At 39.4% G+C, this 144,179-nt stretch overlaps 1 protein-coding gene across 1 annotated transcript; it reads left to right on the forward strand.

Moving 5' to 3' along the window:
* Positions 1 to 2,563: 2,563 nt before the first annotated feature.
* LOC132392659 (collagen alpha-1(III) chain-like) lies at positions 2,564 to 119,329 on the forward strand. Its single transcript, XM_059966834.1, has 51 exons — positions 2,564 to 2,751; positions 41,427 to 41,608; positions 46,342 to 46,365; positions 48,218 to 48,316; positions 50,749 to 50,832; positions 50,953 to 50,997; positions 54,449 to 54,502; positions 58,270 to 58,323; positions 62,348 to 62,401; positions 63,258 to 63,311; positions 63,464 to 63,517; positions 63,648 to 63,692; positions 66,667 to 66,720; positions 67,074 to 67,118; positions 67,231 to 67,284; positions 70,276 to 70,374; positions 70,473 to 70,517; positions 70,830 to 70,928; positions 73,308 to 73,361; positions 74,249 to 74,356; positions 75,833 to 75,886; positions 75,994 to 76,092; positions 76,621 to 76,674; positions 78,955 to 79,053; positions 83,755 to 83,808; positions 83,910 to 83,963; positions 84,392 to 84,445; positions 85,845 to 85,898; positions 88,069 to 88,113; positions 88,206 to 88,304; positions 88,845 to 88,952; positions 89,070 to 89,123; positions 89,215 to 89,268; positions 89,887 to 89,940; positions 92,062 to 92,115; positions 99,568 to 99,675; positions 99,804 to 99,857; positions 101,893 to 101,946; positions 102,788 to 102,949; positions 103,620 to 103,727; positions 107,600 to 107,707; positions 108,033 to 108,086; positions 108,181 to 108,288; positions 109,369 to 109,422; positions 109,548 to 109,655; positions 110,704 to 110,757; positions 112,831 to 112,938; positions 115,434 to 115,701; positions 117,179 to 117,369; positions 117,856 to 118,098; positions 118,277 to 119,329. The coding sequence occupies exons 1-51, from the start codon at positions 2,676 to 2,678 to the stop codon at positions 118,421 to 118,423; spliced, it is 4,302 nt and encodes a 1,433-aa protein (XP_059822817.1). The 5' UTR covers positions 2,564 to 2,675; the 3' UTR covers positions 118,424 to 119,329.
* The last annotated feature ends 24,850 nt before the right edge of the window (positions 119,330 to 144,179 follow it).

Consider the following 144,179-nt stretch of genomic DNA (forward strand, 5'->3'; position numbering starts at 1 on the left):
ACTAAGGCAATGGCAGGGATAGGGTTGAAACAATGGAAGATAAAGTTCTGCTTCTGCTTAGTCACCCTCTTCAACCTTTTTGTCTATTGTCACACAATTTCTTCTGGTTTATAATATAATGCAAGAGAAAGTACATTGTTGAATATCAAAATGTCAGAAAAATTAAACTACTGTGCACACTCCGCATCACCTCTCATCTTAACCCTTGCCCATTTCTCCTTTTTGATGCACAGGAGTTGCAACCTAGCAGGTAGAATGGAAGATCAAGAAAATAATGATAGGCATATTCTGCCTTTGACTTCCATGCACACACCAGCTCAGATACTAACATAGCTTGTCCACTTAAGACAAGAGTAGGAGTAAAGTTGGTGAGGTACTGATCGGGGGAAGCTTGTAGCTAGGAAAGGTGACAATGGAAGTACAGATGGCATTTTTCCAAATTCAAGATTACTTAAGTATTTTTGTCGAGGATTTGATGAAGGACTTTGATGAGGCAGGTTTCAAAAGAAGGCTAAGCAAATCATTAGAAGAAAACAGTTGGTGCAGATCAAGCCCGGTAAACCTGTGAGAAAAGTCAAGGAGCACACAGGAGTCCATTATCAATTTTGCACAGGGCTTTGCTTAAGGACTTACTGCACGAAAGTAGCACGTAACAACCATTAGTACACTTATGGATCTAACAATCATGCAAAGTCTGCCAATGCATCTTGGTTTCCACTTCAGCTCAAACTGTAGCTGTGTAAGATATGTAAGCTGGAATGGCAAATCAGACCGCGGTCAAACATGCTGAGATGACTGTTTCAGAATTCTCCTTCTCGACCTTTGTAGGTCAGCTGGCTTAAGCCAATTACTGAAATGGCCCTGCAATAAAATTCCGGGAAACTGAAAAGGACAGGCTTTTTAAGTAAATACACAGGGGTGATTAATTGACATTTCAGTGCATTAAGACATATTTTAATTTATATTTGAATCTATTTTGTGTTGGCTTTCTTTTCTGAATTTTGGCAAAGAGTGTGATGTAATAGTCAAGATGCAGTTTTGACATACTGTGTATAGAAATGATGAATTAGGTTACATGTACTGAGATCACGGTTGGTGAAACTATTCATAGAGAGCCCCCTCCTGGTCTCCTCAACTGCTCTTCATATGGCTGTTTAATGGAGCCATGCCCCATGATACACTGAGCAGACTATCCACGACACTCAAACCCCTTTAGACATTAAGCCTTGAAAGCCTCTTCGTCACCATGTTTTTGATGTCTATTGCCACACCAATGAAGGCATAAACTTTCGACATTTTTTTTCACTCTAAACCTCTTCCTTCACAAAACGCTACCCAGTGCCAAACATTTGGCCAACTGTTATGACAGCAATTCAGAATTACATCTTGTTTTGTAATATTCCTCTGATGGATCTTGGTGATTTTATCACGTTTAAAGTGTCATACAACTATCAGTTCTTGTGGTGAAAGGGATAGGAAAGAGACAAAGTAGGGTTCCTGGTGTCACTGGTCTATGTTGTTCCTTCACTAGCTTCTCTTCAGCAAAGCAAAGCAGAGAGAAATCAAGCCATTGATTCCAAAGAATTCTCTCTTTTTTGCTAGTGTCCATAATACTTAAGTAGTCCAGGTAGTAGATTGGAAGTAGACCCATGAGAAGTCCCAGTAAATAAAGAAATGAAGCATGGGACTTCAGGGCATAACTTTAAGATTTTAGTAGGAGTGAAATATCTATGCTTGTTAATGTCGATTTCTGTCCAAAACTGTTCTTTTCTCCAGTCAAGGAGGACTCTTCTGGGCAGTAGGTGCTATCAACTCTGACTGTGGGTGGGGAGGAGGTAGTGCAAATTAAACATTGCTCACAAAACTATGATAAATATTTGATAGCTCACAAGACCATGCGAGTTTAACAACTATTGAAACCAATTAATGCAAATGTTAAGGTAGTTAAAATGGTCAAATACAGGAAAACCAAAACACAAAATATTTCTGGAAATCTTTATACTATTGCAAACATAAAACTGAATTCATTAAATAAAAAATAAAATTTGTATTACTTCATTCTGCCTAGCCATTTCTTGGCATTTGTAAAAATTGGAGATGACATTGAGCCTAAATGCTGGGGCATTATTGCAATTTCATGCTGTGTCATAGAATAGGTTGGCAAACACTGTATTCATTCACATGTATATTCATATGTGTTGCTCTCCAGAACTTGGTAGGCATGCAAAAGTGAGTATTTCCCTGCTAAATTCAGGCTGCTTTTCCTCCTTTCTAAGTTTTGACACCATCAGTTCTGATAAGTAGTTTAAATAAGTTTTTATCCTAAAAAATGGTTGCTATTATCTTCTCTAGAATGGTTGGAACTTTGCAAGTAAACTAATTCAGAAAATGTTTCAATTAAACATGATTTTTCAAAAAAAACCCATAATTCTATGATGTCTTAAGCTAATATAAATCACATTCAGAACGGAAAGTGAGAGGCCCATCAGAGCATCAGATTTCAAAGAAGGCAGGCAAAAATGTGTTGCCAAACTTTTCCTATTTAAAGCTAGACAAGCAGGAGTGAGGTTGCTGCTTGTACGAGAACTGGTGCTGAATAGAGAAGAACGCACCAAGCAGATTATCATTGCTTTCCTGTTGATTTACATGACAAGTCCTCTGTCTAGTATTTAGACATGAAGGGCTTTGTTCATGTAGGATGCTTTTTCCTCCTTGTTATGTTACAAGTGCCACTGACATTAGCAGCAGTGGGTGAGTGTCATTCTGGATCTGTCTTGTTCTGAGTCTTTATGGAAAGTGGTGCCGTGTGTCGAGGCAATATTATGGAAGTTTGTTTAAGTCTTTAAGATGCATTGTTTCTAATCAAAACTAGTTGATATATTCAACAGATTACATGTTATTTATTTGTTCTTTTTATATGAGTTTATTCCCCACAGTACAAATGTTTTCTCTTTGCTGCTTCTATCTGAATATAAAGGCTGTTACTTTTGCTTTTGCCATAAATTGCTTCATGACTGGAATCTGGCCACTGAGTATCGAAGCTAATCCTCTTTCCACACTCTATTCAAAAAACTGCTTAACATTGACTGGGTGCATTCGGGAGGATGTAGGTCTGATTTTTTGAGTTATTAGTTTTTCTGCCTCTCTTTACTTTAAGTTGCTCCTTAAAACCATCCTCTTTGATTAGATTTTTATTACGTTCAGCAATACCACTTTGAGATTGTGTGTAAACAAAATAAAAACGGTAATGTTCCTGTAAGTGCCTTTGGAGAGCTAATCCTATAGCAAAAGCACTACATTAATGTGAATTGCCTGAACACTCAGCAAAGTAAAGCAGAGATTGAAATTTAAATATTCAGGTTTTGTAGCTTTTGTATACATACTGGGCATAACTATTCAATCAGGAAAATACTTCATTAAATGTAACTTTCATCAATGCTATAACTTTCTTCAGATCAAGTCATGCAACCACTTTATATAAATATTTATGTTCTTGCTATATAATGAATATTGCATGATAGCTATTGATTAGGTCTTAGTTTTGTTCCCACTTTTCTGTCTCATGCAGTATTTCTTGCCATGTCTGTTGGCTGTTTGTTTTGTTCTGAATCTATTTCTATGTTCTGTTATAACTCCTAGGATAATTGTTTAATCTGTATCAGGAGACAGAGCTTTGTAAATAGGGGAATTATATGTACATGCAGTTGAAACTGGTTGTAGTTCAATTTTGTAGAAGAATACAGGATTCTGCTTTAGTATTTGTCTAATAGTAAAGCTTAACATGGTTTTTTTGCAACAAACCTTAGCATCTGGTTTAACATAAAGCAATCAACCCCATTACATAGTATTCACCTGAGCTCAGGCAGTACTTCAAAGATAAAGTTATCTGCAACATTGCCAGCTATCTATTTTTGTGTGTCTTCAGCAAATATTGCAGACGAGCTTTCCAGCAGTGAAAGAAATATGTGATATTACTTATCCAAATCATGTTGTAATGTGTTCCCTTGGCAACACTGTCAGCATACTGTCAGCCAGATTCAGAAACTTTGAATGGAAAAGTTTCATGTATCATTCCTCTAACATTCTGAACTGCAAGGTTATGTGGCATAAGATTTTTCATGTTTCAAGGGATTAATCTGAAACATTTACAGTAGTGTAAAGCTAATACACTATTATATTATTATAATCTCTCTGTCAAAATATAGATTATCGTGTAAAAACTCTTGCTGATGAAGACAAGCTAAAGTGGGGCTGTGTAAACTGCCAGGGCTGCATTGTCCTGGAATAATTTTACATGACCCTGCAAAGACATGTGCCAGACAATGTTTGATACCTTAATGTGCAGGAAGGTGAGAATTTCTGAGTGTCTTGCACTGAATGAAACTGATCTGTGCTAATCTGCATCATTGCAGCACTAGTTAAAGGGGAGGCAAGTATCAAACTGGTAGAAAAACTGGAAAGGTAGGGTACTTTTTTAAATGATATAAGTGTTGGTGCTTGGGATGGTGACCTGGATGTCCTTCAACACAAGTTACTGAAGGCTAAGGTAGCTACTGCAAGTGAATACAAAGGCAAAGTCCATACTAGGCTTTCATGAAAAATAATTTGCAGTTAACTTTAGGGAGATGTTGCACTATTCATACATAGGTCACTAATATTGCACCTAGAATTATATTACAGGTATATTCTTCCTATCTAAGGAAGGAAATGCTCATGATTTAGGGAGCACAGCAAAAGTTCACTGAATAATTTCCTGATGATGGGTTTGTCATATGAAGAGGGAATGGGGTTACACTCTTTGGACCAGTAAGAGGTGATCTCTAGGAAAAGTAAGAAATTCTCGAGTGATGGAAGAGAGAAAATATAGGGATGATGTTTCTCTAACTGGATAGCCTAGAATCAGGGGTAGTTGTCTGAAAGTGAAGAGTCAGCTATTCCGGACTGTCAAAAGCAGGAGTTTCTTCACTTAGAGGAAACTGCATCATTCCCTGCCCAAGAAGATTGTGAAGGTTCAATCAATGAGTATATTTAAAATAGAGATCAATAGAGATGAAGGGGTATTAGGTCCTTGCAGGTAAAAGAAAAGCGATAATCCAATTGAATCAGGGAATAGACACGAGAAGTCAATTGACCTTCTCCCATTTATCTGTCTACAGTTTCCCACAAAATATTTCTCTTCTTTCTATATGTGTCATGAATATTGCATCATAAATATTGATTAGGTCTTGGGTCTGTCTCTTGCAGTATTCCTTTGCCAGATCTGGTGGCTGTTTGCTTAGTTCTAAATCTGTTCCTTTGTTCTATTAAAACTTTTAGGATTGTTGTTTAATTCATGTCAGGAGACAGAACTCTTTAAATGGGATTATTGAGTAACTTGGGCTCTGACACAATAAATGTAGCATAGTCACAGGAGTGAAAATTCCATTTCACTTGAAATTCACCGTGAGATCCCTATCAAAAATGTGGACAACAGAGAGATCTCACATGTTCAGCACCCTCAAACCCATCTCGCACCCTATACCCGACTATTCAACCACATCAGGCATATCACATCTGTTCAATGTACACATCATTATTCTTTCTCTCTCCTCCGCAGTAAGGTTCCTTGTATCTTCAGACTGTAACATTAAACTAGAGGGAGAACTGTTGTCCTCTATAGCACAGTCAAATAAAAGAGGAATTGATGACCAATTGTTGGTTTGATTCTTTGAGTGTCAGTGTTTCTGCTGATTTTCTGTCCATTTCCTGATCCATTAACTTTCAATGCTCCTTCAAGATGCAGTCTTTTCCATGCAGATAGTTCAAAAGAGATCCTTTCAACTTCTCCTTCCTCTTGTTACAAGAAAGGCTTGATGCCTTTCTTATTTCCTACACACAAGATATTACTGGACCTTTCTGTCACATCCACCAGCAGGTCCTTGTTGATTTTAGTCATTTTGTCACAGGATCATCACAAGCAAGCTGCCAGACATGAGATAACAGCAGCCGGACCAGTGGGAAAGAGTAGTTTCTTTCTCATTTACTTTCTCATTTATTGTTATATACATCAAGGTACAAAGAAATTCCTAGACACAAGATTCTCCAGATGCTGGGATTCTTAAGAAACATCTCTTGCATACACGAAGCTTACGCAGCAGACAGTCGCAGTACAAAAAGAAATGCTTAAGGGACAATAACGGACGAGGTAGAATTAATGTTCAAGAGTGAGGAAGAAGCTGCTCCTGCATCTGGTCATCTCGGATTCCTGTAGAACTTACAAGAGTGAAAAGAAAAGGACAGGAAGGCAAGCGTTCTTGATAATATTCTTAGCCAATCTGATGAACTGAATCTTGAAGATGAATTAGCTGGAAGAAGGGATGAGCCTGTGATAAACTGGTCAGAGATTACCCATTCCCTGCAGCTCTCATCAATGTGAGACTGCACACTATTTCTGGTCCTGTAGGTCATCCAGTATGGTAACACAACAGTTACTGCGGCTGGCTCATAGCCCCAGTTTTCAACCTGATGGAAAAATTGTCAGAAAGTGGTGGATACGGCCCAGTGCATCACAGGAAGAGCCCTCCCGACAATTGAGCATATGAAAAAGGAGTGCATCATCCATCGCCAAGGACTGACTTTATCCAGGCCATACACTCTTCTTGGCACTACCAGCAGGCAGGAGGTACAGGAGCCGTAGGTTCCACACCACCAGGTTCAGGAACAGTTATTACCCTACAACCATCAAGGTCCTGGATAACTTGAATTACCTCAACTCTGCACTGATCCCACAACGTACAGAATCACTTTCAGGGACTCTACAACTCTTGTTCTCAGTATTATTTATTTATGTTTTATTTGCACAATTTGTCTTTTGCACATTGGTTGTTTGTCAGACATTGTTTATGTATAGCTTTCATAAGTGCAATTGTATTTCTTTATCTTCCTTTAAATGTCTTCAAGAAAATGACTCTCAACATATATATGGTGACATATACATACCTATACATTATAAATTTACTTGGACTTTGGCCCGAAACTTCAACTATGTTTTATTTCCATGGATGCTGTCTGATGTGTTAAGTTCCTTCATCATTTTGAGTATATTGCTCTGGATTTCCAGTGTCTGCAGTCTCTCTTGACTTTGATCTCATGTGCTGTGGTTGCACAGTTTGCACATCTATCAATTTATGAGTTTCTGTTAGGTGTTGCAAATTTCTCCCATGTCCCAATGATGTGGCAGTGGTTAAGTCACCCCTTAGTCTAGGCTGACAGCAAAAGTGATCGAAAGGTGTTTGAGAGAGGATTAGAACGATAACATTAGGATGCAGGGAATCTTTCCCCAAGGAGCTGAAATAGACCAGATGAGCCAAATGTCCTCTTTTTCAATCATTAGAAGTATAAAATATGAACTATGATGAGACAGTGAATAGACAAAGATTCTGAGACCGTGGCTGGACTGTGTGAGATGCCATTCCTGAATCCCATGCTTCAGTCAGTTCTATAGTGATAATAATTGACAAACTGCTGAGTATTATCTGATGGCAGAGCTCCTGGATCTCAGGGAAATGTAGTCAGATGCCACACAGCACTCCTGCATTCTGACCACCTTTAGATTTCTAGACCAGCTGACATCTCTTTTATTCATTAATGGGATGTGGACGCTGCTAGTCATGCCAGCTTTTATTGTCCATCATTGATTGCTATGGTCTGTCTGGAGTTGCATATAATCCAGTCCAAATAACGAAAATAGAGTTTCTTCCCTAAGGACATCAGAGAATTTGTTGGGTTTTAAACACAGTCCATCAGATTCATAGTTTTCATTAAGGAAACATAGAAACATAGAAAATAGGTTTAGGAGTAGGCCATTCGGCCCTTCGAGCCTGCACGCCATTCAGTATGATCATGGCTGATCATCCAACTCAGAACCCTGTACCTGCTTTCTCTCCATACCCCCTGATCCCTTTAGCCACAAGGGCCATATCTAACTTCCTCTTAAATATAGCCAATGAACTGGCCTCAACTGTTTCCTGTGGCAGAGAATTCCACAGATTCGCCACTCTCTGTGTGAAGAAGTTTTTCCTCATCTCGGTCTTAAAAGGTTTCCCCTTTATCCTTAAACTGTGACCCCTCATTCTGGGCTTCCCAACATCGGGAACAATCTTCCTGCATCTAGCCTGTCCAATCCCTTTAGAATTTTATATGTTTCAATAAGATCCCCCCTCAATCTTCTAAATTCCAGTGAGTATAAGCCTAGTTGATCCAGTCTTTCTTCATATGAAAGTCCTGCCTTCCCAGGAATCAATCTGGTGAACCTTCTTTGTACTCCCTCTATGGCAAGAATGTCTTTCCTCAGATTAGGGGACCAAAACTGCACACAGTATTCTAGGTGCAGTCTCACCAAGGCCTTGAACAACTGCAGTAGAACCTCCCTTCTCCTGTACTCAAGTCCTTTTGCTATGAATGCCAACATACCATTTGCCCTTTTCACCACCTGCTGTGCCTGCATGCCCACCTTCAATGACTGGTGTACAATGACACCCATGAATTCTGCCATGAATTTGCCCACTCACCTAACCTATCCAAGTCACCTTGCATCCTCTTAGCATCCTTCTCACAGCTAACACCGCCGCCCAGCTTTGTGTCATCCGCAAACTTGGAGATGCTGCATTTAATTCCCTCATCTAAATCATTAATATATATTGTAAACAACTGGGGTCCCAGCACTGAGCCTTGTGGTACCCCACTAGTCACTGCTAGTGAACCAATTTATTTAGCAAATTGGACCACTGCTAGGAGACCAATGTATCTTTGTAATTAATGATTAATGATTTTTTACACTTAATTGTTTGTATTTATCTCCCCTAGCTACTGGCCAATGACCCTGAAATATATCTATTAGTCCAACAAGAGTAGACATGTATAGCATTAAAACTCCCACAACTGCCTCTCTGTAATGTCTTTGCATTTGATGGGAGAGAAGGGCTCACTCATAGTGCTAATGAAAAAATGGCGCACAGTAAAGCTAAGCTAATCCTTCACCACTAGCTGAAGCTTCTTCTACTCAAGCAAACAGCCATCTATCATCCTGGCTTCAAATTCCTCAGGGAGTATTGCATGAATAGTAAGGCAAGCAAAAATAAAAACTGGTTGAGCATGGGTTAATTTGTGAGCAATTGAGTTCTTTAGATTATGGTTTAGCTCTTAGTGTTGAGTGGCTGTTTTAAATACTTGCCATGTGATTTGATTTATTCTGATTTTCACAGTTTGTGCTAAGATAATCAGTAACAGAGTGATAGCAACAAGAACTGTAACCAGATTGCAGACTTACTGCAGCATCTGGGGCACTTCAGAAATGTCTGATGAAAGATCTTGAACCCAAAACATTGGCTTGATCTGTCTCTCCACAAACGCTGCCTGGTCTGCTGCAGGTTTCAAGCATTTTCTGCTGTAGTTTCAGATTTTCAGCATCAACCATCTTTTGTTTCAACTCCCTAAGTTCCTACTGCTCTGAAGTTCTATGATGGAATCTAACAAGTTTGTCTCCAAATGAATCCCCAACACACCTGAAAGCCTTTGATAGCCCCATTAAACGATATGGATCAGGACTTGCCTCTGCTGTTCTGATGTGAGAGTGGACATTTTCCCCAATATTACTTGTGCTGATATTATAAGGAAGGTATCACCCTCTGCTTTATTAGATTTGTGCATCAGATGTATTGAACTTCTGCTTAAAATCTATATTGAATGATATGGATTATACTGCATACGACAAAAAGAACACAATAGAATTACAGCCTGTGCTAACAATTAGAGATTCATGGCCTACCTGCCACGGCATCATTTTCCAGCACCATCCCGATAACCCTTAATTCTCTTATTTTCATAAGTTCACTCATTCTTAAGTGAAGAAATGTATGCTCATGGTAATTCTAAATTTCTCATTTCTTACTCTCAGGCTGTGTCCTCTTGGTTAAACTTCTCAGCTGGGGGAATCATCTTCTTTGTATTTAGCCTGTCAGGCCTGTTAAGAATTTAAGATGAAGTCTTCATTCTTTTTACTAAACTTAAAAAAATAAAAGTTACAGTCCCAGTCTGTGTAAAGCACATAATCCATGAAAATGCATTTAGGTACATCTTTCTTATATAAATTGGCCAAATTTTTCCAATAATCTCCAATATGTCTCACTAATACCCTATAAAATATTTAAATTTTCCATTCTTGTGCAATGTATGAACCCAGCAGTGTTTTGTGAGCAGTTTAAAGCTTTAATTCAATCGTGTAGTCCTACCCAACTAAATTACCTTGCCATTACATTAGCTAATACCTAAATTATTCTTCATTTACTATTAGTAAAATACTAGATGTAGAGTATTTTAAATAAACAATTTATTTACAATGGAGATTATTAGTATTAATGAATTCACATGTAGCTTATTGTGATTAAATAAAAATCCTTACAATCTTATCATTTATCATAAAAGGGAGAAACACAACACCTACTACGTCTCAGTAATAGTTACATAAATACCATTACTACTATAGGAGGAATAAGGCTATCTATTCAATACGACACAGAAGCCTGATTAGACCATTTAGCCATTGAGTCTGTTCCATTATTGGATAATAGCTGATGTATTTTCCCACTCCTGCCTTCACCCCATAACCCTTGACGTCCTTACTAAACACAAAACTACCAGCTCACGCTTAACGATTGTGGCAATGAATTCCACAGATTTGCCACCCATCTGGCTAAAGAAATTCCTCCTCATCTAAAGGGGTTCCGTGGTTGTGCCCTCTAGTCCTAGAATTTCCCACGATCAGAATCATCCTTTCCATATCCACTATATATAGATCTTTCCATATTCAGTAGGTTTCAATGAGATCCACAATTCATTCTTCTAACACCAGTAAGTACAGACCCAGAGCCATCAAGCACTCATCATATATGACCCGTTCATTCCTGAAATCATTCCCATATATCACCTCTGAACCCTCTCTACTACCTGTACATTCTGTCTTAGATATGGAGCCCAAAACTACTCACAATGCTGCAAATGTGGTCTGACCAATGCCTTATAAAGCCCCAGAATTACATCCTTGCTTTTATATTCTACTCATCTTGAAATTAACATTAACATTGTATTTGCTTCCTGTCTACCAAATGAACCTACAAGTGGAATCCTGCCTAGGACTCCTAATTCCCTTTGCACCTCTGAGTTCTGAATTTGTTCCCCATTTAGAAAGTGGTCTACACTCTTATTCCTTCTAAAAAAAAATGCATGACCGTGCCTTTCCCTATTCTCCTAATCTGTCCAAGTACTTCTGCTTCCTCAGGACTACCTACCCCACTATTTTCCATAACTTGGGAACAAAGCCTCCTATTTCATCATCCAGATTGTTAATATAAACCATGAAAAGAATCAGACCCAACATCAACTCCCGTGGAACACCATAAGTGACCAGCAGAGAAGCCGCCCCGTTAATCTCTACTCTTTCCCTCTGCCAGTCAGCCAATCTTCTGTCCATGCTAGTATCTCTCCTGTAATAGCAGGGCCCTTATCTTGCTTAGCAGCCTTATATGGGGCTCCTTGTCAAAGGTCTTCTGAAAATCTAAGTAGACAACATCAATTGACTTCCTTTTGTCTATCCTGTATTTTATTTCCTCAAAGAATTCCAACAGCTTTGTCTAGCAAGATTTTGCCTTTCAGGAAACAATGTCAACTTTAGCAAAGTACCCAAAAACTTCATCCTTACTAAAGGATTCCAGCATCTTGCCAACCACTGAAATTGGGCTATCTGTCCTATAGTTCCCTGTCTTTTGCCTCTCTCACTATCTTAAGGTATGGACTGACATCTATGATATTACAGTGCTCTGGAACCATTCCAGCATCTATACAATCCCCACACCTATCATTTTCAGAACACTGGGGTGTCATCTATCTGCTCCTGGTGACTCATCTATCTTCAGACATGTCAGCTTCCCAAGCACCTTCTCCTTGGTAAAAGCAACTACACATACTTCTGCCCTCTGACACGGGCATAATACCTCCCACTGTGAAGAATGACATTAAATACCGATTCAGTTCACCCACTATTTCTTTGTTCCCATTGCTGCCTCTCCAGCATCATTTTTCAGTGGTCCCATATGCACTGCCGTGCCTCTTTTACTCTTTGCATATCTGGGAAAAAACTTTCTCTACCCTATTTTATGTATATTATTGACTATATTATCTTCATGTTTCATCTTATTGCTTTTTTAGTTACCTTCTTTTGGTTTTTATAAGCTTCCCAAACTGATAGCTTCCCACTAATTTTTGCTATCTTGTACTTCCTATGTTTTGCTTTTATGCTATTTTTGACTTCCCTTACCAGCCATAGCTTAATTCTGTCTTTAGAATGCTGCTACTTCTTTGGGATGAAGTGATTCTGCATCTTTCAGATTGCTCCTAGAAATCCCAGCCATTACTGTCCTGCCATCATCTTTGCTAGCACCCCTTCCAATCAATTTGAGCCAGCTCCTCTCTCATGCCTTTACTCAACTGTAATCTCAATACAAATGACTTTAGGTTCACACCTTAAGACTGCAATGTGAATGCTATCATATTAGGAACAGTGTCTCATTTCATTTTTCAATCTTTTTATTGATTTCCAATAAAAATATATAAATCAGAGGAATAGTTTAGCAAACAGATAATACAAAAGATGTATAAACAGCAATAAAGAAAAGTATATATTGTCAAAATCAGATAGGTATAATGTTACGCTATTATATATACAATATAATCAAGAAACCACACTCCTCTTAACAAGTCATAAAAAAAAATTGGAAATTTTTATTTAATAAAAGGAAAAAAAACCCCACTAAACTAAATAGAAGAAAAAAAAGGAAATAAAAAAGAAAAGAAGGATTGGGCAGTCCATTTGAGGATCAAATTAGAAGAAAAAGGAAGAGTGAAAACATCCTTCCAGTCACCTCTGAACCTTCATGGATAAGGATTTTCCCTAAAGAAAAATAAATAAATAAATACATAATTCAATCAAATGAAAATATTGAATAAAGGGTCTTCAGACTTGCTCAAAATTAAAAGACGTATCAAACGTCCAGCTTCTAATTTTCTCCACACTTAGACATGACATAATGGAGGAGAGCCAATAAAAAACAGTAGGCGGATTAGAATCCTTCCAGTATAACAAGATAGCTCTCCTAGCCAGTAAAGTTGAAAAAGCTATCACATGTTGAGCGGAAGCAGATACTCTACCTACTTCCTCTGTGTAACACTTACCCAACAGGCTGGTATATGTCTAGGGGAAAAGGAGATCCAGCCACTCACCAACCCCACCTTCCATACACGCAGGTGCTGTGAGAATCAAGTTTATTCCGCGCATACACACACAATATCAAACTCACACCAGATGCCGTTATGGAATACACTTTAAAGATTTTACTAAAACTAAAAGAGTACTATGCAATACAGTATATATGAAGGAACAGAAAATAAAGTAAAAGGTGCCAACTTATCGAAGTTTAGTCAGTTTAGTACACATCGTTGGAGCTCAACCATCGAACCATTCGACCCCTTGTCACATTCCTCCGACCTCCATGTCCTCGCATCTGGGACCACCCCTGGTGGTCGACCGAGCAGTGCAGCGCACGTCCACCTTCCTCAGCGTCTCCTTCCTGCCTCCCCTGAAAAGACCGCGAAACCCCCAAGCTCCCAGCCTCACAAGACAAAATAACATTCCCCATTGGTTAAAAAATAAATACAATCCCCATATCAGCAAGTCTAAAGCTAAACAACTGCGAGAGAAAACACTTATCAGACATAAAAGCATTCCTACTCTAGCAAACCAAAGAAGCCATTTTGATACATACACAGTATATTGTACATCTGGAATAATCCCAAAAACTGCCGTAAGTGAATTGGGTTGAACATCCACATCTATAACTTTAGGCAGTATTCGAAACACATCCCTCCAAAAATTATTTAAGCTTACACAGGACCAAAACATATGAGGTAGAGTAGCCACCTCTATGTTACATCTGTCACAAATAGGGCTTATATTAGGAAAAATATGTGCCAATTTATCTTTGGACATATGGGCCCTGTGTACTATCTTAAACTGAATTAAGGAATGACGTGCACAGATAGATGAATTATTACATGGATAATACATTTTACTCCATGGATTGAACACTGTCTCCTAAGGATTCCTTTACCTGAAGCTCCCTAATCAAATCGTTTGATCACACAACAGCCAATCCAGAATTGCCTTTCCCTTGACCACAAAAAGCTACAAAAAGGCATCTTATAAGCATTCCACAAATCCATTTTTTTGGGATCTAGCGCACCAACCTGATTTTCTCAATCTTCTTGCATATTGAAATCCCCCATAAGAACATTGCTCTTTTTGCATGCCTTTTCTGCCTCCCATTGTAATTTGTAATCCATAGCCTGTATTATAAGACATAACGGGGTTTCAGGGTTTATTTTACCAGAGCAGTTTCTCAGCTGTAACACAAGGATTCCGCATCTTCTGATCCTATGATGCTTCTTTTTCAGGATCTGATTTAATTTAATTTAAGTTACCAACAAAGGCATCCTACCCCTTTGCCCATTTCCCTGTCCTTTCAATACAATGTATATTCTTAGATGTTAAGATCCCAGCTTGATCTTTAATTATCCATGACTCTGTGATGCCTACAATGTCATAACTGCCAACTGCACTATGAGATCATCTACCTTACTTTGTCTTCTGCATGCATTAAGTATAACACCTTCAGTCCTGTATTCATTACCCATGTTGCCTGAAGTTAAGTTTTTATCTCTTTGTGAACTTTTTGTCTTTATTCTGGAAACTTTGACAACCTCTCCTGCACAGTCATTTCATTTTACTTTATCCAAGCTTTTCATTGAACCTATCCTCCTACTATTTAGCTTAAGCCCCATTCACAGACCTAGTTATGCTTTTTGCCAGGACCCTTGCCCCAGCCTGGTTCAGGTGGAGCCAGTCCAATTGGAACAGATCCCTCTTTCCCCAATACATATGCTAATTTCCCACAAATTCAAACCCTCTTCTCCCACAACCATGTACTTAACTTTGAACCATACATTTAACCCTCTGATCTCATTGATCCTGTGCCATTTACACATGACTCAGGTTACAATCCAGAGATTATTACCTTTATGGTTCTGTATTTTATTATAGTCACTAGGTGCTCTAATTTCATCAGATTGCCAGCAGGTTGTAAGAGGGGGTTCCCTCACCTCTAACCCTCTGACTGTCAATACACAGGCCTTATGCCCCTCAGGGCTGTGTACTGAGTTACCTCCTTTACTCCCTGTATACCCATGACTCTAATCTGCTAATTAAATTTGCCAATGACACTACATAGATTGGCCTTATCTCAAACAATAACAAAGTGGCCACAGGGAAGAAGTCATCACCCTGACACAGTGGTGTCAAGAAAACAACCTCTCCCTCAAAGTCACAAAAACAAAGGAGCTGGTTGTGGATTACAGGAGGAATGGAGACAGGCTAACCCCTATTGATCAATGGGTCTGGGGTTGAGAGGGTAAACAGCTTTAAGTTCCTCAGCATCCACATCACTGAGGACCTCATGTAGTCCATACACACCAGCTGTGTGGTGAAAAAGGCACAACAGCGCCTCTTTCACCTTAGATGGTTGAGGAAGTTTGGTATGGGCCCCTAAATCCTAAGAACTTTCTACAGGGGCACAAATGAGAGCATCCTGACTGGCTGCATCACTCCCAGGTATGGGAACTGTACTTCCCTTAAACGCAGGGAGTGGTGCAGATGGCCCAGCACATCTGTAGTTGTGAACTTCCCATGAAACAGGACAATTACAAGGATATGTGTGTAAAAAGGGCCCGTAGGATCATTGGACACCCAAGTCACCCCAACCACAATCTATTCCAGCTGCTACCATCTGGGAAACAGTACTGCAGCATAAAAGCCAGGACCAACAGGCTCCGGGACAGCTTCTTCCACCAGGCCATCAGACTGATTAACTCATGCTGCTTTGAGTGAACTCTATTTTACATTGACTGTTCTATTTATTACAAATTATTATAAATTACTATAATTGCACATTGCACATTTAGACGTAGCATAAAGATCTTTAATCCTCATGTATGTGAAGGATGTCAGAAGTAAAGTCAATTCAATAGAACCTTTTTCCTTGTCTTCCTATATCATTGGAACTCAAACAGACAATGACAACTGAATTTTACCCCTCCCACTCCAAATTTCTCTGCAACTTAAATGAGATATCCTGGCACTCGGTACTAGGCAGGCTTTGGGACTCCGGATCCTTGCAAAAAAGAATTGTGTCTATTTTCCTGACTATACTATCCCCAGTTACAACTACATTGCCCTTCTCGACACCCCTCCAAACACACACCCCACACAACCAAATAGCTCCCTAAGCCATCATGCCATGATCCAGTTGTTCAGCCTTCTTACAACTGCTATTCGAAGTAATTCATATCCTGACTACTAAATCATCTCCTCCACCTGCTAAGAATAGGTCAGGAAAAGGATTAACTACTTTGTACTTATCCAGATGAATGCAAATCCACTGTGTGTTTAAGAAACTTGACATAATTGAGATACACTCAGTAATGTGAAGTTTCTTAAACGCTCAATGGACCAACCAGCCTATAGGCAATTATTCCAATGGAACCATGGGTTGGCGGATAACTCAGCATGGTCCTATCTGCAGGATGCACTGTGATATTGCATTATAATTGAATGAAAGATTAATAAAATGCTCATCCAAGCAGAAAATGATGAGCGCTTCTGTCTCCACCATGCTTTCAGGCAGATAACTGGAAAACCCTACTAGACTCTGGGAATAAAAATCTTACAGTCTCTCTAATCCAATCAATTGCAAAAATGTATGCTGTCTAGTTATTGATTTACATGCTGAGAAGAAATAGATCCCTTTTTTGAGTTTCAGCACATCATGGCTTCACAGTTTTATATTGCTTGAATATATCACCCCTCAGTCTCCACTGTTTCAGACATATCTATGCCACTTTTTCCAGTGGAGAAATATTCTCCAAGTTCACAAAGTCCTTGTGAATCTTCTCTATACTAATCAACTTGATTTTACACTCATCTTGTAATTTTGTGATCACAGTGAAAGCAGTTGTTCAGCCGTGCTGTTTAATACAGTCTGAGCATGGCCTCCCTGCTCTTCAATTCTATGCTTCAGCTAAAAAAGGAAAATATCTTGTCTGGCTGCATATTAATTCATCATTCCTACTACTTTTGGAGAACTGTAAATGTGCAATTTTACACTCTTCTTCTCTTAAGCACTTCTCCATATTCCGCCATTACTTAGCATTACTAAAAGCATAATTTCTTCCTTCATCCAGCTCAATTTTATCTGGTACCATCCTACTCACCTGACTAATCCATTTCTGCAGTCCACAACTTTCTTTCTTTATTACTACAGATACAATTTTTATAACATCTACAGATTACATCTTTATTTCTCTGCCATAACATTCCTGTATAACCCCATTGCAGAAACCACACCTGTAGTTGCAAGAATCTTGCCAGCACAAAAAGTTCTTCAGTGTGACTTTATAAACATCTGCAACAGAACCAAGAATGTCAAAACAATCCCACCTCATCCTGGTATTGGTATTGGTTTACTATTATCACATGTACCAAGAAACAGTGAAAAGCTTGTCTTGACAGGAGTATGTGCACTACCCCAGTTTTTGAAGTCTATGACAAGCTCTTTATGGAAATCTTAATGGGAAACGTTAACTAATATTGTCGGACATCTGCTAGAAGGTCCTTCAGCATTGTCAGCATTCAATGTCTGTTGATATTTGCTCTGAGATGGTGGGGCAGAGCCTCTGCCTTTAATGGAAATCTTCCCTCAATCCAATGGGATGGGGAGTTCCAAAATTTTGACCAAGTGGCAATGAAGGAGTGGGGATACATTTACAATATAGGATGATATAGGACTTGAATTGGAGCTTTCAGGTAGGGATTTTTCAGTGCACCTATTGTTCTTTTCCTTCTATACCATAGAAGTCTTTGCCTTTGTAAAAATATTAATGATTTAATGCAGTCCAATAATTGCATGTGATGGAAGGAAAGAATGATTACTAACACCATAAGAAGTCACCAACAGTAGCAAGGCTCTGGAAGATTAGGAAAACTTTAAACAAAAACAAAGAACAATTATGCAAGCAATTAATAAAGGGACGTTACTGTAGATAATTAAATTGTTATAAGATGAAAAGGGGTAAGTATTACTGAGTAATGCAGAAGTGGCTCCAGGGGTTAATGCTATGCTTGGATCTGTCCACAATATATTGTATATTAACAATTTGGAAGTGGGGACCGAGTGTAGCATATCTAAGTTTGCTGGAAAAGCAAATTGTGTATCGAATGCAGAGAGTCTGCAGAGTAACATAGGCAGATTGGACAAGGGTTCAGCAGATGGAGTACAATGTTGCCAAATGCATGTTTATCTACTTTGGAAGGAAAAAGTAAAAGATTAGATTATTATTTAAATGATGAAGTATGCTCTTGTGCAGAGGTGCATGGGAATACTTGTGTGTAAATGATAAAAGGTGGTTAGTAGGTGCAACAGGTTACCAAGAAGACAAATACAATGTTGGCTTTCATTGCTAGAGGGATTGAATTTAAGACCAGGGGGGTTATCTTGCAACTGTGCAGGGTGCTGGTGAGGCATGCAGTGCTGATCTCTGTACTTCCATTACATTCCTTCCATCGCCTGCAATTATTGGACTGCATTATATCATTAAATTTTTTACAAAGGCAAAGACTTCTATGGTATAAAAGGAAGGAAACACTAGCTTTAAAGAAAATGAAGAGGAAGTTCACCAGTTTGCTTCCAAAGTTGAAGGAGTTAGTCGTTGAGGAAAGATTGGGTTGCCTGAAAGAATATTCCCTGGAATTCAGAAAAAAATAGGATGATCACACCTGAACTTGAGGGGGACCAAAATCCTTGTGGGTAAGTTTGCTAGACCTGTTAGGGAGGATTTAAACTGATTTTGCAGGTGGATGGGGCAGAGGATTAGTCTCTGGTATCTAAGTAGATACAATGTGTAATGAAACTGTAATGAATGGTAGGCAGGTGATACAGCAAACTTGCATTCAGGGAGACAGGTTGGTTTGTGTCTTTAAACTAAATATTGGGTTTAACAGATTGGGAAAATGAGGATTAAGTAAAAGGGAAGGTGAGTGCAGAAGAAATTACAAAAGTCTCCCAAATAAATAACAAGATAAAAAGTTTAGAAAGGGATAAAAATTTAACTTGCAGTAGCATGGAGCCAAAATTTAATAGGGTGATGAATACAGGATTGAAAGTGCTATATTTGAATGCATGCAGTATATGGATTAAGATGAATGATCTTGTAGTGCAGTTAGAAATTTGCACGTATGATATTGTGGAGGCTGAAAGAAGAAGTGGGAGTATAACATCCAAGGATGAAAGGAGTTGCAGGTAGGCAGGCTCTGTTGGTAAAAAATGAAATCAAATCCTTATAAAGAGTTGACATAGGATTGGAAGATGTAGAATCCTTGTGGTTAGGGTTAAGTACTTTCAACATTTAAAGGACCCTCATGGGAGTTATATACAGGCCTCTGAACAGTATCCAGGATGTGGGGTACAAATTACAAAGGGAGATAAAATAAGTCATTAAAAAAGGTCAATGTTACAATAGTCACGGGGGATATCAATGTACTGATAGACTGGGAAAATAAATTTGGTGATGGATCCCAAGAAAAGTAATTTATAGAATGTCAACAAAATGGATTTTCAGAGAAGCTTGTGGTTCAGTGCACCAGGGATAAGACAATTCTGGATTGGGTATTGTGTAATGAATCAGCTTTGATTAGTGAACTTAAGGAAAATGAATCCTTAGGAGGCAGTGATCATAATATGATAGAATTCACCCTGCAGTATAGGAGGTGAAATCAAATATATCAATATTACAATGGAGCAAAGGGAATTACAGAGGCATGAGAGCAGAGCTGGCCAGAGTTGATTGGAAGGGAACACCAGCAGAGATGATGGCAGAACAGAAATGACTGGAGCTTCTAGGAAGGTGCAGAATAGATATATCACAAAGAAGAAGAAGTATGCTAAAGGCAGAATGATGCAGCCATATCTGAAAGGGAAGTCAATGTCAGCATTAAAGCAAAATAGAGGGCATATAATAGAGTAATAATCAAAAGGAAGCTAGAGGATTGGAAGCTTTTCAAAACAAAAAAGAAGGCAATTAAAAATGCAATACTGAGAAAATGAGGATATCTGAAATTAATCTAGCCTATAATATAGAAGAAGATACCTCAATTATTTTTCAAATATATAAAGAGTGAAAGAAAGGTGACAGTGGATATCACTACTGGAAAATAACATTGGAGAAGTATTAATTGGAGACAAAGAAATGGAGGGGAGGTTCATAAGAATTATTCTAGGAATGAAATGATTAACATAAGAGGAGCTTTTGATGGCTCTGGGCCTGTACTTCCTGGAGTTTAGAAGAATGATGGGGGATATCATTGAATCCTATTGAATTATTGTAAGGCCTAGGCAGGGTGGATGTGGAGAGAATATTTGCTATTGTGGGGGAATCTAGGACCAGAGGGAACAGTCTCAGAATAGGAGGATATCCCTTTAGAACAGAGGTGAGGCGGTTTTTACCCAGCGAATGAATCTGTAGTTTTTATTGCTGCACGCATCTATGTGTATACTTAAAGCAGAGGCTGATAGGTTCTTGATTAGTAAGGGCATCAGAGGTTATGGGGAAAAGGCATGAGAGTGGACTGAAAGGAGTTGAATCAGCCATGGTGGACTGGTGGAGCAGATTCAATGGGCTGAATAGTCTAATTATGCTCCTATATCTTATGGCTTTATGGACATAACTAGTTTCCCCTAGCTCCTAACAAAGTAGAGCACTAGCATGCGTTTTTGTGACTATGTCAATGTGTCGGGCCCTGAGATACTGAGTCCGAGAAACTTCTTTTGTATGTCCTTCTGACTTTCCCTGGTTGAAGTCCACAATAAGTGAGAGGGCATCTTATATAAACTTATAAAATTATGAAAAGGATAGATAACACATCAGCGGTTAAGTTGTTTCCACTAGTAGAAGAGACCAGAACTAGGGGACATACAAGATTCAGAGCAGTAGATTTAAGACTGAGATGAGAAAGAATTGCTTTTCCCAGAGAGTAGTGAGTTTGGCGTTCTCTGTCCAGGAAAGCAGTAGAGAATATCTCATTAAGTATATATAAAACATAGATCGATTCTTGCATAGCAGGATATTTCAGGGCTGATTTCATGGGGAAAAGGTGGGAAGTGGAAGCTGAGTCCACATCTATGTCAGCCATGTCTTTGTTTAATGGTGTAGCGGGCTCGATGGGCCAAGTGGCCTACTCTTGCTCCTAATTCTTATGTTCTTATAATTAGGGTGTTAGACCTAGAATCTCAGTATCGTAGACCTTTTCCAGATTGTACCTCGATGATTCTTCCAGGCCAGCTTGTTACTGAATATTTCTGTGTGGCAGATGTCTATTTAAAAGATTTTTCTGACTAAAGGGTTAAGATGTTTAAATGTAGCAAAGAGCATTTGAACTCCCACGCTAAATCTAATCTGTATTCAGCCAAAATTACAGGCCAGCACTAGCATTTTTCATTTGTTAAACACATTCATTCACCATTAGTAATGAAAAGAAATTGAGTCAGAAGTTGTCTTGAGACTATTTTCATGCTGCCTATCAAAGTTGGCACATTCTATTATGGTCAATTAATTGATAGTGGAGAACTTGTTCAGTTTTAATCAAGGGTCCATGAAGAATTTTAGAACAAAGGGTATGTGTAATTTTAGAAAGAAGATTGTTCTAATTCTGTTCATCCAGTAGAAATTGTTCTTGAAAATATTTACATACCGTGATAATTTCCAGTGAAGCATATTCTAGAAGATTGTCATTTGTAACTCTTGAAATCCCCAGCTGCTTTGTCTCAGACTTACTGAGCCTTGCCTGAAAAGGTTGCTTTCAGTGAATATAAATAACCAATCTGATAGTTGTTTATAACAGCATTATAAAGTTTATGAGTGTATTTATCATGAGCCGTCTTGTTTAAGTTCACACTCTTGAGGACAACAAAGGACTCATTTTTCAGTATTGGATTTCAAGTACAGGATTTCTTTTCTCTTGCTCAGGAATGTGTTAAGTGTCACTTTTTTATTGGGTTCATCCCTTTTGTGTGTAAATAATCAAACAAAATTGCAAATAGTATTCAAAACTTAATGCCATTTTTGTTCATATGTTTGCTGTTGATTAACTGCCAAGCAATGAACCAAGCCTTCCAAAATTAGATGATCTATAACTCTGCTGACTCAATTTTTGAGCAGGTCACTATTGTTCGATGCCAGCAAAGTTTATAAAACCTAATACTGTCCTCATCACTCACATTAATATTTTGCAGATTGTGATTTTTATGATTGTGAAGACAGCAGAATCATAGAATCCTCTGTCATCACTCCCAAAGGTTTCACACCTGCTTTAGAGTAGTTGCATTGTTTAATGCAGGAACTGTTGTCCAGGTTTCGGTATTCTAATATAGATTGTATTAGTTGCAGTTTTCTTAAACAGATGAAGGGAAACAACTTAAATTAGAATGAAATTAATTACTTACTATGTAGACTTACTCTAAAACACACTGACAATCTCAAGGATTGTTAAGCTTCCATAGTCAAGGTCTAAGTGAGTCCTTAATGTTGCAATTGTAACTGCAGTTCAGCAAAAGTAATCTAATTATATGGCACGTGTGTTCTAATTCTAATAAGAATCCTTTATTTTAATTGGAAATCAAACAAAAATGATGTTTAGTTACAGTATTTCAATCTCACTAATTTACCTGTATGCTTCAAGCATAATTTTCCACTCAGTAAAAGAACATTTGCAAATATATTTTTTTCTCACTTACTGGTCATGAGAAGTCCTTGATGATCAAAAGTTTGCATTAAGTGTTCTGGATGAAAGTGGGCTGGTGGCAAGAAATGTTTTAACCAATTTAGAGTTCAATCTAACCCTCTTCCCCCTTCCCCCGACACACATATTGATCTATTTGTCAAACTGTGTCAGATGCTTTTTTCTATTTACACAGTTTATTGTTTGCACATTGGTTGCTTGTCAGTCATTATTTCAGTGTCAATTTACTTCCACTGCCACCAAATGGCGTATCTATTTTAAGATGTTGTTTCATTTGTTCATTTTTGTACTTTCATTGACATCAACATTCCACATGTTTTAAACATTGTACTACCTGCTGGAGACATAGAATCAAGGATCAAAGCAGGTAAATACTTTACTGTAAAGATTATGGTCAGGAAAAGGAAAATTACTGTCTAACTCATTACAGCAAGTAATCATGCATATGGATAGTACATGGTCAACGTGATCAATTTGGCAAAGGGAAGATTGCTGTATGCTGCAACCCTTGTAGAACAACCTCTGCACAACAAAAATGAGATGTCAGATCTACTCTGTGCTGGATTTTTAAAGTGACTGATTAAAATATTAAGGGGCAGCAAACATGAATGACAGTTACATGCAATATATTAATCATATGTATTGAGTCATACTTTGAGAAAGATGGTTCACTGCATCCTTCACAGTGGACAATCTTCAAAATTCAAAGTGAAATTTATTATCAGAGTACATACATATCTCCACATCCAACCCTAAGATTCTCTTTCCTGCAGGCATACTCAGCAAATCTATAGAACAATAACTGTAAACGAGATCAATGAAAGAACAAAAGAAAACAAATTACGCAAATGCAAATATAAATAAATAGAAATCAATTACAAGAACTTGGAATAACAAGATAGAGTCCTTAAAGTGAGAACATTGGTTGTGGGATCACCTGAAATAGAATGTTTAGTTGTTCCCCCTTGTTCAAGAGTCTAATGGCTGAGGGGTAGCAACTGTTCTTGAACCTGGTGGTACGAGTCCTGAGGCTCTTGTTCCTTTTACCTGATGGCAGCAGTGAGAAAAGAGCATGGCCTGGTAGACAGGCTCTTTGATGATAGATGCTGTTTTTCTACCACAACGTTGCAATGTTTGGGAGGGCTTTACCTTTGATGTGCTGGATTGAATCGACTATCTTTTGTAGGAGTTTCTGCTCAAAGGCATTGCTGCTTCCATACCAGGCTGTGATGCAGCCAGTCAATCATTTTCCACCACATATCTATAGAAGTTTGCTAAGGCTTTTGATGACATGCCGAATCTTCATAGACTTCTAAGGAAGAAGAAAGTACTGTTGTGCTTTCTTTATAATTGCACATATATGATGGGTCCAGGACAGGTCCTCTGAGAGAGAGGACAGATCTGCACTTTCTCTCTCTCTTTCTGTCCTGCTCTCCTGTGGTAATGGTTGAAGATAATGAGTGAAGGGATATTTTCACTTCTGATTTGGAAATAAGATTGCATTTCTCAGCTCCAGCTTCAGCTGCCTTTCAGTTAGACAAGACCTGTCATTGAACTGGTGAGGGAGATAACTCAAATTTGCAATCTTCTACTGAGTATTGTCCCTGTGCAGATGTGGTTGCCATTGGGAGCTTTTCATAATGGGTAGGCTAGTTTAAAACAGTACATTTCTGATCATCTGTGACCTCCAATTTTACACAAGATTAATTCTTATGCCCCTTTATATGGTTTAACAAATAGTAAGTTTCCATGCCTATTGATTTTAAATAAACTGAGATTGTCTTTCAAATCAGAATCAGGTTTAATATCACTGACATATGTGGTGAATGTGTTGTTTTGTGGTATGGTACACTGCAATATGTATTCTTCTCGCTATACAGTATATCTCTATCTCTGTCTCTGTCTGTCTGTCTCTCTGTCTCTCTATCTCTCATATATAACCAAACAAAACTACATTCCTTTGGACCATAGTGCACCAACAATACATACAACACTAAAAGCAAAAGTATAATTGTAAATAAGATAATAAAATACTAATTGAGAGAGACAGCTCATTGATTTCATCAACTTTGTCTCCAACTTTCACCTGCCCTCAAATTTTCCTGGACCATTTCTGACATCTCCCTCCCCTTTCTCAATCTCTCTGTCTCTATCTCTGGAGACAGCTGATCTCCTGCTGTCTATTATAAACCCATGGACTCTCTCAATTTCTTGGAATATTTCCCTTCCCACCCTGTTACTTGTAAAAATTCCCTCTCCTTGTCTCAATTCCTATGTCCCTTCCACATCTGATCTTCAGAAGAGGCTTTACATTACAGAACAAAGGAGATGTCCTTCTTTATCAAAGAAAGATACTTCTCTTCCTCCACCATCAACACTGCCCTCAACTGCCCTCTTTCATTTTACGCATGTCTGCTTTCACCCCCATCCTCATGCCACCCTACCAGGGATAGGGTTCCTCATTTTCATCTATCACCCCACGAGCTTCCTCGTCCAGCGCTTAATTCTCCGCAACTTCTACCATTTCCAACGAGATCTCACTTCCAAGCACATCTTTCATTCTTCCCCAAATCCCCCCATTTTCTGCTTTCCACAGGGATAGCTTCCTATGCGACTTCCTTGTCCATTCATCCCTCCCCCTGATCTCCCTCCTGGCACTTATCCTTGCAAGTGGAACAAGTGCTACACTTGCCCCTACACCTCCTCCCTCACCACCATTCAGGTCCCAAACAGTCTTTCCAGGTGCAGTGACAATTCATCTGTGAGTCTGTTCGGGTCATATTCTGTGTTTGGTGCTCCAGTGTGGTCTCCTGTATATAGACTCGATGCAGATTGGGAGATCGCTTCGTCAAGCACCTACGGTCCATCTGCTTGAAGAAGCAGGATCTCCCTGTGGCCACCCATTTTAATTGCACTTCCCATTCCAATTCTGATGTCAATTCATGGACCCCTCTACTGTCGTGATGAGGCCACACTCAGGTTGGAGGGACACTACTTTACATTGTTTCTAGGTAGCCTCCAACCTGCTGGTATGAACATCGACTTCTCGAACTTCCGGTAATGCGCACCTCCCCATCCCACCCATCACGATTCCCCATCCCCTTTTCTCTCCCTCACCTTATCTCCTTGCCTGCCCATCACCTCCCTCTGGTGTTCCTTCCCCTTTTTCTTTCTTCCATGGGCTCCTGTCCTCTTCTATCAGATTCTTCCTATTCCAGCTCTGTATCTCTTTCATCAATCAACTTCCCAGCCCTTTACTTCATCCCTCCCCCTCTTGGTTTCACCTATCACCTTGTGTTTCTTTCTCCTCTCCCCCACCTTTTAAATCTACTCCTCACCTTTTTTTCTCTGGTCCTGCTGAAGGGTCTCGGCCCGAAACTTCAACTGTACCCTTTTTCATAAATGCTTCCTGGCCTGCTGGGTTCCTACAGCATTTTGTGTGTGTTGCTTGGATTTTCAGCATCTGCAGATGTTCTCTTGCTTGTACCAATATATGTGTGTTTATATACTGTATAAGTTGATGCTGGGGAGGCTAGTGCCCGTAAAGGAGTGGGCTGTTTGCAGTCATCTACAGCTTTGTCTTAAGCTGTGCAGTGTTTCCTCCATACCAGGCAATGATGCAACCAGTTAGAATGCTCTCCACACTGTAGAAAATTTACTAGTCTTTGTTAGACATACCAAATCTTCTCAAATTCCAAATGACATATAGCTACTGGTCTGCCCTTTTCATAATTGCATTAATTTCTTGGACACAGGATAGGTCTTCAGAAATGTCGACACCCAGGAACTTGAAACTGCTCACTCTTTATACTTTGTTCCCTTGATGTGCTCCCTCAACTTCCTCTTCCTGAAGTTTACAATCAATTCCTTGATCTTACTGATGTTGACTGCAAGGTTAATGTTGCAACACCACTAACCTGCTGATCTATCTTGCTCCTGGATGCGTCCTTGTCACCATCTGCAATTCTGCCAACAATAGTGTGTCATCAGATTTATAGATGGTGTTTGAGCTGTGCCTGGCAACACAGTCATGGGTGTGGAAAGAGTGTGTAAGCACACATCTCTGAGGTATGCCAGTGTTGATTGTCAGTGAAGAAGAGACACATTATTTCCAACACACACTGACTGTGATTTCCTGATCAGGAAAAGGATCCGATTTCAGAGGGAGGTACGGAGGCCCAGGTTTTGGACTTGTTGAATAGTACTGAGTATTGATTGTTGAGTACTGAGCTGGGAAGATCATCGGGGTCTCTCTTCCCGCCATTACGGACATTCACACTACATGCTGCATCTGCAAAGCAAACATCATTATGAAGGACCCCACACACCCCTCATACTAACTCTTCACCCTCCTGCTATCTGGGAAAAGGCACCGAAGCATTTGGGCTCTCACGACCAGACTATGTAACAGTTTCTTCCCCCAAGCCTCAATACCCAGAGCCTGGACTGACACCATTTACTGCCCTCTACTGTGCCTATTGTCTTGTTTATTCTTTATGTAATGCCTGCACTGTTTTGTGTACTTTATGCACTCCTGGGTAGGTCTGTAGTCTAGTGTAGTTTTTTTTTCTGTGTTGTTTTCACGTAGTTCAGTCTAGTTTTTGTACTGTTTCATGTAGCACCATGGTCCTGAAAAGCAGTGTCTCATTTTTACTGCGTACTGTTCCAGCAGTTATGGTCGAAATGACAATAAAAAGTGACTTGGCTTGACTTGACTTGATAAACAGCAGCCTGACAGTATTACTGTTATCCAGGTGATCAATGGCAGAGTGGTGAGCCAGTGAGATTGCATCCGCTGTAGACCTATTTTGGCAGTAGGCAAGTTTCCAAAAGGCACTGTGCTTATCCAGGAGTGAAGATCACATCCGTTAATACTGTTAGCTTTTGCCTTGTAGGAAGTATTGGCCTGCGAACCTTGCCAGAACTGACGTGCATTACTCACAGTAAAGCTCATGGAGTAAAAACATGTCTAAATATGATATATTCCATGAATACTGAAAATTTACACAAATGTTTAGAGAGATATGTCCAATCACATTTAGGTCACAAATTTAAAGATTGTAATTCATCCGTTCCTTTCATAGTAAATCAGAAACTGAAGGAGTATGAGGAACAGTGCCACCTGCTGCAGAGAAGGGAAACAACACCAACCAATGAAAAATGGGTTATATCTTTAGTGTAAAAATGCACATTATTATTTTGTGCAAGTTACTCATTATTATGGGAAGAAAAGGTGCACAAATTACTCATTATTATGGGAAGGAAAGTTAACACATGATTTGTTGATCACTACAATATTTACTAGAAATTTTTTAATGTAAAAGTTATCAAGGTCTATAAGGGAAATATCACTGAGATTGATGATCAGCTGCAGTCTTATTGAACAGTGGGATATGCATGAAGGATTGAGCAGTCTATTCCTACTTTATCCTATGTTCTGGCCAATTTGTTGTACTCCTCTACTAGTTTTCAAAGGACTCAGTTCAGCACTTTGCATCACCATCTAATTTTTGGAGTTGCTTTATTTTCATCTCTATTGCCCTATTGATTTTCTAACACAAGTTGGTCAAAAAGTAAGAAATCAAATTCCTACCTAACCAAAAAAATGTGCAAATTATTATTGATTCTCAATTAGTTTCTTCCTACAGCAAGGTAAAAAGTTACTTATGTAGAGACCCATTCTTTCAGATTGTGAACAGGTTTCAGTGATTTTTTTTTCTCTTAGTTTTAGTTCCATCTCATTTTCCCTCTTTCAGTTCCAGATTTGTTTAAGTAATTGAATTTAAATTCTTCAGTTGCTTAAGTAAGTTTTGAGTTGTGAACTTGTGTCTCTGGACCATTAGTCAAGATCTCTGGCTGCTAATATGGGAATTTAATCTTCATGTGACTGTACTGGGATTGTGCTGTTGGCTACCCCATAGTCAGGGGATGGTTGTGATGGGAGAACAGGCCTGGAAGATGCACATCAGTAAGTTAAATGCCATCTGTGTCTGAAGCTGGTCAGTAACACATAATCAGCCTGTGTTGAGCCAAGGGGCTGGTTTCATTTTGAACCCAGGTGCTTAGCTTTTCTCCTAAGGCTGCATCATTTGGATGGGGTCGCTGATTCTGAATGGTGAAAAAAAACAAAGATTTGTGTATTATTTGACTCAACCTAAATGCTTTAAATCAATTCCTCCTTATCTCTGTCCTAAATGGATGCCGCTCTATTTTGGGGCTGTGCCCTCTGGTTCTAGGTTCCCCCCACCAAAGGAAACATCCTCTTCATATCCACTCTATCTAGGCCTTTCAATGTTCGATAGGTTTCACCAAGATATCTCCTCATTTTTCTAAGTTGCAATCAATACAGGCCCAGAGCCTTCAATCACTGCTCATGTGATAACCCTTTCCTTCCTGGAATAATTATCATGAACTTCATTTGCACCCTTTCCAATGTCAGCACATCCATTCTTAAATAAGGGTCCCATAACTGCTCACAATACTCTAAGGGAGGCCTCACCTGTACCTCATACAGCCTCAGTATTACATCTTTCCTTTATTGTACATTCTACTCCTCTTAAGATGAATGCGATCATTGCATTTGCCTTCCTTACCACCAATTCAACCTGCAAGCTAACCTTAAGGGAATCCTACAAAGGTGTTTGAGGACTCCCAAATACCTTTGCACCTTGAATTTTTCAATTTTCTCCAAGTCTAAAAAGTCTATGCTTTTATTCCTTTCATGGAAGTGCATGGCCATACACTTCCCGACACTGCATTCCAGTTGCCACTTCTTTGCCCATTCTCCTAATCTGTCTAAGTCCTTCTGCAGCCTCTCTGCTTCCTCAACACTACCTGCCTCTCCATCCATCTCCATATTGTTCACAAAGCCATAAATTTCATTACCTAAATTGTTGACATCCAATGTAAAAAGGAACAGTCCCAACACAGACCCTTGTGGAATACCACTGGTCTCATACAGCCAGCCAGAAAAGGCTCCATTCATTCCCACTCTTCGCCTCCTACAAATCAGCCAATGCTCTATCCATGCTAGTATCTTTCCGTAATACTCCAGGCTCAAATCTTGTTTATGAGCCTCATGTGTGGCATCTTGTCCAAGGACTTCTGGAAATCCAAGTACACAACATCTGCTGATTATCCTCTGTCTATCCTACTTGTTGTTTCTTCAAAGAATTCCAACAGATTTGTCAGGCAAAATGTTCCCTTAAAGAAACCATGCTAACTTTGGCCTAATTTGTCATATGCCTACAAGATCCCTGAAATAAGATCTTAAAAAATCAACTCTAATATCTTCCCAACCACTGAAGCAACTACATACGTCATTATTCACAATTTTTCTGGGAAATGATCATTGCAAACAATGGCCTGTGGCTTCTCTATCAGAGTTGTGTGAAATCTCCTGTACGATTTTTGTGGTGTGACTGGAGTCTCTATGGGGTAGCATGGTTGCAACATGTCTGAGCTGGAGTTACTGGAGCAGACCTTCAGTCAATATGATGCAGTGGAGCCAAGGCATGGAAATATCTGAAGTTTGATTGATTTAAGAGCCAAGCTGAATTAGAAAGGTTGGGTGATTCAATGAGTCAGAGCCAAGGAGAAGCGAAGCTAGCAAAGGTAAAACAAGGTGAGGTGAAGCAAGGAGAGATCTGAAACTTGATCAATTTAACAGCTGAGCTGAATTGAAAGGGTCTTGTACTGTTTTTATTGCAGTGACGGAGCTCGAACCCAAGTCAGGGGGTAAAGAATGACCCAAGATTTGGACAATTTAAGCACTGGGCCAGATTGAAATGGTCGTGGTGAGAGACGGGCCAGTTCAGCTCACTGCTCCATGCGATTTTCTCAATTCTGTGCTGGATTGAGGCCTTTGGAATCAGCTGCCTAGTGTTGGCAAAGCCTGGTGTTGTGAACTTCAGTTCTGAATGCTGTTTGCTTGCTTAATTGTTTGTACAATTTGTTTTTTCTCTCTTGCTTTGCACACTGAGTGTCCGATGGTCTTGTTTTTATTGGGTTCTACTGGGGTTCTTTGTTTCATCCCTGCCTGTAAGGAGCAAATCTCAAGGACATATCAAATATACATACTTTGATAATAAATATGCAATCACTTACCTTATTTTGTATATTTGTTGCATTCAAATATAACACATTTTCAATTTTCTCCCCTTTTTACACTGCAACCAATCCTAATGACTACAATTTTGCCCTATCATCTAACTATCGTTCCTGACAGTCTCACTAAATACTACCTCTGCTTGTAAATCAACGACCCTATCCTCAACCCTATCACTTCAGTTCCCCTGCCCCTGCCAAATTAGTTTAAACCCTCCCCAACAGCTCCAGCAAACCTGCCTGCAAGGATATTGGTCCATCACCCTCAGGTTCAGGTGTAGCCTGTCCCTTTTGTGCACGTCATACCTTCCCCAGGAGAGATACCTTATAGGCTGCCTCCTCACCGGTGTCCAAAATGGTGTACTTATAATTGAGGTGAACACCCAAAGGTGTACTTTGCCCATTTCCCTTCCTACTCCTGACAGTCACCCATTTTTCTCCCTCCAGCAACTTATGGGTTACTAGCTCCCAGCAGCTTCTATCTATCATCTCCTTAGTTTCCCATATCTGCTGAAGGTTCTTGAGCTGCAGCTCCAGTTCTACTGAGGTGCTGCAGCTCAGTTTTCCCAGAATTCCCACATCTCACACAAAGAACACAATACAGCCACTGGAGTTTTTATTATTGCTCTAATTATGTACTAACAGACAAAGAATGAAGAAGAAAAAACTTAGTACATACGTATCTTGTCAAACTCTGATGAGACAAAGCCTCCCCTCTCTAACACAGGTCTACTCACACAATGTCCTCCCTACTTGTCCCTATTTTTTTGGTACTTGTCTTTGTGAATGTGAGAGACCTCATGCCCCAACGCAGGTTCGACTGCGACTGCTCCCATGAAACCTCCTTTATTTAATTCCCACACTCCCCAAATTGCGTGAAGCCTTCCACATCGGTTTGACTTCAACTGCGACTTCACCGGCAAAATCCCCGAAAACTCCTTTATTTAAATCTCTTGCTCCCTGACCTGAGTGAAGCTTCCTGCACCAATTTGACTTGACTGTCTTTTATGCACACTTTGAAAGGGAAAATAAAGTGACACCTGCAGTATCTGGTGACCCTTTAATCTCTATTTCGGAGACCAATGTTAGAACTTCTTTCAGGAGGTGAACCTGATGACGTACCGTTAGTGTTCTGAAAACCTGTGCCAACCAGCCAGCGGGGATTGTTCAAAGACATTGTCAATTTCTCATTACTGCAGCTGGAGATTCCCACAATCAAAAGCATGACAATCCTACCAGTGCCCAGGAAGAGCAGGGTTTTCATAGCTTGTCACACCAGACAGCCAGCCTCTCTAGTGTTGTTTGGTTGATGGTGAGCAGGTCATTGTCCGCTAAATCAGGTGAGAGCGGGCAGTTGCACAGAACGTGTTCAATGTTCTGCACCCTTTCGCCGTGCTCACAGGATTCGCTGGTCTTTAAACCCGACTTCACCATATTGTCTCCCGTCCTACAAACTCCCGCTCTCGCTCTGTTGAGAGTGATCACTTCCGTCTGTCAAGCAGTGCCCTGTCTGGCAACATTTCTGTGGGCTTTTGCACAGTATTGTTTGGTGGGGTTCTGGCTTCTGTTTGTTGCCAGAGGTCAATCCTGTATGTTTGGGGGGGGGGGATATTCTGTGTGGTAGTTCCTCCCCTGTAGCAAAGCTTTTCCTCAATTTTAATCAGTCAGAAATGGGCAATGATGATGTAGTGGGTGCCGTGGATCCGAGTTCTGTTTACCTTTTCAATTTTTGTTGTAGTGTTGTCTTCGGATCTCTGGGGAAGCAAAGCCTGCAAGTCTGTAAATGATGTTAGTGGGTGTGGGGTGCACTGTGCCCGTGATTATTCAGCGGGCTTCGTTAAGCAGCTGATCTATTTTCTTCTCATGGGCTGATCTGTCCCACACAGGTGCCCAGTATTCTGCAGGTGCATAGCAGAGTGCTAGGGCAGTTGATCTAAGTGTGTGAGCATTAGCTCCCCATTTCACGCCCGGCAATTTTTTCAAGAGAGAAATGTGAGAGCCAACTTTCCCTCGGAGTTTTTGGATGTGAGTGGCAAATGAGAGCATCCTATCTAGTGTCACGCCCAGGTAAATTGGAGTCGGATGGTGTTCGAGCTTTCTCCCACACCAGAAGATCTGGAGTTTCCGAGCTGCTTCTCGAGTCCTCAGGTGGTATGCACACATTTGAGTTTTTGATGGATTTGGGTTCAGAGACCATTTTTCATAATACTGCTTCATTGCTTTGAGGATTGCTGTAAATTGTACTTCAACTTCTTGGAAGGAGTTAGCTTGTGTTGTTATGCATAGGTCGTCTAATAAACCTGAGTGTATTAGGAAAGGTTGGTTGGTCGATTCTGTAAATATAAAATAGTAGAGGTGCCAGGACTGATCCCTGTGGTAGTCCGTTCCTTTGTGGATGACACCTACTCTTAATTTCATTCATTTCTACATAAAATCTGTGATTTTCTAGGAGGCTTCTTATTACTTTGACTGTGGTTTCATTCCGTAACATTTTAAATAACTTCAGTAGAAGACCTCTGTGATTCACAGTGTCATATGCTGCTGTTAAGTCAACGATTACTGCCCCTGTAATTTGCTGCATTTCAACACCATCCTCAATATAATGGGATAAATTCAGGACTTGACTGCAGCAAGAACAGCCTGGCCTGAACCTGGCTTGGTCTGGTGTTAGAAGATCTTCGACTAAGGGGGATATTAATTTCAGTACGAGTCTCTCATAGGGTTTACAGAGGGTGCAGAGCAAGGAAATTTGTCTGTAATTTTTAGGAATGTTGGGATCTTAATTGGGTTTTAGAAGAGCAACAACTTTGGCTCTTCCACTTTTTTGGTATTATTCATGATCTTAGGCAACAGTTAAAAAGGGACAGAAGCCAGTGGAGTGCTTTAGGTTCAAGATGTTTCAGGAATTCATTAAGACTCCCATCTATGCCAGCAGCTTTGTTGGATTTTAGCTGTGATACTTCATCCTTTAATTCTTCTAGGCTGAGAGGTGGGAAGTTGTTATTCCCGTTTCAGAGAGCTGACTCCGTCTCCTGATGTTGCTTTTTTTTTTGCCTCCATTCCTTGTTATTTGGTCAACCATTTAGTATTAGTTGGTGGGCAACCTGATTGGGTGTTACGGCAGCAATTCTCTGTGCTGGTCTATTGTCTGAGTTGAGTTTCCGAGCAGTTGCCCATGCCTTCTTACTGTTCTTGGTCATGTCTGTGTTTTCTATCCGTTCCTGCCAATGCTGTTGGCTCTCTTGGCTCAGCAGGGACAGAACTGACTCTCCCATTTCAATTGTGTCTTTACCAAACGGGTCTTGGTCATATAAGTTGACATGCTCATCATAACTTTGCTTGATATTACTAGTCAATCCCTGAATATATTTGGTTCTGCAGCCTCTAGGTATGTTCTGCTGTGCTTATATTCCAGATTAGTCAGACAAATTCATCATAATGATTAGGTTCTGGTGGTATGGTATCGATAAGTTGATCAAGGGATTCTGCAAAATATGTCCAATTGGTTTTTCTCAGGTTAAATCTTGGTAGGTACTTTTATGGTACAGGTCTCAGAACTGGAAGGGATTCTACGTGGACTGGATGGTGTTGTGATTTGGGTATATGTTGGAGGACTGTTAGTGTGAAGAGGTTGGAGAGGGTAAAAGAGCAGGGTGAGCTGCCTTAATGACTGTCACCTTATGGCACTCACATCTACTGTGATGAAGTACTTTGAGAGGTTCTTCATGGCTAGAATCAACTCCTGCCTAAGCAAGGACTGGAACCCACCATGTGGCCTGTCGCCACAATAGTTCTACAGCGGATTCAATCTCACTGGCTCTCCACTCGGCCTTGGACCACCTGGGCAAAATAATACCTTGTTCAGAGGCTGTTTATAGATTAAAGTTCAATGGTCAGCACAATCATACCCTCAGTACTAATCAACAAGCTCCGAATCCTGGGCCTCTGTACATCATTCTGCCACTGGTTCCTTGACTTCCTCACTGGAAGACCACAGTCTGAGCACATCAGAAATAACATCTCTTCTTCACTGACAGTCAGCACTGGCCCGTCTCAGGGATGTGTGCTTAGCCCACTGCTCTAGTCTCTCTGCACCCACGACGGTGTGTCCAGGCACAGCTCAAATGGCATCTATAAATTTGCTGATGACACAACTATCATTGGCAGAATTTCAGATGGTGACAAGGAGGTGTACCGGAGCAAGTAGATCAGCTGGTTGAGTGGTGTCACAGCAACAATTTTGTACTCAGCGTCAGTATGACCGAGGAATTGATTGTGGACTTCAGGGAGGGGTAGTCATGAGAGTGCACACCAGTCCTCATTGATCGATCAGCAGTGGAAGGATGTATAATCATAGAGTCATAGAAAAGCACTGCATGGAACAAGGCCCTTCAGCCCATCTAGTTCATACTGAAATATTCAAACTGTCTATTCCCATTGACCTGCACCAGGACCATAGCCCTCTATACCTCTACCATCCAGGTACCTATCCAAACTCCTCTGAAACGTTGAAATGGAATTTGTATTGCAGTACTTGGGCTGCCACTTTGTTCCCTGATATCATGGTTCTCTGAATGAAGAAGCTTCCTCTCATTTTCCCCTTAAACCTTTCACCTTTCACCATTAACCCATGCCCTCTATTCCACCTAACTTCAGTGAAAAAAAGCTTGCTTGCATTTACACTGTCTATATGCCTCATAATTTTGTACGGCTCTATAAAATCTCCCCACAACCTTCTATGTTTCATGCAATAAAGTCCTAACCTATTCAATCAATTTCAAGTATGTGTGTGCCAACATCTCGAAAGAACTAGCCTGGGTCCAACATATTGATGCAATTACAAAGAAGGCACGACGGCATCTGTGTTTCTTTAGAAAAATGAGCAGAATTGCTACATCACCAGACACACATACAAGCTTATACAGATGGAGAGCAATCTAACTGCTTGCATCACTGCCTGTAATGGAGGCACCACTACACGGGACTGGAAAAAGCTGGAGATGCAAACTCTGCCTGCTCCAACATGGGTGAAAGCCTTCCCAGCACTGAGGACACCTTCAAAAGGCGATGCCTCCATCATTATGGACCCCAGTCACCCAGGACGTGCTACCATCAAGAAGGAGGTACAGGAACCTGAAGACACACACTCAGTGTTTCAGGAACAGCTTCTTCCCCTCCACTATCAGCAAAATGTAAAAACAACAAATTTCCCTATATATGCCAATGATATTAAACTTGATTCTGAGTTTGACTGCAAAATGTCAGTGAGGCTATGCTGGTTGAACATAAAGAATAGTCTAGCTCAAGCACAACCTGGCTCAATAGTTTTATTGATTAAAAATAGAAATCAAGAGTGACCTCAATTTAGAACTGGAATGAATATAGTAACTCAATCATAAACACAAGAGATTCTGCAGATGCTGGAAATCCGGAGTAATGCACACAAAATTCTGGAGGAGTTCAGCAGCTCTGGCAGCATCTATGGAAGTAAATAGTCAACATTTCAGGGCAAGATCCTTCATCTGAACTGAAAGGGAAGGAGGAAGATGCTAGAATATGAAAGTGGGGAGGGAGGTGAAGGAGGAGAAGCTAGAAGGTGATAAGTGAAGCCAGATGGGGGTGGGGGGGGGGAAGAAATGAAATAAAAAGCTGAGAGGTGGTAGATTGAAAAAGTAAAAGGCTGGAGAAGGATGAATCTAATAGGACAGGAGATTGGACCATGGGAAAAGGGAAGGAGGAGGGGCACCAAGGGAAGGTGATGGGCATGTGAGGAGAGGAGATAAGAGGCCAAAATGGGGAATTGAAGTAGAGGGAAGGTGGAGGAGTAAAAATTACCTGAAGCTGGTAAAGCCAATGTTCATGTCATCAGGTTGGAGGCTACCTAGACGGAATATGAGGTGTTGCCACTGTAACTTGAGAGTAGCCTCATCATGACAGAAGAGGAGGTCATGGCCCAAAATGTCAGAATGGGAATGGGGATATGAATTTAAGTGGTTGTCCCCTGTGAAGTCCTGCTTTTCGTGGATGGAGCGGTGGTGTTTAATATGGCAGTTCCCCAATCTACGTTGGGTCTCACCAATGTAGAAGCAGCTGCATTGGGAGCACCAGATACAGTAGTCAACTCTGGAAAATTTGCAGGAGAAGTGTGCCTCACCTGGAAGGACTGTTTAGGGCCCTGACTAGAGGTTAGGGTGGAGGTGAATGGGCAGGGCTATGTGCCAGGGAGGAGATTAGTGGGGCGGGAAGAATGGACAAGTGAATCACAAAGGGAATGACCCCTGTGGGAAGCAGAGAATTGGGGACAGGCATTAAGATGTGTTTCATGGTAGGGTCCTTTTGAAGATGGCAGAAGTTGTGGCAAATGATGCATTGGATTTAGAGTCTCATGAGGTGATAGGTGAGGTTGAGGAACTCTATCCCTATTAAGGCGATGGGAAAATATCCAGGAAATGGAGGAAATATGGGTGAGGGTAGCATCATTGGTGGAGGAAAGGAAAGCCCATTCTTCAAAGAAGAAGGATATCTCTGATGTCCTGGAAAGGAAATCCCCATCCTGGGAACAGATGCAGCGGAGATAAAGGAACTGAGAAGGAAAGGGGAAGCATTTTTACAGAAGACAGGGTAGGAAGAGATTTAATCAAGATAGCCATGGGAATTAGTAGGTTTATAAAAGATATTGATAGGCAGCTTGTCTTCAGAGATGGTGAAAGAGAGAACGAGAGAAGGGAGAGAGGTGTCAGAAAGTGAACTTGGGGGCAGCATGGAGGCAAAGTTGTTGAAAATGACGAGCTCAGCATGGGTGCTTGAAGCAGCACCATTATAATCATCAATATAGCACAGAAAGTGTTCTAGATTATTATCAGAAAAGGATTGGAACATGAACTGCTCCATGTAGCCAACACAAAGGCAGGTATAGCTGGGGCCCAAGCGGGTGCCAATAGCTGCACCTTGAAGATGGAAAAAGTGAGAGAAGCTGAAAGAGAAATTGTTGAGTGTGAGGACCAACTTGACCAAGTGGAGGATGGTGGTGGTTGAGAGGAACTGGTCAGGTCTATTGTTGAGAAAGAAGTGGAGAGCTTTAAGGCTGTCTTGTTGTGAGATAGAAGTGTATAGGGACTGAACATCCATGGTGAAAGTGAAATGAACAGGGCCAGGAAACTGAAAGTTGTTGAGGAGATCAAAAGGATGTAAAATGTTGTGGATGTTGGTGGATAGGGACTGAACCAAGGGGAATAAAATGAGCACACACAAAATGCTGGAGGAACTTAGCAGGCCATGTAACATCTAGGGAAAAGAGTACAGTCAACGTTTCTGGCCGAAACCCTTTGGAAGGACAGGAGAAAAAAAGCTGAGGAGACTTAAAAGGTGAAGGAGGGGTGAGAGAAAAACGCAGGGTGATAGGTGAAACCTGGAGGGGAAAGGACGAAGTAAAGAGCTAGGAAGTTGATTGGTGAATGAGACAGAAAGCCATGAAAGAAAGAAAAAAGGGAAGGAGCACCAAAGGGAGGTGATGGGCAGACAAGGAGTTAAAGTGAGAGAGGGTAAAAGGGTTGGAGAGTGGTGAAGGGGTGGGGGGATTGGGGGGCATTAACGGAAGTTGGAGAAATCAATTTTCGTACCATCAGGTTGGAGGCTACCCAACCGGAATATAAGGTATTGTTCCTCCAACCCAAGTGTGGCCTTTACATGACAGTGGAGGAAGCCATGGATTTACATTTCAAAATGGGCATGGGAAGTGGAATTAAAATGGGCCACTGGGAGATCCTTCTTGTTCTAATGGATGAGCATAAGTGCTCGGTAAAGCGGTCTCCCAATCACTGATGTACAGGAAGCCACACCGGGAGCACTGAACACAATACGTGACCCCAACAGACTTACGGGTGAAATGGCACCTCACCTGGGAGGACTGTTTAGGGCCCTGGATGGTAATGAGAGAGGAGATGTAGGGGCTGTTCCACTTGCAAGGATAATTTCCAGGAGGGAGATTAGTGGAGAGGGATGAATGGACAAGGGAGTCGAATAGGGAGCAATTCCTGCAGAAAGCAAAATGAAGTTGAGGCATGTGGATACGTTCAGTAGGGCAACAGCAGGCAGTAACAATGGGTCTACATGAACAGTCAGGATTGTGGATCTTGGTTAGGAGGTAGAAATGAGCAGTGCGGGGTAAAGGAGTTATGATTTTGTTGGCAATGGATGGCTGATCTCCAGATTTGATAAGGTTGGTGATGATGCAGGAGACAAAGACCTGGTGGAGCTCAGACATAATCTGATTTTCTGCTACAGTAGGCTTAAATCACCATGTGATCTGCCTTTTAATTTTTTTTGAATATGTTGCTCACCACTGTATGATGTAGTTAAGGGAATAGCTTAAATACTTTTGGAAGAAAAATGTTCAGATTCAGAATCATTTATTTATCATGTGTACATCAAAACATACAGTGAGAAGTACCATTTCTGTTACCAACCAAGACATGCTAAGGATTCAAAGTACATTTATTATCAGAGGATCTCTGCAATATACAACTATAAGATTTTTCTTCCTGCATTGAGCCATGAAACAAAGAAACATTGTGGAACCTGTTCAAAGAAAGCAGAAAAGCAAAAAAAGAACAAATCACACAAACAGCAAAAGAAGAACAAGTGAATAACAGACAGACTATTAAACATCAAACTACAGAGTCCTTGACACTGTCTAGGACTGTTCAGTTTAGTGCAGTACAGCTTAATTTTGTGCTGCATCAGTCATTGACTGCAGGCCACAGAGCGAGTCTGCATCTAAATGCCCTAATCAATATAGTGCAGTGCAATATGGCAATTAAAAAAAATAGGAAAACTAGAAGTGCATATAATATGAACTGCAAAACCACAATCCATGGCAATAAAACCTTTCCCAAGACCTAAGTCCCATGCTCCTTCATCCAGCAGCAGTGATTGAGAGGGAGAGGGAGACTAGTAAAACACAGGCAGACAGTGCTAAACACCCGCTCGCCTTCTATTGTCATTCTCATTGATTTCAATCTTGCTCACACTTTAATTGGCAAGACTGGAGAGCAGCGGAGCTGATCATGGGTTTGCAATCTGTTATTATGCCGCACACTCCGTTCTCAACCTCGCTCTCAACCATGCCCAATTCCCTCCGGGACAGCAAAAGCTGAAGCCAGCCAGCAAATGTGGCCACACATTCTGGCACCAACATAACATGCCCAGCGTAGAAATATGCAGGGAGAATACTTAGATAACAATCAGGGTTGGACTCTAAAATGTTATGATACAAAAATAATCTGGCATTCCAAACGCAAAGATGTAAGCGTTTACAAGAATATGGAATAATCTGGATCTGATCAGCAGAAGAATAATATAATAATAAAGAAAACAATAAATATTAATACATTGGATAGCTATATACTTAGATTGGTTGTCTGCCCTTAAAGCAATGCTTGGCACAGGAGTGTCTATACGTAAGGTGACTGACAGGAAATGATAAAGCAGGGGTGGGGGTGTGAAGGGGTGAGTTAATGGGTGGAGGTGTTGATCAGCTTTACTACTTGGAGAAAGTAACTGTTTTTGAGTCTGGTGATCCTGGTGTGGACGCTACGTAGCATCCTCCCTGATTGGAGTGGGGCAAATAGTCCATGAGCATGACGTTACTGGCCTTTTTTTGGCAGCCTTTGAGGTATATGTCATTAATGATGGATAGGCTGGAGCAAGTGATGTATTGTGGAAGTTCTGACCACCCATTCTAGAGCCTTCTTGTCTGCTGCAGTCTAGTTTCTGTACCATGCAGTGATGCAGCATGTTATGATGCTCTCTACTGTGCATTACCAGAAGTACAGGAGTATTGATGTGCATTGTCCAGCTTTCTTCTGCCTCCTCAGAAAGTAGAGGCATTGGTGAGCTTTCCTGATTGTGCAGGATGTGTTCCAGTATGCAGCTGCGACAAAAATAATTTGTTCTTTTTTATAAGGTATATTCAATCAATTAGATTCAGTGGGGTTTTGACACTGTGGATTCTGAGAAGATGTTCCCCCTCATGATGATATCTTTGGGGTCTTTGTTTCATATAAGTGATTGCCCAATTTTGGTGGTGATGTGAAGGGAGTTCTTCACTTACAGAATCCTGAGTTCTTTATCATGACAACTATAGAGATCATGAATTTGTCTATATTCAAGAATGAAATGTTGAAATGACAAGGGACTGAGGTGGCATTGGAGAAAGCACTGAATCTGCTATGATCTCTTTGAATGCCAAAAGCTGGCTGATCGCCTCCTGCTCCTCTTTCTTGAGTTTCTTATGCTCTCAGTTTAATACATATGCCTGTTTAATTTTCAGGTGATTTATGCATATTTGAAGATGCAGAATATGGTGACAGTGATGTTTGGAAACCAGAACCCTGCAGAGTTTGCGTCTGTGACAAAGGGGAGGTCGCCTGTGAGGAAATAATTTGTGATGATGTCTTCTGCACTGATCCAGAGATCCCCCATGGAGAGTGCTGTCCAATCTGTCCAAACCCTGTAAGAGTCTTTCTATTGCATTTTCCATTTTTCTTAAAATGCTGATGTTTAATTTGCACCTAGAATTTGTCTTTCAGGATTGGATATTGAAATAATTTGTGTGTAATGTAAAATATAGTTAATTGTATTAATTGTATAAGTAATGGTGATCCAGAATTTCAGCTGTGTGGCATATGATGCATTCTTCAGCAGCAGTCATGATGTGGTGAGTAGGAATTACACAATAACGATCTGGAAATATGTTTGCTACATTTAATGAACATCAAGGGAACACGTAGTGCAAGATTAGAATTCTCTTTCTCTTCCACATTTAAAAGATCTGGTTCTGATGGAAAATCAGTCTGGAAAGTTAGGGAAAAAATAAATTGCAGGTTTAGCAGCATCTGCGGAGGCAAGAGGATGGGCAACGTCCCAGGCAGAGACCATGAATCAGGACTGAGAGTGTATGGGCAAAATAGTTGAGAAAAGGAGATGAGCTGGAGAGGTGAGACTAAGTGGACTGGTAGGTGATAGGTGGAACCAGGTGAGGTTGTAGGATCATGGGCAGATGGAACCAGAAGGTCTAGAGTGGTGTGGGGAGGGAGAATCTTGGAATGTTAAGTGGAACTAGATGAGGGAGGGGTAATAGAAATACAGAACTATGCTGGGAAAGGGATAGAAAATGTTAGTCAATGGAGAATGAAAAATTGAACAAAGAGAGATATAGCCTGGATGGACTAGTAGGTATGGGATGTTGTTTCGTTATTCAAAAAGGGAAGTACAGATAGCCCAGGAAATTATGGACTGAGTCTTACTTCAGTGGTTGGTAAACAGAATGAAAAGATCCTGAGAGGCAGGATTTGTGAACATTTGGAGAGGCATAATATGATTAGGAATAGTCAGCATGGCTTTGTCAAAGGCAAGTCGTGCCTATGAGCCTGATTGAAATTTTTGAGGATGTGACTAAGCATATTGATGAAGGTAAAGCAGTAGATGTAGTGTATATGGATTTCAGCATGACATTTGATAGGTACCCCATGCAAGGCTTATTGAGAAAGTAAGCAGGCATGTGAACCAAGGGGACATTGTTTTGTGGATTCAGAATTGACTTGCCCACAGAAGGCAAAGAGTGGTTGTAGACGGGTCATATTCTGCATGGAGGTCGGTGACCAGTGGTGTGCCTCTGGGCACAGTTCTGCGATCCCTTCTCTTCGTGATTTTTATAAATGACCTGGATGAGGAAGTGGAGGGATGGGTTTGTAAATTTGTCGATGACACAAAGGTTGGGGTGTTGTGGATAGTGTGGAGGGTTGTCAGAGGTTACAGCAAGACATCAATAGGATGCAAAACTGGGCAGAGAAGTGGCAGATAGAGTTCAACCCAGATAAGTGTGAAGTGGTTCATTTTGGTAGGTCAAATATAATAGCAGACTATAGTATTAATGGTAAGACTCTTGGCAGTGTGGAGGATCAGAGGGATCTTGGGGTCTGAGTCCATAGGACATTCAAAGCTGCTGTGCAGGTTGACTCTGGTTAAGAAGGCATACAGTGCATTGGCCTTCATCAACTGTGGGACTGAGTTTAAGAACCAAGAGGTAATGTTGCATTTGGAGTACTGAGCTCAGTGCTGGTCACCTCACTACAGGAAGGATGTGGAAATCATAGAAAGTGTGCAAAGGAGATTTACAAGGATGTTGCCTGGATTGGGGAGCATGCCTTATGAGAATAGGTTGAGCGAACTTGGGCTTTTTTTGCTTGAAGTGACGAAGGATGAGAGGTGACCTGATAGAGGTAGATTGCTGCTGAGTACTCACAGTGTTCTGTATTTAATATATCAAAAATAATTGAGTAATATTGTTTGATTAAATATTCTTGGTTTAAATAATTCATTACGGTTACATGTCCAAAGTGGGTGAATGGCATTTGTAGTCATGCTGCTGTGCGATGCATGCACACTTTGCTTAAAGTAAAAAATGAAGTTAAACTCAACATTCCTGTCTCCCTTGTTTTTCTTTCAATTAGTTTTTTTATGTTTTGGAGTTCCAAAACATGACACACATTGCCTCATAGATTACTACCCCTGAGGCAATGTTGTTTCAGCTGTGTAAAAGACTACAAATGAATTCAGGCAGGTGATTTAATTTTAAAAGGTACATAAAATCTAATACTTTCAGTGATGTATATCGAACAGTATAGCACAGTGCAATCCTCTTGGCCCACGATGTTGTGAAGACCTTTAAACCTACTCCAAGATGAAGATCTATCGCTTCCCTCCCACATAGTCCTCCATTTTTCCTTCATCCGTGTGCCTTTTTAAGCATCTTTTAAATCTGTCTAATGTTTCTGCCTCTACCACTGCCCCTGGCTGTGATTTTCAGACACATACCTACCTCAAACATACCATCCTCTATTTTCTGGACGCATCTTAAAATTATGCCCTTTCATGTTAACCATTTCCACGCTGCGATAAAGGTGCTGGTTGTCCACTCTATCAATGCCTCTTATTGTACTATATGCTTCTATCAAATCACCTCTCATCCTCCTCCATTCCATTGACAAAAGATCTCGCTCTCTCAGTCTATGCTCATGGGATGAAAGAGGATAAGAATGACTTGATAGACGTGTATAAGATGGTCAGCGGCATAGATCAAATGGACAGCCAGGGATCTTTCCTAGGGCAGAAATGACTATCATGAAGGGGCATACTTTTGAGGTGACTGGAGGAAAATATAAGAGGGATATCAGAGGTGAGTTTATTAAACAGAAAGTGGTGGGTGTGTAGAACTCCTGCTAGAGACAGATAGATTAGAGACACTTTAGAGACTGTTTGTTGGGTGATAGAAAAATGGAGGGCTATGTGTGAGGGAGGGTAGTGTAGGTTAAAAGGTCAACATAATGTCTGGTGCCTGCATTGTGCTGTATTGTTCTATGTTCTTGACTTTTATGCATGTTTTCTAAATGGCTTGGAGTATTCCCTATTGAATGTACTGTGGCAACCCACTTCCCAGCGCCCTCGAACCGGCTCACAAATCGGCGTGCACTGGCATTGACGCCAGTCCCAAAAAGGGCGCCAAGTCTGCTTCACCAGCAAGGGGAAAAGCCTGCGCGTGGGATGGGACCGTTAATACGCTCCCCCTACAGCATTCCCACCCGGGGAGGGCAGGATCAGGAAGGCTTTAAAGCGAGGCCGCGAAGTTCGAATAAATCTCTTTTGCAACTGCAGCTCATCGACTACGTGTCATTATTTCAGTGCTGCGTGTAGCACACCGCTACAATTGGTGACCTCGACGTGACCCAATTGTAGCGGTGTGCTACACGCAGTGCTGAAATAACGACACGTAGTCGATGAGCTGCAGTTGCAAAAGAGATTTATTCGAATTTTCACAGTCCCGTCCCGCGCGCGGGCTTTGCCCCTTGCTGGTGAAGCAGACTTGGCGCCCTTTTTGGGACTGGCGTCAATGCCGGCGCGCACCGATTTGTGAGCCGGTTCGAGTGCGCTGGGAAGTGGGTCGCCACAGTACCTCTAATTGTAATAACATGTTTTGAGTCTTGAAGTGTTTTAAAAAATGATCAGATTTCTGAAATGTACAATATATGTAGTATCATTTCATGCAATGTCCATCATTGCAGAAACTGGTTAGACTATTTTTGTATTCAGACCATTTACTTTACAGTGGAGATTTTCGAGAACCTACACAGAAGCTCCAGTAGTAATTTTCTATATTTCCAGGGCCTCCACGTGTTTCAGAGCACCACTATTCCTTATTTACCTGAAGGCTTTTAGCAGTTTATCATCTGAATGTAGATGTGATCCAAGATCCAATACCAGGTCACTTTTGTCCTTTTCGATAAAGGATCAATCATGTCATATACAGGACTATGCAAAAGTCTTAAACACGTGCAAAATAATTCTGTAAAGTGAAGATGCTTTCCAAAATAATGAAGTGAACAGCTTGTAAATATCAAAAAATATTACTATAAATAGCAGTAAAAAGTAAAAAAAAAACTAAATCATACCAATATTTGCTATGTCCACTCTTTCACTTTAAAACTGCATCAATTCTCTTAGGTACAAGCAGGCAGTTTTATAAGAAAATCGATTGGTAGGCTGTTCCTAGAATCTTGTAGAACTTGCCACTGTTCTGTCTCGCTAGCTTCTGTCTCTCCAGATAATCCCAGGCAGCCTCAATGTTGTTCAGATCAGGGCTCCATAGAGGCCATTGCATCTGAAACCATATGAAAAATCTAGGGGACCTAAGACTTTAGTACAGTACTATGCATTGACCATGAGCTGCACGTTGGTCAAAGAGTGAACGCACTATCAGAAAATGTTAGACCATCTGCAATTACACCTTAACATTATTTTAAATATTTTTATCAATTCAGAAAATGATTTTCTTGCTTGAGACCAGTGATACTTTTGAGGATGAATTTTTCAAAAAGTGATTTTGCCTGTATAACTTTAGAGAAAGAACTTTTAAAACCCTGTGTTGGGAAAATGAAATAATATAACACAGTTTTATAAGATTTGAGTTGATAAACTGAATTTTCTACAAATCCAAATCTACACTGGACGAGTACAAGAATTCTTGCAATAAATCATCCTATTTTGCTGTTATCTTCTAATACCAGGTGTTTTATGTTTTCATATAACAATGATGCTCATATAACAATATTGCTCACATATTATACTGGTGTATTTTGTAATTTTTATGATACTTCTTATTAGTAAAATGTATTTTTTCTACATTATAGAATGGAGAAAATGGCGGGTATCCAGTAAGTACAAACCTTTAGATTTAAAATAAAACAAACAGCTTTTGATGTTTAATTTTTAATAGTGAAGTTATCATGAATTGTCATATACCTTTTCAATTTCTTTGTCTAATAGCAAATATAAAAGGGTTATATTGTATGCACAGCTGTTATGCATCCTGCTCATTTATAGTTGATACTACCCCTTCCCCTGATAAAACTGAACCATCAAACAATATTGCCATTTGGACTTTATGACAGGATGGTGGTTGTAAACATGAACATCTTCAGGACAATTAAATTATATGCAAAATCTCAGATAATCTCATCAAGAAAGGAATTAGTTAATTTTTTTAATAAAAGGTGGTTTACAATTTAATAGCAATTTTGATAATAAAATGTAATTTGTAAAGCTAACTGATTTCCAGAGTTGAGGCTTTGTAAGGGATCAATGCAAAGCTTTCAAAATGATTCAATTTACATAACTACATTCTAATTATGTCCATATAAAGATTGCATACTCTTTCAAGGAAATTGTTTGCTTTGGGGTTGCCAAGTCTATTGCTATAGAACATTAGGTCCAACTAAGAGCCTGAACATTTCTGTCCTGCTTCACATTGGTAAGATGGCAGTGTACTTGAATGCAACCATGGTCCAATTAAAGATGTAATTGTTCATCCTTTATGTCTTTTATACAATTGTAAGATACTGTTTGATTTTAAGGATATTACATACTACAGGACTATCACATTAGCGAGTTGCTCGATGGTGATGGAGTTGGACTTATTGCGTACCGTTGTTGTGTCTTTGCCTGGACTTGTTACATAGTATTGTTTTGCCAAGGTGGTTTGCAGTGCAAGTGATTGTCTTGGGTGTTTGTATCGTGATTGCAAGACCTTGTTAGACATTGGGTAATGTACAATAGTATACTGCATGTCCAGTTCACTGCTTCATTGTGAAGACCCACGACAAGGGAACTCCCTTGCCTCAGTTGTGGTGAAGACTTAACCCTCATGCTGTGGGATTCCCTCTTCAGCCATCCAGAGGGAGGAGATGCTGGAGGCAGTGTTGGAGGGAGCAGATATGTCTGTGGATTGGGGTGGGCCCCTTGTCGGTGCTGCTCTCCAGCGTTCACTTGAAGGAAGGGCAAGCTGGACCAGGACAACTTGCCATCTATCTACATGCCATGCCACTCAGGGACTTGGGCTATATTATTTTTTTCTTCATGACCTTTTTTTCTGCTATTGTAATCATATATGCTTTATGTGCCATGTGCAATGTACTGGATGCTGTTGGTAATACATTTTGCACCTTGGCCCTGCAGGAACGTTGGTTTGTTTAACTATATTCATGTATGGTTGAATAATAATTATACTTGAACTTGAGTAGCGGAATTTCACCATGTGTAGTCTCTAACATGGGACAGTATCACACGCCACTCTGACTTATGGAGCAGAATCTTGTTATCTTGGCAATATGTGTACATCACTTGTCATTAACATACACTCCAAACTTGCCACATCTGACACCTGAAAGGGCAAAGGTACCTGGCGCATAGGGTGCTACATCCGCAAATTCCTCCACAAGTTGCACACCATCATGACTGGGCAACATGTTACTTCCCTTTTTATCACTGTTTCTAAATATTGGCACTCCTTATCCCATGACAGAGTGTAAACGCTTTTGTAGCACGGATTGCAAAGAGGGGAGCCATAGTACAGTGGGCTGGGCAATAAATATTGGCTTTGCCAACAACGTCTACATCTCACGAATAAATAAAAAATCTCTTCAAGCTTGGAAATACAAAATTAATATCTAAATGCCATGGATGTCTTTTTAAAAATATTTGATTGTAAATACTCATTTTACTTACAAGGGTCCACCTGGTCCACCTGGTCCACCTGGAAGAGATGGGTATCCTGGCCCTCCCGGACCTCCTGGCCTTCCCGGACTTCCAGCAATGAATGGTGGAGGAGTAAGTTGACCATTTCCCTACCGCCCGGTTGAAGTTTTTATTGTGCTGCCTGAAATAAAGTTTATTGCTTACATGATCAGAGATAACAACTTTAAAGGCCATCTTATGTATGTCCTGATTATTGTTATGCAAATACTGAACACTCAATCCAAATCAACATCACATTCCAATGAAAAAAATGGAATGAAAGGCATATATAACGTGATATGCTGAGGTATAAGCTGCATTTGGTAGTTTAATTCAATAGGCTGCATTGAGCAGACCAGTAGACTGATAGTCAATAGACAATAGACAATAGACAATAGTTGCAGGAGTAGGCCATTCGGCCCTTCTAGCCAGCACCGCCATTCACTGTGATCATGGCTGATCATACACAATCAGTACCCCGTTCCTGCCCTCAGGACAGCTTCTGTCTCCTGACAGCTTCCAAGAGGGTGAACCTGTTAAGGTGATAAGCTGGCGGTTAACCATTCATAAATCTGTATGTCCTGGACTTCTGTCTGAATGATGGAAATTCAGGATGATCTGGTATTGAGATGTCAACATATCTGACCCCATGAGCACCTCAATCTCTCTGAGAACGAGCAGCAAATGCACTTCATTATATTTAAGGCTTATGCATCACATGTCAGGTGTAGCAGATCAACTGTTCACTCCTCCATATGCAGACAAAATGTCCAGTGCTGGTAAATTTTACTGTTCAGTCGCTCTCAAAAGTATGTTCATGGTGGGAGTAACACTTGTTATACACTATTGTTTAGACTCTTCAATAGATCTACTGGGTGGGCTGCGGAGCCTAAATGCAATGCCTGCTTTCCTCCTGCTACATACTCCCTTCCAATGATTTCCCAATTCCATCAGCACTCCCTCAACTTCTGTTTTTTTCTCATTTGCACCCTTTCTTTTCCCTCTTTCCCCTTCATCTTCTTCCTCCTGTTTGGCGATCTGTCCTCCCCATCCTCCTGTCTCCCTCTGTCCACACTTCTACCCTCTCTCACCTTTGTCCTTCTCTTACTTATTTATTGAGATTTAGCATGGAGTAGGCCCTTCTAGCCCTTCAAGCTGCGCCACCCAGAAATCTCCCAATTCAATCCTAGACCAATCACAGGACACAACTTACAATGACCGATTACCCTACCAACCAGTACGTCTTCGGACTGTGGGAGGAAACAGGAGGAAACTCACACAGTCATGGGGAGAACGTACAAACTCCTTACTGGCAGCAGTGGGAATTGAACCCGGGTTGCTGGTACTGTAAAACATAGTGCTAACCACTACAGTACCGTGCTACCTGTTCTATTCCCCTCCTCCTTACCCAACCCCTCCATGCCTGATTTTCCCCTTCACCTTACAGTCTCTCCGTTTCCCTTTCATGCCTACAGCAGGTGAATTGCTGGCACCTGCACAACAATTTTTCTTAAACTTTAAAAGGTAATGGCATTTCTTCATCAACTCAGTGACAATAACTGTACAATTTAGAATTATCTGTGCAGGGCGCTCCTGAAATTCTTTGCTACTAAATGAAGTAAAATGATCTTGTATATATTGTTGTGTTTATCCTGCACCAGAAGTTTAGGTGTTATAGCTCCATATTCTGACAGTATTTGTTAATCTGATCCTTTCAATTGACCTGTTTTGTTTTGATGCCATAATATTCAACACCAATGATATCTGTAAAATCGGAATAACCTCTGCTGGATGATACCTTGGTAATATATCTCAGCAATTTTTTGTTTGCCTGCTCAGTTCCTCTTATCTTTTGACAATTATGTTAGAAGGTATCAGTCAATAATATGATTATATTTTTATTATTTCAATGAGATATAAATAAGTTCTAATAAATTTCAGATTTTTCAAAGTTTTATGATGCCATAATTCTAAACACTTAGTAATGCTTTCCCATATGTATAATTGCATTGAGGCCAATCCACACCACAATTTTCATTGACAATCTAAAATGGTCAAAATGCTTTACATTGAAACTGATAGATAGCCATTGTCTTTTCTGAGGAAAATGTAGCTTGTAAGATTATTGTCATGGTGTTATTCCTCCAGGGAGTAAGACTTATGCCCATCACCCTTACTGGGCATAGGTCACTAATAGCAGCTTGCCAGAGTCCTCTGTCCTGGGCCAGTCTTTCAAGTCATCCCCGGGTGTTGCCCTTTTTTATCTTCTGGGCAAAAATCTGCTTCTAGGAATGAGATCTTCGGAGCTTCTGTTGGCATTTCTGCAGCTCTGGGGCGTTACAGGACGAGGATGCTAGCCCCATGCCCAACCCCCTTTCGCAGCTGGGCTTGGGAACATACTTGGCAGATTTTAAGACAATTTTGATTGAACAAAATAGTTATTTAAGTTAATTTGATTGTTTTAATGTTCTCAAGTTTCTAAGTTTTGGCCTATGAAGAGCATTCAGATGTATTCTTTATTGCAGGCTGTATATCAAGGTAAATATGGATATGGATGGGGTGGCAAGAAAAGTGGCTACGGACCAGTAGTAGAACCTAGAACAGTCCAAGTGAGTTGATTCTTTTCATTCTATTTCTGTTTAAATCACTGGATTCTGCGTGCATCAAAATAAGTCACAGATATTCTGCTTTAATTTCAGAATAACAACTTATAATTCTTTATAATTTAGGGTCCTCCAGGAATTAGAGGTCCAGTTGGCCCCCCTGGACCACCTGTAAGTAGCTGCTTATACTGTATTTAGCATTTGTATTTACTTTACTGTATTTTGATGCTTTTCACACTAAGGTGGACAATACTGTACTTCAAACCAAATGTATCACTGAAGAAAGCAAGTAATTCTAGAAACAGTTGTCAATCACTTAAAAGCCGGTTTCTTAACACTTCCACAACCTGGACTGTTCACTGTGTAGCAATCAGTCATGTGATATAAATTGATAGATTAAAGAGATTCAGTACCTGCCAATTTGCTAGCCTCCTATAATGCAATTTACGTTTGTAATAAAGGCCTTTTATGCATTTGAAAATAATGGTTTCAATAAGATAGGGTTACAGACTTCTAACTATATGGAAGGAAATACCATTCGTTCAGGGTTTTACTATTTGAGAATTAAAGGTGTTGGGCATGAATAGAAAGTATTTTGTCCCTATTACTAATAAGCCCAATGTAACTCTATGTATATGTATGTGTTTTGTATGTTTTTCTCTAAATGTAAAATATTTAAAGTGCATAAGGAATTTATCTGTGGCTCAGAATCCCACAGCATGAACCAAGATCCATGGCTAGTGATGTATTTTAGAATATCCCTACTGGTTGAATTGAGATAAAACAGAAATACAACAAAGTAGGAATTGATTTAGACCTTTGTACCCGGGAAAGCCAACCTTAATTTCATAATCCGATGGCAACTCAGCTACTTGCACAAGAACTTTTGAAATGTGGTGAAGCTTTTGTACTCTATTACTCTGTTGGACAATGCATTCCAGACTTGCAATACTCTTGGGTGAAAATTTATTACCTTAACTCTTTTAAATTCACCAATTACTAACAGGATCCAATGGCTTCAAATATTTGATTTGTATTAAGGAAAATACAGCTTTCCTATTCACTCTGTCTGGTCCTCAAAAATTTATACCCCTTGATTAGATATCCCCTCAGTCTCCATTGCTCAAAAGAAAACAATTCCAGCCTAACCAACCTTTCCATAAACTGACAATTCATTACCTGTGGCAAGATCTTCATAAAATTGTTTTTACCTTCTCCAATCCTATGATGTCCTTGCTGTGGCAATTCTAAATGCATGAAGTGCTCCAGTTGAGGTATAAGGTATAAAGTTCTTACAATGGCTGCCCTGTTGTATTCCAAGCCTCAGCCAATAATAGCAAGTATCCCACATTCCCTTTCAATGCCCTGATTTACATTTCTAATCTGTTGAAGAATCTGAGAGCATCCATTCCAAATGTAAAGCATGACAGGCAAATTACATATTGTAAACTTTTTTAAACTGTTATGAGAGAATGGAATAGATAGTACTTTCAGGATTCTCAAACACAACTGGCTCACCAAAACTGATTTTCTAATGGTACAATGATATTAGAACATAGAAGAATACAGCACAGCAACAGGCCATTTGGTCCACAATTTTGTGCCATCCAGGTAAAAAGAAAGTCAAGAGCACCCAAAAACTAATCCCTCTGACCTACACTATGTCCATATCCCTCCATTTCTCTTACACTCATGTGCCTATCCAAACATTTCTTGGAAGTCTCCAATGAATTTGCCTCTTAACACCATACAAGGCAGCACATTCCAGGCATCCACAATTCTCTGAGTAAAAAACTTACTCCTACATCCCATTTAAACCTACTCCCTCTCACCTTCAATGCATACCCTCTGGTATTAAGGATTTCAGCCCTGGGAACCAGATACTCTCCATCCACTCTATCTAGGCCTCTCATAATCTTGTAAGCCCTTATCAGATCTCCCCTCAGCCTCCAGCACTCCAGAGAAAACAACCCAAGTTTACTCAGTGTGTTTTGATAGTATGTGCCCTCTAAACCCTTCAGCATCCTGGTAAACCTCTTCTGCACTCTCTCTAAAGCCTCAGCATCCTTCCTATACTGAGGCAGCCAGAAATGTATGCAATACTCCAGATGTGGCCCAACCAGAGTTTTATAAAGTTTCAACATAACCTGCTGACTTTTGCACTCAGTGCCTTGACTAATAAAATCATACGTTCCATAAGACTTCTTGACCACCTTGTCAACCTGTGTAGCCACTTTCAAGGATCTATGAGCTTGGACCCCAAGATCTGTCTGCTCAGCAACACTGTTAATGATCTTGCCCTTAACAGTGTAGTATCTCCTTGCATTTGCTCTACCGAGGTGCAACATCTCACATTTATCTGGGTTAAATTCCATCTGTCATTTCTCTGCCCACATCTGCAACTGATCTTTATCATGCTGTATTCTTTGTCAGTCTTCTACAGTCCACCAATCTTGGTATCATCAGCAGATTTACTAACCCACCCATCTACATTTTCATCCAGGAGATTTATATGCAGAGGTCCCCACACAGATCCCTGCAGAACTGCATTAATTACAGACTTCCAGCCCATACAAGTCTTTTCAGCCACTACTCTCTATTTTCTATGCAGTTCTGAATCCATATAGCCATTTTGCCATGGATCCCATGCCTCAATCTTCTGAATTTGCCTCTCATGAGGATCATTGTCAAATACCTTACTAAAATTGATGTAGACTGCCCTATTCTCGTCAATCTCTCTCATCATATTGTCAATAAATTCAATCAAGTTGGTAAGGCATGGCCTGCCACTTACAAAGCCATGCTGGCCCTCCCTAATTATTCCATGGGTTTCCAAATGCTCATATATCCTACTCCTAAGAATTTGTTTCCAGTAATATCTTTACAATATTGTTCAAGTCCACATGAGAGAGCAGAAAGTTCTTCAATATAAGTCATCTTGAAGATAAAGCACTCTCTTAGATGTAAATTTTATGTTATGTTCAAGTCTGTAAATTTATGCTGTGAGGTCACAACCTCCCAATCAGAAACGAGAGTGACATCTCTCAGCAAACTATGTCTGGCATCTTGCCTGAGTACTTTTGTACTGGGATCTAACCTCCAGCTTGTCTCTCACTTCTATAGCCTATTTTTCAGGCATGAAATTCAGAGGTGAGTTGGTGAATGAGACAGAAGTCAGCAGTGGATCTCTAGAGTTTACTGACTAAGATAATTTTATCCTAACAAAAGCTGGAAATCTTATTCACTGTGGTAATAAGATAAACCTCCCATACAGGGAAAATGTGCTGACCCATAAATCATACTACATATTACCATGTATGATCACATTGTTGAATAACTATTATGTTTTAATTATCCACAGGTTGCAGTGTATATTTGCACTTTATGATAAATGTCTGCATTGCAATTTTTGGATGAAACAGCTTTTTCTGACATTGTAAATTTTGTGGTTTTTACTTTCAAGCTCATCAAAATACGTCCTATTTTATGACTGTTTGATTTTGAGGAATTCAAGATTCAATAAAAATTATAAGCTTTTAACTGAATTATAAAAAAACAATTATATTCTGAAACATGTTATGTATTGTTTATATCACATTATGTGCATTATGATTGCACTTAGGGTCCAGCTGGTTACCAAGGGGGAACTGGTGAGACTGGACCTCCTGGTTCTAGGGTGAGTATCATAAAGAAAATGGTATTCTGAAGAAGGAAAAGTCTATTACATTTCCTCTACAGTTGCTACCTAACTTGCTGAGTTCCTCAAACAATTTGCTTACTTGTTTCATTTCTTCTTGCTTTTTCTTCTCTGTCTTCCTGGCTTGTTTATGTACTCATGAAAATGATGACCCTTTAAAGTTTTTAGGTTAAATTTCTGATTTTCAAATGAAACCCACATCAGCAAGATTTTGACATTCCTGTCATCAGCTTTGATATATGATAGACCAATGTCTGTGTGTGAGCAAATATCTAACATAATGATTTACCTTTAATTGATTTACAAGAGCACAACAAAAGGGATACTGTTATACATGGGTTTAATATGAAGTTATTTTTTTGGATTTAAAAGGGTGAAGATTTATGGCAGACAAAATTGTACACTTTGATTAATGAAGAAGAAATTCTATACTTTATGTTACTTGACATAATGGACCTTTTTTGGAGTTTTTATGCTTATGGAATGGGCTGCAGAACAGCTGACATCGAGGAGATTGAATCCTGACCCAAAGTGTTCACACGTCCAAATGAAACTTAAGCCATATACTATTTGTATCAATATGCGTGTGAAACAGCGACATTTACTTGGAGTAGTAATAAAAGGAAAACTATATACATTTGTAGAGCACTAATGCACAAATATGCCTCAGTTAATTATTAAGTTATATTTCTGTTCTGGAAGAAAAGATAGTGGTAAATTTATGTGGAATATATCTGGAACATTTTTACAATTTATTATGTTGTATAAGACAAAATCTATCTCAGGTTCTAAAAAGAAATGGGAAGAAAGCAGCACCGGCTCTACCATTTCCCCATTTTCTTTGGCAACAGGGCAAGATCACAACTACCAAAGAAGGGAGAAAGGGATAATTCATAAGTTTATCAGATTATTAAGGGCAATTAGGGTAAATAATTGAGAAAGGACAGTTTAAATGAGTTTTTAGAAAAACACAGCTAATACAGTTTATTAAGGAAGGATTGCGTCAGACTGAAGAGACAAGTGAAACACTCTGCTTTCCTTGGCTGCCTAAGACAACCTTCGGCTCCGCCAGACTCCCGTGACTGAGGCGCCCTCCCATCCCAAACCCCTGTGGCTGTGTGGATGCTGTGTAACTCGCTACCCTATAGCAAATTAGTGCCAAAAAATACCAGATAGTACACCACATATAATTAAAAGATTATCTTTATGGTTCTTAATTTAACAAAACAGTTAGTAAAGAAAAGAACAAAAAAAAGTGCCCATTTTAATGAAACAGTCTAATGTACACAGTTGGTGGAGCTCACAGTGTTTCCATAGTCACTGATCCTCAATTGATATCACCCCTGGCTTTGTCGAATCACGGTCCCGCTCCAGGTCAAATCCTATGACAGCTTTTCTCCTGCATCTTCCCTCTTCATCTATTCTCAAATAAAAGCCTTAAGCCAAACCTTAGTGTCCCTCACCAGAGAAACCTCCCATTAAGTCAACCATCCTAATTGGATAGCACACATTTCTCCTCATCTCTTATCTTCAGCAATAACCCAAACAAGCTGAAAGTGGAGCAAGCTGAAAACAAGCTGCTCTTGTTTTCTTGTTGTCTTGAAACAAAATGCATCAGAACTGCCAAAATGAAATACATACAGCATTACAGTAAAAATATGAACCAGGGCATTACACAAGGAAGACCTAAGATGATGATGCATTTAATGTAGTCTGCACAAAGTTGACCAACTTGTACACAATAGACTGTTCAAGATGATAAAAAATTCATGTGCACCAAGAAAAGGCAGCAAGTAAAACTGAGCTGAAGTCAATATGGTTGTCTCTGCAGGAATCAACATAAACAGGCTGACTACTTTAGGAAGTGCCTTTAGGAAGTCCACAGGGGATGATGCTGAGTTTACAATTGCCTGTCAAATCAATCCTCCACTCCACTGTACTCTGAGTTATTTACTCATGGCCCCCTGGCAGCATCTGTGGAGGAAAATGAATAGCTGACAAATCAGGTTGAGTCATTTAGATAGAATTCTGTGTAGGTCAGAATTTCTTTTTCCCAGTTTTGACAAAGACTGCTGGATCCAAGGTGTTAATTATTTCATTTTCCACAGACCTGACATAGGGTCTTCAACCTAAATCATTAACCCTGTTTCTCTTTCCATAGATTTATGTGTTTTATCTGACATAGCGAAAGAAAAATTGGCTCAGTATAAATGATCAAAATAAAATGGACACTGAGGAAATACTATTCACTGGAAATTTTTGTGCAGTAGGTCTGAGGAAGACTTGATATTTGGTCCCTTGCTTCTTCTGCTAATAAGCTGGATTCTCAAACTTACAGTAATTGCTCTTCCTTCACCATTCCCCATTCCTGTTCCCCTTTCTCACCTTACCTCCTTACCTGTCTATCACCCTTCCCTCCCCCCAGTTCTCTTCCTCCTCCTTTCTTTTCTTCCATAGTCTTCTATCCTCTCCTATCAGTTATCATCTTCTCCAGCCCTTTATCCTTAAACCTCTTCTTCCCATCTCCTACTTTCTTGCTCTGACTTCTGTTTCTTTCCAGTCCTGTTGAAGGGTCTCGGCCCGAAACATCGGCTGTTTACTCTTTTACATTGATGCTGCCTGACCTGATAAGTTCCTGCAACATTTTGTGTGTGTTTCTTTGGATTTAAATGTAATTGTCATGAACATAATATTTGTCATGGATTCAAATATACTCATGTAGTTGATCATGAAAAAGTAAGTATTAGGCAATTTATTCAATTTCCATCTTTTTTATGTCCTTCAGTTATGGGCAGGATATTAAAAATATAACTGTTCCTCACTTCCTTTATTTGTAGGTAAACTAATTGATAATTTAATAGTTAAACATACTCTGAGGATCCTGAGATAATTTAGAATACACATTGGTTTGAGATTTTCCCTTTCAAGTCCCACTTATTCTAATTTTTTTTAAACCCTCCATGACTGACTTAGTTTTTAATTTGTTGTTCAATTTCTGAATTTCATCAAGACTTTCAGACATTGTGAGGACCTTTTCTGAATTATTTTCAATACTTTCAATTCGTTGTTTAAATTCAGATGTTGGCTATAATTAATTTTTATTATATGAGAAGGTATTTTTTCTCCTTAATAAACATTGAATAAATTAGTATATTTCAATATAACTATTGATTAACTTACATGAATATGGGGTAATGAGATTGTTATTATGAACAGATATAATGTAATTGGTAGTTTTTAAAATCTTTTTTGACCTTTTATATATACTTTCTTGTGCTCTGTATTCTTCTATGTAGAAACTAATAAAAATATTGGTAAAATATAACTGTAAATTAAATGAGTAATTTACACTGTTCTCACCTTCCAAGTTAATCTTGGAGACCTTCCAAGTTGACCATGGAAACTGTCATCTCCCTCTTTACTTGTACAGTACTGTAGTAATTTTATGTACTGCACTGTACTGTATCTGATATGGGTCTCTATTGTGAACTGAGAGTGGGAAGGGGACGGGGAGAGGGGATCCATGTTTGAGAAAAGGGGAAGGGAGCAGGAAGCACCAAAGAGACATTCTATAATGGTCAATAAACCAATTGTTTCAAATCAAATAACCTTTGTATATATTTTGTGATACTTTCTATCCTTAATAGTATAAATTTACTAGATTGTTTTTATTAGAATCAGATGATGTAGATGATGTGAAATTTGTTGTTTTGTTGAAGATATTAATTACCTTGTTTTTATTGTAGGGTCCGCCAGGTCCTCCAGGTCCATTTGGACCTCCTGGACCATCAGGCAAGGATGTAAGTATCTATACTGCTGCCATTTATCATTTTTGACCAGTAACAGCAATTTTCTTTTTCTGTAACGTGTTCAAAGTAACAAAACAGGGTGAAGTATTCAAATTAAAGTGTTTGCAACTCAATTAATCTATTTCAGTTAATTTTATGTTCATACTCTGATCAACATTTATCTAGTCTTGTATAAGAAAGAATAACTGATTGACTAAAGTATTCAGAAGAAAATGTAAAATTAAGTTTTATTTTATAGTGTAGTTTTCATGGTTTTGATTATTTTAAATTTTATCAATGCTAATTTATTTTATGTGTATAATGAAGCAAAATTTTGCCGTCAGCAAGAGTTAGGAAATTTTAAGGTAACTGGGAAAATACAAATATCTATATAATAATACTTAAGCTATAACACTAACAGTGTCTTGGAGAATTATTTGGTTTAGTATCACAGGTATAGTCAATATATCTGCATTGTTTATTTTCATTAAAGTGCACAGCAGTTACTTGTTCCAGTCAGTTTGGCAGCTGCTCCCAAACCTACTAATTCTACCACCAGCAAAAAGGCAAGGGACACAGGCAGTTAGGACACTATCACCTGCATATTCCCTTCCAACTGACATACCATCTGATTTATAAAAAAGTTACTGTCCTTTCCTAATCATTGGCAACTGCCTTTCTGATACCATAATAGGTGACCTTCACCAGAAGAACATCAATAGTTCAAGAAGGCAACTTCCCAGACCTAGGGCAATACATGCTGGCATTACCAATGAAGCCCAAGTGTCAATAACTAGATAGATAAGAAGGAGTGTTCAGGAATGTACCAAGCAACTGTTAGCAGACGGCACACAGTTTTCTTCAATCAGCCACAGGTCATTGATGAGACTCGGATTTATTATACCTGATGTTTGATGTGAATAGGTTAATGCTTATCTGCAGAAATATGCTTGTGTTTTCTTCTCTAGTGGTAGTAATACTCAGGTGTGGTGGAAGAATTTGACTCTTAGTCAGCCAGCTCCTTTCTCCTTCACATATCTAATGCTTTTTATTAAGTTGTCTTGTGACTACCAATCATATTAATTTAATAGCTTATGATTAGCTATGTTGAAGCAACCCCTTTCTAAACTGAAGTACATTTTAATTCTGCATTAACCCATCTTATTGAGTTACATTCCAAGGAATGCTCTAAACAAACCACTTTGAAAATATTTGTGTCACTCTTTTCCTCTGGCATATTAATTCCCTTTCTCCTGTCTAATCTTCACATTCCTGTTTCCCACTCCTTTGTTTTTTTATGCTTTCATCCAGGCTAGTTTTTCTTCTTCCCTTTGCTTAATTTACATACTTACTACAGAGGTCTTACTTTTGATCCAAGCTTTCTCTTACCTTTTAATCCACATGATGTAAGAAACTCAGACCCTACATTTATTCATCAAAATGGGGAAGTTATCAAGAGTTCATAGAATCTTTGCCCATAACTTGGCTGCACGCTAATTATACCTAACATCTTACTCATGGATATAATACATCCATTCTATTGGCCAAGTTACATGTAATGTCATTAACTCAGCTAGTAGAAATGACTGAAATTGAATGAAATTTTATCTTCGTCATGAGGACCTTCTTGATGTGCCTATACTTCATGGAAAATTTTAAATTGTTAAGGCACTAGAGTTAGATTGTGTTGCGTGGTGATAGGTGGCGGGAGAGTGCAAGAGTATAACTTATTGCATTTGATCCAAGTTCAGAGTAAAATTATTATCAAAGTACATATGTATCACCATATGCAATGTTAAGATTCATTTTCTCGTGGGATACTCAATAAATCCATAGTAGACTAATAACCATAATAGAATCAGTGAAAGATCACACACATTCTGGGTATTCAACCATATGTAAAAGACAACAAAGTCTGCAAATGCAAAAGGAAAGAAATAATAATGAAACACCCTGGTTTCCTTGGCTGCATAGGTCTAGGGGAGCCAAACTTGTGAGATTGAGACAACTCATCACACCCCAACCTCTGGTTTGTGTGGATGCTGTGTGATTCGTTACCCTGTTACAAATTATTGCCATGAAATAACAGACAATTGAAAGAATTATATTTATGAATCTTAACTAAAGGGATAATAAAGAATATCAAAAAGAAAAGGGCCCATTCTAATTAAACACTCAACTGTGAACAAGTTGGAGCTCATCCTGAACTTCTCTGTCACTCACCCACTGGGCCCTCGGTCAGTGTGAAAGCCCACACCACCTTCCGAATGTCACTCGCAATCCATCTTGAACAAACGGGTCTCCCACCGGATTGTTTGCTGCGAGTGGTTCTCCCCCGTGCCTTCTCTCTCCATCTCCCGTCGAACACAAGCCCAACACCAACCTTATCGTCCCTCACCAAGAAAACCTCCTGCTAATTGGATGGTACACATTCCACATCATCCCTTATCTTCAATAATAACCCAAACAGGCTGAGAGCAGAACAAACTTCTCTTACAGAACTGCTAAATGACATACCTACAGCATAATAGGAAAGATGTGAACCAGGATTTACAATAATATTAAATAAATAAGCAATAAATACAGAGAACATGAGATGAAGAGTCCTTGAAAGTGAGTCCATAGGTTGTGGGAGTATTTCAATGACTGGCAAGTGTAGTTGATCATGTACATTGTGAACAAGAGAAGGGTAGAGACTGGAGAAGGATTGAAGTTGCTGAATGAAGGACTGAGGAGAAAAATCACGCATTGGTATAATGGTGCAGTCAAAATATTCAGTCTACTGTGGGATTGTCCCAGTGGTGATAAGCAGCATCTTATTTGAAAAGGACAAGCAGCTGCATAGGCTCTCTATGGTTATCTCCTGTTGTCTTGGATTGTGCAAACCTTATCTTTCAAAGGACAGGAGTATGGCATTGAGAAGTGTGATAAATGTTTGGGTGATATGGCAGTTCTGTGAGATGTCGTTGAGGGGTTTTCCCTATTGTGACTGACAGTGCAATAGTTCATCAAAAGTTTGAGTATGAGTTCTTATTAATAGTGTTTGTGGCTGGGCAAGTGATAGGGGTTGTACTGAATTGAACAGTGGGAGGCTCAGATAGCACATTAAGCACTTGAAAATGCATTCATGATATTTAGTGGTGTAACACTGCTGTACTTTTTGCGGTGCTGCACTCAGATCCTGAAAGCATCATTCTTCACAGACATATGCCCCTATTATTTCTGGGGTCAACAAAGGTCTTCCTAGTTTACTGCCAATATATGGCACATCTGCTTTTTTCTATGACTCCCAGCCAGTGCCAAAAACCTTGAATCACATTCTCCTCCTTTCTGTTCCATTCCTTATCAGCTTCATTCAGAGAACACTAGATCTACAGGCACATTAAGCTTCCCTGGAGGTCCAAGCTATCTTGATCTGTGCCGATGACCCATGCTGGACCTCAGGGACTAGATGTTGAAATCACAATAATCAGCAGGCAGAATAAGTTTGATGTGCATTTTTGTGAACATAAACAGGCAAGTGTTACTCATACCTTGCAATACCAGTGATAGCTTTTGGAGGGTATTTGAAATCTCTATTAACTATTGACCCAATACGTCAGATTTTGGACAATCATCTTTTAGTTTTTGCTACAACATGTCCATTTGTCATAATTGTAGCTTCCCTTATGATTTGAAGAGCTACATGTATTGTCATTGATGTTTTTGAATCTGAATGATAGAGATTTTATACTATGCATTTAAATCTTTATTGATTCATTTGACTAATTTCACATTTCCATCATCCTGGTCCTACCCAATTTATTATTTCTCAGTATTCTGTCAATATTTAAAATACAGTAATGAGATTGAAATGTGTCTTTCCCTGTGCAATTCAATGGTTTCATGGCAAATTGGCTGCCTGTTTTATCTTGGGATTTCTGAATTTTGCCTTGACTATAAAATGCTTGTGTCAGCAGCATACAGTTCAAAACAGTTTCTAACGTTGCCATCCCAAATCTGCTATAACAACTGATATTGTGATTTTTAAAATTAGGGTTCCCCTGGAAGTTCAGGAAAAGATGGACACAGAGGATCGCAAGGTCTTCCAGTAAGTAAAAAATAAATATAAAATTAATGCATAATTGTCTCTGCAGGTGAACGTACAATTTGTATTGTTTGGTGATAAGCAGCACACTTACTGAAATACATACTGTTTAGACTGAAGAATAAATATGTTGTTTTTGATAAAGGAATTGTTGATATTCTTGGAGACTACATCAAATTGTTGAAAGGGTTCACCACCAGTTTCTAAGGGTTTGTCACAGCTTGCTAAATATATTTATTAAGAGACTTCTAAATTCTTTCAATTGCATCTTTAGCAATGAGGTACTCCTTGTGTTTCATGAAGATACAACAATTTCGCTAAGTTTTAATTCAATTCTGATGCATTTGTATGTAGTTTGAAAGATTGCAATCAATATTTTAGGATTTTTTTATTAGTAGTACCTTTTATTTATCCACACTATATTGACGATTTTAATATCATTTCTCAAACAATCCTTTAAACTTCTGATTTTCAGTAGATGCATCTCTAGCTTGTGTAATATTTCCTCATAGTTTGATCTATGGAGGCATGATTGTGGTAATCAAGTACTGCATTTTCCTGCAAGGCCACGTGTGAGTCCAGACTTCTCGCAACTCGACTGACTTAAGACTGAAAATCAAATTAAGCCAATGCTGCTGTGAAGACTTTTGACAAACGTGTGTGTAGTAGGAATCCTAACTACCTTTCAAAGAAATAATACTTTTGATAACAATGTCCACTTTTATTCTTACCATCTTAAAATGTTGGAGTCAAGTGTTTACCCAGACTGATTCATTGGTTGTGGTAAAAATGAACTTGCCACTCACATTGTATTGTTAATGGAAACTATTCAAAGACAGTGCCATTTCTCTTCTTAAAGGGTCCTCCTGGTAATCCTGGAAGATCTGGCATTCCCGGAATGAAAGGACATAGAGTAAGTATCTAGATGCAACATTTTAATATTTTAGTTGCATAATTATAATGGGATATTATCCATAACGACTCAGTTATTAACCATAGTTTATTTTTACTGCATGCATTGTAGGAATGTATGTGGATTGTCTAATTACATGTGTCTATTGACAGGGGTTCAATGGACTTGATGGTAGCAAAGGTGAACAAGGATCTCCAGGCCCACCGGTAATTATCCCAATTATTTTTGATTTAAAAAATCACCAATAAATTTTTAAAGAAAAGAGAACTAAATTATTACGTTTTCTGGATGTTATTGTTAGAATTACAGTGATTTTTCCATTTCATTCTCAAACAGGGAAATTCAGGCTCTCCTGGATCCAATGGCTTGCCCGGACCTGCGGTAAAACAAATTTTCAAAATGCCTTGGTATTAGTTGCCGTAGAGAATGTGAATACTGACACATCTTTTCCTTAATATCTTCCTATCTAAAGTCTCAGTCCAATTTCAGTTTTCATCTGCCATGACATAGTTGGCTGACTGTGGTCTGTAATCCTGGTTGGTTCAGAAAGCAGAAGCTGTATCCAAGGTGCAAGTATATATCATTCTGCATCCTTAGATCCATTTCTTCCCAAATGCTAATACTTTGTATTCTGTTCTTGTTTTACCTTGTTCCACTTCAATACACTGTTAAATGATTTGACCTCTATGAACAGCACGCAAAGGCAAACTTTTCACTGCATCTGTGTACATCTGACAATAGTAAACCAATTCCACTTCCAATATCATAACAAGATACATTGGCATAACTACCAATTTCCATGGATAAACCAGGTATCAATTTGAAAGCTGCCTGTACATATGTATGGATGGCAGATACTGTCCTTCTTAATCCTATTTATTGTTTATGGGACTGATGCACCATCAATAACTCTCGGAGACGGGAGGCGAATGATAGGCTTTTATTAGTTGCAAGAGACCACGATTAGCAGCAAGAGACCATCACACAACATCCTGGAGAATGAGGGAGGAGCCGTGCCTCCAATCACCTTTATACAGGGGTCTGTGAGAGGAGCCACAGGAGCAGTCAGCAGAGGGGTGTGTCCAGACAGGTATATGTAGTTCACCACAGGGACATAATGTAAAGTTAAGGCCAGAATATATTTTAAACCCAGTGCATCATGCTGCTGGTGGAGTCTTCCACTGCTTCAGGGAAGTAGAGGCTATGGCTTTTGGATGTCCTATTGAGGAAAATGACAAAATACAAAATCAAATCAAAACATTAGGTTGACTAAGTCAATTTTCTACTTGTAAAGTCAAAAAGCAAAGAGCATTTTGAAGAAGGATTAAAATACTTTTGTTGTAGCATACATTTTATATTATGCATGTTGATAGTACATTTCAGATGCTGATTGTTGATAATTACTATAATGGGCTGGGTTGATCAGACCTAAACAACTTAAGTGTCTGGGAGAATTGGTATTTAGTGTACATTGATTCTATTATGGTTATTATTCTATTATGGTTTTATTGAGTATGCCTGCAATTAAATGAATCCCAGGATTGTGTATGGTACTTTGATAATTAATTTACTTTGAAATTAATATGTAAGTGTAAGCCTGAATGCAAACAAAGCCAACTTGACAGACACTAAGAAAGGATCCAGCAACCTAGCTCTCAAAGTGACCAACATTTAGTCATTAATAGACAGTCTTATGAAAGAATCTAGCTGCTAACAACAAACAATAGACATTAACAAACCTACAGGGTATGCCTTGTACAGACACTCTACATGCTGCAAGTCACAAAGAGTTAAATTGACATTTTAAACTGTTCAGACATACATTAAATTTGGTATAACATTGAATACAACATGATTACTTAATTAGATGTTGGATAACATCCCCAATAATGAGGCCTAAATTACTCTTAGCTAATTCCAATTGTCACCAGACTCTTGAAAAGAAAGCCTTAATTCCAAGCTCGTGATAATACATTACCAGGTGAACAGAAGAAATACTCCAAGGATTCTCTCAAAGACTCCTCGTAAAAACACAACACCCACCAATTCATAAGGTTCTCTGAGCCATGATCCTTCTAAATGAAGAATGCAAATTTAGTATGGCATTAAGGTTCTTAAGTTCATTTGTTGGGAGCACCAAAGTCTAACATAAACAGTGAAAATATCTGAGCACCTCCCATGCAACCTATCCCATACTGACTTGTCAAGTACTTCTCTCTATAAGATCCAGGGTTCATACATAGGCCTCATCAGCTACTTCAGGATTACTGAAATGAGCTAGACTGGAAACAAGTTGTTCTCAATCTGAACAGAAGAGAAGGTGACCCTTATGACTTTGAGCACTTAATGAAGAAAAGGACTGCTCATACATATGCATGTCATTACCTGGAATACCTGTGACATTAATGCATTTTGGACTTGTAAAAGATCCAGAATTGGTTTGCCAATAATGTAGGGATCATTTAACAGAGATCATGTACATTGAAGAAGTCACTGCATTCCCCACTTCTCTAAATTGGATAAAGCTATTTTGAAACTCAACTGGTGATTTCAATGCTTGGTTATAGCCTATACGCTTAAGCTATTAGCCTCAATTTCTAGGAATTTCTGGAAGAGGAAAGCTTGAAGAAATCCACATTGAAAAGCACTGCGCCCATGTTTCACACTCATTAATTTAAATGGTTTAAAAAGCAACAAAGATAAAATTGTAGATATAATGTAGAAGCCATGTAGATAAAAATTCTCAAGCAGTTTTACATAATAGCATAAGAATTCACAGGAGGAAGAGATCAGTCAGCCTGTTGAACCACCAGACAAAAGGATCATGGCTGATCTGATTGCAGCTTCAACATTCTCACCTAGCAGTTTTATTCATTTATCAGTGGTCTATTTCTTTATAATATTTAGTGACACTACTTCTACCACTCTTTGAAGAAGAGATTTCTAAAAGAGCACAGTCCTCTGAGTGAATATTCTTTGCCTTATCTCTGGTTCAGCCATTTTAAACAGTGAATCCTATTTCTATATTCTCTCATGGGAGAAAGCACTTGCTCCATGTCCATTGTACTCAGGCCTTTCAAAATCCTGAGAAGCACCAATCTATGACACCTGCTCCTCGCAAAGTCATTGAGGCACGGAACCAATCCTTATGTTTACTTTGGAAACAGAAGGACAAACAATAGTTCTTTGACATGTAGGTTATCAAGCTGCTCTTTCCATTTCATACACATTAATTTGCAACCAACTGCGTTTATAAATCGATATAGCAGATAAGCATTTCTTTTTTTGATGCAATTAATGTAAAAAATTAATTTTATGTTGTGAAATAAGTGTTTCTCTTTATCATGCGCATTAGGGTCCTCCAGGTTTACGTGGTGAGAGAGGACGGGATGGGACCCCTGGAACACCAGTAAGTGTGTTATTATCATTTATTCATCTCTGTTATATCGCGAATGCTCAACATCTGTTATCAATACTTTTCTCCAGGTAACTTTGATTTATATCATAAAGAATCACATCTTCCATAGTAACAGTAAAAAGCTAAGTAATGATTATAGCAACCAGTAAATATTGCTCTAGGACCTGAAAGTTAATAACTGGAATTCAATTTTGAAATTGAGGATTTTATGGAAACATGTTTCAAGTTGTAATCTAAAATCATTAAATTCTGATTACTTCCCTTGATAAAATATTGAAATGATTTTATTCTTAAGATTATCCATGGAAGCGGTCTCTAAACATGGATCTACCTTTTTTTTTTAGGGTCAACGAGGATATAATGGCAGTCCTGGCAAAGATGGTCCCCCTGTAAGTGAAATGTGCAATTAGTGCAAAGCATTATTCATACTGCCCCTTCAGTTCTCCTTATATGGTTGTCTTTAAATTTGAACATAAAATTTCTGTTTATTTTTCCATTTAGGGCAGAAATGGCAATCCTGGGACTCCTGGTACTTCTGGTCCACCAGGATATAAAGTATGTGGGCTTCTTTCTGGGGTTCTGCGGCTCTGTTTTGAGGGTTGTTTGTTGCTTTTCAATGTTTTTTTTGTTTTTGCAAATTAGACATTTGGCTGTCTTTGTGATGTGGAGTTTTTGTGAATTCTACTATACTTCGTTGTTTTGAAGTTGCCTGCAAGAAAATGAACCTCAAGGTCATGTATGGCATACTTAGATAGTACATTTATTTGAACTTTTGACCAATAAGCATTTCATGGGCTTCATCCTCTTAAGCCCATCACCCGTACTGGGGTTCAAGCTGCTGACTGCAGCTTGCCAGAGTCCTCTGTTCTGGACCACGGTTTCAAGTTACCTGTAGGTGCAGCCCATCCTAGAAATTCCCTCTTTTCCCAGAGATGAGGTGTTCGGAGCTTCTCTTTCTGTAGTGCTGGGTTTCTAGGGGATGGGGTTGCTCGCCCCCAAGCCTAACACTCCCCCTTTTGCAGCTAGACTTGGGACCATCCATGGCAGGGTTATTTCATGGGCTTAGTTATTTTTTTCAGAATCTGGGCATTGCTGGCAAGTCCAGCTTGTATTGTCCCATGCCTAATGCAGATAATGGACTGCCTTCATACAATGCTTTCAACCATTGAATCCTCTAAATCTTCATTTCATTGTAACATTCAACATAGTTGAATGAACATATAGTTCCTAACTTGCTGTAGTAGTGAAGCCATTTCAATTTCACTCCCAGCCATTTCTTGCACCTTCAAGCCTAAATGCTTGAAACCATAGTGAGCAAAACAGATATTAATTGTTTCACCAACTATCAGTGACAAAAATCATTGCTTTTTCAATGCAAACACACACTACTGATGCTATTTTGAAAAGTGTTTGTTCTAAACACATTGTAGTGTCTATTAGCCACACAAGTGGACAGGACTGACAATGGTTAGAAACTGTTCAACAACTGTCTCCTGTCCCAATTAAGTGGCATCAAGTCCCAAATAAACAGAAGGAGTTCCAGCTCTTTTCCCAATTAGTTCTTGTTCTTAAGTGTTGTCCCAAATATGCATCTGCCCCAATTAACCGATGGCCCAATTAACTGGAGTCGACTGTACTTGCAATGTGTGATTGATGGTTCTGACAAAGAGAAAATAGGCAGCATTTGATGGACAGCAAATTGCTGCTAACAGTAATGGAACAAATATTATAATAATCATTCTTAGGATTGTTGATTGATGACTGAAAATTGATCTGTCTTTCACTTTTAATAGTGCCTATTTAGTGTATAATGTTCAGGAAAGAGAGGAGAAGGAGCCATGGTGAAATTCCACACAGATTTTGAGGTGTCTTCTCAAATTATGTGTTAAAATTCTGCTGTTAAGTTATGAATTTCAGTGTTTACAATGCAGGTTTTACAATGAAGTCAAAGTTTACATCTAATGGGGGGGGGGAATGAAAAAGTGAGATGAAAGCAATACTGTACAAAAGGAATGCCAACTTATTTGACCATGAAGCCTATAAATACAAGTTACTAAGCTGATCCAGAAGAGTAGATTAAGGGACATCCATGATGGTAATGATGATGCAAAATTGGCTTGGTGATGGTGAGAATTATTTCAGATGGAGAGCACTGACGATTATGATTTTATTGAGTGTTAATGATGTGATTAAAAAGTTTCTGGATGATTACAAAATTTGTGGAACAATGGTTACCAAGTAAGGTTACTGCAAAGTGTAAGTCAATTATCAAGGTGGTTGAAGGAATGGCTGATGCAGTTTAACTCAAACAAGTGCGACGTAATTGATCTTGGCAAGTCAAACCAGGGTAGGACATATACAGTGAATGGAACAGTGTTGTTGAACAGAAAGACCTAGGGCTTACAAGTATATACTTCTCTGAAAGTGGTAACACAGGTAGACAGGTGGATGAAGCAGGTGCATATCATGCTTAAATTCAAAGTTTGGATAATTCATTAGAATAATTAGGATGTCATATCACAGTTGTACAAGATGTTGCCAAGACTGTGCTTCTGGTCACCTCACTATAGGAAGGATGTGATGAAGCTATACAGCATGCCAAAAAAAATCACAAGGATTTTTCCAGGACTGGAGGACTTGAGTTAGAAGAATAAAGTGGAGGGGCTGGGACTGTTTTCCCCAGAGAAAAGGAAGCTGAGGGAATGACATTATAAAAGGGCATTAGGATGCTGAATGTGCACAGTCTTTGTCCCAGGGAAAAGGGATTACTTTTAGGGATATGAGCCAAACACAAGCAAATGAGACTTACTTTCAATGGGCATCTTTGTTGGTGTAGATGAGCTGAACCATGAATTTAAAGACAGCACAATTAGATTGAATGATTAAACTAACACATATAGGCACATCAAAGAAAATAGTTCCACATGTCATATGCCCATGGGCATTCAAGACCGTAAGAGGTGTATATGTCTCTTGCATCTCAAGGAGAAATTTTGGGGTATTTTATGTTCTTATCCAGAAAAGTTTGGACTCTGGACCTCAGCAACTCTGCTAGCTGGTTTCAAACTTTTAAGAACCAAATCAAAAGAATTTCCTGGTGTAATCTGAGATGGCTTCTTCACGTGAGAACCAGAGAGAAGATTCACAATGTTCTACTGCCACACCCCACATAATGTAGCTTGAAGAGGCAAAATTTCTGCTCTGTCAATATTTCACTGGGTCCTTAGAGGCTGATAAGGTGGGAGTTTCCATATTAGAGAAGGGAGAAGATCAATCTTTACGTCCTGTTTCTAACCAGATACTGGAGAGAATTCAATGGAATAAAGTATAATTAGTTACAAACATGATGGAAGACCTGCAGAATTAATGCCCTGGCAAAACCTATCATCAATAAGAATGGCAACATAAAATAAAGGGTTTTTTGGTAATGATTATGAAGTAAAATATCCTTCAACCTTTTCTCTTGTAATTTAGATTATGTATAAACCATCCAAAGGATTATGCATTCCCAAGAATGTAATTAGAGTTTAATACTTTAACTTGCAGGGTGAAACTGGTGAAAAAGGTTCTCCTGGTCCTGGTGGTCCTCCAGGACCTAGAGGTCTACCAGGGAATGTTGGTCCTGTTGGACACCGAGGAAATCCTGTAAGTAACCAACATTTGCTGCATATCAGTCTTTCATTAACCATTTAGTAAATGGTGGAAAACAACATCTGTCTGTTTACTTCTGATTCATATTGCAGGGGAATCCTGGAAAAAATGGATCACCTGGTACACCAGGGATTCCGGTCAGTTACATCAAAATCATTTTTCATTTTCATATGGTGAACATTTGTAACAAATACAGTGGAGTAATGCAATGATTATATAGGAGACAATCTAATAACTCTCATTAATTTGGCTTGTATCTATCATTTGAACATGATTTAATCACTTAATGTGAATTATCTGCTCTTTAACAGAAGCCAAAGGTATTTTCTTCTATATTTTAAAAGGACCAATTAAAATTTCAATTGTCTTAGTTATATGCCTTTGGCACTATCCAAGAGTATAGCCTTTAGTAGAAACACTGTTCACGCCATTTTTCTTCATGTTCTTAGGGCCCTCCTGGAACTCCTGGGCACATTGGTGGGCCTGGTGCCATTGGTCCTCCAGGGCCAGCAGGAACTAATGGATCTCCAGGTGTTAAAGGTCTACCAGTAAGTATGTGCCATAGAACCATACCATTAAGCAAGATGTCTGTGGACCCCAAGTTGGGAATCCCCGGATTCATTTAGATCAGACATTTCAAGCATGTATAAGGGTTATCAAATCTTAAAACACATTCAACTTCATACATTAAGACAAAATGGGAGAAGGAAGGAGAGGTAATTATATCTGAGGAAGAATGGACAATAATATGGAGGTATCAATGGAAGTGTACCAGTTCACAGAAATGGAGGGAGTTTGGATGGAAAAACTTGATAAGATATTTTATTACACCCTCTCAGAAATCCCATTATGATGGTAACCTCCCTGTTTGCTGGAGAAATTCTGGAAATCAAAATTATCATATTTTTGGGACAGCCTTGTTATCAAAAACTATTGGAGGGGGATACACAATGCCCTACAAGACATCTTTAAATGTGAAATACCCTTAGAGAGTAAGAACATATATTTTGGATATATACCTCAAGAATGGTTAAAAAGAGATAAATATTTAATGAATATACTGTTGGTGGCTGGTAAAAAAACTCTTACTAGGAAATGGTTATCACAGGAGAGCCCAACTTTAAATACTTGGATGGAAATTACAATGGACATTTACAAAATGGAGAAGATAACAGCATCTATTAATCATAAGCTGGAACAATTTGATTCATACTGGGAAAAATGGTTTAACTACATAATGCCTCATAGGCCTGATTTTATTCTCACAAATCAATTAATCTGTTGTAAAAAAAAGTTATTTGTACATAGTTCTTTCCTTTTGCTTGTTTTTTCTTTCCACTCTTTTCAATGTGTATACCTCAGATAAATTTCAAATCTTCAAATCTCCTTTCAGTTAGTTCTGACGAAGGGTCTTGGCCCGAAATGTCGACAGTGCTTCTCCTTATAGATGCTGCCTGGCCAGCTGTGTTCCACCAGCATTTTGTGTGTGACCTCAGATAAATACTTTGTGGAGATTTGTGATATATATGATATGTCTGACATACATCTTATGGAAATGTTTGTTTGATGATGAACTTCAATAAAAAAATAAATTACAAAAAAAAAAGAACAGAGTTGAAAAGTTTGAATGAGCAAGGTTTTTTTCTCTCTTTGGAGTGAAGAAAGATTAGAGTTGACTTAATAGACATGTAAAGATGATAAAAGATACAGATTGTGGATGGCCACAGACTTCCCCACACCCCGAGCATAAATGGCTAGTACAAGGGGCATAATTTTAAGCTGATTGAACGGAAGTATAGGGGGAATGTCAGTGCTAGTTTTATTTTCAACACAAAGTGTAATTGGTGCATGTAATGTCCTGCCAGGTAGACACAGGTACATTAGAGACATTTAAGTGACACTTAGATAGGCAAATGAATGAAAGAAAATGGAGGGCTATGTGGTAGGAAAGGTTTAGATTGATATTGAATATTGAAAGGCCTAGATAGAGTGAATATGGAGAGGATGTTTCCTATAGTGGATGAGTCTCGGACCAGAGAGCACAGCCTCAGAATAGAACAGGGGTTCCCAACCTTTCTTATGTTGTGGACCAATACCATTAAGCAAGGGCACCATGAACCCCAGGTTGGGAACCCCCAGGATAGAGGGATGTCAATTTAGAACAGAGATGAGAAGGAATTTCTTTAGCCAGGTGGTAGTGAATTTGAGAAATTCATTGCCACAGACTGCTGCAGAGGACAAATCATGGAGTATATTTAAAGCAGAGGTTGATAGGGTCTTAGTTAGTCAGGGTGTCAAAAGTTACAGGGAGAGGGCAGGAAATGGGGTTGAGAGGGATAATAAATCAGCCAAGACGAAATAGCAGAGCAGACTCTTCTCTCTCCTACACTGTCTCCGGTGTCTCCTCACAATGGGCAGCTGTAATATGCGACACCACAGCGCGAGGGCCTTGTCCACCTGGTTCAGATTCTGGTTCTGATAATAGACTACATCTTTTCCTTACCCTGTTTATTGACTGTCAAACTGTCATCTAGTCATAATACAAAAATAAAAACAACACTCTGAAAGCGGTTTATAGATTATTGTATGCCAGCTACTATTCTTACATTAAATATCTGTGCCTTTTACATGTATGTATCTGCTTTTTCTATTGCTATTACACAGTGCTACTGAGATACAACATTTGCAGAGGTTAGCTTTAAAAATATTCCTCTAGGACAGGGGTTCCCAGCCTTTTTTGTGCTATGGACTAGTAGCGTTACAGAAGGGGTCCATGGACCGCATGATGGGAACCCCTACAGGAAATACAAAGGATATACCAGTGAGACATAATATTTCACCTGGCAGTCTGTCAAATCAGAAAACAAAACTATTAATTTTTTAGTGTTACCATCACTTTCTAACAAGAGTAACACTTCACTTTTAAGGGCACACCTGGAAAGGATGGTTCACCTGGTCTACCTGGAGGAAAGGGAGAACCTGTAAGTCTAGTGCTATTTTATATTACATTGGAAAGTAAAGATAATGACCAAGTTATTGCATTTTTAGTATTATTTTGATATTAAGTTAGCATCTGAGTTTAATTTACTTGTCTGTACAGATCTTAATTGATTCATCCAATTGAATTGAATTTGAGGCCAACATCGTGATGAAAAACCAACGTGATTTGATTGTCATGAACATTTTCTAGAAACAACACAATATACCTATTACCAAGGATAAGACCACTTCAGATTTAAGTACATTCCAAAAAAACCTATTTCCTTTTTTTATTTGGTGAAGAGTGAAAAGCAAGTGTTACATGTCCTCGCTAATGTTATGTCACAGCAAGTTAAATTAGATGCATTACAAAGATGTCTCATTCTACTTTGGCTAAGCAGCTCAGAGCAAGCTGAGGGACTTCAGTTCAACACAGCAAAGCCTTCCCCATCATTGAGCACATATTCAAGGAGGGGTGCCCCAAGAAAGCAGCATCCATCACCAAGGACCCCCAATATCCAGGCCATCCTCTTCTTGCTGTGTCTTTGAGAAGGAGGTACAGGAGCCTGAGGTCCCACGCTACAAGACTCAGGGACAGTTGTTACCCTTCAACCATCAGGTTCCTGAACCAGCATGAACAATTTTGCTCATCTCAACTCTGAACTGCTTTGATAAAATGTGCCAAGGACTTTAATCTCATGTCCTCCATCCCTCCTTCGCAAACCCCCCATCACCCACCCACAGCTAGCCATCTTTTGCACTTTGGTTGTTAGTCAGTCATTGATAAAAAATTTACTTTGAACTTTGAGTACTAATCAATTTCTATGTATCTAAAAATAATAGTACAGTACTTTGTCAAGTTTTAATTCTACCTTTATCTTACTGCTAGGGCACAACTGGGCATCCTGGTTTTCCTGGCACTGATGGTAAAGATGGTAAACCAGGTCCCCCTGGTGAATCTGGGCCAGCTGGTTCAGTAGGTCTTCCTGGCGGAAGGGTAAGTGCCAGTTTTGGTCATTCAGCAGAGTAGGTAATTCATGGTGGTGTACAAGAGTTAGTAAGCATAGGTTTACTGCTAGTAGAGCACCTATGGTGCTCTTAAAGGAATTTGATTCCTGACCTTAGAAATGACATTTGAATTACAATCTGCTCTTCCCTACTTTTTGCACCTGTCCTCTAAACCTACATGACTTGTGCACACCTAAATATGATTGTTTATTTCTGATTCCTGATCTCTATTTGTTAGATCATAGTCTTGATATAAAATAAATATAATGTTTGCATTTCCAACATTGAGTGCCATCTGGAATTTCCTGGTCCACACCACATCATCTCCCTATGTCTCTTTGTAACATTCTGCTCCCATCTGCTCAATTAGTGTCTCTCCTAACTTAGTATTGCCTGAAAATTGAGATAACTAAGCCTGGAATCTACATTATTCAAATCTGAGACCTTATTACAGTTACAGAACTGTAATAAGAATTGTAATACAGAACAGGACAAATGGTATTACAGAATACTATTGGTCCTGAGTCACCACCCATTGTGTTCCCTGTTCTTGGTTTCTTATCCTCAAGCCAATGAGATGTGGTATTGGATTTGTTGACCATAAAGTCCTAGACTCAAATGAAGACCTTAAGCCTGATCCAATATAAATACCTATGAGTACCTTCACTAAAGGAGGGGGTTATTCTATAACTACCCAATCTTCAAGATTAGTTCACTTTACTGTTTATTCTCCATGGCGAGTTTAGCTGCCAATATCCTCTACTTGAGTGTTGTTCGCCCCTCCCTATCAAGAAGATACTTCTAACCAACAAAGCAGTTTAAAACAAAGTAGTTTAAAACAGAGTAGTTAATTTTCAGTGGTACATACTTAAATTCAAACATTATTCTTAAAACACATTTAAAATGCACAAAGGACTTCTATCTTATAAAAGACATCCAAATTATAAACCATTTCTAAAACACAAAGGTTTCCAAATCACAGGTACAACCCTTATAAACTAAAATGTCATACCAATGGTGCAAACGAACTGGTCGTCCATTGCAGAAATTGAAGAAAGAGGAATGGACTCTACTTCACCCCGTGTTTCTTTCATGCTTCTTGATCCTTTTTTATTCTTTCTATCCCTGTTGTTTATAACTCTCCCAATAGTGAGGAATTCCAGCTTTCCCTGCACTTATTCAAGTTTTTCTTTTAACGTTTGACATTGCCTTTAAACTCATTTGTAGAAGAGAGTTAACTAGCAACACAAATAGAGCCGGTGACTTGTAGGGATATATTTTAATTTTGTATTATTTCAAGTAACTTGTTGCACATCACAAAGATTACACAGTATGCCTCTTTGTACCTAAAGTTCAGCTTTGTGACTCCTCCCCGGTCAGCTTCATAGATAAGTTGCTTTCAAAGTCAACATTTTTGCATAATTAAACTAAGCTGAAAGACTGACATTTCTGCTTCTGTTCCTAGGGCCTTCCTGGACTTCAAGGCCGCCCAGGTATCCCTGGCTCTTCCGGGGAGAAGGTCAGAGCTTCTATTTTATGAACATTTCGAACATTATTTTTTTTCGACTGGCTGAAGATTTCCAGAGACTTGTCCATGTAAATACTGTATAATTCTCATCATAACAGGGCAAACCGGGTGAACCAGGCCCACCTGGCCCAACTGGACATAGAGGAGCCCATGGAGAACCAGGTCGTAATGGTGATCCTGGCATTCCCGGTGAAAGAGTAAGAAACATATCAATTTTTAATGAAATTGTAGGAGCTGTGCATCTGTTTTGTGTGTTGTATCCTGTGCTGTGTGTTTATTATGTTTATTATAGTAGATAGTCACAGAGTGGGCGCATGGTACAAGAGAAGGGAATGTTGCATATTCATTTATTTTTTTGGAATTTAAAACTAGGGACCACCAGATGACCACTTAATTACATTTAGAACCATTTAACTCTGCTTGACTTTATTTAAGTCCACATAAGTATGTTTAACATTGCTAGTTTTAGTTTCATAAGTTTCATCATAAGCTTCAAGATTGAATGTTTTGCTAGTTACTATTAAAGGATCAAATATATTTCTTAGACTTTCAGAACATTATTATCAGATTGGATCAGAGGGCTTATCATACAGGATAATTCCTGTGCTTGGTCTCTAGCAATGGCATTGGTTTGTTCAAGTGGCTGCTACAGAGATACTAAGAAATGGTTGTGATTATGATAATAATATATTATATACATATTACAAATTATATCTTTGCTTTAGGGACGTCCAGGTGGCATAGGACTCCCTGGTAAAGATGGAAGAATAGGACCACCAGTAAGTTACAAAAGTACTTGTTTCCATTATTTATTTCTCTTATTTCATTATATAATGAAATAAAACAAAAATATATATGAATTATATTATATAGAATCATAGAGCAGTACAGCACAGAAACAGGCCCTTTGGCCCATCTAGTTCATGCTGAAATATTATTCTTCCTAGTCCCAACAACCTGCACCTTGCTCATAGCCCTCTACACCCCCACCATCCAGGTACTTAGCCAAATTTCTCTTAATTGTTGAAAGCAATCCTGTACCCACCAATTCATTCACAATTCATTTTTATAGTTCTTGATGCAGAGAAGGAGGGCACCTGGACTGTCAGATCAGTAGCAGTTGCAAGAGAAATCCCATTGATCTTAGTCCACCAATTTTGTCATAAAGTCATAGAATAATACAAAGGGAAACAGGCTCTTTGGCCAACTCATTCATGCCTAGTATTTTTTTTTCCTTTCTCCATTAACCAACATTCTCTATTTTTGGTTCCCTTTCTCTGGAAGAAAGACCCTTTCTATGCTCCTCATGATATATATACCCCTAGAATGTAAACCCTCTGTTTCCAAAGAATAAAGTCCTAGCATGCCCAACCTGTCTCCATAACACTAGCCCTCAAGGCCGAACAAGATTATCCATGTACCTACTGACTACCCACCAGGGAAAATTAACCTACTAACCAGAAGAATCTTGAGAAGTTGTAAGAAGTTTAAATGGCTAGGCAAAAACTGACACTATCACACAGCAACATTCACAATGACTGATCAAACGTGATTCACAGAGGCTGTGAGGCAGTTCCACCAGCTACTTCACCACTGCAGCAACTGTAAATAAGTGTCCAAAAATCATGCACTCTATGAAATCTAAAATCGTTTTTCCTACTGTCATGTTTGTAATGAATCTTGAAATCAGTCAATTAAATGTAATGTTCAAAATGTATTTAGTCATTGGACAATGAAGAATACACAATCAAAGAACATGAAGAAGCAAACTAGGAGAAAGCAAAGTACACTCTAAGTCTCTCTTATTATACATGTATTGCTGTACACTCTGCTCACACATGACTGCATGGCCAAACATCTGAGAAATCACATTGTCAAGTTCTCTGATGACATAACAGTGATGGTGCTCATCGCCAACAACAATGAGATGACCTACAGAGAGGAGGTAGAACAGCCTGAGGCCTGGTGCCAGGTAAATTACCCCATCCTTAACGTCAACCAAGACAAAGGAGATAGTGATTGACTTCAGGAGAACTCGGACCACTCACACCACTTCTAATATATCAGTAGAACAGCAGTGGATCTGCGAGTAGTTTCAAACTCCTGGGAGTGCACATCCCTCGCACAATCTCTCTCGGTCCCAGAACACATCATACACAATGAGGAAAGTTCACTAATGTATCTTACCTCTGAGGAGGCTGAAGAGAGCTGAACTTTGCTCATCTATACTCATGTCATTCTAGACCACAGTAGAGAGCATCCTAAAAAGATGCATCACAGCATGGAATGGAAAGTGCACTGCGGCAGACAGGTCGGCTCTGCAGTGGGTAGTCGAAACTGCCCAACACATCACCGGCACCATCCTACCCACCAATATACAGTATATACAGAACAATGCCAGAAAAGGGTTAGTAGCATCATAAACGATCCCACCCATCCTACTCATGAAGTGCTTGTCTCACTCCCATCAGGACGAAGGCTACGCTAGGGCCACCAGACTAAAAAACAGTTCCTTTCCCCCAAGAAGTAAGATTGATGAATACCTCCACTCACTAACCTGCTCCTCCACACCCCCAACCACCGCAACTTTATCATTTCCTGTCTGTCACCTTATGTGCAGACACTCCTGTGCCTAGAGTCACTTTATAGACATCAATCAATCTAGTATATAAGTTATCTTAGGTATTTATGAAATCATTTTCTTTAATCTGTTTCTTTGTGTTGCATCAGATTCAAAGAAACAATTATTTTGTTCTCATTTACAATTGACGTTAAGCAATCTTGAATTGTGGATTTTTCGGAGTAACATGGGCTCTTCCTCTAGCTCATTTACATTCCGAGCACCTCAGCTCCAACCGTCCTTGGTTCCCACATTTCTATTCATACCCATGAACATAATAAATTGTTGATCATAGAACAAAGACTACCTAAAAATAGTATGGAGTTAGTCAGCAATGATCAGATCTGAAGCACATTTAATCCAATCAGGTAAGCATCAAGCATTTTAAGTGTTTTATTATGATTACTAGCTCGTAATCATTGTAAATGTTGTTCACCAGGGTCCTTCCGGAGAACGGGGTTCTTCAGGTCCACCTGGTCCCAATGGACCAAGGGGACCACCAGGTGTCATGGGTTTCCGTGGTCCAAAGGGTCCTGACGTAAGTTTAATTCTTCCATATGTGTTTCTCTCATTGTTTCTGATTTTCATGATTGCATGCACTCATAACACCTCAGTTATAAATAAAAACATAATTTGTCTTTTTGGTTAGCATTCTGATTTCAGCCAAAAGGCATTTGAGAAATTCTGAATGGTTAAAATTTCCTTTAATCCAAAACTACTTTTTCAGAACCATAGAACCATAGAGTATTACATCACAGAAACAGGCCATTTGGCCCTTCTTGGCTGTGCCAAACCATTTTTCTGCCTAGTCCCACTGACCTCCACCTGGACCTTATCGGTCCATACACCTCTCATCCATATACCTGTATAAATTTTTCTTAAATATTAAAAGTGAGCCCGCATTTACCACTTCATCTGGCAGCTCATTCCACACTCCCACCACTCTCTGTGTGAAGTAGCTCCCTCCAATGTTGCCTTTAAACTTTTCCCCCTTCACCCTTAACCCATGTCCGCTGTTTTTTTTCTCCCCTAGCCTCAGTGGAAAAAGCCTGCTTGCATTCACTCTATCTATACCCATCATAATTTTATATATCTCTAACAAATCTCCCCTCATTCTTCTACGCTCCAGGGAATAAAGTCCTACCTATTTAATCTTTCTCTGTAACTCAGTTTCTCAAGTCCCGGCAACACCCTTGTAAACCTTTTCTGCACTCTTTCAACCTTATTAATATCCTTCCTGTAATTTGGTGATGAAATCTGTGCGCAATACTTCAAATTTGGCCTCACCAATGCCTTATACAACCTCACCATAACATTCCAACTCTTATACTCAATACTTTGATTTATTAAGGCCAATGTATGAAAAGCTCTCTTTACAAGCCTATCTACCTGTGACGCCACTTTTAGGAAATTTTGGACCATTATTCCCAGATCCCTCTATTCTATTGCACTCCTCAGTGCCCTACCATTTACCTTGTATGTTCTAGCTTGGTTTGTCCTTCCAAAGTGCAATACCTCACACTTGTCTGGATTAAACTCCGTCTGCCATTTCTCAGCCCATTTTTCCAGCTGGTCCAAATCCCTCTGCAAGCTTTGAAAACCTTCCTCACTGTCCACTACACCTCCAATCTTTGTATCATCAGCAAATTTGCTGATCCAATTTACCACATTATCATCCAGATATAGATATAGATGACAAGTAACAATGGACCCAACACTGATCCCTGTGGCACACCACTACTTACAGGCCTCCACTCAAAGAAGCAATCCTCCACTACCACTCTCTGACTTCTCCCATTGAGCCAATGTCTGATCCAATTTACTACCTGACCTAGTGACTGAATCTTCCTAACTAACCTTCCATGCGGGACCTTGTCAAAGGCCTTACTGAATTCCATGTAGACAACATCCACTGCCTTCCCTTCATCCACTTTCCTGGTACCATCCTCAAAAAACCCTAATAGATTTGTTAAACATGACCTACCACAAAATTTCCAAGAATTCTGTTTGTATCTAATAAGGCCTGTCAGCATCTGGTATGAACAGCTCTAGAGTTGGTATAAAATGGATATTCCTACTTACGAGGAAAGGAATGGAATTCAAAGAATTACAGGGAGGCCCTTTGGGTACTGTAAGCTAGTACAGTGGCAACATTCAGTTTTGTGGCATCCCTCATTCTCCAGTTTGCGGCAGGATGCCATTTTATAAATTAATCCGCACTATCAGTTATATTGAAAGCATGCAAAGCAATGATAATGTGCAGTAATTTACCACCCACCAAACTGGTTTCACAAATGCAGCAGGTCTCATCTTGCATGTATGACCCAGAATCTAGCAGCAGGAAGAGTGCCACCAGTGCTCGCTCTGCTTCGTGATACTTGCAGAGTTAGTGCTCATCAAGTGCCTCATATACTAAATCTTTGAGATATGCCTATAACTGGACGCACTGCTCATTGTAAATTTATAAATAAGACAGAAGTTGCTAGATACCACCAATAGAGTAGGCAGTGTCTACGTATATGGAAACAGCAAACATTCCTGGGAAGTGTGCCTTCATTGGAATTGGAAAATTATGTTTAAAACTGCAGCAACAAAAGTGGTAGAAGTACAATGTCTATGGTAGGATGAAGAATAAAGTTGTCAGATTAACAATTACTGGAGATGCTGCCTCTAACCTGTCCTCCACATTACTCAGTATCTGTATTTCAACTTGTGAATATGGATGTCAGATGGGATCCTTCCTGTTCAGTCACTTGCTGCTGAAGTACCTTATAGATAGGTGTATAATGGTGGGTGTTTAGTTCGAGGAGAGAGAAAATTTAGCAGCACCTTCCTGATACTTCTTCAGCTTAGAATTGGCAGCGATTGTGTGTGTGTGTGTGAAAGGTCACCATGGGCTTCCTTGGTCCATGTGTGTTCATTTTTTGTTGGGTTTCATGCTTATGTACACTCCTAACGTATTGATGAATAAGTGAAACTGTAATTTAGATGACAGATTAACTAACTGGAATCAGTACACTGGTCAATAGTCTCGATGCTTGCATTGACCAAGGATTAGCCAGGCCAATATGACAAGCACATTTTTCATCAAGGATGAAAAATAACAGTGATACGATCATGAAGAAAATAGGTCAGTGGCCCTATTTGGTTAGGGGTTTGAGGAGATTTCATATGTCACCAGTTACTTTTACAAATTTTTATAGATGTATGGTGGAGAGAATCCTGACTAATTGCATTAGAGCCTGGTGTGGAGCCTCCAACACACAGGAGAGCAAGAGGCTACAGCGAATTATAGACCCAACCTGCTCCATCATAGGCACAACGTCCTCAACACTGATGATATCTTTTAAGAGACAGTGCCACAATTTATGACTGAGACCCATCACCATTGTACGACTACAGCAAAACAACAAATTTTGTGTCTTACGTATGTCAGTGATAATCCGATTCTGATTCAGTTGCATGTTTTCCATGCTGGTTTAGTGTTGCTAATTTTGATTACATGAGGGTTTTATAGAAGGTGATGCACTTTGGGCTTCAGTGTGGTGTCTTTTATGGTTGAACAGATGGTAATCATTCAAAGCTGTGAGATATGGGTCAGAGGTGTGTAATAGAATGTGAAGGTGTGGTAGAGGAGATGGATGCTAGTTTCAAGCCCTGGCTGACAGATGTTAGTAGTTGGGTGAATTGAAAAATTACTGAGACTAGTGCAACACTGGTGGAAAAAGGCACCCAAAACTGTACATGGCAAAGGAAAATAAAAAGATCACTAACCTTTCTGGGTTATTCAATCATTGAACTCCTCTCTGCAAATTGATGTGTATTGATCTTGTCACTTATCACCAGTCATAATGGTTTTAATGCGTTCCTAGTAGACATCCTGGCTCCCTGCTTGTAGAGAATCTCTTTCAATGGATCAGATCTTAAGTGGTGGTACCAGAGCCTCTGTTGCTAATCACCTGAATATCCATATGGACTACGGCGCTGATAATGAATTTGGTTAGCAGCAACAACTTGCAGTAGGCCTTCTGCTGAGCTTTTGTTACACCAATCTCCATGGAATCCTGAAGAAAGAAAAAGACTTTCCAGCTGGTCATTGCCACTGTAATAACTTAATTGTTATCCATACTGTCTTGAATTGACCTAGCACCCCTCTGACCAGGCTAATTGTTTCATAATGCTGCCCTGCACCAGAGGTGTTAGAGAAGAAGCTTTGTTGGGATAACAGCAAAAAGATGTCCTGGCCCGTTTAGCAGTTCCATTACTGCAAACCTCACCAGTCCAGCCCCACTGTGAATGGAAGGATGTATGATCGTGTGTGTCTGTGTGCTTGCAAGGAGATGGAAGGGAAGGAGAAGAGGAGTCAAGGGTTTGCAGAATAGGGAAGAAGTGGAAAAGGGATTGCATTTAAATTAATTTTCTTGAACGGTATTGAATAGGAAATATCAAAGAACAGTAGCCCTTCAACATTCCTATGAATCTTTCCAAAGTGTTGTAGTTAGCCAAGCCACCATTTGCACATTTTCCTCTGAAGCAAACAACTAGAAAAATTATCTCTTTAAAAAAGATGAGCACCTCCACTCTTCTGTTACACAAGTGACTACCAAACATTTGAAAAGCAACCACAGAGCTCTGAAATTTTCAAAAGTAGCTATAGCTACTTTTCAACAGTGGAAGAGCAGTCAAGCCAACTATTTTATGCAGCTATCTTAATGAACCGCACCTTTGCTGGAGAGCTCCAAATGGCATACGGGCAGAAGAAGCCCACTCAGATATCTATGAAAGATTTGTCCTATAGTATATAACTTACAAACTTCATGCTAGTGCAAAGGAATATCTACTTGCCCACTCTCCATCATGTTGTTAGGGCCTTAAGAATGCTTTTCATCCTTGGTTGAAGCCAAAAACACCTACTTTGAAGAAATCGATGCTGCTATTAAATCAATATTAGTTTGCTCAAACTGTTGCTGGCCACTCGCAAATCTGAGCCTGTGTCAATGCTCTTTGGTCAACAATGACATGGTCAGCACAGGCTAACTGGCAAATAATAGGCACAAATATCATGTGTATCTTGGACCGACAAGCCTCGTGCTGCTCAACTTGGTCCCTGGTGATGGTCTGTGCAATCCTGCCTGAGAAAAATGAGCACAAGGCTTTAACACTATATCTTGCAACATAATTTTAAATATTATCTTTTTTCTTCCTTTTTTCCACCGTACCCCAACTTCCCCTTCTGAAGGGGAGTCCTGGTAAGGATGGATCCCCTGGCCCATCGGGTTCTCGCGGTGCCCAGGTCTGTAAATATTTAATTAAGTGTTCCATTGGAATTATATTTTAGTAAAAGCTAAAATGCAATTGTTTATTAATACTTAAACCATGCTGTTGTTCTGATAGGGCTTTCCAGGAAAACCTGGCGAGACTGGCCCTGCAGGTACTCCGGGACAACCTGTAAGTATGAATTCTGAAGTGTTTTTTTCCTTTAGTTATTCAGCTGCTCCTTTGACATTGGATTCTATAAATTAAGTTATAGGTGCTCATATTTTGAATTAGTTGTATAGTGCATATATCCATTTGAGATTCTATCAGTTTTACTCATGGTAGTAAATGGAGATATTACCACAAATAAAGTCCCACCCTTCTGTTTACTTTCATGTCCTTCTTTATAAATCAGGGAGAATTCTAATTCTGCTGTCGATTTAGTTTGTATGACACAGGGATTTGCAATTAAGAAATATGCTAATACATGACCAGGAGCTGAATTCTAAATGTAAATTTCTATCAATTATTGAACAATGCTTCCTACTTTCGTACTGGCTTGATTTTTTTTTTGAATATTTCATTTTCATTACTTTGCTAAGTCATCTGTTTTTCTTAAGGGTCCAGTTGGTGAAAGAGGACCGGGAGGCCCTCCAGGAAATATTGGTATTCAGGTATCTTTTTAAATACTTTAATAATAGTAATAACAATTGTCTGAGTTTTAAGAACTGTTGATTAACTTTCAAAAGACAAAGTGCAATAACTGAAGAGTACAATCTGGATTTACTATGGTGTTGCATGTAGGGAATACAAATTAAGAGATCCAGTCAGCTGAAGTGGAATAATTAAATCTGTAGTACAAGAGTAGACTTCATTGGAAGTTAGTGCAGCAAGGAAAATAATAGGCGGAATAGGAGTAAAACAGAGCAGATTTAAAGTGCAAATGGTAAAGAAAGGAAAAATTTGCCTGCTGGCACAAAGAATTGAAGGTTGAAGGTCAGCAGGGTTGCACAACAACTAGCTCAGTAATTTACAGTGCTAGCTGTAAGATTAGGCTGTCTGTAAGGAGTCTGTACATTCTCTCAGTGACCATGTGGGTTTCCTACGGGTGCTGCAGTTTCCTCCCATATTCCAAGGACCTATAGTTAGGATTAGTGAGTTGTGGGCATGCTATGTTGGTGCTAGAAGCACGATGACTCTTGTGGGATGTTCCCCACAATCCTTGCTGATTTGATTTGATGCAAAAATGACATATTTCACTGTATGTTTCAACATACATGTAACAAATATAGCACATCTTTATAGGTCAGTAACAAAGAGGGAATGTGCTCAGTGAAGGCCAAGGTTTAGAAGGTCCTATGGTGTTATGGTAATGATCACAGGACAAAATAGGGAATGGGTGCTTTTTGGTTGAATCAGTGGTTAAAAGGCCTGATCCTGAGCTCAATGATTCTATGTTACAGGGTAAGTGATGAGCAGGAAACAACATAAGTGAGAGAAGGGAAAATTGTGAGACTGGATGAGAATGGGAACAGGAAGGTTGTAGGTGGAGGAGACAAATGAAAAATAAAGCAAAGAACAAAAGGAAATGAAGTTTTGTGGGAGGGTTGAGAGTGCATTACATCAGCAGAGAATAAACATCCTTCTTAAACATTTTTAAATAGGAATTTTGTATTTCTGCTTTCAATATAAATACACATTCAAAGCCATTTAAGTTTATCCTAATTTAAAACATATGACTGAGCTTCAGGTTAAAAAAACGTCCTCACAGTTGCAGAGTGTGAATGGGCTCCAAAAGTGTCTGAACACCAATATTGGAGAAAGATGCAATACAAGGCAAATGGAAGCAGGTTTTCACAAGAGATGGGAAATGGATTAATCAGACTGTGAACTGAGAAGTTTTGTTAAAAATGAACATCAGAAATTGTCTTCTCATTACAAAAGGTTTCAGCAGTCTTGAAATAAATTTCGAATGGTGTCAGTATAAATAAACAAAGGAATTATGTATGCAAACAACTTCTGTTTTATCAAGTGTGTAGGTTAAAATTTCAGTTCTGTTGTCTTGTACATTAGGGACCAGTTGGTAATCCAGGCCCACCCGGTGAAAGTGGAAAACCTGGTGAAATGGTAAGTTACTTGCTCTTTTGAATAGACCTTTATCCAGCATGATTTCTGATAACACCAGTATATAAATGCTGATGCACAATAATTTTCTTTAAATATATTATCTTACCCAATCTAAAATACAGAAAATATAATGAAGATCAATAAACAGTATGGAATATTAATAAGGTTAATCTGATCAACCCGAGCAGTTAATCTGATCAACCATTCTAGTTAGTACACCCGCACCCCCTCTATGTATTAGACCTCTCACTGCACTGTACTGCAGGCATTTTCTATGCTGCTGCTTAGATTGTAAATAAGTGCTGATATTTATTTATTTATTACATCTCTGCCATTAAACCTGTAATTGTATGAGCTTTGTTATATATATAATTCTTTAATCTTTATAATTGATGAATGTTGTTTTTTGTCACATGCTGTGCCCTGATCACAGTAGCATAACGGGTAGTGTGATTTTCTCACTGCTCAGGGTATCGGAGTTCAGAGTTCAATTCCAGCACCTTTTGTAAGGAGTCTGTGGAAACTGTGAGTTTTCTCCAGGTGCTCTGGTTTCCTCCCACAGTCCAAAGAGGTACCGGCTAGGTTAATTAGTCATTGTAAATTGTCTTGTGAATAGGTTAGGATTAATCACCATTGTCGGGAGTTACTGGGCTGGCATGGCCCAAAGAGATGGAAGGAATAACTCTTCTGTATCACAAAATAAATTAAAGTAAATTAAAACACACAGCAAAATCCTAATACATGAAAATGTATATGGCAAATAAAATTAGTTCTTGATCACTAACCTGCTCTGCAGCAACATCAGAATGTTATAAAACAGAAAATGCATGAAAAACTTGAGCTGGTCAGATAGCGTTTATGGAAAGAGTAAAGAAAAGTCAACATTTTGTGTCAGAACTGGTAAAGAGAGAGAGAGATGCAGTTTAGTTTTCAGTAGGAGAAAAGGTGTGAGGCATAAAATGTATAGAACAAACAAAATGTCTGGGATAGTGTGAGTGAAATGACCTTCTGGAGACAGTACCTGGACCTTAAGCATCTAGGTCAGTGTAATGTGTTGTTAAGGGGGGATCTGGCCTGCAGAGCAGGCATGTGTGAGTATGAAAAGACAGGAATTGAACCTGAAGTGGAAAATGGAAAGTACTGGAAGACTCTGCAAGTCAGGCTGCACCTGTGGAAAGAGAAACCGTCAACACCTCAGAATGGTGCACACTGATGTCAATGTCCATGAACCTGAATTTCAGAGGCAGAGTGAGCATTTGGCACAACAGGTAGATCTGACCCTTCTGTGTGAAAAGATTATAGGCAATGTTCCCTCTAGTTTGTAATGACCAGTATGCACAAAAATCTTGTGCTGTGTAAGTTCTTGCCTCGTGACAACAACATGTACACAGTGAATTTTTAAGTGGACGTAAACTATTGTAAGGATCGTACTTAAATATTTCTCATAGCTATATATTCCTGACCTCGTGAGCTCTCGGTGTAGCAGTTTCTACTGTTTCAATAAGCCATTCCATTTCAAATGAACTACCAGAGTTCTTTGGCACTTCACATCCTTTGCTTCTTTGCAATTCGGCTTAACAGATCAATAATTTCCTCAGTACAGACAGTATAAATAAGCCAGTTCTGAAAACTGCAGATAAATCATTGCAAGTTGCATGTTGTCAACACCGTCCACATCAGAAACCAGAAAAGGAATGCATTGTGTATGATCATGAAACATACTTAACATGCCAACGAGTCTGAGGGTGACAAACTTTTGTGTGCTGTTTAAATTCCTTTACGCACTAGTAGTAAAAGATGTGTGTGCGTGCACACGGGCACACCTTAGAGGGAACTTTGGTTATAGACCAGTAAATGTTACACTCTGAATGTGCATTTTGTAATATCCTCTAAGATTCCACTTAAAGGCAAAACCTTTAGCCACCCATTTTTCCACAGATACTTGTACACACAAACTTGTGTCTGGGATAATTACAGAGTCAGACTCCAGATTATTATCACTGTTTGAGATGTGAACTACATTGTTGGAACAAGAGAGACCCAAGACTGTTGCCCAGCCACAAACCTAATCACTGCTTTTATCACTAGCTAATTCATTAGAGGTTTTGTAAAAACTGCTCTTGTTTTGAATAGGAACTTGCAGTATATTGATATCTCTTCTCTGTGCTAGGGACCTCGTGGTGCAAATGGTTTACCAGGAAAAGGTGGTGCAAAAGTAAGTCCTATCCCAGCTTGGTTTTGAATAACCATTGCATGTATTTTGCTTTTAGAAGCTCTTAATTTAAATGTTCCTGCTTTAAAATGTAGGGCGATATAGGTACACCAGGCGATCCTGGACCCCAAGGTCCCATCGGGGTTCCCGGGATTAGAGGCTCTCCTGGTGAACGTGGGTTAGGTGGAGCCAAGGTAAGTAATTTTGAAATTTTTAAAAATAGAGTCATAGTGCACCACTGCACAGAAACCGGTCCTAATCGTATTTGCTAATTCTGCCTAATCATATCTACCTGCTCCTCTGTACTGCCCTCTGTTCTGTTCTCAATAAAGACCTATCCAAACTTCTCATAAATGTTACTGCTGAACCCACGTCTGACACTTGGTCGTTCTACACCTGCACCTCTCTCTGAGTGAAGAAGTTCCCCCTCAGATTTCCCTTATATATTTGGTTTTCGACCCTAAACCTACAACTTCTAGTTCTAGTCCCACCCAAGCTGAGGGTAAACATCCGCATGCATTCATTTTATCGATAACCCTCATTATTTCGTATATCTCTGTAAGATCTCCCCTCGTTCTGCTCTCCAGTGAATAAATTCCTAACCTATTCAATTTATTCTTCTTTACATTCCTACATGTAAAGCTGGAACATATAACAATAATATTCCAGTATCTGCATTCTGTCTTGTGTCTATTATTATTAAAAAATATTAATGCTTTCTCTTTGAATGCTAGGGCGCTATTGGGCCTGCAGGTCCACCAGGCCCATCGGGCTTTCCAGGTCTACAAGGTATGCCAGGTGAACGAGGTCTTCCAGGTAGCAGTGGTCCAAAAGGTGGAAAGGTAAGTGTTGTTTTTCCCTGCAGTATTTTTAACCCTTATTCAATGTAACGCTTTGTCAGCACAAAAGGTTTCAGAAGTGATATTCGGCTTCTAATTACCTGTATTTTCTCTAAACAGGGGGATGGTGGTCCTCCAGGAAATGATGGTGCACCAGGCAAAGATGGTTCTCCAGTAAGTACACAGGATATTGTTGACCTGTGTTTGCAGTTTAATCTTGTGTGATCTGTGCTTGAATTTATTAATATTTCCTCATTTCACACAGGGCCAACCAGGTCCCATGGGTGGTCCAGGTCTACCGGGTGGTACAGGAGAGAGGGTAATTTCCTTTGTTTGATTTATTATCATGTGAACGAAATTTGTTGTTATTCAGTGTTAGTCCTTTCTGTCCATTTCTCCACCTCCTTGGATAAATGGGTAAAGTATCTGTATTTTATTCACTCAGCTCCAGATGCCCTGCTCTCTCCTGTTGTCTGTTACTGTCTCACCAACATTTGTTTGTACAAAAAACCTGGAAACATGCAATATGTCTAAATTACACCTTACACAAGGAGTTACACAAAGAAGTTTGTTTCATACTGGAAGTAAGTACAGGGATAGAGTAGCCTCTCCCTGTTTAAATGCAACTGATATCAATCATTGACAGTGCGGTTCAGCTATCAGCAGCAACATCCAATGTAAAAGAAAGATCAATCAGGGTGAATGATTGGCATCCAAATCTATTATCATCATCTAAGGAGGACGGTAACCCTACTATAATTAAGAAGATATTTCTGATTGCTTAGTCTTCTCGCGTGGAACGTGCTTATTGATATAACAGACTTGAATCAAACCTAATTAACACATACCCTACTAATTTGCGATTTCCTTGTTATATAATTGTCATTGATAACAAACTTTCTTTATATTTAATTCAATTTTCAATCTTCCCTTCCAGGGTGAGCCTGGTCCTGCTGGTCATCCTGGGCCTGGTGGAATTCCAGGCCCACGTGTAAGTAAATGCTATCTGTCATTTAACAAAATGATGATCCACTAATATGACGAACTAAATACAGAGACTTTGGCCTTACTCCAGGCTACTCTGGGAATTTGCATCTATGAGCTCAATTTGGTTCAGAATGTTCCTTGTTGTTTACTTCTATTGTTTATATGCTTTGTTTTGTGCTTTCTTTTTCTCTTTCTCTGTGAGCACTGGGGTGTTGGTCTTTTCTTTTTAATTGGGTTCTTTTGAGTTCCTTGCTCTGTGGCAAATCTCAAGGTTGTATTTTAGTTTGAGCTCGTAGGGCTAGATGTTTCAATCACTTTGATAAGCAGATTCTAATTTGGGTCATAGTGTAGGGATCTTGAGGTGGGGCTTGGTGGGTGGCAGATGTTTCCCAGGGGTCATCAGATGCACACCCCCCTTCTTCGATGTTTTGTCAATTTAAGCCCACTACATCTCCAGAGGGTTCAACAGTACGATGCAGCATCCCAGGTGCACCCCCCTCCGCATCTGGCCACCCATGGGTCATTTGAGGGCCCAGCTGCTGTCACTCCACTTCATCCATAACCAGTGGCTACTTCACACAGCTACCTCTGAGAGTTCTTTAATAGCTTGCCGCTGGCCTTGGCCTTGGACTCCCATGGAAGTAGCCACAAACCCTCTGCAGCCAGCCTCTACTGGGAAAATCTGCAACCTCCACCCATGCAGCTTACCATCTGTGCAGCGTATCTTACATGTTTCTGCTCATACTCCTCACAGACTGCACCTTCCCAGGGCAGAGTGAGCTCTGAGATTACCACAGCCTTCAGACTGCTGGACCATTTCCAAATCCGGTCTGAGGGTGCTAGTGGCTATCTCCAGGGGAAATATTAACCTCTTATACTTTCTTTGATAATAACTTACATTATCTTTTGTGCTGACACGAAAAATGTATTTACAGCTATGGAAATACTTTGCAGCGGCACAGAAATATCTCATACTGTCTTAAAATAAATTTGACTGGTGTTCATTGACAGCAACATAAAATATTCCAAATATTAATCTGTATGTTAGCGTAGCAAGGTTTCAATACATCATAAATTAATTTATAATTTTTGCTAACAATAGTTTAGATGGTTAAATGCATTTTATGGTAATTAGCTAATCATTCTAGTCTAATTGACAAAATGAGAAATTTAGAGAGTCAAATATTAATATAACTTGAAAAAATAATATAAATAGCAAAAAGAAAAGAAAATTATTCATAGAAAGTTAAGCAGAGAAATGGGCCCTTCGGCCCATCTAGTCCATGCCGAAAGCACTTAAACTGCTTCACCCGATTGAACTGCATCCATACTCCTAATATCCATGTACCTATCCAAACTTCAATTAAGCATTTACATCAAACTTATTCTACACTCTCACAACCCTGTGAGTGAAGAAGTTTCCCTCAAGTTCCCCTTAAGCTTTTCACCTTTCACCCTTAACCCATGACCTCTTGTATTCTCACCCAACCACAATGGAAAAAGCCTGCTTGCATTTCCCCTATTGAAGCACTATAGCAAATAGTATTATATGAAGTCCAAAAAGAGTAAGAAGAATGGTAACAATTAGAATTATTAACCTGGTGCAGCACATCAGGCAGATAGTTATTCACCTTTTTTGAGCCTTCTTGATATTCCTTTAAACCCACAATTAATAAAAAACACATCAGCTTCACTACTGAGGTGAAATGTTTATTTCATCAATAGGAAGTTCAGACAGAATCTAAAGATCTGACCTTGGACTTGCTATGTCTAAGTAGAGAGGTTATAGTTGATGTGATATAACTGGTTCAAATGTACTGAATCTCCTTAACTGAGCCTTGGGCAGTGGTGGTACATTGTCTAGCTTCATCATCATCTTCTACGTGACTATGGTGATATAGGGAAGGAGTACAGCAGAGTACACAAAGGAGTTCAAAAAGGAATGGTTGATTGTATACTTTAAATATATTTTCAAATGATAGGAGCTGCTAGATTTGAGATTTATGATTAGCAATGTAAGCAAATTAAAGTTAAGTTAGATTTAGACAGAATGGAGCATGACTGGTGTTCTATTCCATGCTGCATTCCATACTGTTTTTAAAATACACAAAATTATTTCTTCCAGGGTGAACGAGGAGAACCTGGTCGACCTGGCAACAGTGGATTTCCTGGACCACCAGTGAGTATACCTTTAGTGAGACATTGTGGTGCATTTTGCTAATTTGCTATTTTCATTGTTACAAACACCTATACCTCACATTAGAATACTGGTGAAACTAACTCTCATCATCATTATTCTGGAATAAACTGAACAGCAACTTCTGAAGGTGTTGAAAGTCTAGGCTGTAGATCTGCAGAAGTTCCTCTTCAGCTTATTCAAGAACAGTATACAATTAGTGGAAGACAGTGATGTTGGGGTATTTAGCTGAGTGAATCCCAAATATCATGATCAAATATTGGCACTGCCAAATGTTCTCTCTGACACTGAAAACTTGATTATTTCCCTTCACATTTCAATTCCTTTTTTCTTAAAATAAATAGTTTTTCTTCCTGAAAATCAAAAATTTATCGGATACTGTGTTTGAAATACATAACAGATAGTGCTGGGAACATGTGACTTGCATATACAATGTGATATTTCTTGCACCAGCAGTACAAGAAAGACATAAAATTACCACAAATTACAAAAACAAATAGTGCAAAGATATTGAGGTAGAGTTCACGCATTCATGGACCCCTCTCTCTTGGAACACAATTTAACCTACCAATGTTTAATCATTCTGTGGATTTAACTAACAACTCTTGCTTGATATTTTTAGGCCTCTGCTTCCCAACAGGTTAATGGATGCCAGGAGACCTCTACAGAGGCAAATATCACAAATATCCACTCAAGAATCAGCACTTCTTTTTTGTGGTTCGGTTCGAATGTCAGATTCATTACTTCTCAGGCAGTAAAATATGACATAATGATAGCACAAGGAAGTAGACAGTATATATTACACCAAGTTTGGTTAGAATCAGTGGAACCCAATGCCAATGACTGCAATGAAGCTGAAGTGGGTAACATACACCTCTGAAAATGTCATAAAAGTGAATTCACACCAATAACTAATTGAAATAGCACATTTTAGTAAGGCCTTAGAAGTAAACTACTAGCATTTGTTTCCAGAGAAATAGCACAAGGAAGTAGAGAGTTATTTTAAGCTTGTGCGGATGGCTGGTTACATCACATTTGGAATGCTATCGACAGTTCTGGTTTCCACATTATAGATGGGATACAGCGGTGTTGAAAAAGGTACAAACAAGATGACTGTAGTGTTAACAAAACTGAGTAGTTACACCTGTTAGAGAAGACTGTACTAGGTGTTGGACGTTCCTCTACAAAGGGGGATATTGAGGGAGGAAGGTGAGGGGTGGGTACACAAACATTCATGCTCATTTGTGGTAAATTGTGAATAGAAACATAGAAAATCTGCAGCACAATACAGGCCCTTCGGTCCACAAAGTTGTGCTGAACATGTCCCTACCGTAGAAATTACTAGGGTTACCCATAGCCCTCTATTTTTCTAAGTTCCATAATCTATCCAAAAGTCTCTTAAAAAAACTTTATCATATCTGCCTCCACCACCATTCCACATACTCACCAATCTCTGCGTAAAAAACTTACCCCTGACATCTCCTCTGGACCTACTCCCAAGCACTTTAAACCTGTGCCCTCTTGTGGCAGCCATTTCAGCCCTGGGAAAAAGCCTCTGACTATCCACACGATCAATGCCTCACAGCATCTTATGCACCTCTATCAGGTCACCTCTCATCTTTTGTCTCTCCAATAGCAATTATAGTAATGAATTCCTTGAAGCCACTTCACTCAGAATTTGATTAGAATGTGGAATCATTCATCAAATAGTGGAGTTAGAATGAAGAGCAGAGAAGCATTTAGAAGGAAATTGGATAAACAGCTTTGAGACTGCTTTTGTGGGTTTTCACATTATACAACACACGTGATGCAAAATTTGGAATTACAATGTTATATTAACAAAACTTAATAAAGGAAATATGGAATAAAGAATACAATGGGATATCATCTTAAATTATTATGAATGAAAAGAATAATAAAGGATGAGGCATTCATTCTTTGATGAAGGGTAAGGCAGTGGACATAGTCTATATGGATGTTAGTAAGGGATTTGATAAAGTCCCTCATGGAGATAAAGAATCACTCTATCTAAGGTGAATTGCAAATTTGGATTCAGAGCTGATTTGGCCATGCAAAATAGACAGTAGGGGTAGTAGACAGAAGTAGACAGTAGTAGACAGAAGTCCATTACTAGCAGTGCTCCACAACTGTCAGTGGTAGGACCATGGTTCTTTGTAATATATATCAATAAATTGGATGAAAATGCATAGTAGGTCAGTGGTTCAGCAAGTTTGCTGATGACACTAAGATTGGTGGAATTGTAGACAGGGTAAAGGACTCGAAGAGTACAGCAGGGTGTAGATCAGTTGCACTTATGGGCAGAGAAGAGGCAGATGGAGTTTAATCCAGGCAAGTGTGAGGTGTTATAATTTGGGAGGTCAAATGAAAGAGAAAGTATAGAGTTAAAAGGAGAAAGGATACATTGAGGTAAACAGAATTCTTGGAGTCCAAAGTCCACAATCCACTGAACAAAGCTACAGTTTTAAATTGGATAAGCTTGTAAATGAAGGCACATGGAATGCTTGCCCTCATTGGATGGTATATCAAGTATAAGAGCAAAAAAGTAATGTTGTAGTTGCATAATCCTTCAGTTAGACTGCACTTGGAGTATTGTATGTAGCTCTGCTTGTTCCATAACGGGAAAGATGTGGAGAAGGTTCAGAAGAATTTTACCAGAATGCAGCCAGGATTAGAGAATATGAGCTATAAGAAAATGCTGGAAACACTTTAGTTGTTCTCTCTAGAGTGTCGGAGGTTGCGGGGAGACATGATAACAGTTTTTATAATTGACAGTCAGAATTCTTTACCAAAGACAGAAATATTAAATACCAGAGGACGTGCTTTCAAGGTTAGGGACTAGGGAAGTTTAAAAGTGATGCAAGAGGCAGGTTTGTTTTTTTTTAATGCAGAGTGTGATAGGTGCCCGGAATAAGCTTCCAGAGACAGAAGTGGAGCCAGACAGTTTGGTGTCATTCATGAGGCTTCTAGACAGACACTTGAATTTGAAGGAAATGGAGTGTTATGGATGATTCATTCCAGGAAGGCATTTAGTATAAATTTGCATCTAGAACAGCACAATATTGCGGGCCAAGTGGCCTGGCCAGTGCCATTATGTACTATGTTCTATTTCTTGTTACCTCTGAATTATGGATACTAAACCTCATTGGCTAATAACATCAGAGTTACAGGCCATTCTGTGATACACATTTCTAATGTTACAGTTGTCTGTAACTTAGAAACTTATCCTTGGTCAGTGAAACTAAATCCAATTTATTGCAGTGGTACCTTTCATCTCAATCTCTAAACTTCAAGCAAAGGTCAGTGTGTTTTGTGCCATTTGATCAGCAATTTCTAAACATTTAAGTGTACTTTTTTTTGTTGAGAGTAATCCAGAATGATCACAACATCATCTAGCAAATTTGACCATTTGTTATGTTCATTATATCTCCATTTAAAATACACAAATGGCCTTGACCTGATTATATTGTTTAGTCTTTATTTTCTCTATAGGAAAGGTAGAGCAGGTACCTTTGTAAGAAAATCAAGTTTTTCATTTTTTTTCCCCCTTCCTTGGCCTAAGATGATCTCTCATCATTCCTCAAATCCCTTGGTTCAAAACACTTAAAGTCAGCAAGATTATCTTGCATGTAATTTCCATTTCCACCTGTTATGGCTTGACAGGTTTTCTATAAATTCATCATTTGAGCTTTGCAAATCTGTGCCTTATTGCTGAAATTAGATCACTTGCAACTTAAACTATTTATGAATTCAGTATTATTCGCCATCTGCAGTTGGTTTCCAGCTGTCACACTTAGCACTGCGACGCCTGCAAAATGCACCACATGGCCCTTCAGAAAGTGTCTGTTCCAATATTCCCCCACTGATATATTCAAAGAGAAATAAAAACAGTTAATTAAATAAATGTAGCATATGCAAATAAACTTAATGTTTTAATTACTCCATGGTTAAAGTAGAGTTTTAAAAAATAACCTGGGCTTAAACTTCACCTGGCTTCTGACCACCTGGACAATAATAATACTTATGCCAGGCTGCTGCTTATTGACTACAGCTAAGTGCTCAACATAACTATACCTTCAGTTCTAATCATAAAACTCCAAAATTGGGCTACTGTATGTCCCTCTGCAACTGGATCATTGACCTCCTCGCTGGGAGATGGGAAATAACATTTCGTCCTCACTGACAATCAACACTGGCACAACTCAAGAATGAGTGCTTAGCTCACTCTACACCCACAATTGTGTGACTAGGGACAGCTCAAATGCCAGGTTTAAATTTGCCGATGACACAGCGATTGCTGGCAGAATATCAGACTGTGGCAAAAAGGCGTATGGAAGTGAGATATATCAGTTGGTTGAGTGATATTGCAGCAACAATCTTGCACTCAACGTCAGTAAAACCAAAGAATTGATTATGAACTTTAGAAAGGGTAGAATGAGGGAGCATACATCATCATGAGATCAGAAGTGGAAAGGGTTAAGGAGTTTCAAGTTCCTAGTTGTCAATATCTCTGAAGATCTATCCTAGGCCAAACATATTGATGCATTTATGAAGAAGGCACAACAGTGGCTATATTTCATCAGGAGTTTGAGGAGAATTAGTATGTCACCAAAGACACTTGCAAATGTCTACAGATGTAACGCAGAGCGCATTCTAACTGGTTGCATCACCGTCTGGTATGGAGGGGCTACTGCAAAGGATTGGAATAAACTGCAGAACGTTGTACATTCAGTCAGTTCCATCATGGGCACTAACCTCCCCAGCATCCAGGATACTTTCAAAAGGCAATGCATCAAAAAATTAGCATCCATTATTATGGACCCCATCACCCAGAACATGCCCTCTTCCCATTGCTACCATCAAGAAGGTGGTACAGGAGCCTGACAATACACACTTAACAGCTTCATCCCCTCTGCCATCAGATTTCTGAATGGACAGTGAACACTTCCTCAGTATTTTCCCTCTTTTTTGGCACTACTTATTTAATTTATTAATTTTATTATTATGATATTAAACGTGATTATGACTCTGAACTGAAGATCACTGTCAATGCAATACATTTTGGAGACAGTAATGGGTCCACAGCAAATTAAGGGATCAAATACATCAGTATTTGATCTCAAACACATTTCCAAATTTCACAACACATGGAGCAGCAATAGAATTTGAAGAGATGATGTTGTGCAGAACTAATTAAGCTAACAACATTTAATTAAACTGATACTTTCTACCCATACATGATCTATACCTTTTGTTCTCTTCATATTCATGTTCCAATGTAAGAGCCACTTAAAATGCTTATATCGTATCTACCTCCACCACTCCCCCTAGAAATGCTTTCCAGGCACCCACTAATATCACCCACAACCCTAGCTCTGTGCATCTCCTCTGAATTTCTCCTTCTCATCTTAAATGGAGGCCCTTTAGTATTAGACATTCAGACCCTTGGAAAAAGTTCTGACTATCTATCCTAACCATGACTCTCACAATGTTATAAACCTCCATTAAGTATCCTCTTAGCCTGTGCTGCTCCAGAGAAAACAACTCTAGACTGTCCAACCTGTCCTCATAGCACTTACCCTCTAATCCAGGGAGAATTTTGTAAACCTCTTCTGCACCATCTCCAATGTCTGTTCATCCTTTCTATAATGGAGCCGCAGAACTGAATACAATGCTCCAGATGCACTCTAACCGGAGTTTTATAAAGGTACCACATAGTTTCCTGACTTGTTAACTCAATACAACCTCTTTTTTTCCAGTCCTCATGAAGGGTCTCTGTCCAAAACATTGATTGTTTATTCTTCTTCATAGATGCTGCCTGGCTTGCTGAGTTCCTCCAGCATTTTGTATGTGTTGCTCAAGATTTCCAGCTTTTGCAAAATCTCTTTTTCTGTCCTTCTCAAACTTGTGGATTTTGACTGCAAATGTCCACTTGTCATTCATGAAAAGATAGACAACTTTAAATTCACACATTCTCATCTCTGAGGAGATAAAGAAATCCCCTTAGGAACTGTGTATAAAAGATTAAAGCCTAAAATTTCAACCAGCCATTTTAATACTGTATTGCAACATGTGCTCAATCCCTTTAGTGCCAATTTCTAGCCTATTTCCCATGGATGAAGCAATTGTTTTATTGGGAACTCTTGTCCATTATAATCAATTTGATGATTCAGAATTACTAATAGATTCATCTCATGCCATGTTATGCTCAACATAAATCCATTTGTTTTCTCTTTTTATTAGTCAGAACATAGGCGCATGCACAGTGTTTGCAAAATCTTTTGAAAAAGGCACAAACCTTGAAATAAATGGTTGTAGAAGTCTAACACTTAGAAACAAAGGCAACCAATGCCTCACCGCTATGTCTATTTCTTGACATTGGGTTTCAAAATGATAAGTCTATTTTATAGCTTGATTTTTAAGTCCAGTTGCTGCTCCAACTTACAGAAATTCAAACTTTGAGCTTTATGCCAGATTTCCTGTGCTAGTAAACCGGGTAATCTTAGACAGTTTAAATTCCTGTCAGAGTATTTGATAAATAAGCTGCCATTTGGCAACCATAAATCTTTCTAAAGTTGCTGCATCTTTCAGCATTGTAATACAAAACACATTGATTTCTATTGAATCCTTAAGCTGCATAGATGCCACAAAATCTCGCAGAAAGCTTCTTGCAGTGTGCTATCCAGAGAGTTTAGATAATTAATACAAATCTTGAACATCCAAAGGAACCTCCGTTCAGGTGCAATGTACAGACACATTACATTTTTGCTCATTTTGCTCATTGTGTGAAAATGACATACACCATATCCATTAATGTAAGGACCAAATGGAAAGGTCCTGCCTTTAATATATTATTAATATTATATTACATCAATATTATTAACATATTATTTAACATGTTGTTTCAGGGAGTGCAACTTTGTGAAATAACAGGTTAAATAACATTAGCAGGAATATTATTGTTCAAAACTTTGCCTTAATTTTCCTCAAGTAGCTCTAATAATATTTAGACAGATACTCACACTTGTTCCTTCAAGTCGTTTGGGAGGAAAATTGGTTAAAATAAAAATTCCAACTGCAACAATTTAAAAAGACCATTATTTAGTGGAAGCATCCCAGGGAAAATGTTTGACTTTGAGCACTGGCATTTAATGCATAGCATAGTATTGACAGCAGCTGCAGATACCTGCACTCAGCCAGTGGAATCTGATGACGGGGATGAAAGTCTAATTGATTGTCAACAATTAAATGTTAGTCTTGCTAAATTTGTTTCCTTGGGCATACTCTAGAATTGAAAGTTTCCTTTCCAAGAAACAGCATCAAGTTGATTCTGCCCTACCGTTTGAAATTTAAAGCAGAGAGTTATATTTCTAATTCTGGTTCTGTATACAGCTAACCTAGTGTTTTTGTAAACAGGGTTTAGATGGGCAAGTTGGCCCTAAGGGGTCTGATGGCAAGCCAGGCCCAAAAGGTGAACCTGGACTTCCCGCTTTAACAGGGAAACCTGGAACTCAAGGTCCACCTGTAAGTAAATATTTTGGACAATAAATAAGTATTAGTAAGAATTTTAAGTTTGATTGTACATGCTTTGATACCTTAGGATCCAAAGTGCAATTTGAATTACATTTTTTTAAATATTTGTGTTATAACAGGGCTCCCCTGGGCCTGCAGGTGCAAAAGGTTTACCGGGACCACCTGGCTTTCCTGTAAGTATTAACATTGTTTTTTGTAATTTCTATAACTCACTTGTATTAGTTACATTTAGTAGAGATTATTTTAATTAGGTGTACCTATTGTTAGGTTAATTAGAAGCAATAATGATCATCATTCTGCAAGAGCCAATTATACATTTTATGAATTCTCAAAAAATTTACCTAAATAGTTCAAATAAAGATGTTGTTCAGTTTCATTTCACAATTAATCATTTGTTTCATAATGCTTCATCCCAGCATCACACAGGATTATTCCACAGGATTAATTGTTTGGTTCAATTTAAAACATAAGAGGTGTTGCATAGTTATTCAGTTGTGGTATATAAGCAAATCAGCCAATGACTAACTGAATGATGGAATAGGTTCCAGAGCAGTAAATCATTTATTCTAGAATATCTATTGTTATTCACACTATTGCACACTATTATTTAAATAATAGGAAATATGCATTTTAATAATTTATTGAGAATAACCATGACCAATAGAATGTAATATATTGTGGAAGCTGCTAGTTGATCACTGGACTGCAGTCAATTTTTTATAAATTGCTCTATGTTACTTTTAAAGTTGAATTCACTCATGTGACTTCATGAATTTTTCTAAAAGTAGTTACTTATTGCAGCATTAGAAAATCAACTCACGTAAATTGTGATATATAGAAAATACAATATTTAATGAGAAAAAGATTTGCAAGAACGCACAAATTGCTGGTGGAACTCTGAATCAGGAAACATCTATAGAGGAGACCAAACACTAACTATCTCTTCCCCTTCATAGATGCTGCCTGACTTGGTGAGTTCCCCCAGTATTCTGTGCTGTGGAAGATCTCAAGCATCTGGTTAATCTCTTCTTTTCCCCAAGATATGCCCTGATGATTTTTCAGTGAGAAAGGAGATGTTTAGATAATACCTTAGGTCATACATTATCCAGATGTACATATCTCCATCTTCATTTGGTCAAAAATTTGCTGTAGTTTTTATCACAGAATGGCTGGTGGTTTAAAAAAATCATTGTAAACAAGGGTATCTTCCAGATTGTTGATGGGCAATAAATAAAATCACTCGCAAACCCAAGTACCATGTTATTAAATGCTTGGATTAGAATGCTGTGAGAAAACTATTTGTCCAAATTGATTATCTAATTTAAGAATAAAAAAGAACTGATACATTTTATTATATTTCTTTAATTTGTTAATTTGATGCCAGAATCATTTTGAACTTGAGAATGGTAACAGAAAGCTACTATAAAAAGGATCAAGCAATTGATTTCTTATAAATTGTCAAGAAAAATTCAGATATTTTTCGTGTTCACAATTCTTTCAAAGATGTCTATTAATTTGCTGAATGGTTAATGAAACTTTGGCCTAGAGACACAACAGTTTTCATTTGTCATGCTCCAGTGTCGGTTTTCAAATAATTGAATAAAGAAATTGCCTTCAAAATAACATTGGATCTAAATAGAAAATAATTTATTTCCTTCAAACTTTTTGAAAGAACAAAAAGCCTACACATTTTCTGAATTCAAATACAGTAGTAAGATTTATGTTGCTGCAAATATCCTTTGAGGGGAAGGTTTGTCAGGTGAGGCAAAGGATGAAAATTCTGTGGTATACAAGATCTTAGAAATGGCCATAATCTCACAAAATTGCTAAGATTACTACATTTGCTTCAGCTGGAATAGCCATTTTGAGGAAGCTTGTTCCACAAAGTTTTTCAAATTTTATCTTTTAAGGGTTACCTTCTGGTGGATTTGTCTATTCTTGTAGGCCTCTGGTCTTTAACAATTACTATAGCAGTTATTTCTAGATGCAAGAGTAGTAGAATTTGATACTTTTGTGTCATTTACTAATTACCTAATTTAGATTTTGATATTTTTATTATTACCCATAATGTTAGTATAGCTAATATTATGTATGTTCTAATTATTGCTTTAGAACTACAAATATAATTTCTCATTCAATTTCTAATATAGTATTTTTTTAGACAAGTGGATCTGAAAATTTCATAAATTGGATTGTATTTTTCTTTAGGGTGGTTTAGGTATGACTGGTCCTCCTGGTTTACGTGGTCCACCTGGTTTATCAGTAAGTTACCTTTACAAACACTCCTCTGTTATTGCTTAGGCAGCCTCTTCTTTCACGACTCTCATTAGACTTTCCTTTGAAATGCACCACCTTGTCATATTTTTAAAAGTGAACCTATAAAATAGAAAATATACAAAATTCTTCTTACAAGCTCTTCCATGTTTTACAGGTAAGACATGGCCCGACGGCAAGAGGCTTTTGCTTTTAACATCATGCCCAGAATCATTTACATTTATAATAATAAAATACAAAGAAATGCAAAATCTGTAGAGTGTAATTTATAAGAGTGCTTTTAATGGCCTTGCATTGTATTTTATTGTAATCTAATGACATTAAAATTTATGAGCTTGACAGTTCTTTGTCTGACTACTGGCATTCCCTTGTAATGTGCCAACAAATTCAGAAAATACACATTCAAGAATGCAGTAAGCCCAATGTTTAGACTGCTGGTGATTTCCATCAAGTGCTACAAACATCTAGATTGCTAGCACTTACACATAGGCATCCTGTCGAAGACTAGTACAAAGTTGGATGTAGAATAGAAACAGTCAGTTCAATGTGAAAATTGAAGGCCAGAACACTTTGTATTTTGAATTGTTTGAATTTATTTACATATTTTAATTATTTACTAAATTGTTAATAAATAACTTCATAGAATAGATTTGGATTTCTATGGAAGTTTTCTCTGTAAAACGTATATTTCTGTAAAAATAGCTCTGTAAAAATTATATTTCTGGTGGTTTGCCCACTGTCTGACCAGAGCACCACTGAAGAATTTCCAGATAATTAGAAAATTTGAAATGCACTTTTTATGTTAATGGCTTTGTTTTTTTTTGTACAGGGTGCTGCTGGTAATCCTGGTCATCCGGGCCCAGTTGGTAAAGTGGGCCCTCCTGGTGAAGGAGGTAAAACTGGTCCCCCTGGTAGAAACGGATCACCTGGTTCCAGAGGAGAACCTGGTCCCCGGGGTTTACCAGGAGAACCTGGCAAAGAAGGAAATCCAGTAAGTATTGCAATAAGCACCTTGCATGTAGATCAGAAGAATCCAATATTAATACACAGAAAATGAATGTGTATACAGGAGATTACATTTCTCACATTTAATACTTGAAATGGTTTGATAACTATGACACGGAACAGCCATTGTTTAGGCACATTTGTCACATCCACCAGATTCTAAACAGGCCAAAGCTGATTTGCTCTGGCAGCATCTAATATAATGAAGTGACATGAACAAAATCAGGTTTTACAATATTTTAGCCACAGTAATTACAAGAATGGGAAAACTAGGCATATTCCTTTCCATGGTCATTTCTCCCTGTGTGTGATAAGACTCTACAACTCCTCCTCCTTAAATATTTAAGTATATTGTTTAATTGCACATCTGTATTTTGGACTATTACCTTTAATACACATACTGTATTTTTTACCTCAATGTTTACATTTGTATTTTAAAGTATATACTTTTGACTGAACAACCTTGCAACAATAACTTCCTTTGGAATAAATAAAGTTTTATCTTACTTATCTTATTTTAATCTTAAGAGAAAGCACTCATGCCAGACACAGCACCTAAATTTTCTCTTCCACTATTGCCTGTTAGTGGATATGTCTTTTATGCTTTGATTCATGGTGAATAATGGGATTTAAAATTAGTATTTTAATTTGAATAGGGTTCAGCTGGACCTCCAGGCCCCTCAGGAATCATAGGACCAGTTGGCACCAGGGGCTTACCTGGTATGCAGGGTCCATCAGGTTTACCGGGTGATCGTGGTTCACCAGTAAGTATTTATCTTCCAATTACTTCACAATTATATTTTCTTCCTTTACTCCACACTGGTATTTCATTTTAGTTTTTTTTTAAAGTTTTCCCCTAGGTTATTAAATAAAGAAATATTTTTTTAAAAACGCCATATCATTTCTTTAGAAATGGTATCTGTGTGTTTTGCTCCCTGATCTGAAAGTATTAGAAAACATTTACAGGGAAAGCAGGAACAGAGAGACAAGGGTAAAAGCATGCTTAAGGCTTTGATAATGAGAAGCCATATTCAGAGACTGGTTAGTAAAATATGAGATCTATGAACAGAGTTCAAAAGGGGAACTTACGTTGAACCCGCATGCAACACTGAATCAAGCACTACTACGTTATTGTAGGCTTTTGCAAATAAAATGGCAGAGGCATTTTAAGTTTAAGGGAAACTGTATGTTTCCACACATTACATCACTAAAGCTGACATTGTGAGTCTGTCCAGAGCTTGGATGAGCTGCCTATGCTGTCCTATGTTCCATGGGTGGAGTAACAGGTGTTTCTGACTCATCCAGAGGTGTTTTGACATGTCCTGATGACAGCAGCATGGTAGCGGTATCCCCCAAGTCTTGGTGGGCCGGTTTAAGGCGATCTACTGGAATGAATTCAGGTTTACCCCTCCTATCTATGTATAAGTCTTTTCTGTCCATTCCAAAACACGGAACAGGCTATCATAAGGGGACCTGGAGGATGTTGATGTGCATCATGTCAGACAAAAAGGAACAAGGTAGAATGTAGGTCATCAGGAAACTGAGAGTGCTGAGTGCCACGATGGGGGGTAGGAATAGAGGCAAAGGAATTGATGAGAGCAGAACGCTGTGAGAGGCTGACTAGTGAGTTGTGGTATCAGGGATAAAATCACCTGCCGGTCATAACAGCTGCCCGTGTACCAACTCCGCCATGGACGGCTGCAGGCCCTCTTTTGGAGCTGTCCTGTCCTGAGGATTACGGGTGATATGCCCTGGTGTGATGCAGCCTAGCACTGAAGTCCTGGGCCAATGCAGCCTAGAGTTCTGATGTGAATTGGGGACCACGGTCTGAGGAAATATGAAATGAGGTGTCAAACTGAACAACTCAGGCACATCTGTGGCTGTTGTCGATGCTAGAGGGACGACCACTGGCCATCTGGTTATATGATCCACCATGATAAGGAGGTGCATGAAACCGCAGCAGGGTGAAGAGGAGCAACCAAGTCCACGTTGACGTGACCAAGTTGTCGCTCTTAGATCTGAAAAGATGTCAATGGTGCCCGAACATGACGGTTAATTTTTGCCTGCGGGTGCTTAATACAGGCTACACTCCTGTCACACAATGCCACACAAATTTTAGTGCAATCAGTTTCTGTGAGGACTTGTGGCCTGCATGTGAAAGGCCGTGAATGGAGTTAGAAATAGTACGACTCCAGTTTTTGGGCACTATGGGGCGAGGGAAATCAGGTGAGACGTGGCACAGCATAGAAACCCCAGCTTCTCCAAGCTTAATATCAGCCAATTACAAACTATAGGAGTTGGGATGTAATGTTAAAATTGTACGAGGCATTGGTAAGGCTGAATTTGGAGTATTGTGTACAGTTCTGGTCACCGAATTATAGGAAAGATGTCAATAAAGTAGAGAGAGTACAGAAAAGATTTACTAGAATGTTACCTGGGTTTCAGCACCCAAGTTACAGGGAAAGGTTGAACAAGTTAGGTCTTTATTCTTTGGAATGTAGAAGGTTGAGGGGGGTTCTTGATAGCGGTATTTAAAATTATGAGGGGGATAGATACAGTTGATGTGGATAGGCTTTTTCCATTGAGAGTAGGGGAGATTCAAACAAGAGGACATGAGTTGAGAGTTAGGGGGCAAAAGGGTAACACAAGGGGGAATTTCTTTTCTCAGAGAGTGGTAGCTGTGTGGAACGAGCTTCCAGTAGAAGTGGTAGAGTCAGGTTCGATATTGTCATTTAAAGTAAAATTGGACAGGAAAGGAATGGAGGGTTATGGGCTGAGTGCGGGCCAGTGGGACTAGGTGAGAGTAAGCATTTGGCACAGACTAGAAGAGCCAAGATGGCCTGTTTCTGTGCTGTAATTGTTATATGGTTATATGGTTATATGAGGATAATTCTGCAATGAAAGGTTTAACCTATGAGGAGTGTTTGATAGCTCTGGGCCTGCACTCACTGGAGTATAGAGGAATGAGAGAGAATCTCATTGAAACCTATCGAATTTTGACTGGCCTACATAGAGTGCATGTGGAGAGGATGTTTCCTATAATGGGGAGTGAGCACAACAGGGCACTGACGCAAAATAAAGTAATGTCCCTTTATAACAAAGATGAGGATGAATTTCTTTGTGTTGAGCATGATGAAACTTTGAAATTGGCCTGGACCACTGTGAAAGCCAAGCAATAGGCTATATTTAAAACGATGGTTGATAGGTTCTTGATTAATCAGGGTGTCAAAGGTTTAGGTGAAAAGACTGTAGAATGGGATTGAGAGGAATAATAAATCAACCAGGAGAGAATGGCAGACCAAATGTGATGGGCTAAATGGTCTAATTCTGCTCCTAAAGTTCAAAGTCAATTATTTATATAAATAAATAAGTAGATAGATAGATAAACAAATAAACACACACACACACACACACACACACACACACACACACACACACACACACACAGTGATTGATAAGTTTGTGGCCTAAGGTGGAAGGAGTCAATTCTAGAAAACCTAGCACATTTATTTTTCACCCTCCCCTAGTGTTGCCACCATGTCTTTGTGGACCTCCTTGGGTGATAAGCCCTTGAGACCGAGGTAGTGGATAATTGTACGAAGGCCAATGTTGTCCATTTTCTCAGACAATACTTACTTGCAATTTTCAATAATCTGAAACAGAAATACCACAAAAATCATTAACTTCAAACTTTCTGCATAATCACTCAAAGAGTTGAACTGCGCGTGCATGTAACGAGAGCTGTATAACTCATCTCCTTCTACATTAGGCCACAAACTTAGAACTTATCAATCACCCCTCATATGTGTGTGTATATATATCTCACCATCTACAACCCTGAGATTCATTTTTTTGTGGGCATAATCAACAAATCTATAGATGAGTAATAAACCAGGAGCAATCAGAGATCAACCGGACCGGTGCAGAAGACAACAAACGCTGCAAATGCAAATATAAATATAAATACACAGCAATAAATTACAAGATCATGAGGTGAGAGTCCTTGAAAATGAGACCATTGGTTGTAGGACCATTTCAAGTGAAACGGGGTGTAGTTATCTCCTTTTGTACAGAGCCTGAGGGCTTAGAGATAGTAACTTTTCTTGAACTTGTTGATGCAAGACCTGAGGCTTTTGTAGCTTCAACCAGATGGCAGCAACAAACAGAGAGCATGACCTGGGCAGCTGATGATGGATGCTGCTTTCCTACAACAGTATTTCATTTAGATGTGTTCAGTGGTTGGAGTGGCTTTACCCATGATGTACTTTGCTGAATCCACTACTTTTTGTAGGATTTTCCATTCAAAGGCATTGATATTTCCATACCAGGCTGTGGTGCAGCCAGACAATATATACTCCAACACACTCTGACATTTGAAGTAATGAACTTCATTTAATGAATAATGGAGGGAACAGAATTGAATGTGGTTCTCTGGATATAATTTAACAAGAATCTTATAAAGTTGCGGCATGATTTCCTGACTCAAAAACTCAATACAGCCTCTTTCTTTCTAGTCCAGATGTTCTTTTATTCTCAAATATGGGATGCTTGGATTTCAAGCAGCTATGCACTGTTTAAAAATGTAGTAACTCATATTTTCATTTAGCAAGTGTTAATCTAGTGATATGTTACTTAGGGTTCAAATGGGTCACCGGGTAGTCCTGGTCCTGCTGGTAAAGACGGTTCTCCTGGTATGAGAGGACTACCAGGAAATCCTGGACAACCTGGTCAACCTGGCAACAAGGTAAGTAGTTTGATTCTTGCTCTAACCTGTATAGAAATTGAACAGCAGGTTCACTATTATTCATGAGGTTCAGGTTAGAGAATGATAATTTTGGTTAAGCTAATTCTTGGGACCCTCTGGTTAATGTTTTTTTTGGGAAATTGTATTTATTCTTTTATTAATTTCAGAAGAAGATGCTCAGACATTTTGAAGTAATGAACTTCATTTAATGAGTAAACAACTACTGAAAATCTGCTTGGGCTGATTATTCACAAGTGACCTTTGTTACCAGTTTAATCCAGCATTGTTTTACATTATACTAAGGAAATTTCCTATTATGTTTTAGGGTGAACCTGGTCCAAGTGGCTTTCCTGGCCGAGATGGAAACCCTGGTCCTAAGGTTGGAACAAAAGGAGCTGAAGAATTGTGTATAAATTGTATATTTCTTTTCTGGTCAGTGCTGACTATTAACTTTGATGTTTTGAATGATACAGGGTGAGCGGGGTGAGCCTGGGGGACCAGGCTATCAAGGTTCACCAGGAGCTCCTGGACCTCCAGGTCAGCCTGGTACATCTGGCAAACCCGGTGAGAAAGGTCCCGGGGTAAGTTTGGATTCTTGAACTGCATCATTGGAATTAAATTTGGAATTGATAATTGAAAATGTCAGCATCTGATCTATATAAGCAGTTGGTAATTACGTTTGAGTTTTTGAAGAAAATGAAATGCATTGAAATATCTGTTTGAAACACATGATTTAGTACAATGTAATTGCTCAAATAATATTTCAAAGAAGGTACTAAGTTTAAGACGGGTATCATTTTAATTGCATTCGGGTATATCAAGTTCTCTTCATGTCAATCAAGAAGCAGCTTGAGTGGCATGAGTCTTTCACCAATTCAATAAACCTTTATAATGAGGCTGCAATGTAACTGCAATGTTTTCTTGTTATAGTCACCTCCGGATATAAAAATCTAAATATTGCATATATTGGAAAACTGAAATAGAAACAGAAAATGCAAGAAATACTTAACAGGTCAGGTGGAATCCTTATGGAGCAGAGTTAATGCTTCAGGCAGATGAACGTTGATGTGAAATGTTAACTCACTCTGTAGATGCTGCCTGATGAAAAGAGAAATTTCTCTTTTTATCATGGGTTAGCACTTATGGCTAATACCGGGCAGCATTTACATTACCCTGGTTTCCTGATTTGAAAGAAAAAAAATCCCGAAGTTTTTTGAAAAAAATTCTTTCACAGCATATGAAAATTGCATACAATGCCAGCATCCTTCACCTTTATTGTCCCTAAATAGAGAAGATTCTATCTTGTTGACAGATTTGGTGTTACATTAAGATCAGAACAGGTTTAATTTCAAATTTCTTTCCCTGAGGATATTAATGGAACAAGAGGCATTTACCACATTAGTGCACCTATTAAGAAAGACACTTTCTTTTTTTTTTGAATCCCAAGTTTATTTAATTATTTGAGTTTGAATCTCAGTATCTGAGGAATTTAAATTAGTATCACTGGTCAAGGATCCAATATTCTGCCTGCTACTCTAGTATTTTACCAGAGGAGATGATAGCATAAGGGTTAACAACATTCAGAGAAATTTCAGGTATGGAATGAATTTGAGTCTGATTGTTCTTAAATTCAATATTTTTCTTCCTTCAATATCTTTCAGGGTCCTCCAGGTCCACAAGGTCCTCCAGGCTTAAATGGGGGACGTGGATTGCCGGTAAATTGGTTGTGGTTACTTTTTCAAAACTGCCTTAACATAGAAGGTTTTAAGAATGTTCTGTTTATTGAAATTAAGTCATATTTTTTTCAAGCCCAGTGACTTAATGACTGTCCATTTTCCAGGGTGCACCAGGTGTACATGGTGAAAAAGGTCAAGATGGAAAACCTGGTATGATGGGTTTCAAGGGTCACCAAGGAAGGCCTGGTTTACCAGGTCTCCCAGGGCCTTCTGTAAGTATTCTATGCATTGGTTCAATTCATGAGAAGAGTCAAAGCTGTATGTTTCCAAAAGTAATTTGCACGTAGCTTGTTCACCCTAGAAAGATTTGATGCTCTGCAAAGTAGAGACACAATTGATGAATCAGGAGCAAGACACAAAATGCAGAATTGGTATTTGGCTCCACCTATTGCCTCCCAGCCTCTGTTACTATTTCCACTTTTTACCACTTCATTTGTCTATTGCCCTTGCTCACCAGGATCCATCTATCACTTACCAGCTCTTGTTAAACCATTTACTGTCATTTCTTTATAGCTGTCTCACCCTTATGATTCAGCCCAGTTGACAAATCTCAATCTGAAACTTTAAGTGTTCCTTTCCTTCCACAGTTGCTGCCTGACCTGCTGTGTTCCTCTACCATCTTTTGTTGTTATTACTATTTCAATGTATGTGATCCAGAAATTAGATCCTCAAATTTGGTTTCCTCCACATAATAGTTTCATGTTCTGAAGCATGATGTACAATTGCTTCAATAGAAATAGACTGCAACTAAAGATCAATGGTTAATGGTGAAAGGTGAAATATTCACTGGGAAAATGAGGGGAAACTTCTTCACTCAGAGGGTCATGAGAGTGTGGAACAAGCTGCCAGTGCAAGTGATGCCACAAGCTTGATTTCAATGTTTAAGACAAGTTTGGATAGATACATGGATGGCAGGGGTTTGGAAGGCTATGGAAGGCTATTGTGCAGGTACAAGTTGGTGGGACTAGGCAGTTTAAATGGTTTGGCATGGACCAGATTGGCCTGTTTCTGTGCTCTGCTTTTCTGTGACTCTAAATTTCCTCCATACTAGGTTTGGGTATCCACCAAATGCAAATTATATAGTACAACATCTCAACTCCAGGAATGACATAATAAGCAGAAGTTATTAGTACCAATTGGACTGTATTTAAGTAGTGGGTCAAGACTTTCTTTTGAAGCTGAATTTCACCAGAGATCTTGGTCATCATCTCCCAATCTTTCAGCCATATTGGAAACAGTAAATATTTTCTTTACATCTAGGGTAATACTGGAGAACCAGGTCAAAGTGGAATTCCTGGAGGTCAAGGTCCAAGAGTGAGTAAAATGCTCAAAGTTTGCAAAAATTGTTATTGTTAGAAGAAACATGAACATTAATGATCTTTTCATTTGCTAAGATAATGGGTTCAGTCTGTTAATTTCACTATTACAAAGATAATTCTCTTAGTATTTTTGAAGTATGGCAAATATTGCCTTGTGATTTGAAAGGCAAATACATAATCAATTTATATTTTTGAAGAAGCAGAGGGATATGGGGTTGTAGAGGCAAGGGTCATTAGGCGACCAGCTGTGAGCTTGGTGCATTTTTCAAACTGATCATCGCTGTCAATAATTCATAAAAGATGTCAGGGACAAGATTTCAATTGATTTAATAGATATGCTGCTTGTTAATTATTCCAAGACCCTCTTTTTCATGACTGCTTTTGCTAGTATTTGTGGGAAAACTAATGTTCATACAAAATCAAGAGAATTATTAGACTACAGTTCACCAGTAAAATGATCCAATGGATTGATTTCTGTAATTTTTACTCATCAGCTGCCGTTTGGTATCATTACCACTTGTACTGCCAGGAGCAATTCCTCCTCTTCCACCTTTAAGGCCAGACTCACCATCTTCTTTTATAGCAATATATGTTCACTCAGCTTCAACTGAACAGTAGCTTTTACAATGACCCTAAAAGCACAAAGTTTCCTCAAGCTCTTTTCCTCAATATTATAAATGAGGGGCCAACTTTTTTTGAGCAGCTGAAGGATATTTGGCATGAGCTGCTGGAGGCAGATACAATTATGTTTAAATGACAGTTAGTCAGATACATGGATGAGAAAGGTTTTGAGGGACATGAGCCAAATTTGACTATCTCAGGCAGGGTTCTTGGTTAGCGAGCATAAGTTGGGCTGAAATGTCTATTTCTGTGCTGTAAAGTTGTATTGTTCTATAATTACAATGGCAGTCAATGTGAATTACAGAGACACTAAGGAATGCCCTGTGGTCTATCAGGTTTATGAATGGTTTTAGGGGGTGATTCAGTGTACTGTTGCACTAGGCAGATAAAAACCTTAGTATACTTTGGAACAATCTGACAATTTGTGTTGCCCAGTCCCACCAGTGCTTCAATGCTAGTACATATTCTTCTTGTGTCTAAAGACCATAAGACTAATCTAGGTTAAGAATATACTGCATCTGTGTTTTGTGGATACAAAGATGGTTGTTATGCCCCTTGGAGGTTTGACAATTGTTTCAGAACCTGCTGGTTGCTGCTTCTCTAAGATCCAGACTTAATGAGGTAGGTGTAATATCTCACATAGTTGGCTTCCCCTACTAATTATAGCGGTCACCAAGGGGAAGAAAAGCACAAAAGTGTACCCATATTTACATTGTCAAAAAATGAAAAAGTACTTGTGTTTTAATTCAGTTTGATCAGAATCATGAACAAATTATAGGCTGTACGTTTTTAGGATGTTAATCTGCTGCTCTACTTTGTAATTATTTTTAAACAATAATCATGCCCATTTTCATATATAGCCATAAAGGTTTTTGCATTGATTCTTTATTTCTTTCTGCAAAAGTTTATTACTTTAAGCATATGCATGGAAATAAAGGATTCTGGTTGCATGGTGTATGTCATTTTTGCTGACCAATACAGTATACAGCAGCTTTGAGCTCTAAATATCTTTTGGAATCTGTTTTTTCTTGTTGTGATCTGCCAGTTATAATTTGGAATTAGATTCTTGGCACTGAGCTCAATGGTTCACTGGTTTTAGAACTTTGGTCAAGATGGTATCCTCTACCCCATACAGACTGTTTTCTAAAGCCAGAGGTTCAGCATTCAACACCTCCAGACCTCTCACATGGAGTATCCTTAGAAAATTCCAGATGTGAAATATCTGTCAGAATCTGTCACAGGTTTCCCTTGAAGAGGTGCATGGACACTGCAGTCAGTGAGGAAATAGGGTGATTCCAATTATAATCTATCTATTCAATAGAATAGCTGGTGCTACCAACCACTGCACTAATTACTATTAAAGGGTAGCTGTGAAACTGTATTGTACTAATTGCACACTGTGATACTTGCTTTCAGATTCTCTAACTGATTTTTAAAATGTTTCAAGGGTCCAAGTGGTCCACCTGGCCACCCTGGCAAAGATGGTAACAATGGCTTTCCAGGTCCCATTGGTCCTCCTGGTCCACGGGGTACGCGTGGAGAACCTGGCCCCAGCGTAAGTATATCTGGACCATAGCCCAACGATGGGGAGCATTAGGAACTTGTATGGCCAGCTGGAGATGTTTGGGGAATAAAACAGATTTGTATTTGTGGATGCAACTATTGATCAGAGAAATAGATTACTGGAGATCACAATAGATTTGGCTGTAATTCAGAACAGAGAGGGAAGCTATTATGATGCTGCCTTTGTACTATAGCTAATCAAATGGTGGGAAGGCAACAGAGAAATAAATTTAAAGATAAAATACAGATCTATGTAAGAAAGCTAGGGATAATTGAGACTTCAATTATCTGCTACCTAATGTTTATCAATCTGAGCCACTGCCATCAAATCCCAACTTCATCCAACCATTTTGTAGCCTACTGCTCACTCTGCAAGTTGTTTTTGGCTGGTGTGTCTTGTAAAAGTGTATACAAAGGCAAACCCTTGTGTATTCCTGTACACTGGAAAACATTTTAAAGTTCTTGATGGAAGAGTTAGAAAACAGTTCTTAACTTTGAATTACAAGAGGAAATAAACTAAGTTGTCTTGTAGGAACAAGGGTTGCATCTCTGGGCATGGGGGGTGGGGGGGTGGGGGGAGGTAGTGCCAGGTATCCAGGCAAGTGATGAATGAATCAGAGAGTCATGGAAAGCAGGAAGTGGTGGGGATGTAGTAGGCAGTAGTAGGATCTTGTTAGATTTGGTGGAAATGGTGAAGAATAGCTAGACCTGGAGGCTGGAGGATTGAATGACAAGGACAAGTCTTCATTCTGTCTGGTGGGAGGTAAGGTAAGAATAGAAGTGCAGGAGGAATGTGAGTGAGATTTCCATCAACTACAATAGAAGGGAAGCCACATTTCTTAAAAATGTAGGACATTTCTCATGTCCTGGAGTTGGAGGCCTCAACACATGGAGCAGCTTGTGCAAAGACAGTGAGTGAAAGGAATGGCACACAAGCATGTGGAGGAAGGTACAGCTACGGGAGTCTGTGGGAGTAAAGTGAGTGTCAGTAGATTGTCTCCCGAGTTGGAGACAGAGAGAGCCAGAAAGGGGAGTTGAGTTTTAGAAGTAAAGTTGAGGGGAGGGTGGAATTTTATAACGAAGCTGATAAAATAGATGAGTTCTACCCGAGTGCAGCAGGCAGAACTGATACAATGGCCAATGTAACATGATGCCAGATTTGGCTTGGAACAAGGATTGTTCCCTGTAGCTAACAAAAAAGAGTGGGTGTACCTAGTGCCTGCCCATGTAGATGCCCTAGGCTACACCTTTGATATATAGATTGTGTGAGGAATCTAAAGAGAAGTTGTGCAGGGTTAGGACAACTACTGCCACGCAGATAGTGCAGCAGAACTGGTTGTGTCTTTGCTTCAGAAAGAAGCAGAGTTATGATGGTGTATCGGGTATACATTTCTGTAAGTGAAAAAAAAAGAAGTCAGCAAATTGTTAACAAAACATTTTAAATATCTTAATGAGCAGTAGAATGCAAATGCAAAATTTGGCTAAACATTTGGAAAAACATAGGTACCAACTGAAATCATATCAGTTATTGCTATGATACTTCAGAAAAGAGGTCTGCCCTTTGGAAAGGGTCTAAAGATGAAAAAGTTCATCTGAGTGAAAAAAACTGAAGTTGGTCACTTAAAGCAGAATAAAATGCTCAATGTCGCTGGATCTATTGCAGAAGTAATTGAGAATGTAAGGGCTTGTAGGACGGTGTTGTTGTGAATGCAAATGATGCATTTTACTGTATATTTTGATGTACATGTGACAAATAAAACTAGTCCTTAAATCTTTGCAATCCCATCATGACATGCAAATAAGGATTGAATTTTGTAGAAATTCAACCATTTCTGAGAGATTCTAGAATGTTGTTTTAAAAAAAAGCATGGGCGAATCAATTTGCATGGAGCCAGCTCTGACAAATCAGCATGTATAATGGATGAATACTTGCTTTAAATGATGCTGTTTTAATACTATACGCTCCACCTTCACTATCTAAAATGCTACAAGTAATACCTGTAGGCAAGTCTGTGTTTAACAAACCATCCAAAAGGCAGTATTTCAAACTGTTCAGCATCCTTTTAGTTCTGAACTAGTACATCAGCCTAATTTTTTTATGCTCAAGACTCTAGTTTAAGTCAAACGCAAAAATCCGATTCAGAGATGAGAATAAAAGCAAAATTCACAGTCTCCAGTGGCAGAAAAGCAATTGAGCTATTTGAAGGTAAATGGCAAAAAATAGGCATCAATGTGAGGAACTATCAGTTCATGTGGCAAGTTATGATTGGATGATAGAGCAGAGTTAATAGCAATATTAAAAAGTGAGTCATGTAGGTACATAAGGAAATACATATGAAGCTGGTGAAAGATCATGGGTGTGTGCTTGTCAACCTGGACTGATTAATTCCTTTAGAGTTGTTTTGGTTTCTGATATTTCCAAAGTTCACAATAACTTACATTTTATTTGCATAGACTATTCCCTTACAAGTAAGTTTTACTCCCTAGGGTGCTCCTGGTAAAGATGGTCCTATAGGACTCCCTGGTCCACCAGGTTTACCTGGATCAGGTTTCGTACAACCGATGGAAAAGGGCCAAGTGTACTGGAATGCTGATCAGCCCGGTGAATCGGTAGCGGTGAGCGTTGTTGAAATAATGGCTGTACTGAAAAGCCTAAACAGCCAAATGGAGACTGTGCTGACACCAGATGGATCACAGAAAAGCCCAGCACCCAGCTGTCGCGATTTAAAAATTTGTCATCCGGAATTCAAGAGTGGTAAGCATGTCATTTAAAGAAATAGTAGTACAATAATAAATTGAATCCTATGAATGATAGAAATGTATGTTTGAAAATATGATTACAAATAACATCTATTATTACAGTTAATAATTTATACAACCCAATGAAATATTGGACAGGAAAAGGCCCACTGGTCTATTAAGTCCATCCCAATTATGGCAAGCCTAGCCACCTGTCCCTATAAAGCATTGGTGGTCAGCAATACCAGCACAATTCCACAATTTAATTTCAGTTACAGGTCCTTCCCCAGGTTAGCAACACCCAACCTTATGTGTAACCAGTACAAATGACGGAGCATTTAGGAAATTGGCATGAAGTAAAATACAGACATGTGACATACCCCCTATAATTCCTCCAGTGAACTTAAAATTATGCCCTTACGTATTAGCGAGTTCTGTCCAAGGGAAAAGTCTCTAGCTGTCCTCTTATCTATAACCCTTACCATAATGTATACCTGGTTAAAAGTAAAAATTTAAAAACAGGATCAATAAGGATAAAGAACTTGGCAATTATTTTGTTCTTCATGCCTCTCCGCCATTCAACAGTGATGATCTACCATGTCCTGCCATATCGCGATCTGTTAATTCTTTCTATACCTGGCAATGTGTTGATTCTTGCCTGTTTTAAAAAACATTCAACAGAAAAACCTCCACAGTTTGCTAGATTTATCATCCATTGAGTGAAGAATGTTCTCATTTTGGTCCGAAGTAGGCAGGAGATCAATGACTTAGTAACAGAAAACATTTTCCCTACAATTACTCTGTCCAAGAAGCGTGTTACGTTCATTTATTTTATATCTAATTTTCCTTGTGTTTCAATAAGGTTGCCACTCATTCTTCTGGAGAATAGAAACCTAACCTTCTCACTTTGTTTCTATATGATAGATCTGACCTCCAAAGAACCAACTGCGTCAACCTCTGCTGTACTTCCTTTGTAGCAAGTATAATTGAACATTAGAAAAACAAGAGCAAAGTTCTATGTAAAACCCAAGATATGGTCTCACCAAGGCACTATATAAATGCAGGGAGACATTATTACCCAAATCTACAAGTAATAATAGTCAACAATCTATTTTCCTAATTGCCTGCTGCATCTACATATTAGATCTCACTGGCTTATGTAGAAAGATATAAGGTTCCATTTGAACATCTCAGTATTTGAAAAGCTGTCAGCACTGCTGTTATCTGCCTCCTGAGAAAAAAACCTCCTTCCTTCCCAGGGCACTCTACCTATCATGTTGTTGTCCATTCAGTTCGCACATCTAGCATGTCTATATCTCCTTTGCATTATAAGTTCTCATTCTTCCTCTGAGAGGAATTTAACCTTTTTGTTTTATTTTAAATACAACATTTGTATCATACGAAGGAAAATATCACATTCTTTATCCATTAAATTGCTTTAAATCTGGGCCTGAGAGCACAGTAATAGTTATGGTTTCACATTCACAAAACAGGAGAGTACTGGATTGATCCTAATCAAGGCTGCAGAATGGATGCCATCAAGGTACACTGCAACATGGATACTGGTGAGACCTGTGTGCTTTCCAATCCCAGCAACGTGCCTCGGAAGAACTGGTGGGCAAGCAAAGAGAGTCACATCAAGAAGCATGTGTGGTTTGGTGACTCCATGGACGGTGGCTTTCATGTACGCTAAGTCAAACTGTTGTATGATAACCATAATACAGAGAGCTAGACAAAGTAACAATATCGGAGTGCATGTATGTTTGGCAGGATAATTAGAATGTGTTTGAGTACAATACATAATTTAGAACTTTTACTTTTTCTTCTGAGCACAAATATCTTTATTGTGATTCCATAGCCTATATAATGAAAAAGAAATACCAGGCCTGGTGCACAAGTTGGTTAACAGCTATTTGGGAGAACGGGGAGACTAAATTCTCTCCTGGAACTTATGGTTAAGACTTCTCATTCTTTTATAAAACTTGGTCATTATTTTGTTCCATAAATCAAAATAATAATTTCTCTTGTATAAGATAAAGACTCCACTCACTGTCACTGTCTCAAAGGCTGGATGCTAGCTCTACTGTTGACACCCACTGCCTGAGAATGAATACATTTAAACATGGATTATTACTGAATAAGCTCATTGTAAAATGTTTTGTTTCCACAGTTCAGTTATGGTTCTACTGGAGTGTCTGAAGATATTGTTGAAACCCAAATAGCATTTCTTCGAATTCGATATGCTCAAGCTGTCCAGAATATTACCTACCACTGTAAGAACAGCATTGCCTACATGGACTATGAGAATGAAAATGTTAAAAAAGCTTTAAGACTAATGAGCGCAGCTGATGTTGAACTCAAAGCAGAAGGAAACAGGATATTCACATACAACGTCCTGGAAGATGGTTGTACAGTAAGTAGCATAAAAGATAAGGTGAGGTAGATAGGCCGTATTATACCACTGCAGTTTTTAAATCCATTTCAAATGAAAGGCTTCTATTCATAGAGCATATTTACTTGAAGTGTTATTATGTCAGCAACATTGTTTTTAGGGTGAAAATTAAAAGGTGCACTTTTCTGTTTGCCTGCAGAAGCACACAGGAGAATGGGGCAAGACTATCTTTGAGTACCGAACACGGAAAACGATGCATCTGCCCATTGTAGACATTGCACCCTTCGATATTGGTGGCAAGGATCAGGAATTTGGTGTTGACGTTGGGCCTGTCTGCTTCTTGTAACACTGAAGATAGTTTGAACAGTCACTTGCAGTACATAACCAAACTGCACTTAACTTGCTTATGTCTGAAGCTACCAGGACGACAAGTTCTAAATCACTTGATCATTTGAATAAAAGTTATATGACACATCAGAAAATGGAATAAAATAACAAAATGTCACAGGTGTTCAAATAACTAATGCTCTCTGGTACTTAACACTGGGGTGAAATCAAGTGTAATTTTACAGAACACCGAACATTCCCAATAGCAGATTTGACCTCGCCCTTCTTTCTTACTAGGAGCGTAACTGCATTTAAAACTTACCCAGCTTCAACTACCTCACCACGGACAGAAACTGGGATAAGTTTGATGCTCCCAAGAAAATATTGCACTAGATAAGTATCTAAAGCCTCTGTCTCCAAAATGTGGCTAAACAATCCAGAAGGAATACATTTGAGGATGATTCAAGGTGAAGTACAACAAGTGAAAATATGTTCATTCATTATTGAAGTATGGCAGCACATCTATTACAAATAAATTGTATAAAGTACCCTATAATTAAATGGTGTGTTCAGCCATTTGTCTACTGGTGCTTATACTCTTGAGAAAATGTTGCCTTAAAACTGGTGCTATTTTGAGTATAACATACTAAATCCTTGAAATTTCTATTTCAAAAACTTCTAGCTTTTGCAGTAATACTTTCTACAGGTCTCAAAATTATGAATCCATTTTCATTTATTAACTGAAACTGTGCAAGATTATCAGTCAGCAGCTTTGTGAGCTATTAATGAGATTAAAGGTTTCTTCCCGTTTTGATTTATACATCTATGTAACATGAATTCAGGTTTTTTCTATAACAGTGTTTTGAATACTTATGTCATAGATGAAACAAATAAATTGTCTAAATAAAAAAAATTGTTTTGACTTACCATTTCAAAATTAATTATATTAGGAATGTTACAACAAAGAGTTTGAATTGAATTGACTTTATTACTTACATCCTTCATATACACAAGTAAAAATCTTTACGTTACGGCTCTATCTAAATGTGCAATGTGCAATTTATAGTAATTTATAATAAATAGTATGTACAACAAGACAGTCATTATAACATAGAAATACAATTGTACCAGCATGAATTAATCAGTTTGATGGCCTGGTGGAAGAAGCTGTCCCAGAGCCTGTTGGTCCTAGCTTTTATGCTGTGGTACCATTTTCCAGCTGCTAGCAGCTGGAAGAGTTTGTGTTTGGGGTGACTCAAATCCCCAGTGATCCTTTTTACACACCTGTCTTTATAAATGCCCTGAGTAGTGGGAAGTTCACATCCACAGATGAGCTGGGCTGTCCGCACCACTCTCTGCAGAGTCCTGTGATTGAGGAAAGTGCAGATCCCATATCAGGCAGTGATGCAGCCAGTCAGGATGCTCTCAATTTTGCCCCTGTAGAAAGCTCTTAGGATTTGGGGCCCATACCAAACTTCTTCAACTGTCTTGAGGTAAAAGAGACATTATTGTGCTTTTTTCGCCACACAGCCGGTACGTACAGACCAGGTGAGATCCTCAGTGATGTTTATGCTGAGGGACCACAGTCTCTGAAGGTAGATAAGGAGATTTAAGAAGATGTATACAAGTGTTGCATTTTGTGGGGCTGGTGCTAAAATATTCTTAGTGTATGGTGGCCACAAGTGTGCAGTTTTCTTAAGCTGTGGGCTAACTAGTGTGCAGTTTTAACATCACCTCCCTGCTTTTCTGGTCAATGGCTCAGACACTAAATGAAACACTTGTATATATCTTCTTAATTTACCTAATCTATGTGTCCTCTTACCTTCAGAGACTATGTACATTCACCAAAGGCGTAAAGCAATTTACAGGGAAATTGGAATTTATCAATTATCACCACAGTAATTTGAACCTCCATGTAGAGGGCACTAACAAATTGACAGCTGTCAGTAGGAAAAGAAAGATGTTGACTAAAGGTTTTAGGCAATCCTTGTGTTACACTGGGGACTGGTGGGGTAAGATGTGTGGGTGTTGTTGGGTGGGAGGGTAAGGCAGGGAATTTGCATTACTAAAAAAGTGTCTGCAGTGCAATTTTCTGTAGTCCAAAGGTACATCACCTATGCATATTTAAAAAAACATTACCACTAGACTAATTCCAACCAGTGAAGCTCCCTGCTTATAACTTTTCACACACCGATCCAGGTACTTGAAATGTTATGAGGTTTCTGCTTTTGCCATAGTATCAGACCATTCAGGGGGAGAAATTTTGCTGAAACCCTAATTATCCTAACAATTAGCAGATCCAACCTTCCCATGAACCTACCTCTCTGAGAGTGAAACAGGTCATTCCTGTTCATTCTCTCAACTTATTCACTTTTTTTCAAGTCTTTTGCAGCAATGTAAGAATCCCGGCTGAATAAGCTTTTCCTTCAATTATCATCCTTTCAAAAAATTTCAGTGCTCTCTCTCTAGTGCTAAAATACTCTTCATGTATGGTGGCCATAAGTGTGCAGTTTTCTTAGGCTGTGGGTTAACTAGTATTGTGCAGTTTTAACATCACCTCCCTGCTTTTCTGGTCTATGGCTCAGCCGCTAAATGCAACTCTAGTGTATATCTTATAAATCACCTTATCTAGGTGTCCTCCTACCTTCAGGCTGTGTACATTCGCCAAGGACATTAAGCAATTTACAGGGAAAGTGGAACCTATCAATTGTCATGATTTTCCTCAGCCTGTTTCCTCACCCTTCCCAATAGAATTCTAAATAATGTATTGTTAGTCTAGAATACCATCATCCTCACTGACAATCTTGAAATCATCAAGCTTATAAGTTTATCCAGATAAACACATCTGCAGCAGGTGTGCCGAGTTCCAGCTACTGAGAGAACAGTTAAGGAACTGGAGCTACAGCTCAATGACCTTCATCCATAGGGACTTTTAAGACACCTCTGGATGGCTGCATGGAGCTTAGAAAAATAGAGGGCTGTGGGTAAGCCTAGGTAGTTCAAAGGTAAGGACATGTTTGGCACAGCTTTGTAGCCAAAGGGCCCGGATTGTGCTGTAGATTTTCTGTGTTTCTATGCTTCTGTGTTTTCTAAATCATACGGGAGAATGAAGTGATAATAGACAGGAGCTACAGAGAGGTAGTCAACCCTAGGCTGTAGGAGATAGGTAACTAGGTGCCTATCAGGAGGAGAAGGATGCACAACGAGTGCAGAGTACACCTGTGGCCATTCCCCTCAATAATAAGTATACAAATTTAGATAGTATTGAGGGGATGACAGACCGGGGGAGCCTCAATGACCAGGACTCTGGGACTAAGTCTGTTGCTCAGAAGAGCAGAGAGATAAAGAGGACTGCAGTGTTGATAGGAGATTCATTAGTTAGAGGAAGAGAGACAAGGTTCGGTGGGCATGATAGGGACAGCTGGATGGTGTGGTGCCAGGTTTAGGAATGTCTTGGATCTAGATCATGCCATTCTCAGGGGTGAAGTTGAGCAGCTAGAAGTCTAGGTACCAATGATATTGGTAGACAAGGTGAGGAGCTCCTGAAGAGAGATTTTAAGGAGATAGATGAAAAGCTGAGAAACAGGACCTTCAGAGAGTAATCTCTGGATTGCTCGCTGTGCCACGTGCCAGTGAGCGTGAGAATAGGATAATTTAGCAGGTGAATGTGTGGTTGAGGAACCAGTGCAAATGTCAGGGATTTAGATTTATGGAGCTTTAGATTCTTTTCTGAAGAAGATATAACCCGTATAAAAGGGACAGGTTACATCTGAACCCCAGGGAGACCAAATTTGTGGGCAGATTGTCTAGATGTGTTTAGATCGGTTTAAACTAATTTGGCAAGGGGATGGGAACTGGAGTTATAGTGCTGAAGATGAGGTACTAGGTTTACAAACAGAGGAAATGTGAAGTGATACTTCAAGCATGGAGAGGCTGATGATAGGGCAAAATTGCAGTTAGCAGAATGAATTGTAATGTAAAAGGAGAACTAAATCAAAAAGGGTGAATATAGAATTGAAGGTTCTATATTTGAATGTGTGAAGTATATGGAAAAAAGTAGATGAACTTGTAGCACAGTTACAGATTCGCATGTATAATGTAGGCATCACTAAATCATGGCTCAAAGAAGATTATAGCTGGAAGCAAAATGTCCAATGATACAAGTTGTATCAAAAGGACAGGCAAGATTGTTCTGTTGGTAAAAAATTAAATCAAATTATTGGAAAGAGGCAACATAGGGTTGGAAGGTGTTGAATTGTTGTGGATAGAGATAAGGAACTGTAAGCAGAAAAGTGCCCTGATGGGAGATTGTACACAGAACCCACAAAAGTAGTAAGGATGTGGTCTACAAATTACAATGGGAGATACAAAATGCATGTCAAAAGGGTAATGTTAAATAGTCAAAGGGGATTTCAATATACAGGTAGATAGGGAAAATCAGGTTGGTGTTGGATTCCAGGAGGGGAGCTTTCTCAAATGCCGATGAGATGACTTTTTAGAGCAACTCATGGTTGAGACCACTAGGGGATTAGTTATTCTGGATTGATTAGAGCTTAAGGTAAAAAAAAACCCTCTAGGGGAAAGTGATCACAATATGTTTGAATTCACCCTGAAATTTGCCAAGAAGCTAGAGTCAGATGTATCAGTATTACAGTGGAGTAAAGGGAATTACAGAGGCGTGAGAGAGGAGTTGGTCAGATTTGATTAGAAAAGAACACTGGCAAGGCTGACAGCAGAGCAGCAATAACTTGTATTTTTGGGTGAAATTCGGAAGGCACAGGATGTAAACATCCCAAAGAAGAAGAACTTTTCTTAAGGCAAGCTGACACAACCGTGATTAACCAGAGTAGTCAAAGCAAACAAAAGAGCCAAAGAGAGGCCATATAACAAAGCAATTAGTTGGGAGTTGGAGGATTGGGAAGCTTTTAGATACAAAGAGAAGGTAAATAAAAAGTCATTAAGAAGGTAAAGATGGAATACAAAAGTAAGCTAGCCAATAATATTAAAGAGGATATCAAAAGTTTCTCAGATACATAAAGTGTGTGTAGCACAGGTCTCCGTTAGTCTCAATAGACCATGGATTTGCACCTTGGAAAGTTTCCAGGGTGCAAGCCTGGGCAAGGTTTCTTTTATGGAAGACCGGCAGTTGCCCAAGCTGCAAGTCTCCCCTCTCCATGCCACCGATGTTATCCAAGGGTAGGGCATTAGGACCCATACAGCTTGGCACCAGGACATGGAGTGTAAAAGAGATGCAAAGGTAGATGTTGGACTACTGGAAAACGATGCTGGAGAGATGGTAATGTGGATGAACTGAATAAGCTTTTCGCATCAGTCTTTGATACGGAAGAAACCAGCAGTGTGGTGGAAGTTCCAGGTGTTAAGAAGCATGAATTGTGTGAAGTTACCATAACTAGAGAGAAGGTTCTTGGAAAAATGAAAGGTCTGAAGATAGATATCACCAGGATCAGATGGAATACACCTTAGAGTTCTGAATGAGGTGGTGGAAGAGATTACGGAGGCAATAGTAATGATCTACCAGGAATCACTAGATTCTGGAATGGTTCCAGAAGACTGCAAAATTGCAAATGTTGCTCCACTTTTCAATAAGGGAGGAAGGCAGAAGAAAGAACTTATAGACCAGTTAGTCTGACCTTACTGGTTGGAAAGATGTTGAAGTCGATTGTTAAGGATGTGGTTCTGGGGTACTTGGAGGCAGATGATAAAATAGGCCATAGACAGCATGGTTTCCTCAAGGAAATACCTTGCCTGTCAACTCTGTTGGAATTCTTTGATGAAATAACAAGCAAGATAGTCAAAGAAGAATCATTTGATGTGTACTTGGACTTTCAGAAGGCCTTTGACATGGTGCCACACATGAGGCTGCCTAAAAATCTATGAGCTTATGGTATTACAGGAAAGATTCTTGCATGGATAAAGCAGTGGCAATTGGCAGGAGGCAATGAGTGGGAATAAAGGGAGCCTTTTCTGCTTGGCTGCCAGTGACTAGAGGTGTTCCGCAGGGGTCTGTGTTGGGAACTATTCTTTTTACATTATATGTCAATGATTTGGATAATGGAATTGATAGCTTCATTGCAAAGTTTGAAGAAGATATGAAGATAGGTGGAGGGGCAGGTTGCTTTGAGGAGATAGGGATGTCACAGAGAGCTTTAGACAGATTAGGAGAATGGGCCAAAGAAGTGACAGATGGAATACGGTGGCAGGAAATGTATGGTCATGCACTTTAGCAGAAATAAAATGAAAGGGTTGATGGTGTTCTAAATGGAAAGAAATTACAAAAAAACTAAGGTGCAAAGGGATTTGGAAGCCCTTGTGCAGCACTCCCTAAAGATTAATTTGCAGGTTAGTCAGTGGTGAGGAAGGCAAATGTGATGATAGCATTCATTTTGAGGACTAGAATATAAATTCAAGCATGTAATTTTAAGACTTTTTAAAGCACTGTTGAGTCTTTATTTGGAGTGCTGTGAGCAATTTTGAGCCACTTATCATAGAAAGGATGTGCTGTCCAAGTTGCATGCCATCTTGGACAAAGTCTCCCCTCCACTCCATAATGTACTGGTTAGGCACAGGAGTACATTCAGCCAGAGACTCATTCCACCGAGATGCAACACTGAGCGTCATAGGAAGTCATTCCTGCCTGTGGCCATCAAATTTTACAACTCCTCCCTCGGCGTGTCAGACACTCTGAGCCAATAAGCTGGTCCTGGACTTATTTCCACTTGGCATAATTTACTTATTATTTAATTATTTCTGGGTTTTATTTTGCTATATTTCTAATCTGTTCTTGATTGGTGCAACTGTAATGAAACCCAATTTCCCTCGGGATCAATAAAGTATGTCTGAAGGTCTGTCTGTCTGAAACTGGAGAGGTTTCATGAAAATGATTCCAGGTTTAAATGGCTTGTCATATGAAGAGGGATAGATGGCTGTGAATCTGTATCCACTGGAATTTGGAATTTAGAGGCGACCTAAATGAAAACTATTGAATGTAGAGTAGATATTTCTATGGTGAGAGAGTCTAAGACCAGAGGACATCGTCTCAGAATAGAGGTATGTCCATTTTAGACTGCAGATGAGAAGGAATTGTTTTAGCTGCAGAGCGGCGAATCTGTAGAATTTGTTGTTTCAGGCAGCAGTTAAGGCCAAGTCTGAATGCATATTTAAAGAGGAGTAGATAGAATCTTGATTTGTCAGGGCATGAAGGGACACGGGTTGGGCAGAAAGGCAGGAGATTGGGGCTGAGAGAAAAAATGGCTCAGCCATGATGAAATGGTGTAGCAGACCTGATGAGCCAAATAGCCTAACTCTGCTCCTACATATTATGGTCTTATGGTCTTAATGCCCCCCTTTTCACTTTATCTTAATGTACACCTACAAAGACTAACTTAATCAATTCAACACTCCTGAAGTTTCAATTTTTGACCTCACAGGTTTTCAATTTCACAACTAACTTCAAATAACAATTCAATATCCATGTGGACATTAAATGTACTCTTTTGCCCTCATGGCCTTCTTGGAAAATTCAATTGTGTTGTTTAAACACAACCTTTCCATTAAGTCCATAATGACTATACTAATTGCTCCCCATCCAAGATGCCAATTTGCAACAACTTCATTTTATTTCCTCTCTCCCCACCGCCCACTGTTCCTCCCCTGTAACCTCCTCACTTGTATTAGACTGTGTGGTTTGGTGTCAGCAAAAGAAAAGACCTAGAGAAAAAAGAAACAGCACACATCCAGTTCTCAGGCACAACTGCCTATCACGAAAGTATAGGAAAATTATTATCAAGCCCCGCATCAATTCTTCCCCTTCTTCTCTGAAATATTTGAGCCAGGCAATTTATTCACCTTTAAAGACATTCTCACTTATCCAGGCTGTAATTTTAGTTTCGTTTCTGCCCTTTCATGTATTGGAAAACATCTTTAGATTCTTTGTTTTCACCTTCTGATATTTATTCCTAGTTTCCTATTTCATAAATCCCCTTTCTGGTCTTTTTGGGTGGCTAGCTTTCTATGTTTGTAGGAATAATTTTTTTTATTGTTTATCATATCTTGAATATCCCTCAGCATATATGAAGCTAGAAATGGGACACCCACTTATGCAAACATTAAAGAAACATAATTAAACATTAAAACCCCCTTCACCAAATTCTCAACCTTAAATTGAAAGCTAACCACTTTCACTAAGTCAGACCCCAACCTGAAAACTGTTCTTTTTGTCATGGCGTCACTGCATAATGAAGCCAATACAAATGATTAATGTTCTCTCACAACTGTCTTCCCCCCCCCCACCCCCCCCCCCCAGCAGTCCAGTACTGCACCACTCTCACTTGAAGTACACCAATTAGACTCATTTCTATAATCCAGCAGCTTCTGTACTCTTATAATCCTATTTAATAACAATGAAACAACTCCCTCCTCTCTCCTCCAAGTGATCTTTGCACTTCAGCAATTTGGCTATATTTTGGCTCCATTTCTTCCTTTGGGCTTTTGCAGCTGATGGGTTACAATGCCATGGCACTTCAGCAACTGTGAACTTCAAGCGCTAATGCTAGTGAATAGTGTACTTGCAAGATGGTGGACATCACCATATCAGGCTTTTAAACAACATCAGAAGACACTAAGCAGCCACAGAATGCAACAAGTACTTCCTCAAGAGAACAAGTGCAGCAACATTCATAATTGGATTGGAAAAATTGCTGCAAAATGAAGCTACATGCTGACCAAGTAAAGACAAGATGCACTTTCACCCTAGTAGTGTGCTTAATCAAGTTATCATTTAATGCAATAGCCTTCAGAAATCAGTAATCTTACACATTTTGAGCCAGAACAGTCCAGTGGGTTCAGGATTGGAACATACAGGCCGTAATTACTTTCTGAATGCAAGAATCCTTAGAAGTTTACGTGACTTATTCAGTTGAGACAGTTTTCCATTTTATCCCCAGTTAAAAGAGTGTTTCTAACATGTATGCACTCCCTACAGTTCTTAAACAGAAACTGCACTCTTGACAATTTGAAAGAAATACACTGATTATCATCTGACTTACTAATTTTTGATAGAATACAAGCAAATTCCTTGAGTTATTCTTGTATTATAGTCAATCCTATTGTTCCTATCAACTATCTCAATAATTTACTAACTAAGGTTCAATTCTCTTCAAATATACAGTAGATGCATTTTCCCATTAGATTACACATTTATTCTCAAAACAAGCTTGTTAGTTCTTTTTTAACTTTCAGGTTATCTAATTTCATTTTTACTTACTTAAAATAATAATTTTAAAGATTTTTTTTACGTCAGCATTTGCAGCAATCAAATTGTTTCCCTTCAAATTTCACTAGGCAAAGTATGGAGTTCACTCCTAATATACAGATAACCAATGTAGCACAGCACTTCTCATTCAATATTATCCCACTCCTTGTGCTTTAACAGGCATAGAACATGACACAACTATATATATTCTGATATTCAATATTCAAAATATTTGTGGTTTTTGTCAATAACTAGCAGATGCACGTAAAACAAGCCCATATGTGAAGAAGGTCAAGTTCAAAAATAGCAATTAAGAGAAAATATGCAGATGCTGGAAATCAAAGCAATATGCACAGAATGATGGATGGAAAAGAGTAAACAATTGAAGTTTCAGGCTGAGACCCATCATCAGGTCCTGACAAAGGGTCTCGGCCTGAAACGTTGACTGTTTACTCTTTTCCATAGATATTTCCTGGCATGCTAAGTTCCTCTAGCATTCTGTGTGTACTATTTCAAGAATAACACTTGTTTTTTAAAACTAGATCATGAATATATTAAAAAAATGAGAGTAGTTAAACTTTGGGGAAAATTACAAAACAATTCATTGACCCTTTAATAGGACCCTATGACATTCCAAACGAATGTATAATTAATGAAGTAGTTTTGAAGTGTACTCAAGGTCGAACTATAGGGAATTGTATCAGTCTGAATGATTCCATAAACCGTAAAAGGACAAATAAAAAATTGTCTCTTTTACTGTTAACCACTGTCCAAAGCACAAGGATAATTTTCATTCAATTTATGGAATTTGAGAGAGTAGATAGGTTTAGTAGTATTGATTTAGATTGTGTGTTTAAGTTAATAGTTTAGGGTTCAATGACATAAAACTGATAACAAATAGGTCTTCCTTCAGTCAAAAGGTGTTTTGTTATAGAGTCACAGAAAAGAACAGCACAGGAACAGACTCTTCAGGCCATCAGGTCCTTGTTGAACTATTTAAATTGCCAACTCCCATCGACCTACAGCGGGACCATAGCCCTCCATACCCTTACCATTTACGTACCTATCCAAATTTCTCTTAAACAATGAAATTGAGCTCATATACACTGCTTGCTCTGGCAGCTCGTTCCACACTCTCACAACCCTCTGAGTGAAGTTTCCCCTCACGTTCCCCTTAAATTTTTTAACTTTCACCTTTAATCCATGACCTCTGGTTGTAGCCCGACCCAACCTCAGTGGAAAAAGCCTGCTTACATTTACCCTATCTATACCCCTCATAATTTTGTATACCTCTATCAAATTTCCTCTTAATCTTCTATGTTGCAAGGAATAAAATTTTATTTTGGCATTAAAACTCTTGCATTTATTTCTTACTACCAATATGTAAAAAATGACTGTTCAGATATTCAATGTTTTAATATATCAAATAAAAACACTTTCTAGTACACCAAAATCTATTTTGAACTTTTGGAAAAATAAGTTGTTCAACAGACTAGAACAAAGCAGCTTGCACATTGCTAGTTAGCCAGGCCACCGACATAGCTCAAACTGTACACGAAGTAAACGAATATGTCTTTTGGCAGAGGTGAACTAAATTAAAATTCTAATAATACTTGCAATAAGGAAAACAATTTACAACTGCTGGAAATCACATATTGCTGTGGTGATCTTCTATCTTGATGTTATTTTCTTGCTCTGATCTCACAAGCCTCAATTCCCAAATTATCCAAACATCTATTAATCTCTCTTTTGAACAAATTCAATGACCATGTTTCCTCATCTCTCAAGGTAGGCAATGCCAAATGGCCACCCTCCAAGTGAAGAAGTGTTTTGGTCTGAAGTGACATAACAAACAACCTGCTGGAGGAACGCAGTGGGTCAAGCAGCATACTGTATGTGGTCGACTGCTGTATTCAATACTCGTGTTGCTGCCCCCTCCACATCAGTGAGTCTGTGCACTGACTGGGTGACCATTTTGCAGTACAGCAAAGCAGCCATAGCTATCCTGAGCTCCGAGTGGTCGACCAGGCGCGGGTGACGTCAGCGGTGAGCGCGGAGTTTAAAAAGAGGCCCACTTTTAGGAGAAGGGCAGCATTGGTGTGGGAGCAGAGTGCTGGGCTTTTGCTCAGCGGGCTTCGGCACAAGGGGACTTCGGTGAGAGGAAATCAGTGAGCCTGAGTACGTGCTTTCTGAGGTAAAAAAGGTAAGGTCAGTAGGTACTTTTTTTCATTTATTCTGACTAATCTGGGATCAGGTAATGGGGGAGACAGTTAAAGCAGTGGTCTGCTCCGTATGCAGTATGTGGGAGGTCAGGGTCAATACAGACATTCAGATAATATACGTCGTCAATACTCAATCTAAAAACGCGGGTATAATAATAATCATCAATTAAGCAATAGCTCTATCGTTTGTCTAGGGGATATTGTATTGTCCGATGGAAAGATAAAAGTCACTGTCCTTTCAAGCTGCAGCTCTTTGGGTTTAAGAGAGTCGGTTTTAAACTTCCCGGGTTTTTATGAGGCCAATCCTTTGAGTCGGGGGAAGTTGGTTCCCCGTTGTTAGTTCCAAGTCATTTTCCGTTGGACCAGCCACCAGCCCCCAGGCAAGGGAACTGAACGCTCGTGGCTTCCTTCAAATGGCTTCCCGCTATTACGGGATCACTAACTTTTCTTCTGGTGCGTCTGAGGGGCTGTCCCTACAGCCCCCCTTTTATCTTAGCTTGCGGGGTAGTAGATGTCAATCAGGTTGGGGTGATGCAATCTCTCTCTCAGCCAGACCACTTTGCCCGAGGGCTTGCACGTAGCATGGTCCCCAATCCACAAAGGTTGTCTCCAGGAGACAATGGCCAAGTCTCTCTCTCTCATTTCATGGGTCCTCTGACCCAACCCAATAATGCTCCTGCGATTCTCACAAAGGAGGGGGCTACCCCACACCTTTTGGCCCCTCAGAGATGTGGTACATTCATAACATATGACAGAGCTAAGGTGAGTGGGAAGACAGATGATTGGGAATTTTTTTAAGGAACAACAGAACTTAACTAAAAAGGCAATACGGGGAGAAAAAATGAGGTACGAACGCAAGCTGGCCAGGAATATAAAGGAGGATAGGAAAAGCTTTTTTAGGTATGTGAAGAGAAAGAAGATAGTTAAGAACAATGTTGGGCCTTTGAAGAATGAATTGGGTGAAATTGTTTTGGGGAGCAGAGAAATGGCAGAAGAATTTAATAAGTACTTTAGATCTGTCTTCACTAGGGAAGACACAAGCAATCTCCCAGATATATGGATGGGCCAAGGACATAGGGTAACAGAGGAAATGAAACAGGTTGACATTAGGAAGGAAACGGTGATGAGTAGACTGATGGGACTGAAGGCTAACCAATCCCCAGGTCCAGATGGTCTGCATCCTAGGGTACTAAAGGAGGTGGCTCTGGAAATTGCGGATGCATTGGTAATCATTATCCAATGTTCCTTAGATTCAGGATCAGTTCCTGAGGATTGGAGAATGGCTAATGTTATCCCACTTTTTAAAAAAGGAGGGAGGGAGAAAACAGAGAACTATTGTCCTGTCAGTCTAACATCAGTAGTGGGGAAGATGCTAGAGTCCATTATTAAAGATGAAATAGTGGCATATCTAGATAGCCGTGATAGGATTGGGCTGAGCCAGCATGGATTTAGCAAGGGCAAATCATGCTTGACTAATCTATTGGAGTTTTTCGAGGATGTAACCAGGAAGTTAGACAAGGGAGATCCAGTGGATGTAGTGTACCTCGATTTTCAGAAGGCATTTGATAAGGTTCCACATTGGCGATTGGTGGGTAAAATCAGAGCTCATGGCATTGGGGGGAAGATATTGACTTGGATAGAAAACTGGTTGGCAGATAGAAAGCAAAGGGTAACAGTGAATGGGTGTTTGTCGGAATGGCAGGTGGTGACTAGTGGGGTGCCACAGGGCTCGGTATTGGGACCACAGCTGTTTACGATTTACATCAACGATTTAGATGAAGGCATTGAGAATAACCTCAGCAAGTTTGCTGATGATACTAAGCTGGGTGGTAGTGTGACATGTGATGAAGATGTTAGGAGAATTCAGGGTGACTTGGATAGGCTGGGTGAGTGGGTAGATACTTGGCAGATGACATTTAATGTGAATAAGTGTGAGGTTATCCACTTTGGGAGTAAGAACAGGAAGGCAGATTATTATCTGAACAGTTTAAAGTTAGGTAAGGGAGAAATACTAAGAGATCTAGGAGTCCTTGTTCATCAGTCACTGAAGGTGAATGAGCAAGTGCAGCAGGCAGTGAAGAAGGCTAATGGAATGTTGGCCTTTATTACAAAGGGAATTGAGTACAAGAGCAAGGAAATCCTTTTGCATTTGTACAGGGCCCTGGTGAGACCACACCTGGAGTACTGTGTACTGTTTTGGTCTCCAGGGTTAAGGAAGGACATCCAGGCTGTAGAGGAAGTGCAGAGCAGATTCGCAAGGTTAATTCCTAGGATGTCCGGACTGTCATACGCAGAGAGGTTAGAGAGACTGGGCTTGTACACGCTGGAATTAAGGAGATTGAGAGGGGATCTGATTGCAACATATAAGATTATTAAGAGATTGGACAAGATAGAGGCAGGAAATATGTTCCAGATGCTGGGAGAGTCCAGTACCAGAGGGCATGGTTTGAGAATAAGGGGTAGGTCATTTAGGACAGAGTTAAGGAAAAACTTCTTCTCCCAGAGAGCTGTGGGGGTCTGGAATGCACTGCCTCGGAAGGTAGTGGAGGCCAATTCTCTGGATGCTTTCAAGAAGGAGCTAGATAGGTATCTTATGGATAGAGGAATCAAAGGATATGGGGACAAGGCAAGAACCGGTTATTGATAGTAGATGATCAGCCATGATCTCAGAATGGCAGTGCAGACTCGAAGGGCTGAATGGTCTACTTCTTTACCTATTGTCTATTGTCTATTTTCATTTCAATTGCCCTTCTCATTCCCACACTGATCTCTGCACTCTTACCCTTCTCTAGTGTCAAAATGAAGCTCAATGCAAAAACTGGAGAAAGAGCACCTTATAATCCACCTGGATAGTTTACAACCCAATGGCATAAATACTGACTTTTCCAATTAAAGATTAACTCTTTTCTTTAATGCTTCCCTTCCATCCTCATGCTGTTCTTGCAGTTCTCCCATTTTTGTCCCCTTCTCAAAACACCCCAGGCCCTTTTCACCCATCTTTTTCCCTTTCATTTCTTGCTTCATCCACCCCCCACACACCAATATAGTTCATTTGTCATTTAGCTCTCCCCTATTGTTTCCCATTCTCACCTCTGTGTCCCTGCTCATCACTCTCCTGCAGCTGTCTCCAATCTTTACAATCCCCTTCATCTTCCTTGTCTGCCTCTGCATATCATTCACCTGTGTCTATATTCTAATTCCATCCTGGCGTATCTCCCCTACATCATACCACCTGCCTATCATCTTACACCCATCCAAAGTCTTCCAATCACCTTAGAGTTCTTTCTTGCCAATCTCTTCCTTTCTATACTGGCCATTTCACCTCTCCATTCTTAGTCCTGATGCAGGGTTTCAACACACAATGTCAAAAATTCCTTTCCTCACACACAACGTTCCCTCAAATTTGCAATGACTAGTGTGCTCAAAAATACCGCACTGTGCATTGTTTTTGCCCAGTGACAACAACATGTGCACACTGAATAATTTATTCAATAAAAACAGTATAAATAAGCCAGTTCTAAAATCTGCAGAGAAGTAATTGTGAACTCCACGTTATCAACACATTACACATCAGAAACTGGAAAAGGAAATGTGATTTTGTCTGATCACACACGTGCACATTTTAGAGGGAACATTGCTCCCACATAAGATGTTCAACCTTCTGAGTTTTTTGAACAGAATATTTGTTGCTCCTGATTCCAGCACTGGCAGTCTTGTGCCTCTTCAATCTGTTCTCCCTTCCAGACTGTTCAGGTTTTCCTTTCTCTTCTCAGTTTACACCTTCTCTGTAACAATCCTAGTGGGCCTGTCTAAGAATTGTGGTGAGATCTGCTCTCATTGCTCTAAAGAATATACTCTCTGTCTACCAAATCTCTCTTCACACATCAAAATTCTCATCTCTGGAACCAACTCTCCTTTTATGTCAAAGATGATGTGGAGTCCATTGCAGAGACTTGGGATGACTCAGGCAGGAACGTGTGCCAGTCTTCTAGATGTTTCAAAAAGGAGGGAGGCAAAAGAGGTGGGGGAGTGGCACTACTAATCAGGAATCGTAACATGGCTGCAGAAAAGCAGGAAGTCATGAAGGGATTGTCTACTGAGTCATTGTGGGTGGAAGTCAGGAACAGGAAGGGGGCAATAACTTTACTGGATGCTTTTTTAGACCCCCCCAATAGAAACGAGACATTGAGGAGCAGATAAGGAGGCAGAATCTGGAACGGTGCAATAATAGTAGGGTTGTTGTGGTGGGTGATTTTAACTTTCCTAATATTGACTGACATCTCCTTAGAGCAAGGGGTTTAGCTGGGATGGAGTTTGTTAGGTGTGTTCAGGAATGTTTGTTACATAATATGTAGATAAGCCAACTAGAGGAGAGGCTGTACTTATCTAGTATTGGGAACAGAGCCTGGTCATGTGTCAGATCTCTCAGTGGGAGAACATTTTGGAGATAGAGATCACAACTCTATCTTCTTTACCATAGCGCTGTACAGGGATAGGAGCAGACAATTTGGGAAAACATTTAACTGGGTTAGGGAGAAATATGATGCTATTAGGCAGGAACTTGGGAACATAAATTGAGAGCAAATCTTTTCAGGGAAATGCACGGCAGAAATGTGGTAAATGTTAAGGGAACATTTGCATGGCATTCTGCATAGGTATGTTCCATTGAGGCAGGGAAAGGATGGCAGGGCAAAAGAACCATGGTGTACAAAGGATGTAGAAAACCTAGTTAAGAAGAAAAAAAGCTTATGAAAGGTTCAAGTAACTAGTTACTGTTAAAGCACTAGAAAATTGCAAGGGTACCAGGATAGAACTCAAGAATGAAATTAGGAGAGCTGGAAGGGACAACGAAAAGGCCTTGGTGAACAGGATTAAATAAAACCCCAAGGCATTCTACAAGTCTGTGAAGAGCAAGAGGATGAGGCGTGTGAGAATAGGACCAGTCAGGAACAAGAGTGGAAACATATGCATGGAGCCGGAGGAGGTAGCGGAGGTACCTAATGAATACTTTGCTTCAGTATTCACCAGTGAAAAGGGCCTTCGCAGTTATGGGGAGGAAATGCTGGCGTGTATAGACATTATGAAAGAGGATGTATTGGAGCTTTTGAAAGGTATTAAGTTAGATAAGTCACCAGGACTGGACGAGATATTCCCCAGGCTACTGTGGGAAGCAAGAGAGGAGATTGCTGAGCCTCTGGCAATGATCTTTGTATCATCAGTAGGGATAGGAGAAGAACCAGAGGATTGGAAGTTTGCAAACATTGTTCCCTTGATCAAGAAAGGGAGTAGAGATAACCCAGGAAATTATAGACCAGTGAGTCTTACTTCAGTCATTGGCAGGTTGTTGGAGAAGATCCTGAGAGGCAGGATTTATGAGCATTTGGAGAGACATAATCTGATTAGGGATAGTCAGCATGGCTTTGTCAAGGGTAGGTCATGTGTACGAGCCTGATTGAATTATTTGAGGATGTAACAAATCACATTGATAAAGGTAGAGCAGTGGATGTAGTGTATATAGATTTTAGTGAGGCATTTGATAAGATTCCCCATGTGAATTTCCTCATTTAGAAAGTAAAGAGGCATGGGGTCCAAGGAAACCTTGCTTTGTGGATCCAGAATTGGCTTACTCACAGAAGGCAAAGGATGGTTGTGGATGGTTTGTACTCTACATGGAGGACAGTGACCAGTGGTCTTCCGCAGGGATCTGTTGTGGGACCCCTTCTCTTTGTGATATTTATAAATGATTTGGATGAGGAAGTAGAAGGGTGGTTTAGTAAGTTTACTGATCACACAAAAGTTAGAGTGTTGTGGATAGTCTGGGGTCTGTCAGAGGTTACAGCATGACATCGATAAGATGCAGTACTGGGCTGAGAAATGGCAGATGGAGTTCAACCCAGATAAGTGTGAAGTGGTTCATTTTGGTAGTTCAAATTTGAAAACAGAATATAATATTAATGGTAAGACTCTTGACAGTGTGGAGGATCTGAGTGATCTTGGGATCCGAGTCCATAGGACACTCAATGTTGCTGCGCGGGATGACAGTGTTGTTAAGAAGGTGTATGGTGTGTTGGCCTTTAACAACCATGGGATTGATTTCAAAAGCTGTGAGGTAATGTTACAGCTATATAAGACCTTAGTTAGACCCCACTTGGAGTACTGTGTTCATTTCTGGTTACTTCATTACAGGAAGGATGTGGATGCTATCGAGAGGTTGAGTGAACTTGGATTTTTCTCCTTGCAGCGACAGAGGATGAGAGGCATTGACCATGTGGATAGCCAGAGACTTTCTCCCAGGGTTGAGATGGCTAACACGAGGGGCATAGTTTTAAGGTGCTTGGAAGTAGGTAGAAGAAGGGTGTCAGAGGTAAGTTTTTCACACAGAGATGTTGGGTGTATGGAATGCACTGCCAGTGAAGGTGCTAGAGGTGGATACAATAGGGTCTTTTAAGAGACTCTTAGATAGGTACATGAAACTTAGAAAAGTAGAGGGCAATGCGGTAGGGAAATTCTAGGCAGTTTCTAGAGTAGGTTACATGGTCGGCATAACACTGTGGGCCAAAAGACCCGTAATGTGCTGTAGATTTTTGTTTCTATATCCTTTCTTTGGCAAGGAGACCAAACCATATACAGTTTTGGGTGTGATCTCACCAAGGCCTTAAACAATTGCACAAAGACTTCCTTACTCCTGTAACCAAGCTCTCTGCTTATCAAAACTAACAGACAATTTGCTTTCCAAATCACCTGTTGCATTTATATACTGGTTTTCAACACAGCACATGGAGACTTATTTGGACACCAACATTATCCAATTTCTCAACAAATATTTTGCTTTACTGTTACATAGTATATTCACTGAAGTTGATGACTTATGACTTTTCCCATTAACTATTCCATTTGTTGAGTTTTCATCCACTCACTGAGCTTGACCATATCCCCCAGAAATGTCTGCATAGCCTCCTCTGTACCCACAGTCATGTCTAGTTTGATATCATCAGCAAACCTGAAACATGATATTTAAATGAACTCAGGCCTATTGCTAACATGGATTATGAAAAAAACAGGGCCAAGCATGAATCATCACTAGCCACAACCTTCCAGACTGAGAATGATCATGCTAACTAAGCCAGCATATTATCTGCAATTCCATATGCACCAACCTGCTCCTTTATCAAAACCTTCCAAACATCCAAATAAACCATAACCACTAGTTCCCTCTTATCTATTCTACCAATTACATTCTTGAACTACACGACCACATTAGTCAAATGTACTGTAATTTCCATTCACGCCTTTCTTATCTGTTTGTTCTCATTTTACATTCAATCTTGCTTTCTTAATCATTTTCTTTGTCTTCTTTTGCAGAATTCTGAAATGCACCCAATCCTCTAGCCTTCAACTATGTCTAGTAACTTTATAAGCCTTGTATTTTGTTTAATTCCATCTTTAAATTTTCTTATTGGCTACAAGTGAACCAGTTTTCCTTTTGGGTTTTGGCCATAAGGAAAATACTTGGCACTTTAAGCTTTATTTACACCATAAGACATTGGAGCAGAATTACGCCATCCAAACAATTGAGGTTGTTCTGCCATTCAGTCATGGTTCATTTAGTTCCCCTCTCAAACATATTCTCCTGCCTTCTCACTGTAATCTTTGACACCCTTACTGATCAAGCACTTATCAACTTCCTCTTTAAATTGTTACGAACCCCGTAACTGGGTCACTGACTAGCAAAGATAGAGAGGTCCGTTGAAGTCTGATGGTAATATTTTTATCAGTATTTTTTAGTAAAAATACACAAAAATAATATCAATGCAAACATACAGATCTAAAAGTGCGGGTATAATAATAATCAATAAGAAATAAGCTCTATCATTGTCTAGGGGATAATGTATTGTCCGATGGAAATATAAAAGTCACTCAGTTCATTCAGGCTGCAGCCTTTGGTTGGAGTCAAGAGAGAGATTTTAGAAACTTGCCAGCTTTTCCTTTTTATGATGTCTATCCTTCGAGAGTTCCGTTGGTGTAGCGGGTCCTTTAGCTAAGCCGTTCTTCCGTGGTAAGCCCGCCAATTCCTAGGCAAAGGAAAAGGACGCACGCGAGCCCCACCGGCTGTCGCTATTAAACGCTGTCACGGGATTTCTAGCATTTCTCCTGGTGTGTCTAAAGGGGTTGTTCCCCAGACCCTCTTTTATCCTCACTCACGGGGTCTCAGATGCCAATCAGGTTGGGATGATGCAATCCCTCAACCAGCCCACTCTGGTCATGAGGTCTTCAATGAATAGTACATTACTCAATACACAATTCCGTCTCCAAGAGACAATCCGTGGCTTTGTCTTGCGGAGGCCAGGACACATTCCAAGCCTTATGTATTCTGGACATCTCTCTCTCATTTCCTGGGTACCAGACCCGAATTAATAGCGATTTTGCGATTCTCACAAAGGAGGGGGCTACTTTGTACCCTTTGGCCCCTCAGAGTTGTGGCACATTTGTAACAAAATGTATCCAATGACTTGGCCTCCACAACTGTCTGTAGCAATGAATTCCACAGATTCACCACCCTCTGGCTAAAGTAAGTCCTCTTCATCTCTGTTCTAAAGGGGTGTCCTTCAATTCTCAGTTTGGGCCCTCTGGACCTAAACTCACCCACTACTGGAAACACCATCTCCATGTCTGCTCTGTATAAGTCAGAATCAGAATCAGGTTTATTATCACTGGCTTGTGATGTGAAATTTGTCAACTTTGCAGCAGCAGCAGTTCAATGCAATACATAATCAATACATGCATAATCAATACATGCATAATCTAGATTGAGAAAAAATAATGATAATAATAAATAAATAAGTAAATCAATTACAGTCTACGTATATTGGAATAGATTAAAACATGCAAAAATATAAATACTCTATATTAAAACCAAGTGAGGTAGTGTTCACGGGTTCAATGCCCATTTAGGAATCGGATGGTAGAGGGAAGAAGCTGTTCCTGAATCGCTGAGTGTGTGCCTTCAGGTTTCTGTATCTCCTACCTGATGGTAACAGTGAGAAAAGGACATGCCCTGGGTGCTGGAGGTCCTCAATAATGGATGCTGCCTTTCTGAGACACCGCTCCCTGAAGATGTCCTGGGTACTTTGTAGACTAGTACCCAAGATGGAGCTGACTAGATTTACAACCCTCTGCAGCTTGTTTCTGTCCTCTGCAGTAGCCCCCACCATACCAGATAGTGAAGCAGCCTGTTAGAATGCTCTCCACAGTTTTTGAGTGTATTTGTTGACATGCCAAATCTCTTCAAACTCCTAATGAAGTATAGCCACTGCCTTGCCTTCTTTATAACTACATCGATATGTTGGGACCAGGTTAGTTCCTCAGTGATCTTGATACCCAGCAACTTGAAACTGCTCACTCTCTCCACTTCTGATCCCTCTAGGAGGATTGATATGTGTTCTTTTGTCTTACCCTTCCTGAAGTCCACAACCAGCTCTTTTATCTTACTGACGTTGAGTGCCAAGTTGTTGCTGCAGCATCATTCCACTAGTTGGCATGTCTCACTCCTGCACGTCCTCTCGTCACCACCTGAGATTCTACCAGCAATGGTTGTATCGTTAGGAAATTTGAGCTATGCCTATCCACACAGTCATGGGTATAGAGAGAGTAGAGCAGTGGGCTAAGTGCACACCCCTGAGGTGTGCCAGTGTTGATCATCAGCGAGGAGGATATGTTATCACAATCCGCACAGACTGTGGTCTTCCGGTTAGGAAGTTGAGGATCCAATTGCAGAGGGAGGTACAGAGGACCAGGTTCTACAGCTTCTCATTCAGGATTGTGGGAATGATGGTATTAAATGCTGAGCTGTAGTCGATGAACAGCATCTTGACGTAGGTGTTTGTGTTGTCCAGGTTGTCCAAAGCCGTGTGGAGAAACATTGAGATTGCCTCTGCCGTTGACCTATTATGGCGATAGGCAAATTGCAATGGGTCCAAGTCTTTGCTGAGGCAGGAGTTCAGTCTAGTCATGACCAACCTCTCAAAGCATTTCATCACTGTAGATGTGAGTGCTACCAAGCAATAGTTTTTCAATATTCAACATGTTTCAATGAGATCCTGCTTCATTCTTCTAAGCTCTAGTGAGTACAGGCCCAGAGCCATTAAATAAGCCTCATATGTTAACCCCTTTATTCCCAGGATTAATCTCATGAATATCATCTAGACCAAAGGTTTCCAAACATTTTTTCTGCCATGGACCCCTACCATTAACTGAGTGGTCCATAGACCCCAGGTTGGGAACTCCTGCTCTAAATGCTATCCATCATCAGCATATCCTTTCTTAAGTAAGTGGCCCAAAACTGCTCACACTATTCCAAGTGTGACTTGATGAATGCCTTTTAAAGCTACAGCATTACATCCTTGCTTTTATATTTTAGGCCTCTCAAAATTAATGCTAACATTACACTTGCTTTCCTTACTACTGAATCAACCTACAACTCAACCGTTAGAGAATCTCATACCCGTACCCACAAGTCTCTTTGTATTTCCAATTTCTGAATTTGCTCCCTCTTTAGAAAATAGTCAGTGCTCTTATTCTATCAATCAAAGTACAGGACTATACACTTCCCTATACCGCATTCCACCTGTCCAAGTCCTTCAGCAGACTCCCTGCTACCTCAGAACTGCCTGCCTCTCCAGCTATCTTTATATCATCCACAAACTTGGGCTTAATGCTATCAATTCCATCATCTAGATCACTGACATATAATATGAAAAGAATCAGTCCCAACACCAACCCCTGCAGAACACCAATATTCACCAGCGATCAATCAGAAAAGGTGCCCTTTATTCCCACTCTTTGCCTCTTGCCTTGGTAGTATCTTCTTTGAAAGTTCAAAGTAACTTTATTATCAAAGTACATATAGGTCACCATTTACAACCTTGAGATCCATTTTCTTGGGGTAATCACAGTAAGTACAAGAAACACAATAGAAATCCCGTACCCAACAGGATTCACTGACAATCAATGTGCCAAAAAAACCAAAAAATGGAGCAAGCACAAAAATAAAAAAAGGAAACAAGTAATAAATACTGAGAACATGAGGTGAAGAGACCTTGAAAATGAGTCCATAAGTTGAGGGGACAATTCAGTGACAGGGCAAATGAAGTTGAGGGAAGTTATCCATTCCCCCTCTGGTTTAAGAGCTTGAATGTTAAGGGGTAAAAACTGTTCCTAATCCTGGTGGTGCAGGTCCCGAGGCTCCTCCATTTTCTTCCTAATGGCAGCTACAAGAAGAGAGCATGGCCTGGATGGTGGGTTCTTTGATGATGTATGCTACCTTCTTGAAACAGCATCCTGTGTAGATGTGCTCAATGGTGAGAAGTGTTCTGTGTATGACTGACTGGACTGTATTCACTACTTTGTGTAAGATTTTGCACACCAGGGCAATGGCAATTTCATATCAGGCCATAATGCAACCAGTCCATATGCTCTCCAATGCTCATCTATAGAAGTTCCTCAATGGCATGCCGAATCTTTTCAACTTCTAAGGAAGTTGAGGTTAGAGGTGCTGCTTTTGTAATTGTACTTAAGTGCTGGGCCCAGATCAGATCCTCTGAAATTATAACACAGAGGAATTTAAAGTTGCTGACCCTTTCCCATCTCTGATCCCCTATGAGCACTGGTTCATGGATCTCTGGTTTCCTTCTCCTGAAGTCGATAATTAGCTTATTGATCCTGCTGACCTTGAGTGAGATGGTGTTGTGGCACAACTCACCCAGAGTTTAGATCTCCCTCCTAAATGCTGATTCATCTCCACCTTTGAATTGCTAAAGACAGAATGTGGAGAATGCCTGCCCAATCCCTTTAGCTACCTTTTCAGAACCCCGAGATATATTTCATGTGGTTCAGGTGACATATCTATCTTCAGAGGTTTCAGATTTCCAAACATCTTCTCCTTAGTAACTCTGACCCTGACATGTCCAAATGTCTGGCATACCCTGGATGTCTTCTGCAGAGAAATCTGATGCAAAATACTTATTCAGTTCATCTGCCATTTCTCTGATCCCCATTGCTGCCTCTCCAGCATGATTTTCCCATAGTCCTATGTCCATTCTTACCTTTTTTTGTACCCTCTTTATCTGAAAGAAAACTTCTGGGCTCCTCCTTTGTCATAATGCTTTAGCCTACCTTCATATTTCAATTTCTGTTTCCTTATTGCCTTTCTTAGTTGCCTCCTGTTGGTTTTAAAAGCTTCCCAATCCTCTACCTTTGCACTAATTCTTGATCTATTATATGCCCTCTCTTTTGCTTTTATACTCTCCAAGAATTCTGTTGTCAGCCACAGTTGCCTCAGCCTCCCTTTAGAATACTTCTTCTTCGGAATTTATCTATCCTGTGCCTTCCCAATTGCTCCCAGAAAGTCCAACCATTGCTGCTCTACTATTATCCTTGCTATTGTTCCCTTCCAATCAACTTTGGTCAGCTCCTCTTTCATGCCTCGGTAGTTACCTTTTCTCAATTTGACACGGTCCCGATTGTGAATTCCCTATCTTTCTCCTAATTTCCTTTGGTTGTGCCATGGTTCCGATTGTTAATTTCCCAGTTGCTTCTAATTCTCCTTGATGACGGTACTCCTGGTTTCCATCAAGACAGGCAGCATAAGAACCCTGGTGTTACAACCACTAGTCGTCAGATCTCTGGTTTTGCCTGTGTGGTGAATAATATATCCCGGCTGCTTAAGACCGAGTGTTCTAAGTTTTGCTCCAGTTTCAAGATTTACCTATGAAACTGTCTCTCTGTGTCAAGATCCCTCCTGTTTGCTGTTCAACATCTGCGTAAGCATCCTAACTCAATCTCCATGAATGTGTCCTGCACTTGGAATCACTTCATTCGCTCATTGAAATACCAATGCATGTGATTTGAGCTTCTTCCTATCAAACTGCAGCATAAATCCTATCATATTATGATCACTGTCTCCTAAGGGTTCCTTTTCCTTAAGCTCCCTAATCAAATCTGGTTTATCATTCCACACTCAATCCAGAATTGCCTTCTCCCTGTGGGGCTCAAGCACAAGTTGCTCATAAAGCCTTCTCATAAGCATTTTACAAGTTCCTTCTCTAGGGATCCGGCAACTACCTGATGTTCCCAATCTACTACTTACTGAAGTCCTCTGAGGCCATTTTAATGTTGCTGCTTTTTGCATCACTTTTCTATCTCCTGTGGTAACTTCTAAACCACATTCTGGCTACTATTCGGAGCCCTGTATATAACTCCATCAGGGCCTTCTTGCCCTTGCATTTTCTTAACTCTACCCACAGAAATTCTACATCTTCTGATCCTACTGTATGTATCTTTTTTTCCTTAGAATTTCATTTCATTTTTTACTATTAAAGCCATCCCATCTCCTCTGGCCACTTCCCTGTCCTTTTGATATGATTTGTGTCCTTAAATTTTAATTTCACAGCAGTTGTCCTTATTCAACCACAACTCAGTGATGCCCAAAATATCATAAAGCCATAAAGTATAGCAGAATTAGACCATTTGGCCATTGAGTCTGCTCTGCCATTCAATCATGGCTGATCCTTTTCATTATCTCTTTCTGAACTTTTTTGTCTTATTCTTTATTCTGGAGACTTCTGCAACCTCTCCTACATTCTCCTTCCCTTTTATTTTATCCATACTTTTCCATTCTCTTGAACCCACTCCCCTACTGTTTAGTTTAAACCCCTATCAACAGCCCAGTTATGTTAGTCACCAAGACCCTGGTCTGAGAATATTACAGTTACAGGGAAAATCCAGAATAAAGTGCCAATAAAGTGAATGGTCATAATGAAGTAGGTAGATTGTGAGGTCAGCAGTTCATCTTATCGTATTAAGAAATTGTTCAATACTCTTGTAACAGTGGGACAGTAGCTATCCTTAAGCCTGGTGGTACATATATGCTTTCAGGCTTCTGTATCTTCTGCCTGATGGGAGAGGAACAAAGATAGAATGTCTTCTTCCATTCCTTCATATGGTTTATTTTGTTTAGATTCATAAGCCTGGTTTTGCACTCAAACTCAGTGTAAAATTATTTCACACTACTCTTCCCCAAATCATTGGACATCAAGATCATCCATGAATCATTTCCCACTGAATAAAACACAATCCAATCTAGCCTTTACCTTGGGTGGTTCCTCAATGCCTTAATGCAAAAAAACATCTTCCATGAGATCAACTTGCTCCTTTTTACAGCAAATTTGATTTGTCTATTCAATATAGAAATTAAAGTTTCTTACAATTACTGTTACATGCATCTC

This window comes from Hypanus sabinus, chromosome 4, assembly GCF_030144855.1.
Source record: "Hypanus sabinus isolate sHypSab1 chromosome 4, sHypSab1.hap1, whole genome shotgun sequence".
In the NCBI taxonomy this organism is placed as follows: domain Eukaryota; kingdom Metazoa; phylum Chordata; class Chondrichthyes; order Myliobatiformes; family Dasyatidae; genus Hypanus; species Hypanus sabinus.

What these genes read in the sequence shown, in the direction of transcription:
- LOC132392659 (XM_059966834.1), top strand. Translation starts at nt 2,676, where the DNA reads ATGAAGGGCTTTGTTCATGTAGGATGCTTTTTCCTCCTTGTTATGTTA. An exon ending in CTGGACCTCCTGGTTCTAGG is followed by an intron (nt 54,503 to 58,269) that starts GTGAGTATCATA and finishes TTTTTATTGTAG; the next exon opens with GGTCCGCCAGGTCCTCCAGG. An exon ending in GTGGTCCAAAAGGTGGAAAG is followed by an intron (nt 88,953 to 89,069) that starts GTAAGTGTTGTT and finishes TTCTCTAAACAG; the next exon opens with GGGGATGGTGGTCCTCCAGG.